This window comes from Anguilla anguilla, chromosome 1 (genome assembly GCF_013347855.1).
Source record: "Anguilla anguilla isolate fAngAng1 chromosome 1, fAngAng1.pri, whole genome shotgun sequence".
NCBI classification, from domain to species: domain Eukaryota; kingdom Metazoa; phylum Chordata; class Actinopteri; order Anguilliformes; family Anguillidae; genus Anguilla; species Anguilla anguilla.
Window position 1 is genome coordinate 64,072,916 of NC_049201.1, and position 125,335 is coordinate 64,198,250.

The 125,335-nt window shown below is 39.7% G+C and overlaps 4 protein-coding genes across 5 annotated transcripts in view; 1 reads left to right on the forward strand and 3 right to left on the reverse strand.

The window, feature by feature from the left end:
- LOC118229360 overlaps positions 1–4,671 on the reverse strand; it is a 4,825-nt gene extending 154 nt beyond the window's left edge. The window contains exons 1-2 of the mRNA XM_035421305.1: positions 3,346–4,671; positions 201–543 (exon numbers count right to left, since the gene is read on the reverse strand). Of these exons, the coding sequence (XP_035277196.1) occupies positions 201–543; positions 3,346–4,374 (1,372 nt within the window). The 5' untranslated portion in view covers positions 4,375–4,671. The remainder of the gene's footprint in view (positions 1–200; positions 544–3,345) is intronic.
- Positions 4,672–6,079: 1,408 nt separating this feature from the next.
- On the reverse strand, positions 6,080–14,499 carry efhb (EF-hand domain family, member B). The gene is made up of 13 exons (XM_035380495.1): positions 14,216–14,499; positions 13,584–13,646; positions 13,007–13,150; positions 11,417–11,597; positions 11,125–11,235; positions 10,561–10,675; positions 9,926–10,009; positions 9,652–9,719; positions 8,966–9,120; positions 8,621–8,828; positions 8,250–8,486; positions 7,685–7,866; positions 6,080–6,589 (listed from the first exon to the last, which is right to left on the reverse strand). The coding sequence occupies exons 1-13, from the start codon at positions 14,264–14,266 to the stop codon at positions 6,443–6,445; spliced, it is 1,746 nt and encodes a 581-aa protein (XP_035236386.1). The 5' UTR covers positions 14,267–14,499; the 3' UTR covers positions 6,080–6,442.
- Positions 14,500–14,749: 250 nt separating this feature from the next.
- On the forward strand, positions 14,750–23,412 carry rab5ab (RAB5A, member RAS oncogene family, b). 2 transcript variants are annotated; one of them, XM_035380508.1, is made up of 6 exons: positions 14,750–14,893; positions 18,527–18,756; positions 18,953–19,104; positions 20,132–20,254; positions 20,456–20,549; positions 21,711–23,412. In XM_035380508.1, exons 2-6 carry the CDS (start codon positions 18,591–18,593, stop codon positions 21,824–21,826), a joined length of 651 nt encoding a protein of 216 aa, XP_035236399.1. In that variant the 5' UTR covers positions 14,750–14,893; positions 18,527–18,590; the 3' UTR covers positions 21,827–23,412. The 2 variants fall into 2 exon arrangements, with proteins under 2 accessions (XP_035236399.1, XP_035236410.1); XM_035380519.1 differs by lacking the exon at positions 14,750–14,893 and adding an exon at positions 14,900–15,055.
- A 22,680-nt stretch (positions 23,413–46,092) lies between these two features.
- Positions 46,093–104,275, reverse strand: znf385d (zinc finger protein 385D). Its single transcript, XM_035403714.1, has 8 exons — positions 103,612–104,275; positions 92,006–92,145; positions 75,529–75,615; positions 66,602–66,712; positions 60,161–60,329; positions 50,096–50,381; positions 46,477–46,658; positions 46,093–46,192 (listed from the first exon to the last, which is right to left on the reverse strand). Exons 1-7 carry the CDS (start codon positions 103,619–103,621, stop codon positions 46,520–46,522), a joined length of 942 nt encoding a protein of 313 aa, XP_035259605.1. The 5' UTR covers positions 103,622–104,275; the 3' UTR covers positions 46,093–46,192; positions 46,477–46,519.
- Positions 104,276–125,335: the final 21,060 nt, after the last annotated feature.

Genomic DNA, 125,335 nt, shown 5'->3' on the forward strand with positions numbered 1-125,335 from the left:
TCACACAATTAACCCTCCGTGCTGATTAATAAACCCCAACAGCTGTGGCGCAGAGTTCCGAGAGCCGCCCCGCCCCCTCTCTCTCTGCAGCCAACGCAAAACCACGCCCACCCTACCACATACCCCCACCGCCCGACTTAGGCCGGGGAGCTATCCGGCCGATGACCGACCCCCCCCCCCCCCCCCACCCCCTTCGGGGCGAGAGAGGAAGTCCGCCACCACCATCTGCGCCCCCGGCCTATGAACCACCTTAAAATTAAAGGGCTGTAGAGCCAGATACCACCGGGTGATTCGCGGGTTGGTATCCTTCATGCGGTGGAGCCATTGGAGGGGAGCGTGGTCCGAACAGAGGGTGAATGGGCGACCCAGCAGGTAGTAGCGCAGGGACCCGACCGCCCACCGGATGGCGAGGCACTCCTTTTCTACCGTGCTGTACCTCGCCTCCCGCTGGGATAGTTTACGGCTGAGGTACAGCACCGGGCGGTCGACTCCCTCCACCTGCTGGGTCAAAACAGCCCCCAGCCCTCTGTCCGATGCGTCGGTCTGCAGGATAAAAGGAAGAGAGAAATTAGGGGTGAACAAGAGCGGCTCCCCGCAGAGGGCTTCCTTTACCCTCTCAAACGCTCGCTGGCACGGCTCCGTCCACTGGACCGGATCTGAGGCACCTTTGCGAGTTAAATCAGTCAAGGGGCTGGTCAGCTGTGAAAACGCCGGAATAAACCGCCTATAGTAGCCGGCCAACCCCAAGAACCTCCTTACCTCTTTTTTCGTCTTGGGTCGTGGACAGGTCGCAATTGCCGCGGTTTTATCCACCAGAGGTCGCACCTGTCCACTTCCCAAGTGGTACCCCAAATACCGTACCTCCGCTCGGCCAATCGCACACTTCTTTGGGTTAGCCGTGAGCCCCGCCTGCCTCAAGGACTCGAGCACCGCCCCCACATGCCGCATATGCTGTGCCCAGCTGCTACTGTGGATGATAACATCATCCAGATAGGCAGCAGCATACGCAGCATGCGGACGCAGCAGCCGATCCATCAGGCGCTGGAAGGTGGCTGGGGCCCCGAATAACCCAAACGGAAGTGTTCGGAATTGGTACAAACCGTCCGGAGCGGAGAAAGCCGATTTCTCTTTGGACTTTGCAGACAAGGGAATCTGCCAATAGCCCTTAGTCAGATCCAGTGTCGAGAAAAACCGAGCCGTGCCCAGCCGATCCAGGAGTTCGTCGACCCTAGGCATAGGATAGGCATCAAAATGTGACACAGCATTCACTTTCCTATAATCCACACAGAACCGAATAGAACCATCCGGCTTACTTACCAGCACGATGGGGCTATTCCAGGCACTGTGGGACTCCTCTATTACACCCAACTCCAGCATGGCCTTTATTTCTGCCTGCACCAATTTCTTTTTGTGCTCCGGCAGTCTATAGGGGCGGGAACGTACCGTTACTCCCGGGGGGGTGTCGATATGGTGGTGTATGAGGTTCGTGCGTCCTGGTAGGGGAGAAAACACATCCGCAAACCGTTTTTGCAACATGGCAAGGTCTGCTCTCTGACTTGGCGAGAGGTGGCTATCTGAAAGGGGTGGGGTCTGATTGATTGAATTTACTACCTCCGGCCCCAGCTCGTCCCTCTCCTGATCCACCGTTACCAGAGAAACAGCCACCACCTCTTTCCAGGCTTTTAATAAATTGAGGTGATAAATCTGTTTCGCTCCCTCTCTATCAGCACGCTCCACCTCATAGTCAACCTCCCCAACTCGTCGTGTGACCACGAAGGGCCCTTGCCACTTGGCGAGTAATTTTGTACTGGAGGTTGGAAGTAATACCAGGACTTTATCTCCCGGCGAGAATTGTCGTAGTTTCGTCCCTCTATTGTAGTGCCTCTGCTGACGTTCCTGAGCCTCGAGCAAATTCTCCCGTGACAACCGACCCAGTGTATGGAGTTTTGCTCGCAGGTCCATAACGTATTGTAACTCATTTTTGCTGGGGCTTGGACCGTCCTCCCAGCTTTCTTTAACTAGGTCCAATATTCCCCGAGGTTTTCTACCGAATAACAGTTCAAAGGGAGAAAATCCCGTGGAGGCCTGGGGAACCTCCCGCACTGCAAATAATAGAGGGACTAACCACTTATCCCAATTTCGGCTATCGTCGTGAATGAACTTTCGAATCATGGACTTCAGAGTTCTATTAAACCGCTCCACAAGCCCATCTGTTTGGGGATGGTATACACTGGTTCTAATAGAGCGGACGCCCAGTAATCCGTATAGCTCATTTAGTGTACGTGACATAAACGAAGTGCCCTGATCAGTCAGAATCTCTTTCGGGATTCCGACCCGGGAGATAATTTGAAACAGAGCTTGTGCAACACTCTTAGCTGAAATATTGCGCAACGGCACTGCTTCGGGATACCGGGTCGCATAATCCACCAAGACCAACACGAAACGGTATCCCTGGGTGCTCCGTTCAAATGGCCCGATGAGGTCCATAGCAATTCGGTCAAAGGGGACCTCTATTAAGGGTAGTGGGCGCAAAGGCGCTTTTGGGGTGGCCGGGGGGTTCACTAATTGACATTCGGGACAGGACGCACACCACCGACGTACGTCCGCCCAAATGCCCGGCCAGTAAAACCGAGCCATTATTCGGTGTAGTGACTTATCATACCCTAAGTGTCCCGCCATGGGGTTGTAATGAGCCGCCTGGAAAACCATTTCCCGGCGGTTTCTGGGTACCAACAACTGGGTCGTTTCTTCACCGGTCTGAGCGTCACGACACACTCGATACAACCTGTCCCTAATAATAGAAAAATAAGGGTGAGAGAGTACTGCATCGGGGCGCACCTGCTGACCATCAATCCGCATCACTTGGTCATAGGCAAAGCGTAAGGTGTCGTCCCGAGACTGCTCGAGTGGGAAATCCTCCGCGGGTTGGAATACAGGACCCCGGGGAGTCTCAACCAGAGGCTCGCCTGGGTCCCTCCCCGCCCCGGCCGTGTCGGACGGCCCTGCGTCACCACCGTCAACAGCACACACGTCACACTTCCCTATCGGTCGTGATCGCAACCCCAGCATGTTTCTAGAAATCTCCCTAAACCCCGCCCAATCAGTACCCAAGATTAGGGGATGCGCAAGCCAGGAGCTAACCGCAGCCTTCACAATATGCGTTTTTCCCTGGTAACAAATTTCCACGGGTACTACCGGATACTTGTGCACATCTCCATGCACACACCGAATGGAAACCCAGGGTGCCTTTACCAATGCCTCGGTTCGAACCAGGTTTTGCTGGATCAGGGACTGCATAGCCCCCGAATCCAACAGCGCCCGGTGTTCACTCCCTTGCACCCTTACCGGGATGCAGTACGCTCCCTCCTGATCGGGAGCGGAAGTGGGCGGCCCGACCACCCGGACCACCTGCCCCACTTCCATAAGTGGACAATCGCGGCGCAGGTGACCCAGCTGCCCGCACCGCCAACACCCCGGTCCGAGCGTCTGAGGCGCCCTCTGCGAGCCGGAGCCCCCCGCCACTGAGCCTGGACCTGGAGAGGGAATCGGAAAAAAGGGGGGATTAGTTTGAGGAAAGGGAGGGGGCAGAGCCCTGGGGACAGGGGAGGGGCCAGTACGAGGAGGGGGTCTCCTCCTGGGCGCCGGTTCCGGCCGTGCTTGCTGCTGGACGCTGGGGTATAGCACGAGGTGGTCTTCCGCCAGGGTAACCGCCCCCTCTAAGTTGGTCGGGCGATGGCAGCGCACCCAATTCGCCGTTCCCTCCGGCAACCCTTCCAGGAACTGTTCCAGTACGACCTGCTCCACTACGCCCCCCGCGGACCGGATCTCCGGTTGTAGCCAACGCCGGGCCATGTGGGTTAGCCTTTGGGCGTATGCGAAGGGACGGTCCTCCGCCCCCAGTTTCGCCGTCCGGAACCGGCGCCGATAATCCTCCGGGCTGCAGCCCAGTCGGTCCAGTATCGCCCTCTTCACCGTCTTGTAATCCGCCCGGGCTCCGGGCGGCAGACCATGCGCCGCCTGTTGGGCTTCCCCAGTTAAAAGGGGCAGGAGGTGTACAACCCACTCCTCGTGGGGCCACTGGCACGCCTCCGCTGCCACCTCAAAACTCTCCACAAATGCCTGGATGTCATCATCGGCTGTCATCTTGGGTATGTGGATCCGGAGAGGGGATCGGGACGGCGGGTCCCGGGAGCTGGTTTCCCCGGCGGCAGCCAGCTGTCGCAGCGCCTGGGTCTGGAGGGAGGCTTGTGCACGCAGAGCCTCCATCTGCTCTGCGTGTACGGCCGCCTGCCTCTCCTGCATTTGGGCCATCCCCTCCAGCATCCGCGCCAGCGCTACGAGAGGCTGCGCCGCCTCGCTCCGGTTTGGGTCCATTTTGACCTTCTCTCTCTCTCTCTCTTTCTGCCACTCCCCGTACGGGCCACCACTGTAGCAAGTCGAGTGCTACCGCTCGTTTGAGAGAGGAGACAGACACGTTAATTCTTTCCGGACGCGACTGCGTCTTGTTTTTATTTTCGGCCGCCACGCGGCTTTCTGGTTACAATACACAATAACCAAGGGTTTGTTTCTCAATTCGCTGCTGACAGCCCGTCAGCTCTCCTTCCTTCTCCCGTTCACCCGCTTCTCTCTCTGTCGAGCAGGTTTTAAACGTCCAGGCTCACTGTCGAGGTAATCAGCACATTGTCAATCAATCACACAATTAACCCTCCGTGCTGATTAATAAACCCCAACAGCTGTGGCGCAGAGTTCCGAGAGCCGCCCCGCCCCCTCTCTCTCTGCAGCCAACGCAAAACCACGCCCACCCTACCACATATGTTTATGTTTTTTTTTGGACTGCATGACAATCTGCTGGTTAACATTAGTCTTTCAGTCTAATAAACAGAGGGCAGTCTGGAATCAAGCCATAAGATTTTCACTTGAATATTTGCCCAGATTTTGAGTGAGAACACTGACTGGCTACAGACCCAAATCAACTCATTTAGAAGTGCAGAAAGTATAATCCTCTTTGGGGAATGTGTGATCAAAACAAATGGGTAACTTCATGACTGTGCATATCACTGCAGCAGAGAGGTAATATGAATCCATCCTATCACAAGAGGACTTGTGCTCAAGTCATCATTGATGACTTGACAGGCTGCTCAAAGTCATCAATGGTGTAAAAATAAATCCTTACCTCACCCACTGCTCTGAGTTTAGCCTGAAGCAAATATTAGCTAGCAGACTGGTATCCAAGTTACATTTTTTGTTAAACAACAATCCTGGCTGTTGTAAGGATTCGTTAGAAATGAGCAAAACAAAGTCTAACACTTGTTTAAATGCATTCTCTATAAAATACAGATGGGAAATGGGAAACTGAATTGCTTCTGTTTGAATTTTCAACTGTTTGATAACCATTTAAAGACTGCAGGACTATGGTCCTCATGGACCAAGGCCAATCATCACTCCATTACCAAAGGATTAGGAGCACACTGCTACTTCCAACTTCTGCATACACCCATATATCGCCACTGCAGCCAGAGATCATTTCTTAAAAAAAAAAATAGACCAAATGAACACTCACAACAAAACATTTTTACTCATTTTAAATCACTAACTGCTGACTACTGAACATACAACACCGTAAAAAGTCCAGTGTTAATTCAACAGAGAACATTTGGCCCACATTCCAGAGTGGAACCAAATGTTATCTGTTAATAGTTTAATTAACGCTGGACATGTTACTGTGTACAGGTCCCCCAGTACTCCTGAAGAGCTAGCATCAACAGGATGAGAGGCATATCTTTCAATGAAGAAAGCCAAGAAAGATCTTATCCTACCGTACACCTTATGTGGGTTTGAAGGGCAATCACAATATATCTCACTGCTGCAAGGTTCCAGTAATAGTGAGTTAATGACATAGCTAGGGCTTGAAACTGCAGCTATGGGGCCAAGCTTATGCCCTTGATGAGCACCATTACCAACATAGAGCCCATTTGTAATATTAAGTGGGCTTCTGGAAAGTAAAAAAAAAAAAAAACCCATATTATGTTGTGGCATGAGTGTTCAGACCAGAAAAAATCACTCACTTTTTCAAACACAATTATGTCACTGCTTTATTATTTAGAAGCCGGTCAATGGCATTGATGACAATTTAAATTTATATGCTGAGTGACACAGCTCATCTGAAATACAATGTAAATAGAAAAGAGACTGATCGTGTTTACACAATATAACAGATCTTCCATTTTGAAGAGTTAATTTAGTCATTTTGGACAAAGTAAGGACAGCAATGTTTTCAGGGAAACTGCCTGAAATTCTTATCAACCCTATGGTGATTTTGCAGTATAAATACAGAGTGTAGGCTTGTTTATCGCTCTCTAAAAATAAGAAACTTAAAATGCTTTACTTTAAATAAGTGATTTTCTAATTATCTGTTGCCATATAATACAACAGTGAGCCATATTTAATTTGCCTGTATTTCCATCAGAACATTCCGGAAGGTCTCCACACACACTTCCCCCGTATGGTGTTTCAGGGATGCCAGCTTCCACGCCTCCTCAAACACATCCTGAGATACGTCCACACCCACATTACGGAATATCCTTGAAATCTGAAACAAAGAGGGAAGATGGAACTGGGGGTATGAGGGCCAGATCCCTCTTTCTTCATGTCTTCATTTATGCGGCAATTTTTATACACTGAGTTCAAAGTGTTTTCCAAAAAAGATGCCAGCCTGAATATTCTGGCACCTTGCATGTATCCTATATCATACCCTCAACATATCTATTGGTTTTAGCTCAAGTCCTTATGTCATAGATTTGTGTTGGGATCCACAGTTCAGAACAAAAACCAACAAGAAGGAGTATCCAGAATACTTGCTGGATACCCTAGGGTCTATTTCACGATAGTTTGTGATAGTTACTGAATTGCTGAACTTTGCATAACGGGAGGTGCGTTTAAAGGCTTCATAGATTGGTTCCTTTCTGGGGCAGGAAGACAATTATTGGACTGACTACTGAAAGAAGTAGGACGTTATACACACAGAACGTATTAATGTTATGTAAATAAAAGTAGTCAGTACTTTCGTACTTTGTCGCATATCCTTTGCATGCAATGACTGCTTGAAGTCTGTGACCCATAGACATCACCAGGTGCTGATTATCTTCTCTGGTGATGCTCTGTCAGGCTCTACTGCAGCTCCGCCATGTTTCAAGGGTTGGTTGCCCTACGTGTTCTCTTCAGCATATGAAACGAGCATTCGATTGGATTCCGATAGGGTGAATGACTTGGCCAGGCGAGAATTTTTCTGTTTTTGAGTTAGAAATACTACCTCAACCCTTCGTTGTTTCAGCAGTATGTTTGAGATCATTGCTGCAGTATGAAGCACTGTCCAACGAGTTTGGAGGCATTTGCTTGCACTTGAGCAGATACTGTAAGATGCCTCTGTACACATCAGAATTCATTCTGTTGCTGCCATCAGCAGTTACATCATCAAAGACGACACGTGAGCCGATACCTGTGGCAGTCATGCATTCCCAAATCATAACATCCCCGCCACCATGTTTCATAGATGTTCACTGTCCTTTTTCGTTACAGGAGTTAAGAAATGGATTCCGTTCTGGGAGAGAAGAAATGCACGCAGACCGATTCCTACGTGGAACAGGAGAGTGAATAATAGGCAAGGTTTCATTTGTGGGATACTCACCTCCTCTTTGGGGCGGGGTGTGAAAAGGTGCTCTTCGTGGACTCCCCTGAGGGAGAACAGCGTCGGATGCAGCAGGTCACGCGCTGTCGACTCATCGCCGTAGTTTGTCCTGTCGCCGGTGCGCTTGAGGAGCGGGGTGGGCAAATCAGTGCGCACCGTGGGGATCCCAAACCTACGGTAGTCTGCAAGAGGGTCGAGGGAAATATAATACAGTCAGTAAGAGATTCTGTGTGCGCTTGCCTCAACGGCAATGAGGAAAACAAGTTAGCAACCAACTGCAGTAGTTCTATTGACAGCTGCATAACTGTATTACCTTCAAAGTATGAAATAAACAACAGAGATGAGGTTAACACGTGAAATTAAACTTCTTCTTTGCTACTATGATGAATCAATGATATTTCTCTTGAATACACCATTTTTAATAGGCATAAAGGTGGTAGTATTAAAAAAAATATATCGCAGGGGAAATATCTGAAACATAATTTTCGAAAACACATTCTGATGCAGTTCTTTGTACCATGATTTTGTATTATTAAGCATAAATGCGCATCATTGGTTGACTCACTGGCAGTGGAAGAGCCGCCCACACCAGCTCCGATGAGGGAGGACGATGTTACGAAGCTGGGCGGGACTGTTTTGGGCCGGGCCAGCGTTTTGGGAGTCTTCAGGGTGCCGCCCGCTTGGATCGGCTCCAGATCCTCAGGCCGGACCAATGCTTTTGATGCCCCCGGCAGGTCCTGCTCATCAGGTTCCTGAATTTTGACTCTTTGCACATGTGCAAGGGCAGAGCTAGGTTTACACACTGAAAAGCAGGGTCCGAAATCAAAGAAAAAAAGAGAGGGAAGTCCTTTGAGTCACTACAACCTTTGACTGTGTACTAAAGAATAGGACACCTCACCAAAGCCCTTTGAACAGTTGCCATGTGCTATTATTGACCTCCAGTGAGAATCCGCTGCTCTAGTGTGTTGATGGGCATCTTGCCCTTCCAGTTGAGGAAGTTGGCAAATTCCAGGAAGTCAATCCGCCCATCCTTATTGACATCACAACACTCCATCAGGCTGTCCAGGACTGGGGCACTGGGGACCAGGTTAAGCTGCCAACAAACAGTCTGCAGGTCCTCCTTATCAATCCATCCTTGTCCTTTCTGCACACCCAAAAAAACACCATGCAGTGGCTGGCTCATATTTTTCTCCTGCTCTTTTTTATAGTAGGACAACAGGTGTGAAAGATTATGGATGTATGAATGTAGGTGTGTAGAACCGTATACCTGTTGTACGTTACCTTGTCATAGTGCCTGAATGCCTGCAGCAGGGAGTTGAAGTTTTGGAAGTTGGCCTTCTTCAGGTGCTCTTGAACCGCACTGACAAGGGCTCGCTCTTTTTCAGTCCCTTTCAACGACTGTTCCGGAGAACTGCAGTCCAGGAGGTCACCCACACCTTGCGAGATTGACGTGTGGTATTAGATGTTGTTATTCATTTTTTTAAGGGAAGTGAAAGAAATTTGCAACATGTAACATTTATTTCCACAAATTGAGGCCAGCAAGACAGGACAAATGTAATAGACATTACACTGTATTTCTGTTCATTTATATTATTGTAAACATTATGTATTGAAATGCAACAGTGACAGAGATATAACAATAGCATGCAAGAAAAGTGAAAGAATAGCAGAATTGTTGAAATGCCAATTTCTCTAAAACCCCAAGCAAAGTGATATAGTTGGCATTTCTGTGTTGGAGCTCCCCCTACTGAATAAAAACTCTAAATGTATTGCTCATGTGTAATCTTCACCATGCAGAGTGCGCAAAACAACAAAGGAAATTTCACACATGTATATATTTATTTTTTCTGAAAGAGGAAGAACAATAGTTATTGACAAATTACAATTTACCTTTGTTACCATTTTCCTCCCCATTTTGGAACATGTAAGCAAGCGCTTGGTCCAAATGAAGGAGGAGGGTTACTTACCAAAGTTTTGAGAAGGCATCACGATTCCAAATGTGTGATCTGCTGGAACATTGAGTGTATCCACAATACTGCAAACAAGACAGGACAGCAAGGACGTTATTCTAAATGTGTGGTACTGGAGTCACAACACATTTAGAGGTTTTGTATTTTATTCAATTTCATTTTTTTGGGCGGGGGGGGGGGGTGGAGTTGGCAGTTATTTGGCTTGTTCAGTATGTAATCGAAGGCATTGATCAACACGACAATGCTGTTTTCACTGCAGAAGCCAACTTACGGGTCAAGCGCTTTTCCAACCTGCGGCTGGAACCTCTCTTTGAAGTTGTCATTGCGCTTGGAATCCAGTGTGCAAGTGTAATTTCTGTGAAGAGGTGAAGAGAGGTAGGGTGATTGACAGATCCACAGCCCTGTAGTGCACAGCACAGCTTCCTACTGCTGATGGCTCACATATGACTCCAGTGGCATAAATAAGAAAACATTTTTAACTAATCAACAGAAGATAGACAGTGTGGCCAAATTACTTTCTCAGGTCATTGATCAATTGAAATGAATAACTGACTGATGAGAAATAAAAGAAAGGTGGTCAATGCAGAAGTAATGCACACATTAGGATAGCATTTACAGAAAAAAAACCTTACAATTACGTGCCATTACCATAAACATGAAAATTTTCATGATTTACAATGTGCTGTTCTTCACACTCACAAGTGAATAAAACAAGATTTTCACACAGGGAGAATTTCAATTCAAGGCATGACAAATGACAAGGCATGATTTTGAATTTCAAGGCATTACTAATTTTCTACAGAGACTACACTATAGTTGCATACATTAACATTGAAAACATTTTTATCTATCTTTATTAGCAGATATGGCATGATGAATCAGAAGGCTCGCTCATGCAGCTCTTACGTCCAGTGGAGGGACTTGGCGACGGCCTTTCCATCGTTGGCGTGGGGGGTGGCAACTCCGAACCGGCTTTCCTTCACGTACTGACTCCACTTGTAATTTCTTTTGATAGGTTCCCCTAAAGTGCCACAAATAGGAACTCCTAACCGTACTCTTTCCATTGCAGCCCTATTAACCTTAGTACTTTGTACTATATGCGTATTTACTAAGCATATTTCCTCGCCAAAAGTACAGAAACATAAATGCAGGTTAAGTCATTTGTATGAGGTACAACTGTAAGTTACTTTACTTAAAGAGCAGCTTGTACATGAAGATAAAAGCAAATAAATAAATAATATCAAATAATATTAAATGTTGAATATAGCACTAACTATATTTACAGATAGCACTACATGCATTATCCTTCAGTTCACCAATGATTTGTGAAGCCTTGTTCAGGATTCATGGTGCCTTTAAGAAGGGCACAACAGAAAGTCCTATAATAACATGAAACTATATCATGCCCAAAGACACCTCTGACAGTTCTAAGCAGAATCATACCAATTAAAGCCACTGTTACATGCTCACCCACAAAGTATGAATCATGAGACCGGATATATAGCTGATGCCCCTCCTGGCTCTCTTTCTCCACCTGCTCTGCTGTCTTTGGGGGGTTGACCATCTCACCAGCAGTCAATCCTGTCCAGCCAAAAAAAAATGTTGAACATGTTCAACACGATTAACGTGTGTGTGTGTGTGTGTGTGTGCATGTGCATCTGTGTGTGCATGAATGTGTCTCTGTCTGCGATTGTGGTGTGTGCACGTGTCGAATGTTTGTAACTCAAAACCAAACTTGGGCAACACTTTTCTATGAGCTCACCTTTCAGGTACTTCAAACCAAATGTGGTTGTGAGAATATTCAACCCCTCTGGCAGACCTGGACTCTGGTCATGTGACCTCCCCAGTGGAGCTTTCTTATTGGTGAAATAGCCAGCTTCTTGTAGTTGACGAAGCTTCTGCTGATATAGGGTTTTTGGCACTGGGTTGATTACTAACCCTCCCTGTGGGATCGCAACAGGACTTCAGACAGGTATACCCCATTTTCACAGCACTTATTCATTATAACACTTCTTCCCTGGAGAGTTAAAGAAAACACTAACAAGCTTATTAAATTAATACAATCCCAACTGTGAGACAAAACAATGCCTCAGAACACTCATGGTTTGCTAAGCGAATAGCTTTGTTTACATGGCTCAGGGCTTAGTTTAATCAATCAGTGTAAGTAAGAAGGCAAGATAACAAACTGTGTTCAGAAAACTGGACTTAAGATGTGACACTTCAAAAATATTTTCACTTTTCTGCATCAGGAGTGGGGAAAGGATAGGCAGTGAGACAGCAAGTGAGACAGTCAGCATGCAAGAAAGAATGAGTGAAAGTTTAAAGAAACCTTCAAGGGCTTTTTTGCTGATTTTATTGCCGATTCAATTATGATTTTTCTTCCAATTTCTTTCAAGAACATTTCAGCAGTACAGCTCAATAGACACGGATCTGTTTTGTCTAACATCCTTTCTTTATGTCTCACAACTTTATTCAATGTTCAGTTGTGCTATTTAATACATTTTTTGTTGTTGTTTACCTATAGCCTAATATTTGCCATTCAAAAAAAGATGCAAAGCTGACAGAGGCACATCTCACATCAATGTTAAAATTCCACTGTACTTAAGCACTATGCAGGGTGTATGTTTTAATGTACTATTTACTTTCTTGGTTGATGAGAACGTTCACATAATATATTTGGTTTAATAAATATTACACAAACAATGAATTATTTATCCAAAGAAAATTAAATAGCTTGTATTTTATGTGTTGTGCATTTACACAACTCCATATACATTTACCATTGTAAGGTTAAGTACCTTGCAAGAAAACCACAGAGCTGCCATTTTTATAATGTGACACACATGGTTATCCACACATCTGTAGGATTTATTGCTGTCAGTTCCATTAAACTGACAAAGATAATGTGTAAATGGAATGTTTATTGTAGATGAACTATGGTTTCATGAGCTTTATACTTCAGACAAGCCGTACACTTAATGAAATCAATTACTCATAAAGATTAGATTGCTAATCCAAGAAAATGGATCTTTCAAATTCCTTCCCGGATATGCTTTCTATCACGGTTTCCACTTCATTAAACCACAATGGCCACCATCTCCTCTTCATTTTCACTTGAGTGGCTTCAATTATTTAAGTGTGTAAACTCAATTATGTAGGTTTATTTTTGCATGTAAACAGCCGCTGACTGTGTAAAATTCAGAATGGGGCTCAATGAGCAGTGATTAATCCAGCCACCTCACTCTTCATACATGCCAATCACACCTTGCAATCACAAGGTCAGGTGACATCAGCTCTCGCCAGTCGATAGTGCAGTGGCACAGTCACTCGGTCATGGTTGCCAAGAACTCACAGCTACAGGTGGCTTGGTCCTCTTCCCATGGAACCGTGTGCTGGCAATATCAGGGTCATTGGCTTTCCCATGAAAAATGCGGACGACCCCAAGTCCTGGCCGTGAACTGCTGAGGAACTTCTTAACCACTGGTGGGGTGATAGGCTGTAAAACAGGGTGCCAGTCAGAGACTTGCTGGAAAGGGCTTTTGTGTCATCTTGTAAAGACACTGAAATTATTCATGAAACAAACAAACTAAACATACAGGTTACTAAACTAAATGTTTCTAATGCTGCAGTTAGATGCAAATGATAAGGATGATAAGAAAAACTACACTTCAGCCCATTTTGTTTTGAAAGACAGCAGCCCGAGATTACCTTTAACAAAAAAAAAAAAGCAAAATATTTCACAAGGTGAAAAAGCTAAGCATTCCTAGCATGCAAAAAGAACAGAAACAATTGACATAAAGGTACAAGTTATAGGTTGCTCAAATACTTTCTAACCACCAAGAAGGTACCTTCGATGTTTGCTAGTAATGTAACCACTGCATTCTGTTGAATCTGGCATTCAGCTGAATCTGCGCCACAATTGTACTCACCCTTGGAGTGGTCTCCTGTAAGCAAGTCTCAGCTCTGTCTCCAATTGGTATGAGTTTACCAGCCTGAGAGTTGGAGAAAAAATAGGCGAATGCCTTTTAGCACATGGGGAGAACCACTATACTGCTTGGTAGCTGACCATTGGAAACTATAATGGAGTGGAGTGCTTCTCATCAATCAGGATTAGAGGGGAAAGAGAGAAATGGGGGTGGGATTTGGTCAAAGGATTCTGAAATGGAAGAATACATCATGCAATGGGAATTACAGTAACATAGAGTGTTTGTGTTGGTGACAATACGTGATTAGATGGACAGACAGACAGAGACAAAAAGCGGTTTCACACACAAGTCAAGTATAATAAGATGTAAAAACAGCAACATCCTAAAATAGAAAGGTGCATTTGCATAAAGCCTAAACCTAAATTATAAAGGCATATTCCAGATTTTTTAAAAATGAAATAAATTAGGCTACTTTTTCTTTTTTTAAACACTCGTTTAAGTGACAGTTTGCAATGCCCAAAGAGCATAGAATTTACCTCAGCACTCTTAACTCACCAGTGGACGTTCAAAATCAGACAGTCAAACTATAAGTGATAAGTGCTAGCTAACTTGAAGTGTTGAGTAGTAGGCATTACCGTTCTTAAATTAGGGCATCTGTCGATATATTTCCCCTCAAACAGAGTCATTTTTCTTGGCAGGTCAAATGTTCAAGTTCCCGCTACTGAATTCAAATCTGTCTCGGTTTGTCTTGTCCCCGTAGCATACTCCAAGTACAGTTTGATTACCAAAAAAAATAAACTTCGCACAGTGTTTATGCTCCGTCACTTGGCAACTAGCGCTAGGAAACCGCATGTCGCCCCTCTACTGTGAAACGCCGTAATCGGATAGTCTAGACTCTAAATACGTGTGCATAGGTATGGTGTTCTTTCTACCTGGCAACTGTGGAAGGAGGGGGGAGGGCATAATGGAATTAATGCATAAATGCACTTCATTTGAGGTCTATGTAAAGTGTCTTTTCCTTGAAATGTATGGATCTGGCGAGTGTTGATAGGTGGAATGGCTTTGGAAAAACAGGGAGTTATAGGAGTTCGTTGCATGTGGATTACTGAATCGGGACTTGGAGCAATCAGGGAGCAATACATCTGAATCATTCGCACCTCTGCATCTTACTCCATGGCAGTAGGCGTCGGTATGTACTTTTCTGTTTAATAACCAAGTGAAACAAACCGAAGAGCAAGAAGAACAGGAACTCCTCTGCGTGGCAAGCACAAGTTGCGTCTGACGTGGCAAGAGGGGCGGAAATGCTTGCTTGAGTGAGTGTGTTTTGGTTCTAAAAAAGGGGAAGTTGCGAGAAAAAAGGAAAGGTGGAGACCGGACCTGGGCCGATTCAATTATTTACTTGTGTATCACAAATATTTCGATCAAAGAGGCTTTCAGACGATACACGTGGGCACCGTTATTTTCCTAGCCATCAGGTAACAATTGCTAACTAAATAGTCAATGCTGAGCAAAGTTACTAAGCTAATGTCTGCGATTCACCCGTGTACGACGTTGGCTGGTTGATACCGAAGTTAGCTACCTTTAGCTAAATAGGCCATACTCGTAAAGAGACGTGTATGCCAGTTCCAGATCCGTGTTAGTTCATATTTATTTAGTTTGTGATGACAAGCCTAGCTCTGTGTGCAATTATTTACTTTCATATTCAATTTAATGTTGATAGCTAGATTTTCGTTAACGTTGTGAATTGATAGCTATCTAGCAAACCAAGGCTAGTTGGGTAGCTACAAACGTTATAATAGTTGGGTATAGCTATCAATACCCGATTAATCAATGCTGGCTAGTCTGTGCGGACTATTTCTCGCGTTAGCTAGCTATTGTGTTACCCTATTGGATGGTTTTTATTTCTCTATAACTTTTAAAGCTAGACAATGACAGCTATTGAAACATAAACATCAGTTGCTAACTAGCTTGTGTTTCCAAAATGGCGTCATCCTTCGGCATTTTAGACGAAACAAAATGAAAAGGGATGGGGTAGCATTAACGGTTTTTCATTAGCTAAGGAGTAAGCTGTAGTTTCTCGAGAATTTAGTTATGTTGACTCGCTAGACTGCTTGGTAGCTCAAGTGTCCTGACCGGCTACTGATAACGTCAGCTACATACACATGAAAGTAGCTAGCTAACGTTAGGTTTTAACGTTAGCTAGGTTAGCGAACTACGCCCATGGTGTGTTCTTGCTGGCTAACTTTTCTCTTGGTTGATACTAGATCGATATATAGTCCTCACTTTTTCAAACACCCGACAGTTGACACTGGCAGAAACTAGCTTGCCTGACAGCTATTTTACCCTGCAAGTTTGCCCTACGTCTGATCAGAATAATTACGTTATCTCGTGAATTTGGAAAATTAGCGAGATGGCTAATGTTAAGTAAACCTGTCAGTGTCCATCCTAAATGACTAAGTTGACTAACTAAACCAAATCACTATTCGGTTTACGAAGTGCAGTCGGTCTACCAACGTTAACGTAGCTGACAGTTGATACGATTGCTGTGACCTTATATGCTTTTGCTACAACGACAATGTATAAGGTAGTACAACTACAAATAGGCTGCCAGGAAGGTTAGTACACCAGGTAGGCTTAGGTTTCCTTTATTTCCCCAGAGATGGCTGGGGTACTTGAGTTCGCAGTCGCTGTTAGTATCGTTAGTTTGGTAGCTAACGTTCATTACATTGTCATGGATGTGTTTTTCATATATTTTGAGCACATACTGGAATGTGCGCTTTAAATTAAATGACTAATTATACTCACAAAATGCGTATCACCTAGGGAGTTTTTGCATCTGCTTGAAATAATTTGTTTGTAGTCTTGATTTATTTAGCCTGTCGATGGCATATACATGTAATCTGTATTTGATCGGAAGGCTTGCTTCAGCTTTGTTCTGTGAGATTCATTTGTGTGACAGGGCAAGCACTTAGCAGCATCAGTGCGGTAAATCCTCTGTTAGGTGGTGTTAAAATACAGTTCAGGATTTCAATATAGCTTTGCTAAATGTTATTTATTTATTTATTTATTTATTGTTGCTGTAATAAAGTGCAAATAAACATGTTTTAAATAAACATGTGGGTTTTTCTTAAGATGTCTGTGTTGCTGGAGTAATCATTTGTGTGTCTGCGGCTAGTCCCCGGAACTGGTGTGGATTCATTTAATATGATCAAAGCAGTTAATCAATGAATTAACTCTATGGCTGCTAAGGGGAAATTGTAGCTAGCTACCTGAAACATATTGTATGCATGCATTGCATGCATGTCACCATTGTTGTATACACTGAATATTGGATAAAGTGATTGTGTATACAAATTCTTATAAAAAGGAATACCTCAGTAAACACGCTGATGTACCAAAATGGTTCACCACCCAAGACTACCTGTCATGCATTAGTATGAAACTTGATGCCATGGTGTAAGGCTACATATTACTTTATACTTTCTAGAGGTAAATGTGGACATTTTTGTCCCATTACTACAGATTTATGCCACAGATTATGGCTACATTTATAAATTGAATCATTTTGGTTTGATAATTGTAATGTCAGATGTTAAAATGGAATATTATTGTCAGCAGGCTGTTGTATTGGAGGGGGGGGGGGGTTTCTACATTTTCACAGGGACTCTGAAAAATGTAGGCCTAGATTTTCCAATGTGTTATTTAAAACTGCTATGACCGCCTACTGCTTTTAAAATGCAGTCATTCCTTTTAGTGAGAGGTTATGCAGTATATAATTAGGAGGCCCATGATGCATGTTTTTGCAATTTTCTTTTAATATTTTTTTTAAGCCATTGTTCTTATTTATTGTATCTTTCTGTATTGTGCATGTTATCTGTAGGCCTGTGTGGTATACTGCTACAGATTGCTTAAGATTGGGGCTATAAGATGCATTCTTTGATTAGTACGTGTGCTGACCAGTCAGTGCAGTAACTTAAATGCTGATTCTGAAGTCTTCCCTTTTTCACAGCAAAATCAGATGAGCTATGGCACTTCTGATGTGCGTGAAGCCAGTGTAGCTGTAAATAAAACAAGGCTGTGTGTTCAGTGTGTCATTAAAGGCACATGTTCCTAGCTAACAGAGTATTTAGCAATGAAGGAAGTTCTTATAAACTTGGTGAGTTTGCTGTTTGGTGTATCTGTATTTTGTGTTTAAACAAGAAAGCATGTAAGCAGGTGAAATGTGGATTTAGGACCCAGACTGAAGGCTCTATTAAAGGGGCCTACCTCAGTGCATTGCTTTAAGCCTACTGTATATGTATGGGGCTTCTCTCTACCATCATGTATCAGGAAGGGCTGACGTAGCCTACATGCTGTGTTGTTGCACAACTTCATCATTAGTGTCTGTCTACATCAAGGTTGGGCTATTATGGTCCTCGTGGTCTGGTGTGTAAGTTTTTGATTCCACTAAGAATCCTGGCTACATGAGCTAATTGGCTGTGTACACCAACACTAGTTCACTCGTAGATTAGATCACAGTACATCGTTTCATATGGGAGATTGGGGGGCACAAGAGCAGTCTTTAGCTGTCATTCATCTGCTTGTCAAGGAATGTAGCTAAAATGTCAGAGTGTAAATTAGGTCTGCTAAACCATGTTCCTGCTAATTTACCATCATGTAGGTTTTCACTCTTCATACCTCATCTAACAGCTTGAGATCTCGATGTGCAGCTAATTAGTAGAATTAGTAGTGCACCAAATTAGGGTTAAAATGAAAACATACCGGATGGTAGATCTCCGGGAACAGGGTTGGTTAAAGCTGTTTTATGGGGGTGAATTTACTAGTCATGTTTTCATTGTCTAAGTACGCTCCTTGTTTAATTTGATTGAAGATATTTTCAGGTACTGCCAGTGTACAAGTATGACATTCTCAAATGTTCTTTGTTGTTCATCTGTGCTCCTCTGCAGTTCTGGGAGTGACCGGTTAAGAAGCGCTTCTTCACATCCAGAGCAGGAGACTGGGGTTCAGGTCATGGCAAGCCGGGGAGGAGCTACAAGACCCAACGGACCTAATGCTGGCAACAAGATCTGCCAGTTCAAACTGGTGCTCTTAGGGGAGTCGGCTGTGGGGAAGTCCAGTCTCGTGCTCCGATTCGTAAAGGGCCAGTTCCATGAGTTCCAGGAGAGCACAATAGGAGGTATCTTGACTGCTTCATTAATGTTTTCCTTAGTATGCGCTCTTAACTTGGATGACATGCTGTCCTATTATAGTTATTGCAAGGCCTTTAGTGAAGCAGTATGTGGGGAAGAGCCTTATTCAGGGATACAAGTGATTGTGTGATTTATTTGACTGTGGACACTTTTTACATTGGTTTCTGTCTCTGTCCAACCCAGCTGCCTTCCTCACTCAGACCGTGTGTCTGGACGACACAACAGTGAAGTTTGAGATCTGGGACACGGCCGGACAGGAGCGCTACCACAGTCTCGCACCCATGTACTACAGAGGTGCGCAGGCCGCCATCGTGGTGTACGACATCACAAACGAAGTGAGTCAAGGTTACGTCATGCGCAAAGTCAACTTGAGCAGTGGAACACAAACATCGAGAGGACGGCTGCGTCGAGCTACACCCTCCTTGCAGACACTCAGGCTTATCTGTGCAGTTTTGAGCTGATTTCAGAAGCAGAAACCCATAATTGCTCATATTAAATAAGATTACATGTATCCCTGTTTAGCAGGATTCATGTGTAACAATCCTTTCTGGTTATATCACAACCTGGAGTCTCAACTAGATCTTTAGTAAGAACTTTGTTGAGGGAATTGGGTGGAGCCTCTGTCAAGTGAGCTCATCTCATCTCCTATTGGAGATTTGTACTTTCAGTTAGTGTGTGAAAAGAATGGACTTGTTGAAATTTGAAGCCATGTGTTGGTAGTTTACAGTAGTACATGGCTAATGCCTGTGCTAGCTAGTGGTGTCCCCAGTTATGGTGCATTATGCCAGGATGTGTGTGTGGCCTGGTTTGAGTCTGGCTGGGTGGGTGACCCATCTCATTGTGTACTCGCAGCTGCCACGGACAGTCAGGCCGGGATAGTCAGTCTGTGATGGCACCTGATGCTCTATTTTGTCCAGCACTTCAACTGGGTAGATGGGTGGCTTTCAGATTGAAAAATCTTCATGTGCTCCAGAGGGCACTCGTGTGGTTCCTTGACCCTCAGAATTGATTGACTGGCCTTGGCATTGGACATTCCCAGGTTGTGGAGCAAACTGTGGAGAGCATCTGAACAAACAAGATCATTTTGAAATGATTTAATTCAATATGGAATTTTTAGAATTTTCTTTGGTCAGGAGTGCTTTTTACTTACCATGCACTAACTTCAGGCACACTAACGTTAGTAATACAGTAGCATGCATATTTATCTGTCCAGCTGTTTAGAGTAGACTGATAACAGCATATGTACATACGTTTGTGAATGTATGTTTACTTGTTGAGTTTGAGGCCAAGCACAATCACAGTCTCTGCCTCTTTTCAGCTGTTTACTTTGTTTTAGGGATGTAATCCTTTCTTGTGTTCCAGGAATCATTTGCACGGGCAAAAAACTGGGTTAAAGAGCTTCAGAGACAAGCAAGTCCTAATATTGTAATAGCATTGGCTGGGAATAAGGCTGACCTTGCTAACAAGAGAGCAGTTGACTTTCAGGTTTGTCTTTTTTTATTACACTCATAAATTCTAAAGAGGAGATTAATACTGTCCATGAGCACTCATTTTTGATATTTAGGCTTGCTAGGTTATGCCGAAATATCTGTAGTCATTGTGTCATTCTGGAAAGCACTGTAATTAGTTAATTGTGTTAGTCTGTGTAACACAGTTCATAACGCCTTTTTTCCTGTATTTTCGTAGGACGCACAGTCGTATGCGGATGACAACAGTTTGCTGTTTATGGAAACGTCAGCAAAGACTTCAATGAATGTCAACGAAATATTCATGGAGATTGGTATTTATTTTGTTCTTCACAGCAACATAGTGTCAGTGTTTCAGTATAATTTAGCATTAGTCAAGCCAAAAGCTTCAGACCTTCAAATAGTATTTTGGTGGAGAGCCTTATCAGTATTCAAAGGTTGCTTAAATTACACATTATAACTGTTCACTTTCAATTAAGTAGCCAGTAGTCCATATTTCACATTCATAGATTGGCCTATATATATAGGCAATATCACATACCTCAGATACCTAAATGTCCTACTTTGTTAGTTTAGTGGAGCATGACATTTAAATTACCTTTTTGTAATGTGCTGAGTATTGCATTCTGTGCACACAATGAGATTGTGTGATTGTTTCTGTTGAGTTCATTTTGATATGACGTTTTCATTTTGTTTCAGTCTGCTTAGGTAATGGCGTTCAAGCTTTTCTCAAATAAAATGGCTGTTGTGTGTTTATATCCTCAGTTGGCTTAGTAAAGTTTGCAATATGTCACGATAGGATTTCAAGATATAGTTAGGTAATATTGGTTTCCTGAATAAGGATTCCTCAGGTAATGGCTAAGACATGGGTAGTACAGTTAATAGAGCCACTATAAAGCAGCTTCATTTTGTAGGGTTATGTGCAATTTCATTAGGTTTTAACCAGTAGCAAGCCAAGTATTACTCGCTTGTCTTCTGTCTGTGTAATGCAAGGTTACTGATAAAATGCATGTCATGTCATAGCCAAGCACAAATGGGAGTTGCCAGCTAGGTAATGAAGCTTAGTTGCCACAGGGAGGCTGTAGATGATCAGAATACAGTAAATCTGAAAGTGTCTTGTTTTCATTTGGGATAATTTCATAATAAAGGTGCTGGTGCTGTTTTATTTTTTCTGACGTCTACCAGTGCAATTACTAAATTTTTAATGAACAGTTGCATTTTAATGTGTTTTATCTTAAGTATATTTTTTTTTCTTAATGCTTCTGACAGTAGTTTGTATGATACTGTTAATGGTCCAGACATTATGCTTGAAAATGGCTTTGCTGGCAATGAACACCAAACCTTCCAAAAGTTATTATGGACCTTTGGGATAGCCCTGTAAATGTGTGAACAAAAGTGTGAAAAGTTCACTTGTTCTTCTTAGAAACCATCCACAGATAAAAACTAAATCTAATGTCTTTTTTTTTTTCTTTCAGCAAAGAGATTGCCCAAAAATGAGCCCCAGGCAACTGGAGGGACCAGCGGACGGACCAGGGGCGTGGACCTCACTGAAACAGCCCAGCCCACCAAGGGCCCCTGCTGTAGTAACTAACCCCCCCTTCCCCTCCACCTCCAACCCCCCCCCCCCCCCCCCCCTCCAAAAAAAAAAAAAAAACACACCTCACTTCCTAACTCTGGATAACATCCGGACCAGGGGCTCTTCTTCCCAACCTCACCCCCTGGCATAGCTAAAGACTCTGTATAGCTTCATTTCTAATACAATTTCTTCTTTATTTTTTGTTGTCTTTTTTTAAGTACTTCAGAATTCTGGATGCATGTATCACTACAAGGCCTAAACCATAAATTTTAAAACTTTTTTCAGTGGTAAAAACTAACAAAGTGAGTGAAAGAATTTTCCTTTTTTTTTTTTTTTTTTTTTTTTTTTTACTTTGTGGAACTGATGCTTTGAAGAGAGTGGCCTCCCATCTCCTCTCTGCTTGCTATGCTAAGTTATCAGCAAGGGAGTGAAAGAGGTGTTAATTATGGACATGGATCTTAAGTTTTTTTTGTTTTTAAAAAAGAAAATGTATTCATTATTTCCCACAAAATCTGTAGTAGTGCTAGAGCAAAGTGTTCACGCTCGTCTAGGTCCCTGGGCAATGCCTGGCTCTAGCTGCTCTAGCAGCCTTGTGCAATGGTTTACAGTATTGATGCAGTGACTACTGTGTGCAAGGACCCTCATTAGCACAAAGCATTCCTCCCCTCAGTGGCTGGCCGAGTCCATTCGCAGAAGGCTTTGGCAGAGATGCACGTTTCCGCGCCGCCTCTGAACCGCCTGATGGCTCTCTCGGGGTTCTCAGCAGCCGGTGACTAGATGAAGGTTCAGGGCGGCCACGATGAGAATAACACCCGGGAAACCCGCTCGCCGTTCAGTTTCACAACCCCAATCCGCTGTACTAGGAAGGTCCCATCATAGCCCGCAAAGGGTTCTTAATTATTGTCTTTAATGAGGAGGAAAAAAAAAACACAGGTTTGTTCAAAACACTCCAGCTGTCTTTAAAATTGTGATGTTAAGAAAATCGGTCAGTCTTTGATTCTCATGCCTTGCACTAACGACTCCTGAATATTCCCTGTCTACTGCCTGTGTGATATAAACAATATACTGTAAATAGGGTGTTGCAATGTAGTCTACTTTTTTTCAATATATGACTTGGAGGACTAATGCTTGGTAGGGAGTTGCCTAAGGATAATCATATAGTCTGTACAGTAACCGGGGGCAGCTCTGCCATGGGTTTGCAGTTTTTCACAAAATGGTTAAATTATAATCAATGGTGGTCTTTATAAATGTATGTAGTGCTATTAACAATTGAACATGAAATGCATTTCCTTAGTGGTCTGTCTTGTACCTCTCTCAAAATTGTCTGTTTATCATTTTGATCATTTCTTTTGCATTGCACTAATTTTAGTGATTGGACAACAACACCCCATTCAACATCAAACTTAGCATTGAAATCTGCAACATTGGATTTGTACCTTACTGCTGAGGCAAGACAGGTAGCTGAACTGAGAAACTAATTGGCAGTTACATTCTTACAACCAAACAGGTCAATGATGTAACTATAACAGAAAAACTGGTCAGTTCTAATGTGCAAGTACGAGTTCATGAATAAATAATTTAATAAACAGGAATATATTGTATACTTTCTTGCTGTCAGCATTTAGTGCAGCTCAAATGTATAAGTGCCACACATTTCCAGCTCTTTTAAACTTCACTGAAACTGGAAATGTCTTCAGCTTGAATGTTTTCCTGTTCATTTTAACTGGTGTTCGCTTAAGCTTCACAGGCTTCTTTTGACCTCTGACTTAGTTGCGCTGGGGTGACAATGAGCCATCTTTTCTCCAGTACATAACTGCTGTTTGCACAAGTTTTCTACATGTCAGCTGCAAGCTGCAAGCAAGCTGTTTTTAATTGCTTTTTTGTTTTTGGGATGAATGTTGGCCAGTTTCTTCCTTTACTTGCGTGTGTAATTCACCTGCAGCTGTGGTTTCCTCTTCTGCTCTGTCCCACTATTCTGTGGAGCCCAGCTGTGCATGAGGAATTGCTGGTGGTTCGGAGGGCACTGGTATGGGTTTGAGTGGGGCCGTTTTCCTGTGTATAAGCTCCTGGTGAATCAGGCTTTAGATTGTGGCAGAGCGGCCTGCTCATCCAGGATGTCCCACTGTTCACCGGAGGGCAATCTGATGACCTGGAGGGATTGATGCCACAGAAGGGTCGTGACACCGGGCACAAGGACAGCTGAACTCCTTGCCTGTGATCTTCATGGTAACCAAGTTTATGGCTCACCTGTTTGCCTGTCCACTGAGCCATTCTACAAGTGTCCAAATGCTTGCACAACTACCTAAATGCTACCAGCTTTATGTATACCTGTTCATATCCAAAGCCACAATTATCTGAAACCAATACAGGGTCCGTCTGTTATAAGTGAGAAATTAAGTCTTTAGTTAGGAAGGATTTTTTTTTCTTATATTTTTTTGAATAGTGTGTGCCTGGAAAGGCAGGTAAAATGAAACGAAGCATGTCTTGTGTAAGGCGCAGATGATGAGTTCAGTGCTGAATTTACATTGGTATTTTACACTGGGGAAATTAAAAAAGTTCATCGAAAAGGAGTGATTGTTATATGTATTTATGCAGTATGCATGTGTCATTACTAGGGCCACCAGTTTGTCGTCTCTTGTTTTCTCGCACAGTACTTTAGTCCTCTGCCGGCTGGGGGTCACGATAGCCTCTTTGTCAAGCCCCTTCTCGAACAACTATCCCATTTGCACCACCTCAACAATCTTAAATTGCTAAAGTAAATGCCACTAAGCGCAGACAATGATTGACAGTGACACTCACATGTTAAATTCTGTTTGATTACTTCTGCTGTGGACATGCTGCCATATTTTTAGATGTTGTACAGGGGCCTGGTTTTGCTGTTCTACTCTGCAGTGTAGTATAATGGATAAGTTGGTCTTGTAACCAGAGGTTTGATTCCCCGTTAGGACACTGCTGTTGTACCCTTGAGCAGGGTGCTTAACCTGCACTGCTTCAGCATATATCCAGCTGCATTAATGGATGCAATTTAAATGCTATATAAAAAAGTTGTGTGAGTTGCTCTCGATAAGAGCGTCTACTAAATGCCTGTAATAATAAAATTACTCAAGTTCTTAGTAACAATGAAAGTCTGTGGCTCTCCAGGCCCTGGAGTGAGGACTACTGGCTTAAAAACATGCTTTTCATTACATTACATTACAGACATTTGGCAGACGCTCTTATCCAGAGCGACATACAACAAAGTGTATAACCATAACCAGGAACAAGTATGACAAAAACCCTAGAGAGAAGTACCGGTCCAAGTGCAGGGAACAACCGCATAGTTCAACTTGGACCCTGAAGGTGAAACTGATTAACACTAACACAAACGAGAACAGCAACAACGCAGTCTATGCAAAAATACAAGCAGTAGTTAAGACAGGTGCATTAACTAAGTCACCTACAAAACAGCTACCTAGTTACAACCCTAAGCTTACAGTCATTTACAGGGAGGTAGGGAGGGATGGGGAGAAGTGCAGCCTGAAGAGGTGAGTCTTCAGTCGTCGCTTGAAGTGGGTCAGTGTCTCAGCTGTTCTGACCTCCACGGGGAGGTCATTCCACCATCTTGGGGCCAGAACAGACAGGAGACGTGTTCGGGAAGCGCAGGTGCGAAAAGGGGGAGGTGCCAGGCGTCCTGAGTTAGCAGACCGGAGGGGTCTGGCTGGCATGTAGGGTTTGAATGTCTTGTTGAGGTATGCTGGGGCTGATCCCTTGACTGCCTGCCTTTTCATTGCATTTATATTTCTGTCCATTTTCATTTTCCTTCCTGTGTCTCCCCATATTAGATTAACTAATTGTTTATATTGTCAATTAGAAACTCAATTGTATGAATTGTCACTTAACTGTACCGTTGGAGTGCCTATGGCGACCTCTTACCCTTAACCATTGAAGTACAAGTTTACGTGCCTGCAGGTCACATGGTGGAGACAAACTGGTGTCCCAAATCATAAAGCAGAATGTTTTCTGAAAACTCAAAGTAAATCGCAACCAGGTGGAATGATTCCTGACCATGCTTGGTGAGATGAGGTAGGGGTCTTTTCTGCAGTCCTGTCCTGGTGTTGAGACATGATGAAGAATATAGGTCCTGGTCCGGTTACTGGTAATTTCCCATATGAAGACACAGACAAGTGACATGGTCATATTACTTGTGTGTTCTTTTAAAAAAAAGGGTACTTCGCCACCGGCAGGTACAAACTGTGCAATCACTTTCATATCCTGCAGGTTTTCTTACTGACTAAACGTGGACCTGGGCCAGCTTCAGAACATGTCATTCTCTAGGCTAGCCAGACCTTGTCTGATAAATTGTTCTGGTTATTATGAGGCCTGCTGTCTCAGAGTAGGTATATGTCTAGTGAAGAAGTAAGAGTTCTGAAATGCCAATGCAAACTTTGAAAAGTGTTTTTTTGTTTAATCCATTTTCCGCTGCCAACATCGTGCATTTCAAATGAAAGTCGTTATTTGTTTTAATTAACCCACAACAAACAATCACAAAGGAATTGTATGAAGTCCAGCTGTTTACTACCCTCCCCATGGAAACAGTCTCCTTGGAAACAAAGTACAAAGCAAGGCATGATGCTTGCTTTCTGATGTAGGTCTCCTTTATCAGTAAAATCAAAGGAGACTGTTTCCATGGGTTGCTTAGCTGGGTGTGGTAGCTAATCACCACTGCAGACTAAGCCATGTTTATATGCATATTCAATGACCAATTTGTTTTTCTCACAGTAGTCAAATAGAGTAATATATGCATGCTTGGCTGGTAATAAATCTATATTTAAGGAGAAGATGTTAATATATTTTATAAATACTAGTGAAATGTGTATATGAAATTATCTTTGTTTTAACATAGTCCTTTTGCAAATTAGCAGTTAAATAATGGTACACAATAGTTGAATATATATGATATATTATAGTTTCCATGGGCATTTCAATAATGAGCCCCAGGTGCATCAACATTCCAATTTATATACGATTCATACGGTGGGGGAAAACATAAAAATGGGTACATGCCATATCAATGTGCATTAATTGTATGCTGTCTCAATAGGATATGGTCTCTTAGGAATGCAGCTTTAAAAATGTTTCACTTGTTCTCTTGTCATGCACTTCCTATGCTCAATTTTAAAGTGTGTGTGGTGTCTGAATGAACTTTACACTAATAACATGTACATCTTTATAGGTATTTTCCCATCTTCATAAACAAATACAAATGGGACCAAGCAGTATTGCTTGTTTGCATGATAGCCATGTCATCAGTGCATAATTGAAAGTGCTTTTGACTGGCCAGTGGTGTAGCATAGTGGTAGAGGAACTGCATCTGTAGTCAGAACATTGCATGTTCAGATCCCCACAGGGCTGCTTCTCTACTCTTGAACAAACTCTGGATTGATTATGTAAATCTAGCTTGTGGTAAATGCATATTTACAGTTGTGTACTCCCTGAGTACATAAAACTGGAACTCTTTTCAGAGGAAGTAATTTGTAGTGTACGCTGCATCTCACCACCGGGGGGAGCTTAATTCACTCTATTTGGAGGTTCCTTGTTTTTCTATCCTGAAGAGTGGCCGTGTTAGAATGCCAGTAGAACAATGCATTTCTAATAAGCTTATTGCTGTGCACAAGATACTGAGAAAAATTAGGCCCTACATACAATAAATCCCCCTTTATCAAAGAGATGTAAGAGGAAATGAAAGATGACTGATGATTTTTAAATGCGCTCGGCCTATGATTTCCATTTGCAAGGTTACAAAAAGGACTATGACAAATATTGATAGCAGCAAAATATAAAGACAATGAGACAGGCTTATCTTCTACAAATTTGCATTCAGGCCTAATTTGTCATGCAGGAGTCTTTGTGCTGACATCACTTACCCCTGTTGGTGGCAAGTACAGGTTGGGTAAACATCTGCCGCATGTGAATTGGTTGATACTGGCGATCAGATGAAACCATAAAAAGAAACACAAGGTTGATTTTTTGTCCGATTGTACCTTACATTGCACAGAATTTCAATGACAAACTACTGCACTTCAATTTACAGGGAGAAATGAATTTATACCCCAGAGATCACAGTGCTGCAGAAGGCCCCAACATATGCAACTATAAATATGTATGTGCTTTTTCTGAGGGCAGTGCACTTGAAAACCAAATGAAATATCCGCTATAATATCATTTACTTAATATTAAACTGTGGTACATTGTCATAAACACATTTTTACCAGGAATTTAGTGTTCACTGAATAAAATAAAATTCTTGGAGATTGAATAAATCAATTATTCAACCTAGAGAATTAATTCCCACCCGCATCATAGTTAATAGTGAATTCCCCCTGTAGGTATTGGCTACTTTGGGTAGTCAGAGCCTCTCCACTCAGTGACCTGTACTGTCTCCTCATACCCTCACCTCCCCCGTCAGATGAGGAAATAATAAAAGAAGGTAATGGGAACGGGCCGCTCTCCCGGGGCCTTGTAAATCCAGGATTGCCTATTCGTTTTCCTGTCCGGTCTCGGCTGGGGGAGCAGGACGCTGACATAAAGCGGGAAGGTCATGTCCGCGGTTCCCTATGTGCACGCTCAGGAGCCATGATGAGATGTGTCTCTTCCTTCTGATCGCCCACACCCCCCCCCCCCTTATCTCCCGTCCTCTGTGTGTACGCCGCTGCCAGCGACCGAAGCACCCCTTCATTACCAGACAGCCTCAGAGCAAAGCCCGCTGAGCCCCCAGAAACCCACAGCCTCCATTCAGAGAGAGCACAAAGGGGGGAAACTATCAGTGCTGTTTGGTTTCAGAATGAATTGGTTTCAAAATAATGTGTTTTCTTTCTTTTTTGGTGTTTTAGATTTATTTAGTGCCAAATTCAATTGCAACTGTTTTCTTTGAGTGTTTGCTCCTTTCGGTATAGTGAAAACAGGGGCAGGGAAAGAAAACACATGCGCTGCCACAGATTTCCTTCATTTCCTTGTTTTTTTTCTCTCGCGTTAAATATTTCTGACAGTCTGCGTTCCACTGCAGAAAAATCCATGTTGGGCTCAGACATTTGTCATCCATGTGAATGTGACTCTGCCACTGACAGCTGTTCCTCTGACAAGGAGACCCCACTCGTTTTTCCCCCAGATTTGATATTTTTCTCATTAGAAATTTGAGGCATTTGTTGCGTTCCGGATTTGTCATCAGTCTGGCGCTACTTTCCAGTTCAATATCAAGGGAGAGAGAGCAGGAACAGGCTGTCCATCCTTACAGATGTCCAAATGGCACGGTCCAGTTATTACCCATTCCATCCGAGTGGGAGATGCCGGCACTGCCCCGCCTCCTCCATCGGAGAACCATGTGGTGCATTACTGAGTCTTGGCAGCAAGCAACATTTTAAAGAGTCACATATGGCCCTACTATAATCACTCCAAACATGGCAAAGCAAAAAACAAAAAGACATTCTTTAACTCCTGAGTATGAAGGAATGTGATATTTTGAGCAGTAATTCAAAAGGGTTTAACATAAGAGAAAGAAGGTCGCCCATATGTCATTATTTAAATTTAGAATTTGAAAGTAAAGAAGTGCACAGCCTAAAAGGGCTGAATAGGTCAGTTCTGCCTCTTGTATCACATTGCTTTATCACTGCTTTTGTGCAATGGCTGCATCTTATTGGACAGAGCAGATATAGTGCCGTTGAAGTGATAGAATTAACCTTGTAGACAGCCCTCTATTCTACACTTCATTAGAGCTTCTACCTTCTGAATGGCCACGTCTCATTTACCTTCAAATCCCACTCGAAGCAGGTACACCGTCCACAGTTCTGCATAAATATTAATGACCCTCCTATAACTTTTATCAGTATATTATAATGTGCTTAAACTATCTTATAATTTGGACATTTCATGTCTTTCTATAATACTGAAAATGATTGGCATGGCAGTAGTTTGTTAGCCAGGAATACCAGGTTATCAGGTCTGTTTAACAACTATGCATGTTTTCACAAGTTTGTCTTCCGCCTGTTTTAGTTACAAAGAAAGTAAGTCATGCATAACATCTTATTCAGGGATTTTGGGATATTTTCTGCTTAAATACTGAGTCCAAGATACATCTGGCTGTCTGGCTGCTTTGTTTCATGGTACAAATGAAATTTTAGATGGTGGTAAATCAGCCAGTGATGTGGATGGACATGTCAGGGAGAGGTGAGCAGGACTGAGAGAGCCACACACCATATTCAGCCATACTTTGTGTTTGAAATGCAAGAAGATATTTTGGGTCACCTGAAAGTGAACTCCTGTTGTCTGTTGTGATTTCATCCGTCTGAAGCCTGTCACCAGGCAACCCCCCCAAGTCGACATCTTCCTGACAGGCCTATTTAGATGGTATCTCCATGTCTGATTACATTATGGAAACAGTTTTCAGAGCTCTATTGTGATAGTGTTCAGACTGATATATATATATATATATCAGAGAATTAAATTAAAATAATTGAAAGCTTCGGTGTTTGCTCACCCATAAACAGTCTTATTTCTGCATTTTATTTTTAATATTCTCAGAAATTATTTTTTTCTGGTAGCTATGTTTTTGTGATTCTTCATGGTAATTTTGTATTCATTCTAGATGCAGAATTACAACAAAAATCATCAGGGTCTCCAGCCACTGCAATAGGAAAAGGAGGCTATGTGGCTGACAGTTAGGGAGTAGCATTCGGCTGCACCCTCACTAAGGTACTACTTACTTATCTGTGTAGAAATTAAATTCTGATTTGTCAAAATATATGTCTCCTCTGATGGACCAAGCTCAAATCAAATCAAATACTGATGATCAACCAATGAAGCTTTCTCCTGTGTGTTGACTGAAATTAACCTGCTCTGTCAATTTTCAAAGTTTTAGACATCCAGATAATTGAGATCAGGACCATTCAAAATTCTGGACTGTGAGTGATTGACACATGAGTCACTTGGTTCTGCTCTCCAACTACACAACCTCACAGAGGTCTGTTGGTACAGAGCCTTATCTGATATTTGCTAAGATCACGTAAGAGATATGCCACTGCACACCTTAACTGTGCATAGGGGTGTTGTTCTGCACCAGTACATTTGCCTGGACAGAGTGGTTGAAAGCAGATGTTTTGTGTTTCCACCTCATGAATATAAATTATCCAGTGTTTATTTTTTTGCTAGAGGACCATGTTCTTGACATCCACTATTTTTGCATATGATTCTGAAGAGCTTTCAAAAAGCAAAAGTGAAGAATGCACAAGCAGAAAGATGATTACCTTTTGAGTGTTTACCACAGCTACATAAAAAAACATTCCGTTTTGAATAAACTGTTGTATGATCAAAAAATGAAGGGAAAATTGTTTAAATGAAAATGTAAACTGAATCAAGGTCTGAAAAACACATCAGCCATGCTACTTTAAATGTCCTCTCTCATTATGAGAATTTCATGCTTGTTGTGCGGGTTCAAAAATACAGATAACGGACAAATGGTCTGACATTTAAAATTTTCCATTGTGAGTTACAATATCCTGTTGCTGTTTACCGACTGACTGGAGTATTTCTAGTGGAGGACTGCAACACCGTGAAATTGCCAAAAATGAAATTGTCAGCCATTCACTTGACGGCCCGGTCTGAAGCCGTCTTGTTATTTTATATTCGCTGGACATTTCACAGATGTGGAGATGGTAATGAAAATGCCTCCAGGAAGAATTGCTCACTTTAGTCCAGCACTGCTTTCTCACATCTCATCAGAGCATCTCTCCAGGATTCCTTTCTGGAAAATAAAATCAGCCTGTCATCGGAAGTTCTGCCATTTTAAGTTCACCAGCATTACCAAAAGCCCTTAATTAGTGAAGAAGATGTTGTGGTGCAGTCTGTACAGTTGCTGTCTCTCAACCCATGTATCAATCCTGAATGTGACCAGAGCTGTGATATCCTGCCATGTCACTTTACACACTGTGATCCCATCTCTATCTATAACCTGTCTGAATAAATTGAAAACATATGTAAGAAAAGTAGACTGTTTACTCTCCTTTAAAAAAAATAATTAGACAAATTAATTACTCTGTGTTCCCGGTTCATCTTAAGGAGTAATGCGTGCCAAGTTGTGGTGATTGAATGTTTAAATACAGAGCTAGAATTTACATGGCAAGGTGTTCAGAGTTAATTCAAATCTGCCAGCGTACATGTTACTCTTCCTCGAACTTTGTTAGTGTTGACATAAAGCAGAAAATGTGACTGCATATATAGGAAGTGAAGCTTTGATGTACTATCATGCAGTTATTTTGTTACTTAGTTTTGATCCATCCAAAAAAAAAAAAAAAAACAACAAAAAAACTTTTAAGCGCAAAACAAGCTTGTTTTCTTGTGTATCATTAAAATACAATTAGCATTTCAACCCTTCATAATCAGTTGTGGTACCATGAATACTAATTCTGCATAAAACAAATGTTGCAGTTTCTAGAGCCTGATTGAAGTTCTGATCACCCGCTGGATCATGGAAGCTGAGTCAAAGAGTGTGTTTCACTTCATCGGAAGCCACAAATGCAGCCCAGTCTTTTGATTTGAGATTGAGGCATGAATGTTATCTGATTTAACAGGTGGAACTCTATGTCTGGGGAATTATAATTATGGCTTTTCAAGAGCTCTGGCAGTACTGCCGTGACTGCCCGCAGGATATGTTTTCTGAAACATGATTTCCTATACAGTTAAATCGCTCTATTTACTCTCGAAAGTGCTTCTTGCTTATATGTCTAAAGGTATTCTGAGTGTGTTATAAGTAGTGTTTTGTGATAAAGCTGATCTTTATCTTGAAATGCCAATTTTATGAGAAGATGGCCAAGTATTCAGATCGTTCTCTGAGCAGTGGTAGCAAAGTGTTCTGTATTTCTTCACTGTGCACTGGCAAACTTGCATAGCAGAGCATACTTATTTTTTGTTTAAACATCTGCTTAAACCACTGTATATGGTTGTATAAGGGAAGATAAAGTAACATCATAAAATCAGCGCATCAAGGTACCATGACCATGCAACCTTCTTTGTCCTCTACACTACTCTACCCCCACTTTAACGGGCATCCTGTCTGACTTCCATGTTTCCCATACTAGAAATGTTTTAGATGTTTTGACATTTTTGTTGAGTCACTGAAAACGAATGAAGTTTCTATGTACTATGAAGTTACTGAAATATGTAGAAATTGCATGACACTATTTCTGCATATACTGGAGAGAATATTATTATGTTGCTATATTATTGTTATGTTATCAATGTTTTATCAGCTCATGCAAAGTACAGCCTTTTCTCAGGCTTTTCTACACAAACGGCAAAATGTCTTTAACATTGACCAGTAGATTTATGACACAGCATTTTGTTTGTTTAAATTTGTTTTAAAAAGAATTCATGAGGATAGAAACTGTACTTCATGTATATGTCAAGATATAAAACATAATAAATAAATAAATAAATAAAAATGCTAGCTCATACACTATGTCAACCAGGAAATTGTACATTAGCTTGAAAGCTGTCATTCTATTATACAGGCATTTAGTCTGCTACCAAATATAATCAACAGTTTAAATTGTTAAAGTGCTCTTTTTGACCCCCTCGTCTTGTGTCTAAATGTCGGCCATTCTGTGTTTGTTTAAATACAATATTGTTTAATTAGTGAGTCATACTGTTCATTAAGACTTATCTGTGTGAACTTAGAGTGGTGGCTTAGTCCTATCTCACCAACTCCATTCATAAGGGCTGACTACTTTGACTCCACTATTCTGCTTCTGGCTGCCTGTTATGGCTCGCATCAAATTTAAGACTTTGGTGCTTGCATACCAGGCAGCTAAGGGGTCTGCACCAGGATACATCCAGAGGATCATCAGACCCTACACACCAGCCAGACCTCTCCGTTCTGCCACCTCTGGACACTTGGCACCTCCCTCTCTTCGTGTCTGTACTTCCCGTTCGCATCTGCTGTCTGTCCTGGCCCCTCGCTGGTGGAATGACCTTCCCGTGGCGGTCAGAACAGCAGCAGCAGAGAATCTGACTACCTTCAAGCGCAGACTAAAGACTCATCTCTTCAGGCTGCACCTCTCCCCACCCCTCCCTAGCCTCTAGTTTGGCTCAATGTACCTAGTTAGGCTAATGCGATCTCGTTAGTTTTGTATTTGGTAGGATTGTTTTGTTGATTCTGATTAGGCAAATGTGATTTCAGTGCTAGTTTTGTACTTGGCAGGATTGTTGTTTATTTGCTGAACAGGTTACCCTACAGGGTTGGAGTCCTGATCTGTGGTCACTTCTGGAACTACGATCTTTACTTCACTCTAGTGTGTTTTTCTGCACCTCTGCACTTTGAACTGATGCACTTGTTGTATTTCGCTCTGGATAAGAGCGTCTGCTAAATGCCTGTAATGTAATGTAATGTAATGCTTCACTACCAAGTGGGCAGAATGAGGATCAAAGAGGAAGTCCAGAGAAAAGCAACCCTCTTACCCTCTTGCAAAAATTTGTGTGCTCTCACACACACACACACACACACACACATGCACACAAACCAACATGTACTTACGCACACACACACACACATACACACACACATATATTTATACACACACACACACACACACACACACACACATACCTGCACACATCATATCACATACATGCACACAACCCACAAAAAAATCACTCTCGTATGCATACACAAAGAAGGTAAGCAAAGTTTAATAGCAGGGTTTCTCACAGTCTTGTTCATCGTAAGTTTGAGATTGACAGCAATTCATGCAGTTTTGACAGGTAATTAATCAGAGCCTTGCAGTCAAGAAACCTTTCCTTCATGTTACTGAAGATTTTCTCTCTGAAAGCACATCCCTGCAGGAATATACAGACCAAATCATTCTTTTCTGAAGGAAAATTATCTGTAGGTGTCCCAGAGCATCTATGATTCTCTTGAAAATTAAGCCCAGGAAGTGGGTTAAGTTGAGTCATCTGTGTTTGTGACATTTCTGATCAAACTTTTCACTGGGAGAGATTTATTTTTTACCTCCAAGAACATAAAATGGAATTTCAAGCTTCATTGAGATAAGCAATGACAACAATGTAACCTCTGCTCTTTTTTGGAGAACAAATATGTGTTCTTGAAAATATGTTGACATTTTGAGGAAGCATTTTAAATCAATAAAAAGTAAAATACATAATATGTCATTTAATTATGATGCAATGAAAACAGGCATGATCTCCCTCACAGGCAGTGATCTCTCTTAGCTTCTGCACCGTCAGTAAAACCTTTCATTTTTTAGAAACAACAGGAGTCATGAGCCAGGAAGATCCATTACAACGCAATGCTAAATGCGATAAAGGCAATAAGTTTCCTATTCACTTTAATACAACCTTTGACATAAAATTTGATTGTTTTGTCTCCCTGAGGTGCCACTGGTGTGGTGTCTAAACTTTAGCAATGAAGGACAATTAAATTCCCCTACTCCCCTGTACAAATCAACACACAATCATTCAAGTGAGACCACACATTTGATCAAAAACAGTCGTAACTTTTCACCCTGATTTACTGCAGATCAGCACTGCACCTTATTGGACTGAAGCAGGCACCATTTTGAAAATTTTTCCTAAACTCACAAAGCTGGCAGCAGAAAGGTTGCAGCTTCCCTTTAATTGTCTTCTTAAATAAGACTCTCAGCCTGGTCAGATTCAGTAAATATCTTGCTGTGGAAGGGGATAACATAAACTACATCACAAGGCCATGAACAGCATAGTGAAACAATGTGATGTAGTAAAAGTAGGGGACGTTAACTAGACTAGACACTTGTACTGGTGTGAATGGTGATTTCGGGTGAAGAAATTATCCAAAATGTAAGCTATTAGATAAATTATCTGCTCATATGAGACAGACCCCTCAGTTCAATCTGATTCGCCTGATTTTTTTAACCTCTCCACTTCTGAAAAGTGCCCAGGAATGACTATGACATTTTGTTGTTTGAAGGGCAACTTACTCATATGTATGTGTCACACTAGATTACCAAGTCTATTCATCCAGTTTGCATAGTATATATGCAGGAGCTGATATACAGTATCATTTCATATGTGATGTCACTAAAGTAATAAAACAGATCAGAGGGCACAGTTTATGGCACATATAAAGATAGAGACCTTGGTGATGTTGTGTGCAAATGACTGGTGAAAGTGATATGGTACACGCTTGCAAATATGTATGAAAAGCTACACATTTATACTCACAGACAATCCGCAGACAACAGGTAGTAAAACAGTCACAGACACAGACCCACCTTGGGACAAATCATTAGGACTGATGACTGGATGGCTCTGAATTAAAGGAAGGCTGTCCATCTCTTAGTGTCTGAGCCAAATACTCCAGGACAGCTCTGAGATGGCATCCCCAAGTGAAATGGCGCAAACAAGCAATTTTCCACTGTGGAGCCAAAAAGTGTGATAGGGGAATAGCCAAGCCCCCCTATCACTCACAAACAAGGGCTGCTCTCAATACTATAACCGTTCCCACTTTGCTTTCATGGAGTAGGACACACATAATTCTCTAGGATGTCTGCAAATCAGAGCAAACGGAATAGCAGCATATCAGACCAGTATATGTATTGGGTATTCCAAAATATTAAGATCAGTATAAACTTTTCAGTCTCACCAATATGACTCTTTGTCCTAATCCTGGAAAACTGTGAATATAGCTAATATTTGCTTTATATGTAAATCAAAGTTAGGAATAAAGCCCTATGGAGGTTAGTGTATTTACATAAATGCCATGTAGCTGGAACAAATGTCTGAGTGAACTATGAAATCCATCATTCTAAATTCAGCATTTTGCTAAAAGGCATTCATGCAGTTAGGCTAATTCACTATTCAATACAAAGCTTTAATGAGATATTGAAATTCTCTGAAAATGTGGATGAGCTTGTACATACTGTACATATTTCACTCTGTAACTCCTGCCTGCATTGGGAAAAGCTCATGCGGTCTTGTAGGAGATGTGAAGCAGTCGGAGGCTCCATCTCTCACCAGGTGGAGTGGGGTAAATCACTGACACGCAACCGTCCCTTTTAACAGCTTTCTGTTCCTGAAATTTATGACTCCTCCAAATATGTTCATGCTTAGCAGCACGGAGGCGAATAATAATTCTACATGCTTTCTGTGGGTTTGCGGAGGTGAGTGAATCATCAGGAGCGAGCTCTCTGCTCCGCTCCAGTGCGCTTCAAGCTGTAAATAGCTCAATAATTTCTCCCATCATGTGGCCATGGAGAGAGTGGCAAGGGCAATGCATTCTGGTCTCGTACTTGTGTCAACCGCGTCTCATTTCACAGAAGTGGCTTCAAATGTAGGGCTCATTCATTGCAGCCCCAAAGAAGGGGGTCATTCCAACAATCCCAAATGCACAATGAGGTGGGAGGGGAAGCGTTATGTAAGGCTGAGACAGGAGCCTGGACACTTGCTCAATGTGCAGCCCATTTTATTCCGTAAGATGCTCCTCTTCACAAAGATTGTTAACACACATTTCTGAGCTGACTTGCTTGTTTGGGTTTTCTGTACTCCTCTCATGTATTTGTGAGGCAATCAAAGCCTAATTTACAACTTTGGAACCATAAAAATTAAGAAGAGGAATTTCTTCAGGAATGCTAATAGAAATATGATGTATCATACTGTGAATGTGGTTATCAAAAGGTATTTTCATTACTACTGGCATTTCAGTTTTGTGTCCATAAAAAGAAATTGCAGGAATGATATGAATGTAATTATATAACATTATTTGGATAAACACATTATTTGGATAATTCAATATTATTTTTGATTTGGCGCATTTTGATTATTCATTATTTTGAATCAGGTAACTGACTGCTTGTTTTTGTGCCAGCATTCAAATCCCTGTCAATGAAGTAAAATTACAAAAACCTCATAATTATGGATTCTTGAAGGGACGCAAAAGGGCATAAGAATATAAACTACAGGCGTCAAACTGCAGTCCTGGAGGGCAGCAGTGTCTGCTGCTTTTTTGGGTGATCTTAGCACCAGCGGTTCATTTAAACCATTGATTGCCTAAATAATCTAAGAATAAATCTTGTTCTCAAAGCCTTAGATTTGGCTGCTGATTTTAAAAGAAGCTACACAAAACTGCAGACATAATAAAAGTTGTGATTTGGTATTGTTGTTAAATGAATTTAAAAATACAATCCAGAATCGCTGATCAGAACTTAATATGCGCATAATTTCCAGGCACCGCTTGCCAGTGAGGGAAACATTTCATGTAAGTGTCCACTTGTAGAGCATGTGCTGTAATCCCAGGTTATAAAATTGGCTGTTGCGATCCTGAATGCTGATTGGTGAGATCATTGTATTGCATCTTGCCTAACAATACCCCTATAACTATAACAGTATTCACAATACAGCACAGCTTCTTGTGCCATATTGCTTAATTCTATCAGCCTAGCAATCACAGTTGCAGATACTGAATATATTTTTTTATTTAGACAATTTTTACGTTCTCATTAACTCCTCTTCATTTTGGAGAATTTCTGAATATGTGAGTGACCTATCTAGGCGATCCGAGATACTACACTTAAAAAATCTGAGAGCACTCTTGAATGCCTACTTTACACTGAGTGTACATTAAACTTTGATTGCCTTTAGGGGACTGGTGGAACATTGTGTTCTACATTTTTACCCTCTCAGAAAAGTCATTTCAGACTGGTTGATTGATTGATTGATTGATTGATTGATTGATTGATTGATTGATTGGTTGATTGATTGATTGATTGATTGATTGATTGATTGATTGAATGATTGGGCGATTGTATGATAACATAATTGATTGATTGTTTGAATGAATGAATGAATGAATGAACACTGTAGGATGCCACTTCTGATCTACACTTGATCCATTCACTTACACACTGTTACCTCTGAAACATTCCAACTTTAAGCACATCAAGTGCCATATGCCAATCAGCAGGATGGATTCACAGCAACAGAAAGCATACTGAAAGCAAAAGAACACATGGCCATTTAACAATAATGACAAATATCCCAATCAACAGAAACACAGAAGCATGAAACTGAGTCAGGCCATATTGGAAGGCTTTTCAGCATGGTTTTCTCAGTAATTACTTCAGGTAATTTGGGCCTAGATTCAGTCCAATGTCAATACACCTTTTTGCATAACATTCTATAAAAACATGCAACTTGAATATTGTCCTCTTTCTTGTACAAAGCAATGTACTGTATGTCTGGGAATTATTTATGTTACTGCAAAATAATGTCAGAAATGTTAACATTTGCTTAAGTAAAAATTTCAAACTGAATACGAAAGCACAGTGCTGTTGACTGAATACATGTGAAGCAAAATAAAAACTTTAAAAAGCATATTATTAGTATTTCTGCATAGCTTTTACGAAAGCAATATTGTAGATTATTGTAGATTCTGGATACTCTGGATAGCAGAAATGTACTAGTACACAATCAAATGTGTGGGACCACATGTTACATGTTAAGAGTTGAAATAATACTGTTAGACTTGAATTAACACTGGACATTTTTCTGCGTATAAATCTACCCAAGTAATAAGCTCCATCAAAATAAGATCCAGGATCTTTGGAATATTTAATGAACATTGTGACAGCCCTCCTTTTGTTGCCAAGAGAAACTCTGAAAACTCCAAAAAATACAATAAGTACCTCTGAGAGTGGTTCTAACTGGATTGTCCTTCTTTTTAAAGCAGTACTCCACATTGAATCAATTATTGGTTGTTTTATTACCTTTGTGTGAAAACCTTTTTTCTTATTCTTATTGGATCCTGACCTACATTATGAAAGAAATGAAGACCCTGAGTTGAGGCAAGAGTGGATTCCTTATTCCATGCAGTCAATGATGCAATACATACACAACCTAAATGTTATAATGCTAAATGTTTTTTTTAATTTTTTAAATTTTTTATTTTTTTTTACAACAAAGGTTAATGGTTATTCCACCAATAAATCAGTGTAATGATGTACTTTGAGTCAACTGTTGATTTTTGTTTATTTTGATAATGCACTAACCGTCAAAACGATCAACTTCCTTGATAAATGTTTTTGCCATGTTTTTATTTCACCAGTGAAAAGTATTATTCTACATACTCAGTTTTACAGTGTTTGCCTCTGGATTATTTATATACACTAATTATCCATTGAGATAATATTTTTATTTTTTTTCACACAGTGTTTATGCTATGTCTTTAGGCTATCTGGAAGGATGGAGTAAAATTATGAATATTTAATTTCTGGGTGGAATATCCCATATTAAATTTAGAATATATATATATGCAATAAATAAATAAATAAAATCAGTATATGTAGATTTGTTTGGAAAACACATTAGAAAAGCTATGTTACCAATGCAAACAAGTAAGATGTGTATTAAGTGAGGGAGTGGGGAAAATTATTAAATATAACATAATTAATGAAGGAACATTAGTATCTTAATGTTACTCTTCAACAAAACTGCAAATAAAGAGATATTAATAATTCATTTTACTGCCACTTGTGCATCCTTAAATTACCTATAATCTTTTTCTTTTTAAAAATGTGCATGTTCTTACTTAAACTCAAGGTCAAGGTCATCCTAATTCACATCCTGATTTTCCCAGCCATTTAACACGTTTGTGTAATTCTCCATTTACATACTTTTAAATCTAATTAAAGATTAGGGCTGTTGATACTGATTTAATAATGAATTTTGTTGATGACCTTTTGGTGATGACGATGATGATGATGATTTTGTGTGTTCCAAAACTTTTGCTTTTAGCTGTATGTACAGTACACTTGCAACTGTTTTTCCTGCTGTACCTCAAATTAAAAAGTGTTTTGACACAGGTAATTGATGATGCTGGGACAGGGGACTTAAAAATACATCTCAAGGTCTGCATAAATGACAACATGACAATGCCCCCTCACCCAAAAAATGCACCGAATATATAGAGATTTAAATGTAATACCTTTTTTCAGCTACATTTCTAAAGAGATGAGGAAATGTTTGTCAACTTTTAATGACAAGTTGTAATGTCTCCTGAAGCCCTGGAACAGCTGCTCTGTCTATCCTTGTGTTTTATGTGTACTGCACTGGCAGATGAAGGGCCTGCTTGTTCTGCGCTTTCTACTGGCATATCTACTTGTAATATCTAATGTGGCAGGACAGCTGTTGACAACACCTTTCTGACAGAGTTTTCACCGGTTGGCTATTACAGGTGATCTGGATAGAGAAATTGACTACCTTCAGCTGAATAAAATAATGAACTATAAAATAATTGATATTAATAATGTGTAATTAATCAAAGTGGGGTTTCCACCTCACTCCAGGTTTCACTTCGCCGTTCTTTAATACAATTCTCATTCTCATTTACTCTTCATCTTCTGGCAAAAATAAAATCAGATCCTTCATGTCAATGTGTTATTGGAAACGAAAATGTGTGGGCCACTGTGAATGTGAGAGCAAATTGCACAAACCAAAGATGTGATTCAAAGATGTAATGGCTTTAAGCCTATACATTTTACATTCATCCAAATTTCCATCGATGTCTGAATATTCAGATATATTATTTCAGCCCCTGAATCACCCACACAAAAAGGAACCATTTCTCACATTTTCACTCAAGGAAAACATTTCACTACAATTTCATCACTGAATATGCTACTGTATTGCATGAAATTCTTTTCATCTGACTTCACTGTAAATGTGTGCACAGTTGTAGGTGAAGACTTCTGCTCTTTTGACATATTTATTGCAGGTTGGGAGAACACCAGCATCCATCAGGCTGGAAATAGCAAGTTGGAACAGTTCAAAACCAAGTCTGGAGCCCACAGACAGATGTGCATGCTTATTGCTCCAGAAAATTAATGGGAGCAAGATGGTACAGGCGATAACATTCAGGGATATTCAATTAGCTCCTCAGGCCAGTACTTCACTGATCTTGGAACACCAGCAAAGTTGTTGATTGGTTTCTCCGGCTGTAAAACCTGCCTTTGCATCATCACTCTGCGAGGGCTGGCTAAACACGTACTGTGAGAGAAACGCCAGAGGAGAGAGGTCACGGAACACAGGTTCCGCCCCAGATTGTACTACCAAAACCAGCTTATGCCGCTCAAACTCATGACGGAACTTGCATGATGGAACAGTGACAATTGTTGTGTCACGTAGTGAACTTCAACATTTTCATACAAACAGATAAGATTAATTGGTTGAGGGTCCTAAAGTATTACTGCAAAATCACCAATCATTTGGCCAGTGATGCACCACACTATTCAGAATCAAATCCTCGATGATGGCTAGTAATGGCCCATGAATTTGAAACAGAAGAGGGAGGTGTGATTTTTTAATGTAAGACCTTTTTTATCTTCTTGTGACTAAATGTTAAGGCAGAATTCAATTTAGTAAAATCGACATTTTGAAAAAATTACTTCACTATTACATATATTTTTTTAGGCATGAATGAGGTGTATCCACAAGTTTAAATAAATGTATGTGTATATGAGCTGCTTGCCAAATCTTCAAGTGAAGATGAATAAATTCTATCATAAAATATTTGTAATAAGCAGTACATGTGAGTATTCATCATTAGCTAATTAATAGCTGGAGTGTCCATCAAAGAGGATACAAGGAAGGTTGAGAACAATGATTGGATTAAAAGTAAGGATTTTGCTGACGGTTTCCAGCTCTTCGGATGCCACTGGCTGCAATTTTGGGTCAAGAAATGTTTTCAAGCTTTTTATAAAATTATCAAAAATTACATAAATTCCCTTATGGTAGAGACATGGATAATCGAAAATAAAAAGCATTCAGCATGATGATGTACATGCCTGTACAAAGCTTCAGGCCTCAATGGTGCCTCACCATGAGGCCAAATGCAAATAATTTTACATGTGCAGTCAACAGTTCTCGTTAAACCTGCTGAGTCCAATGAGTTTTACTTCCGGAAAAATAGCAATACAGTGTGTATGCATATGAGGAGTTTGCCCCTAATAGGAATAGCATAGCTTAAAACCTTGTTGCTTGGCACTCTGATGATGATAATGGATTACATTTATACTGGACAGATAATTGATCTTAAAAAGTCCTTTCAACTGAGGTCGGGGGTATTGTGAATTAACCTCCGCCAATGTGTTGTAACAATCTAGCTGATACTCAGTAGCCATCGGCCACGGTACAAATGGATTTATGTAGCCAATTACTGGAAGATGATTGGATGGCCAGCATGGGAAATGTGCAAAAGACTGGGGAATCCCAAGGCCCCATATGAATTTTCAGGCAGGAGCCAGACTTATTATGGTAGTCCTTATACAGTAAAATTTTTATGTTTGTATGTAGAAGCTCTCCTAGTATCTATATGATGTCAGATTATAAATTCTTATTTTTAAAACTCTATTTAAGACACACATTGCACACAAGCTGTACCGCTAAACCTTTTTTCTACCAGATTCTATGTATGGGCAATATTTTGAAGTCCTTATCATTGCTCAGATGAAAGTGATTATGATTGACCTTTTAAAATGGGGAGCACATCCAGAGTCAGCAAATCCTTGGGAGGAGGGTGCTGTGAATCATCCATTCTACTAAGCAGAGCATAAATTCAGAGCTGGCCCAGCTCCCCCAAAAAGATGCCTGTCTGATGTGCCCCACCTCCCCCACCCCCCTTTTTTAGCTCATTTTTCCAAATGGAACTTTTTCCCTTTCCATTCCAATAAAAAAATCATAATTGTGCTTTTACATTGCTCCAAGGACAGGGGACACTGTAGATTGTAGACTGTCATTGAAACAAAGCCAGGAATGTCAAAGGGAAACGATATCTTTTCTGATAAGCTTCACAAACTGTGGAATTCATCTGGCTTTTCTTCAGGGTGAGGAAGTAGTACCCACAAATTAGCATTTTTTTGTGCTTATGAGTCATGAGTCATACACCTATGACCACACACACTTGAAACTGGTTGTGGAAAAAGTAACATTCCTCCCATTTTATGTATTTATTTAGTGCTGTCTGCTTATAATTGAAGAGTGTATCGGTTTGGAATTACATTTTTTATTGAGAGACATTAAGTTGAGATTTACAAAGAAAACAATGTGTTTTTATTCCCCTCCAGAATGTAATTGAACCACATGTTAACTCGTTCTAACACCAGTGTTGGAGTCAGCAAATGATTGTGATGGGTTCTACATGCCTTTCCTGGCATGTAAAAGCCTACTGCTATCCCAGAAGCAGTTAATGCATTCCACTAATAGCAGTTAATGGAGATTGTACTGTCCTGGTCCTGGTTTCTCCATCAATCTCTCATCAATACTCGACCTCAACATTACGGTGGGGTTATCCCTTTGAGAAAGGGAAATGGTTACTACTTCTTGTTGAGTGTGGCCTGACAACAGATTGGGTTGTGAGCTCTAATGATGAAATGCCCTCTAGTGTATGTGTTAAGGTCAAGCTACTGTTACAGATATAGTGTATCTGTTTTAGGTGCTCATGCTGCAGGTTAATTGCAGATACCCAGAACTTTATAGTAATCAGATCAGCTTGATAAAGTGGACACACAGTGACTGTGATGAGCCATCCAGATGATTAAACATATTCTAAAATCAACAGCAGTTTCATGTGGTAACATCTGCATGTACTTATTACCTCAGGGTCACACTATTCCAAAAGCGGTTCTGTGGGACAATAAATATGTTCCGAAAAGAGTGTTTTCACACAACTGATTGGTGTTCACGTTCTCCTCTGCTTCCAGGCAAGAGACAATCCCCAAACAGATTCATCCTTGTGGTGACTACTGCAATTAATCAAAAACATAGCACACATACACAAACGGCAAGTGGACATGCCCAAGAAATATTGCACCCACAATGCTAACAAAGTAAGACTTTTTATTTGAAATGTGTTCATTTTAACACATTAACAGATGGCACAGACAAGCCTCTGATCTCAAGTCTCAGTGGTGGTCAATGGAAAGATCATTGGGTACTGTTTCAGATGGCTTCAGGAAATTGGGTTTCATCTTCACAGCAAATCCCTCACTCCTTTTCTTTTACTGTCTCCATATTTCTCTCTTGCTCCCTCACTCTGTCATACATGTACAGGAAAGAATGTCACTATGCACATTGTGCAAACACACTCACTCTCTCTCTCTCTCTCTCTCTCTCACACACACACACACACACACATCATATCACGTTATGTAAAACAGAACAGGGATGCACACACATACACACACAGAAAAGATAATGCCCTATGAAATACATATTTCTGACCTCTGTTCTGAAGATATCCATGAAGAGGAGCAATTATAGTGCAAGCAGCACAGCAACATGAGATTCTTCAACCATTTTAGATCTATTATCATTGTCACCTGAAGGAATTCAGCAGAAGGAATGGTAAAACATGATATTATATCCCTAAGCTAATCAGATCCTTAAAGCAGTTACAGCCCAGTCTCACTGCTTACTATCAAAATAACACTGCATAGTTCCCTGTTTTTGCCTTTAAATTATTGCAGTACATTTGAATAAACTGTCTGGGTCATCCTGGGCCCAGCAGGTAAAGAAGGGATGAAAACAGCACAGGTGTGACAGAAGTTGACATATTGCGGTCCATTTCAGTTGCAGTCTAAACAGATTGTGGTTGGGGTTCGGCGAAACTGGTCCCAATGTAATTACAGGCCACAGGCACATGAGCCTTCCACAAGTGGGTCAGTAGGGGGAAAACAGGACTTGAGTGTGAGAGGTCCGGATAGGCCCAGGGGCGGGGCGAAGCAATGGCGTGGGGAGCGCCTGTGTCTGAAAAAGCGTGGTGGCATGGTTTGGGCGGAGAGGGAAAGGGGACGCTGTGGCTGCAGCAGCAGCTACTGCCATCTGCAGGTGATTAGGTAACATCCTGGCTGTAATGGAGGGCCCCAGGTCTTTTCTTACCTCCATCTTCACCTGGAGAGAAAATAGGACATTGTGGGTAATGTGTTGAATTGATGCTACTGCAATGAGCAACACTGTTTAAAAATATTTCAAAGGTACAGAAGACGGCATACAGTTCACTTTAAATAAACTTTAAAAATCCACCACTGTTAAATCCAACATCACAAACTATTTTTCCACCGTGCAATGAAAATTTTTCTGTGAATGTAGTATCACATTTGCTCTTAATTGACCCAGCCAAATAAATATCTAACAAGGCTTAATAAATCATAAATCTTCAGAGTGCGGATAGGGGGGTAGTGCTGCATCTTAATTGAAGATAGAGAGACTCACTGGCTGCCCGCTCGGTCCTCTTTGGGTTTTGTTGTAAGGGCTGTATTTGGGTTTGGGCGGTTTCCCTGCCGCTCTGTCTTTGTGTCTCCGGCTGCTAATGTGCTGGAAGTGAAAGGGACAGTAAGCATTCTGTTATTAATGCAGTTGTGAAGACAATACACTCACCCTAATTGAGTTGCATAGCTTACATTTAATCTAATATCTATTTATAAAGCTCTGCATCCACAGGGTAAATCTCACTGAAGAGTGAAATAGCAGTGCCCTGCTAATGACTTGAAGCTTCTGTTAAGATCTCTGCTGTAAGAGTTACTGTGCTACAGTGGGAGAATGAAACAGGCTGAAGAAGCCTGGAGGAGGGCACAGCACAGCACCGCCATTTTGTTCACCTGTTTGAGCTGTGTTTCTGAGTTGACGTGTACGTCACAGATCTCACAGTGAAACGTTTTGTTCTGCAGACCCGTGGCTGACTTGTTGGGCTGAGCCAGCTTCCCCTTGACCCCAGGTCTGGGGAAGGACTTGATTGTTCCACTTCCACTTCGGGCCTCCAGCATTGTCTTGTGCTTTGTGCCTGATGAGATCAGTAAGTGAAAACAGTAATCATGCTAAATGTTCTGCCTTTCTTACATGCTTATGTATAACATTTATGACCGTCAGATGGTGCCAGAACATGTTTGTGCTAGCCAGGGTGTTTCCTCTACTTTGGCAGATGTTTTATCAACATAATAATAACCTGAGGTGCCAAGTACTCTTTCTCAGAGTACATCAGTTGGTTAAAGGACACAGATTCAGAAGGCAATTTATTCCAGGTAAATACCTATCTCCATTGTCCGAATGGACTTTCTATTACTTTTCTATAACTTTTTCTATACACAAAGTGAAAGGTGAGTAGACATACAGGATTGAGACAGGAAGTTGTCTGTGCCCTGTGTCCACCCAGAAGCTCCATTTGAGTGTGCATTTGTATCTCATATGTTGACACGGTTGTGAAAACAGGTGTGAACATTTGGTGTCATGTTGAATAAAGGCTATCAATTTGCTGCACCTGAGATGCATAATTTACCATAGGTAATGAACAACAGTTCCTCAGCAAAATCTATTTGGATGATATTATTTGACTGAAAAACTAAGGAATCACAGCCATTTAATCACATGCACTTTTTCATGCTAGGCCAGGTTACAACCCAACACAGCCAGTGCTTATTTCAGGAACTGTAAGCTAGTTAATTATTGTGTGCAATAATTAAAGTTGCCCTTGCAATTGTCTTGTTTTTATTACCGAATAGCTTTAAAAAGAAAGTACAGTATATTAGCAGTTGTTATTTTTAAAGTAACACATCAGCACTGGGCAAAGTGGTAACATTGGTGTGTGTTTCACAGATGTTAATCAGGGACTCCATTCAATTCATTAAGGACATTTCTTTAATTAATGGCAAGAAAGCTCTCCTACAATGTTTCCCAGGTGTGATAGTTCTCAACATGGCACAGCAATTACCGTCTGTATTATCCAAGAGCACTGATGTAGAGGCAGTAATTGTCCAAATTAGTACAAATGACATAAGGCTCAGGGAATCCGAGTCTGAGGAGAAAGCACTCTCAGTCCCTTTTTCAGAAACGGTAGTTGTACGAAAAAAGTTGCTCCCCTGTATGGTCATACACTGTACACACACACACACACACACACACACACACACACACATATATATATATATATATATATATATATATATATATACACTGCCTGGCCAAAAAAAAGTCGCCGTTTGGATTTTTTTGGACAGTGCCCACTGTACAAGCCTCTGGAGGCAGTGTTATGATCTGGGGTTGCTTCAATTGGTCAGATTTAGGCTCAGCAACGTTATGCGGCAATAAAATGAAGTCAGCTGAGTACTTGAATGTACTGAATGACCAGGTTATCCCATCAATGGATTTTTTCTTCCCTGACGGCGCATGCATATTCCAGGACAACAATGCCAGGATTCATCGGGCTCAAATTGTGAAAGAGTGGTTCTGGGAGCATGAGGAATCATTTTCACACATGAATTGGCCACCAGAGTCCTGACCTTAACCCCATTGAAAGTATTTGGGATGTGCTGGAGAAGACTTTACGGAGTGTTCGACTCTCCCGTCATCAATACAAGATCTCAGCCAAAAATTAATGCAATTCTGGACGAAAATAGATGTTGTGACATTGCATAAGGTTGTCGAAACAATGCCATGACGAATGCGTGCCGTAATCAAAGCTAAAGGCAGTCTAACAAAATATTAGAGTGTGCGACTTTTTTTTTGGCCAGAATATATATATATATATATATATATATATATGTATATATATAGAGCGAGAGAGAGGGGGGGGGGGGGGGGAGAGACTTGGAATTGGGGTACGAAACTCATTCTGTTGTAATATATGTCTCTAAATAAATACAGACATTGGGCCTCATTCGCCAGACTTTTCTTAAATTATTCTTACTTTTGTTCTTAAAAATGTTCATGAATGTAACACGGTCAATAACATTTTGTACACTGCTGCTACAGAAGTCTTTTCTGGATTGTACATTCAGTCCTCTACCAGATGATTAATGGAAAAGAAACAGCCACCTGGTCACATTTACAATAAGCACACACCAGATTGGTCTAGGCTATTTACTTTTGCTTTGGTTTTGTGTTTCTGTTTAATGCATAAATAAGCTATGGCCAAATTTTTCATTTATTTCAGGTAAGATAGCCCAATCTTCTTCAAAATGAAATGGTCTGTTGTTAATGAGGTATATGCCTCCTTTTGCAATGCTGGAGAACAATACACATAACTTCATTCACAGGTCACTATACATTGTCCTCAAGTCATTTTGCAGAACATTTACAGCCTTGTAAGTGTTTATCTACAGTAATTTACAGTAATGGTAGTAAAAATCGAACATAATTTATCCAACTCGATTATGTTATGAACGCAATTAAAATGGATAATGACATCTCAGAGCTGTTTGAACTAAAATTTCACAGAGCTAGGTGAAATATTTTCTTCGTAAATGAGCAAAATCCAAAACCTGTTGCATTATATTGACTCTCCCCTATATCTGCAATAAGTATACAGTAAAATTGTTCTTAATATAGAATATATTCAAGATAAATTGCCTGTAGTTGTGTCTCTTCTGTCAGCGTCTAGTTCCTTGTTTATCCAAGAGGGGAAACAAACAATTATTGAAAAAAAAAAAAATTATTTTTTATATATTGATGTGTAGAAAACTGTATTTCCGAGGCCTTTCAATAAAATTCCCCACCAGACAATAGGCAGCAGTGTGTGCGTATATATATATATATATACAGAAAAATAGCCAAAACAGGTTTGATCTTCTCACAAGTTTTAGCCTACATTTGCTGGGGCTTTATTTCTCCCAAATACGGACGATATCTGCAAATCACAGAGCTAACGGCGAGTCGCCTCAAAATGCAACGTGGCATGATGTCAACTACAATTTCTAAATGCAGAATGATGGAAGCTGTCCTTAAGCGGAAAAAATTACACTCTGTTGCCCCCTACTGTCGAAACCCAGCAAGTATTTTCCTCTGGCCGGCAGAATCTCAAATGCATCAAAAGAAACCCTAAATAACTGTAAATTGAGTGAAAACTTCAGTTAGCCTAATACCCTCAGCCTGTAGTGTGAGTAAAATAGACAAGAAATATGGCAAAGAGGCTTAGATGTGTGGGGCCAAGTGCACACTGTAGCAAGTACTTAAATTACTGTGTAATGAAGTATTGCAAGTAAAATACTGAGGCATGTAAAATCTTGCTTAGGGTGCCCAAAAAACTGTGAATAGGTGGACTGTATGCAAGTAAAAATATAATTTAATTATTTTCCTATGGGCATTCTTACAAAATTACTATATAAACGTATAATTCAGAAATATGTTGTATCTTTTTTTCATCACAGCAGTTTTAAGAGCACTTGAAGATTAGGTTTGCGAGGCCCCAGGGCCCTGTGGAGCTGAAAACAGAGCTTTCACTCTTACCGCTGTTGTGGGCCTCCAGCTGGGAAGCTGAGTTGACGGCCACTTTGCAGAGAGAGCAGTAGAGCAGGCGCTTGGCCTTCTCCTCCTCCGTCTCTGTCTCTGCCTCTGTCTCTGAGGAGGGGGGGGGGGGAGGGGGAGGAGGAGGGGGTGGGCTGCACTGCGGGCGTGCATGGGGGCACTTCCTTTATTTCCTTTGTGGAGGTGTCGTCGCTGTCCCCCCCTGTAGACATGCTGGGTCCGGTGACTGGAGGTGACAGTGGTAGTGTCCCTGCCCCGGCCGCATTATCTGCAGAAAAGGGAGGAATATTTCAGATTCAAAGCTGACCAATCTCTGGAATCTTCATTGATTTCATGTGATGTCTAGTCCCACATTTAGTGCAGCATGACACTTATAGCGAGTACACAGCTTACATAGCATCTAAGGTATAGACCTGTAATTGCTTGGGGTCCAGGGTAGCTACGCCAGGCATTATGAAACCAGATGTGAATGAATGTAATTTAAATACCATTGGGCGATGCCTCAGAACAGTGCTGTTGTCCTAGTCAGCATAATACTTCCAACTGAAGTGCCTCTTTAGAAATGTAACAGTTTAAAAGCATTTAATACGACTCAATTCAATTGGGCTGACAAAATACTACCTGTCCATGATTGGTTATTCCTACTGACACTGAGCACAGTGTGAAAAATAGAAAAGGTGAGCAAGATTAAATATAGAAAACAATACATGTCTCCCTATATCAGGGAAACAAATAAAGTAATGTAGTTTTGCCTCATTGCTTTCAATTGGTGCTACTACTTTGTGATGAGCAGCCCAAGCAATTGGATAATGAATATTAATGTAGCTTGTGGGTTCATTGCGTTCTTGTGTCTTCATACCATCAGAAGCGATCATCGCAGAACTGAGTGTCACTTGGATTGTCAAATGAATAACTAAAGCTCAAAATTAGTGTACTCTTCCTCCCGTCAGTGTCATCTGGTGTGACAGCATCTCATTTACAGACTCAAATGAATAGAGTCAGATGACAGATCTCCATGCTGCGGGGATGTGTAATGAGGGATTGCCACTTGTCAGCCTTATATTAAGAGGGAAAGGGTGGCTGGGGAGAGGCAGCATTTCTAACAAAGACCTTTGACCTATTTTGAGTTCTGCATGTGGTACACAATTTGGTATTCATGAGACTAGTTTAAAAGAAAGAACATTTCTATTCTTAGAAAGAGTAATATCTAAAATCTAAAATCAGTGTTTTTGAAAGGCTCTACAGTCTTGATAAAAATAGCACAACTCCTTCACGGAACATTTTTTCATACTTATTATTTACTGATTCATCCAACAGTTGAATTATCACCAAGAAAAATACTCAATGCTAGTACTTTTAAACATTCTAATCCAGATTATACCAAATGATGAAAGTGGGTAGACTGGATGATAGTGATTGTGGTGGAGTGCTATTTGCCAATTTAATAATTTTTTCTTTAACATATAGTAACACACTTGAACAAGTATTTTCTGTTTCTTACAAAGTATGCAGTGCCCTTAACAATTCTTCACATCCTTATGAGTATGTACAAAATGAAGAACTCAGATATTGAGTTATTTTGTAATATTTTAATAAGTATAATGAATATAATAAATAATAAGTATATTTTCCCCAAATAAATTAGTATTCATACACCTGTTTTCAGTACTCTGTGCACCCTCTCTTTGCAAGGATAAAACTACTGAGTTGGTTTCTATAACATATTATAAGATTTATGCAACTAAGTGTGAGTTTTTTTGTCCAAAATGCCTTGGTAATTGGTGGAGTCCATGATTTCATTTACCATAGACCAGCCCTCGGACCAATAGATGCAAAACAACCCAATAACATCATAGATCCACCACCATATTTCAAATTATATATGACATCCATGATTGTAATGCCCTTTTCAATCCAGCATTAGAACATTGACTGGAACTGGGTGCCACGGTCAGATGGGACCCAAAAGGGAAGTTCTGGCCATGCACACCAGGAATGGGTTCGGTGTCTTTAGCAAGGGTGTGAATAATCCAGCAGGGCACTGTATATTTATACAGTAATAAACACAACATAAAAGAGACTCTATTGTACTACTCAGTCCTGGTCAGACTGACTGTTCTGTAATCAGTCTATTATAGCCTTACATAGTGACACAAAAGTGAAGGAACAATAACACAGCCAATACTACTTAAATGGACAGTGATGCCTCATTTAAATTTTCTATGGTCTCTAGTTAAATTCAGCGCACATGCCATAGTCACACCGTCTGTTTTCTCTGTAATGCTTTGTCAGTATGCATTATCTAGCAAGGTTGGTCCCATACAGTGAATATCAAGAACAACTATGTACGTTGCTAGTGCTTATCAAGAACAACTATGAAGTACATATCTTCATAGTGAACATAACATAGATTTTAACAGTGCAATGCATTTAGACAGTAAAAAAAAAAGTTAAAGTGACTATCTGATTCTTGCTCACAGAGCGAGAGAAGAACATGTATCAAGATTAATGTACTGCATTAATGGATAATATCTGAGGAGCAGTGTTGCGCCACATGCCTTTCTGGGGCAATATTATTTCATGCATCATGCACCGATATCATTAAGTAAAACCATAATGAATGACTGAGATGAAATCTGTTATCCTAAAGCTGATGGAGGCTCTTCTTGGAGGCGCGACCTGATCGATGTCATCTTCTCTCAGTCCTTCTTAACATTACTCATAGCGGTGACAAAAGTGAACACCCAGAGCACCGAGGCCAGGATCAATACTGAATTATGTCTTTCTATTTTTGCTGCCCATTAAGCGGGGCTCTTATTCGATCCCCCAAGAGAGACTGTAGCACTGCAGCCTAATCCTGATGACCTTTACACATAGGAAATGTGTTAAATCATAAAATCCAAGACCTAAACAATGTGCTTTTAAAATACTGCTAAATATAATGCCTATTCTAGAAAATGAATTTTGTCATGAATATAAGTAATTTATGCAGATTAAAATTTTAGACAGTTAATATGAGCAATGCAAGATATACATAAAATTACATATGCAAAGAGGCAATAAATGAATGAAATTATTTGAAATATAGTGTACATATTTGGACAGTGACACAATTTTTGTCGTTTTGGTTATGTGTTCTAACAGATTGGATTGGAAATGACAAAATAAATATGAGGTTAAAGTGCAGACTGTCAGTTTTAATTTGAAGGTTTTTACATCCATATCAGGTGACCTACATATGAATTACAGCCCTGTTCATACATGGCCCTGTTCAGCCAGTTCCAGTGGCTGCCATACATGCCCAAGCCATAACACTAATGCACTTTTGGCAAACTCTAACCTGGCTGTTCTGTTCTTCAGGCTTAGCCGTAGTTTGCATCTTGCAGTGAACCTCTGAGGTAATGCTGGTGTAGTCTTCTCTTTATGGTGGTCTTTGACACATCTATGACTACGGGGCGACATAGCTCAGGAGGTAAGACCGATTGTCTGGCAGTTGGAGGGTTGCCGGTTCAAACCCTGCCCTGGGCGTGTCGAAGTGTCCTTGAGCAAGACACCTAACCCCTAACTGCTCTGGCGAATGAGAGGCATCAATTGTAAAGTGCTTTGGATAAAAGCGCTATATAAATGCAGTCCATTTACCATTTACATCCTGGAGAGTGTTCTTGATCTGCTCAACAGTTGAAAAGAGGCCTTTCTTCACAATTGAAAGTATTCTTCAGTCATCTACTACAGTGGTCTTCTGTGTTCAACCAGGTCGTTTGCTATTGCTGAGCTCACCAGTGCTTTCTTGCTTCTGAACAATGTATCAAACAGTTGATTTTGATACACCCAATATTTTGGCTATATCTCTGATCAATTTATTCGGATGTCATAGCCTCATGATTTTTAAGGACCACAATGGGAATAAGATTTTTAGCTGTCTTGTGTTATCTTTCATAGTTTTTAAGATTGGTACTTGATTATTTTCTTGCTCAATCAATGATGGTCTGCTTTACTGACACTGACACTTATTTGGTCCTCATGTTCGGAGACAATAGAAACATATACCAAATGCCCTCAAATTAAAACTGACAGTGCACTTTAACCTCATATTAATTCTTTCATGTCTAATCCAGCGTGGCGGAGTGCACAGCCAAATCTACAAAAACAGCATCACTGTCCAAATACTTACAGGTTGCACTATATATGCAATCTAGTTCATACATCGAACAATATACTTCTTAAATGTTGTATTTAATTTGAGTTATTTTCACAATACTTTGAAGAAGCATATTTTTCAAAGATGGAGTTTGTGTTCAGGCAGTGCTTGTAGCCTCAGGGCACCCATGTTAGAAAGACTTCCTCCTCCCCAACATACGTAATTTGGAAAAAATGTGGAAAATATCACATGCTCTGAGTGTAGTACTGACAGTTGAAAAATATTTGAATTTATATAATACCCGTTACTGTCAAATCAAGAGTGAGAGGAGAAACATGTCAAGGAAGCACAGAAGTGGGGCCACATTGTTGTCCATCACAGTGACTTCCACTGACAGCCCTAATAATCAGGGAATACACTGCGAGAAGGCACAGTCATTGTCCAGTAAGCAGCCGATTCCTCCTGTCTGCACAAATGTTCAACTAGATTCTATCGGCCAGATTTACTAAGCCTTCTGGGATAAGCTTCAGGCACAGATATGATGCACTCAGCCCCAGAAACATGTGTGTTATGTATCAAACAGGCACATGGGGCTGAAAGCACAGTTTGCATGTCATCTGCATGAGTCATTGCAATGTGCGCTTCTCTCCTTAATGCATATGCATTTAAGGGAGGATAGCACAATAATGGGTGGAGATATTATATCTCTGATTACATATTCTGTTGAATTTACTAAAGTTCATGCAATTAACAAGAGTTGGATTTGCTTTAAATTTAACTGCCTTTAAAGATGAGGCATAAAACATGTAGCAAGCAAGACAATGAAACATGTATAGGCATGGAAGATGCACTGAGAAAATCCTTACAAGAATCACACTATTTCAACTCCCTGAGCAAGAAATCATCAAACAGTACAGATTAAGCAGCCAGACAATAATTAAGGCTGGGTATTTGTTACAGAAAATATAGGCTGAAGTCAGAGAGCAGTCATGGAAAAGTTGTTAAACATCATGAAAAACTGAAAAGAGGCAGAAATCACATGTTTAAAAAATGTATTTATTAAATTAGATATCATGGGCAGCAGTGGGAAATGATTGAAATAACATGTGCAACTGTAGCGACAGTAACGAATGCTTGTAGTGTCAAAAAAATCAGCAGGAAGTTGCCGCTAATAAAAAAATTAAAAAAGTAAATGGATGGTGCAATTAGTTGCTTTTCTGTCAGAGAAAGAACATGCTCTTTGCCTTTAACAGAACATTGTTAGAAACAGAGCATGCTGTGGCAAAACTGCTGAAAAATCACAGAAAGCACTAAAAACGGGGAAAGACATGGAACTGACAAAAAAGTGACAAAAACACAGAATTGGTGACACCTCCTACATCTGTAACAAACACCCAGCCATATAAATAAATCTTCAGGGAGAAATAAAAAATGACCAAGAACTTCCCATACAACATTCCCATTCAATCCTGTCAATAGTCAAGCTTTGTATGATTACACTCAAATTTGGATCATTTCAATCAATGGTTGCCACCACAGCTGGAATATTGCAATTCACATTTTATCCTGCACTGACTGTAATGCTGGATATGCTCAAGTCATACCAGAAGATACATTAATTAACCAACATCCGATGAAGGTATTCAACACACTGGACAGCCGTTTTTTGAACTGTGCATTTTAAGATTTATTCTGGAATAAAGCTTATTCTACAATATTAATTTATTCTATTCCATTCTTACTTATCCTATCCTTTATTATTATCCTTATTTCCTTTTTTTCTCGTTCCTGTATCCTTCTTTCTCCCTTCCTTTACCACTGCAGGACAGGAACCCTCTGCAAACCAATAAATGTGCTGAGTAGGGCCCAAGTTTTTATAACCATTTGTTGTTGTATAAAATTAATTTTTTCCTGTATAATAAATAAAATGAAATGAAAAGCTTGGCTTCATATGCAAAATGCAATTAGTAGGCAGCCATATGCTGATTGTATAATTAGCTGTAGCCTTAGTAAATAATTTCATGCAGAGTGCGTATGCATGAACATACCCTCGTGTTTTGTACAAGTTTTATGCACGTAAATCTGGCCCTTTGTGGCTGGCTAGACTGTCAACCCTCAGATACAGCCAAGTCAACCAAATGTTGCAATGTACTATTCATATGCAGAGCAGATGTTGTCCAGGCAGATTTACACAGCTTTTGTTGTATATCTATTTAGCCTGTTGGAAATGTACTGAAGCAGTTTGTGTTGAACACCTTAGTAAACCCTAAAAAAATCTGTGGTATTTGGGTTTTGACTGCTCCATCGTAATCAATGTTGACAAAAAAACAAGGGCCCATGAAAGACAACAGTCTTTTACTTTGTCAAATGGTGGCACATTTGAGAACAATGTCATCTACCGAAAACTGAGAGCTGATATGCAGCCCAAGGATTTGAGAAAGTAAAAGTATGTGTATGTGTGTTTATTGATTAAACGTGTCTGATCTGAGCATAAAAATGTTGTATCCCAATTTTACAATATTTCTGTGCATGGGCTCTTGTGTATGTGGGTGTACATACATGTGTGTTTGTGTACATGTGTGTATTGCGTATGTCTTTCAGTGAATTTCCACCCTCTGAAATGCAATTAATAGAATAATTAGCTTTTGAACAAGCAGTTGTTAAAATGTACTTTGAGTGACCCAAAATCCAATAATCCATACCCCTGATCACTGTGACCCTTGAGCTTGCGTAAAGGAGTGTAAATAACTCAATGCCTTCTCATTAAAGACTATAATGACAGTGATCAATCTGGAAGGCAGCTGTGAGGTTGGGGGAAGAGGTTGACGGCTAGTCCTAGTTAGAACGACACCATCCCCCACTTTCCCCCTGGTCGTTTTTGCCTTGTTTCCCGAGATTATCACTGTAAAAGAGAAATGAGTTGACCTTCTGGGTTAAATAAATATGTAAATTAACATCCCTTTGTCTGATAGTCCGAGGAAAGAGAGATAGCGACAGAAAATGACTCCATATTATGACTCCAACGAGATGCCGTCAAACCCACTTCCTTCTACTATGGCTCCGGTCTTTCCTCTGGGAAGCCTGCCAGTTTCAACATTCTTAATTGCGGCGGAGGAAAAAACATTTAGCATTTCTGAAATTCTCCAGCACTTCACAGATTACAAAATAATCAGAGTCCCCACGAGACCTGATTAATTTTTTAAATACTGGTGATTTGAGCACTTTAATTAAAATTATTAGGGTCTATTAAATGCCACTGTGGCTAAAAGTAAATGGACCCCCCAGGGCTTTCTGTTCTGAGAAGTTTGGCTTGTAACTATTGATTTTCATGATCAAGTAATATTCAGTCTGTAGACACAACATTGCAGAAAGCTTCCAGCCAGAAACACTTCAGAGCTCATAAAGACTGATTTTGCTGTTCCAGCTCATCTGTCTGAATTCCCAGAGGGAGAACTGTTAATGTCACGTAACACAACTTAAAAGCAATTAACTTCACAGAAAAAGAGAGAAAAAAAAACATTTTAGTTAAAAATATAAAGAGTGATATGTCAGACCTTTTCTTGAAAGTCCACATAGCTTTCATTTCAAGGGTCAGGAGCTCTGTGCTATTTCTCACTTTGCTATTTCTGTGTGTGGAGATTTTTTCAGCACAGTGGATGGTAAATGGTTGTGAAGATGGTTGAAAGCCGTGTGGAGCTGTTCTGGAAATGGCTGATTGAGCTGAAGCTGGTCTTTGCCTCTCCAGCAGTCACACAGTGCAGCTGTCAGGACTAGCATGTGGCCTCCCTACAATCTCCTCTTTAATAGCTAATATCAGGGTACATTTCCTGCAGCAGTGGACTGGAACGAGAAACAGCGGCTGGACTATCGGCATCTCTCTCATGCTGGCACATCCCACACATACACACATACACACATACATGCACGAACACACACATGCACACACACATACACATGCAGGCATGCACACATACACACACACACACACGCACACATACATACACTATGTCAAATGTAAATACATTATTTGCGATACATTCTCGTAAGCATTCTCATAAGCCTCAAGAAGGGCTTCAGAAACACTGATACCATATCAAAAATCAAACCACATTTATTTTATCATTAAAATACAAAAGCCTACAAACAAGCCTTTTTAAAGAAAGCTCAAGGAGATACTAGTTTTCATTCCAGCTGAGAGCCATTTAATCCCTTAATTAAATGTTCTTTAAGCGACTGTTTCCACTCGTTACCAATCCACTGCTGCTCTAAGGATCCTCTCTGGGCGTGTCTCAGGAGCCTGGTGCAGACCGGTGCTGAGACCAGCTTGCATCCTCCCCCACTATCCCTGCTGCATCTGCGCTTCCAGTCCCGCCATTACGGCTCACTGACCCCTGCTTCTCATTACTATCTCAGACAGACATTAACATACAAGCAGCTACTTCAGCCTGCCGCAAGGCGCTGCGTTTGCACGCCTCTGCAATTAATTTCACTGCCACCTGAATGCATTAATATTCATTAGCGAATGACGTCTGTGACAACAAATGCTCAAGGTCCTGCGTAAAAGGGGTAGCGCCGTGAGGCGTTCTTAGAACATTCTTACTGTTCGCTGCTGTTTCTTTCCCAACATTCTACAATTTTAAAAAATACATATGTTTTAACAATGATGTTTTAATTATGATAAGAAATACAAAATATTAGCACACTTTTGTGATGACAGTTTCAGTCCGTATTTTAACAGATGGTGTCAGTGGTCAGATCAAGACCAGTATCGGACCTAAAACTACAGACCTTCATTTACATAATGAGGAGTCGTGAGGCCATTACACTGGCTGTGGACTAGTTAAGGGTGATTGGTATAATATCCTATGCCCAAAGCATTCTATGGTGAGTCAGGTAAGGAGTCCGGTGGAGAATGTGATTGACAAGAGCATAGGATGCTTCCTGGTGTGTCTATCTGGGGACATGCATGCTTGCACGTTAGGGGTGTGTCAAAGGGGACCAGACTACAGAGAGCCGACAACTATTCTCATGGATAGGTTTCTATTTGTCATAAGCTCTTATTTCAGCTCAAATTCTTCTTCCCTTTGTAAAAATGAGATGGTGGTGTAAATAAAATAACATCTGTTTAAGATTGCTATCCATTTTTTTCGGTTCTACACCATCTGCTCCAAATGTTGCTGCTGAGAGCAGTTTATGCAGGAAGAGAGTAAGATAATATACAGTAAGATGGCTGTATTGCATGTGCTATCTATTTCCCTAAAGACTTTTGCATGAAAGATTACTGATAAACATTACAAAGCAGGTAGCAGGTCCTACTTTTCATTTTTAAACTGTCACTTATAATTCACACTGCTGATCATTGCAGCATAACTTTATATCTACTGTTAATGGTTAGCACAAAAGGTTTTTTTTCATTTAAAAAAAACTTAATGAATGTATTATGGTGATAATTTTTTTACACTGAAAATGTGGAACAGTGTGATCACATTATATTTCTGCCTCAGTAAAGCCTTTGGATTACGTTATTGTTCTTGCAATGAGTAGGTAAAAATGGATTTGCCTCTTCACACAAGGCTTTAGTTGGATACACTACCTGGACTAACCACAGCTCTCCTCCCCTGATATTCATTGGGCATTGTGTATGTTTTTTCAGGTTATTTCTACAAGGTATGACATAATTAGCAAATGTTAGATGTTAACTGTATTACCTAAATGGGATTTCATTTACAACCAGAAGAGCATATGCAAATTCTGACAGGTCTATGTCAAATAACAAAAATTATGACGGTTTTGTAAAATGATTTGCAACATGAGATAAACCCAAATGTGGGAGACAAGAAGACAGTAAGGAAACATATGCATTCAGAGAGAAGATACAGAGAACATGGACAGAGACTTCTAGTTTTAACCTGTTCTGTCAGTGCTGGTGGGGATTCGTGGGGGGTAGGTGCTCTTTGGGGTGTCCTTGTTTGTGGTCTCCTTGGTGACCGCAGCAGTTTTGTGCTTGCATTTTGGGGCCTCCAGGGCTTTGAGCTTCTTGGCATGCTTGGTTCCTTTGTAGTGGGCTGAGGCCTGGCTCTGTAACAAGAACAAGCTGTGCAGTCAGAGTCCGTTCATAACCAAGCAACCTGATGTGGCTTCACTGTGCGACCAGATCTCAGTTCACTCAGATCAGACAAGTCTGAGAGAGAACAGAGCTGATCAGGTTAGATCAATCCCTGGCTGAGGACCTACTCCTGCTTTTCTGTCATGACCTGAAGTTACAGCCTCTGGCACTCCTTGGTTAAGCTTAACGCACTCCTGAGATAGTTCCGAAAATCACAGAAAGAATTACAGGTACAAAAATCAAGAAGATTTTTGGTCAAAGGGTGGGGCAGGAAGGAAAGCCAAAACAGTAGTGCACACTGTTCATCTCATTAATATTTATTAATCTGCATAGGTTGTCATTATTGTTGTGTATAAACCGTCTTTCTCTACATATTGCTTTTGGCAGGCAGCCAGCTAAGTTGATTAACATGTAATATATCTACAGCTAGTTTCCAGCTCTTGATTAAATGAACACATTTGTAAACTGGACAAATCCTCCTCCTCTCCTGGTACCTCACACTACCTCCTACTGTATGCAAATGATATTTTTCCTTAAAACTTCACAAATCGAAGGCCTATTACATTTTAAAATCTACAGTAGGTTATGGTAATTTGCATTAACAGTGGAACACAAAATTCTGTTTTCTGAGAAGACATAACATGAGAGACCATTTGGAGGATTCATTTAGATGTGCTTAAACTGTTTCAGGATAGAAAGGAGACATAGAGGACGACTGAGGCAAAAACATGTTTGACTTCAATATCCAAAATAAAAGGCTGAAAAGTAATTGAGTTGCCAAGATACTAAATACAATTTTTCATTTATTTGTTTTGAGTGCAGACTCCCCCTCTTCTATCCTTATAATCACTTTCAGCAGCCTACGCACCATGTAATTAAATTAGTCTCTGAAGAGCAGGTTGGTCACTTTATTTAGACTGTTTAAGGGCATATGACCTTTCCAAACCCTCTGAATGAATTCAGCATCTTTTCTCAATAAACTACTTTGCTAGCCATGTTGAGATACAGCGGCCAGAAGTAAGAGATTTGTGCCAATTAAAAAGTTTTTTAGGAATGATTGATACCATGGATTACTCAAAGTTGATCAGTTGGCATAAGTTTTAATCTTTATGTATATGAATATTCTCATAATTGCCATTCCAAGGTCATTGTTTTACCGCTTGCTTTGTTTTAATGCTGTATAAAAATGAGGCAAACTCAAATTCAGTGAAAGGTTTAATATTAAATATTGTGGCACGACAGGATGCTTGGGCCAGAATGAGCACTTGAGAAAGAACAAAGCAACTCCATGTGCTACAGTAGCCTATGCAGCACATGTGTTTTGACTGGCACAGTCTTACTCAGGAAGCAGAAATGGTAACCATTTAAACTGGACACAAGCTGATTTAAATGGTTTAACAATTTTCAGGCCACACCTTTTCGTATTTCTTGGATTTTAACTTTTTTCACCATTAAATTTTGTTTCATTGAATCCAAAAATAGTCTTGTTTGTCTGAATTGCAAATGCCTTTATTGTGTTTGATCAGAACCATGAGGTGTGCAAACTACTTTTAAAAAAAATAACCATAATTTGAATCTTGGTAGTCACTGAATTCATGCTGGGAAGGTCCTTTGAGTTCTCTAGAGTGCAAAAGCTTTTTTGAAAAAAACATTTTTCAGTAAACTTCTTAATAAACATTTCAATAAAAGGCCAGAGAAATAGAAATGGAAGGAGCCCTCATATAACCCAAATATACTTTATGGCATTTCTGTGCCATAGCTTTTAATTAAGCTACATTTTAAAATAAATTAAACAGAAGAACAGGGCAAACAGGCAAAAAATTTACAAGGAAGTGTCTTGAAATTAGCCTAGTATTATGAATACACGACTTTATTTACTAGATAGCAATTATTTCCTAATAATTGTACAATAATTCAATGAAGAAGAAAAAGAAGAAGAAGAGATTGCAGGAACCAGTACTCAGTTGCTATAAACCTTGCCTGTTACCTTAGATGAAGAAGAAATCAGAACATCAATCACTTTCTGAAAGGTAAGGCAATTGGGGCCCATTTATTTTGTCTTGATGCATTTTATTTGAAGCACAAACTCAGAGACCTGTAAAGGGACAAGGGGAGGTGAAGGCCAGAGTCGCACTCCATCAGCATTCACTGAGCACCCACACAGCTGCCTCTGCCCACTGGAGACAAAGCCTCTGATTCCCTAAGGCAGTCCAGGCCATCCTGTTCCTTAGATCTCCCTCAGGTGGGCAGCATTACAGCCTGAACGGTCACTAGATGTCTTCCCTAGTGATTCTTACATCAGGATGCCAACCGATCCCATAGCATGTGGGTGAGTGGGATGTTTCTTGGAGATCGCTAAACAAGTTGCATTCCTGATGAAGACCATGTGGTCTTCTACTGAGCCAGCTGTATTGACTAGCACCAGAACGTCAATGCATTATTATCTCCCCAGCTATCTTAAGTGAATCTTTTAAAGTCTGTGGTAAAAACATGGGGGTTTGTTAGGCCATGACATGATAATGAGCATACAAAAGAAACAAACTCATATCCATAATATGACAAATCTGTAGATAGACAAATGGAGGAGGTTATAATTCAAAGCAGAAAACATGAAGCAGTGATCTCACTTGAAAAAATCAGTTGTTGCTAATTAGAACAACTGTGACATATATTTGAGTGGGCATGGTATTGGCGTCTTTCTTTGCGCTTTTGTGTATAAATGACATAACCTGAGTAAAAAGGCAACACGATAACAATTTCTTCCTTTTGATGAGATGTTGACCTTCAGATGTTGACCTGTTTTTTTAGATGTAAAAGAAATGATGGGTATGCATTGAGTCTGCACACAGTGGAAGTAGAGAAAGTCAATTCTCAGACAACGTTAAGCAAAGAGCACAAAAAGGGAAAAAAAAATCACTGAGAAAACCGTGAAGAGAAGTTAATTGTTTACTGACCTTTCATCAGCAATTGTGTGGATACATTTCTATTTTAAGAGATTGCCATGCTTGTAAAGCAAACTCTATGTTACTGCAAACTTAGAGAACATATAACATTGGAAAATGTTCTGCTACACAAATTGCCCCTAATGTCTAACTGTGATGTGTATGTATTTAAGGTGGCATCCTTAGCTACGTACATATCTGTGAAAACAAAAAACAAAAAAAGGACTCAGTGGGAAATACAGCTATTGCATCTATGTTAAATCACAAAAGTGAAAAGAGGCGGGGTTTTTCAGCAGTTTCAGATTTATCTTTGTGACATTTGAATTCACCTTCATGGAAGACTTATCATTTGAAGGCAAACTGTGCTATCTTCATAGCTCTGTTTGCCAGCAATGAGTTACTGTCATGGCAGAAAGCCTTGCTGCCGTTTGTAAAAGACTTTCAGATGTCCTTGTCAACCTCCGCGTGCGTTCCTTGCTGACGGTCTGACATTGCCTGTAGCTAGGTGGATAGTATCTGGAGAAATATGAACACCTCAGAGACTAAATAAAGCTGCCAAATTTCTCCCACCTGCTCACTTATGGGGTAGACTGGGAATGTGGACAGGGGAATATGAATGAGTTTCACTGATCACAAATGAAGTTGAGGAGGAAATGTTATCTATTTCATGCCCTGCTGGACTTTAAGGCCTCCCAACCCAGGAATGAAGACTGTCATGGCATCAGTCAATAGAACAATGCACGCCATGCCTCAAATTCAGCGCTTTATGTAGTATAACACAAATACACCGGTTTTAGACTCGTAATCAATTGGATTAGTGTTCCTAATAGAATTACACAAAGCAAAATAATGAATTTTATTTTGAATTTTTTGGTAATGCCCACCTCAATGTAAATTAACATTAAGCAAAAAATCATTACAGTTATACATCCCAGTTTAATTTTATGCACATGCTCAAATATGCTTGTGGTCAAGAGGCTGATATCAGACTCAGAGGTCATGTTCATGTAGGATTCTGCATTTTTCTTTTACACAGATCAGAAGAGCCAAAACAAAGGGAAAAAAATACACTGCAGTCTATAAATGTAGATATTGGTCTGACATCTGTGTTATTTATTGATCATAATATTTACACAGCTGTTGTTCAATATCAATGTTATTTGGCTAACTTAGTTATAACGGCAAACAGAGAGTGAGCTGCGTGTACACAAATTTGGAGAGCTGGAGATTTATCACATAATTCATGGTGAGTAACTCAGCTGGCCCTGCAGTCATACATAATATATTTTAATAAGTTATTTTAAATGTCAGAATAGGTTAGGTACCCTCTATAGGTACCATGTTCCAATTATTTTATGTTGCATGCATCCTTTGTCTTTCCATTTAAAATAGACACTTTATGTTAAGTCATGGGAATGAAGAGGGTGAGAGGTGAGGACATGTTCAAGATGTAGTGCCCTCACCGTCTTATGAACTCAGACATCTGTTATAAAGGTTTTTAGTAGTAACTATGGATATGCCATTTTGATACTTTTTTTAGATACTTAGACTGGCACAACTGAATCAGTACAAAAATTATTTCCCAAAAGCATTTATCTCACATATGTACATAATAATAAAACATTGTGCACATATTCCATAAATAGTTTTGGACATTGTTTAATTCTTATAAATCTGTCCCTCATAATTTGAACAGAATATTAGTATTTCAACATAAACTTTATCTCTGAGATAACTTGACCTATTTCTCAAAAATGTCTCTATACACATGAATATAGTTCATGTTAGCTACTCATTTTTAAAAAAATCACAATCAATTTGTATCACTCAATCTTATAATCCTTGGAATTATGTGCATGCATACAAATAAATTATTTATTTCCCAAAAAGATGCAACAATTTTGCAACCTCTGTTTTCAACAGACTAAATCAAATTGTTTTTTATTGGGGATAAGACTTAATATGATAAGATTTGCTTTTTTGTAGATGTGTATGTTATATTAGTTGTTTGTTTAACAGACACTCATATCCAAGGCAGCTTGCATAGCAAGATTTTTAATATTATTAATATTATTTTCCACAGGGATGCAACAGCAATGCACAATATGGCCACTATGTCATTAGGGCCATTCATTTGTTTCTGGTATTCTGTTAGCAGATAGCAGTTTGGACTTTATGGTTCCAAGTATATTACCGCAGGCTACTGTGTTTCAGTGGTGGTGTGCTCCTTGAAACCTTTGATGGCCACATTAATGAGACCCAATTCCCATTCAGCTGAATATCTATTGCAATATATTCTCATGTTTATTATTGGTAATAATAATAAGCTATTTTTGATGGAAATTAAGTTGCCATACTTATCTTTCCTATCTAAATGCAAAGCCTCTCCTTGTCTCATCCACCCTTTGGCTCCATGCAGACGAGGATTGTGGGTAGACAGGAGCTATGATTGATAGGCCCTGATGGAGGGTGATTATCATGAAATGATCTTACGTGCAGGGGAAATAACAACTCAGCATCCAATAATGATATATTTGGCCTCTGCCAGAATAAATAGCTTGTTTAATGACATTTGGAATGTACTGTCTTATAACAACGTTATCAACCACAGATAAAGGATAGAGCTGATGGAATATTAGTCTAATTTTCATTTATATTTACTTTATTAAACATGGGAATTGGACAGAATGCATACGGATGTAATTTAAATTACAATTATGTGACATGCCATTCTTAGTTTAGCATATATTTATTCATCTTAATTTAAGTCTCTTTAAGGTTTAATTTAAATTTTTCTTCATGATTGTACTCCAAGGGCATTCAAATTTCGGCAATCTAACACCATCACAAAAAATTATTCAAACAAAAATACTATCCAATAATGTAATGATGTTTTTTGGAACGAGAAATAAAAAGCTCACAACTAGTTATTCAAAATTTGTCACTGAGCTCCTCGTCCCGTCTCACCCCACCCTTGATCCCCCATTCTCTGCAGCAAATTGCTATTTTGTAGACAATGATGATACATGCTTTGTTCATGCAAGCAGTTTCAAATTAAAGAACTGAAGATTAACTACCATAATAAGGTCAGGGCAAAGCTTTACAGTAAAGATTACATGTTTATGATTAGCAATGTGACAGCCAGCACAAAACCCTAGCTTTCTGAATAATGTTTAAAATCCTTCAGTATTTTATAAATGACTTGGACTTTTACAATAATAATCTATTATCTTTTATGTATCTGTATTCACACAAAGAGAGTGAGAAGGATTTGAAATGATGCCCTGATTGACAGCACTCACCTGTGAATTAAATCTTAGCTGGCACACACTGCAAGACACAACATGTTTCCGTTTAGGTGGTGGAGGGACTCCAAATGTGTGATTTATAACAGCCTTTTGAACTGGATCCATCTATGAAAGAAAAAAAAATGAGAGAGAATAATGTATTTCTACATTGCATTGCAAATCAATTCTTTATCAATTCTTTTACACTCTCTTTTGTTGGTGCATATTGGTGCATATCCAATATTCTCTGTAAAAAAAAAGACTTTCAGAGTAAAGAGTTCCAGAGAGGATCCTCCAGTGTTATCTACATTATGATTATATTGCATTTTAGTTACCACACCATACCACAGATTTTCATAGACAATACTCAACTTCCAATGTGGAAGTTGATGCCAAGGATGAAGGGAATGAACCTCAACTAAGATAACCCATTACTGGAAAACGGTTTTGAAATAGCTGACCTTTGACAGTAATCTGCAGTATCTATATCATTAAATTTCCCATTGGGTTTATTTTTAAGACAGTGTGCAGTGGTGATCTTTATTTTACTACTATATGGTAATATAAAGACCTATCTTCTGATTATGAGGTAATCATGTCAGGATATTGACGTTGATGGGTAGCTCAGGCTTGGGCTAACAAGTAGCTCAGTTGGTAGAGATGCTCACCATGGATTCAGACTAGGTGCTAAAGTTAAGATAATATAGGTTGGAGACTGGGCTATGCCCTTAGTGTATCCCTCAAAAACAATGACAGTGCAGCTCAGCTGGTGTACTGCAGAGTAAAAATTAGGGTCTGGAGGTGCTCTTCTTACAGTAAGTGAAGGAGGACACCGCTGCAATGACACAGGCCGACAAATGTAACTGAGCCTTCCAATAAAATGAGAAAAAATATTGGTATGAAAATTGGTAGAAGAAAAATAAAGTACAAATGTAAAAAATAGATGTAATAATAACCATGACTATATTTAGATTTCATGAATTTCAGCTCTGGATTTCAGACAAAGACAGGGAGAGTTTTATCCAGTTCCACATTCCAGGAGCCTTTACTGCAAAAGCACTGCCTCCTTAGTTTTTTCACATGGACTCTGGAATAGTCGAAAGGTCTTTATTGAATCTAAGGAGAAGTTTAGGATTATATGAGATCAACAGCTCAGTAATGTAATAAGGGGCTAATCTGTGTTTGCTTTAAAAGTAATTAAATCTTGAATTCAATTGAAAAGCCAATGCAGGCACTCCTGTTGGTTTGTAGGTCTTTGTTAAGAGCCTCAGTGAGTTCTGCCAGCAGTTCATGGTGGTTGATGGTGGTGATATAATAATTTAAAAATGAAATAAATACATAAATAAAAAAAGTTCAAAGTGCTATTTAATTAATTTTTAAAAATCATACAAAAAACGTGCAATGTGAAAAGAAAATACAGCACAGATAAACTAATATAAAAAGAAATAAATTCTATTTCTGGGTTGTCACAATAGTAAAAGTAATTAAAATATTAAATATAAACACTAAGACATTTGAACTATATGCAGGTTTTAACAAAGTGACAGTGCATTTCTCACCGTTTTCATTTTCAGTAACTGGGCCAGTAGAAAAATCCTAGATGAACTTAGTCATCAATTGGAATTGATTTAATTATTTATTGGCCAGACCAACCTAAAAGTCAGAAATAAAACTTCATAAATGAATAAACTGATTCTAAAAACCAGGCATGCCACTGTCATGTTCATAACCAAAGCCTGGGCTGCACTTTGACTAAGGGCATTCAGAACATCAATGTTGAAATGATGGAAGTGATGGAAATAATTCCCAGTCCCTAAATGTGTTTCAAAGACAGAATAACACACCCTACCCTTTGCCAGTATGCAATTTTTCTTCTGAGTCATGCGCTGTCCCACTTCACTGTTTGAGCCTGCTTGGCAACAAAACTTAAAGGAGGGACTAAAATCAATCTGCACCACTGGGAAAGAACATTTATCATTTTCCATGTTCACCTGGGTGCATGTGAAAACTTGAGTTGGTCTAGAAAATACCTGCACTATGACTTCAGATGAGACCACTATATGAGTGGGGCAACTCTGAGACCAGATCAAAATTAAAGGAAATGAGGTAGTGAATGTTAGATGTCACAGTAAAAGATGTGGTGATGTCACTGGCCTGAATATGAGGTGTCGAAAACTCTTTAATCACAAAATACCTTAGGAGTGCTTCTATAAGACAGTCTTCTGAAGATATGGAGGAGTGTTTAATTGGAATTCTGTGCTCCCACAACTCCATATTGCATGCAATTATGTTGTTCCATATGGTGTTCATATCTATGGAATTCCATTTATATTGATTTCCATAATTGCCTTTATATTAATTTTTTTTGCATTGTAATAAATTGCATAAAACAATTTGATAACCATAAACATCAAATCATATTTATTTATGACATAATCTATTTGATTTCAAATCTCTGTAGACAGTAACTGAATGAAGGTGTAATGAATATGGGTACATGCATAAAGATGTACCTGTGTAACGTGCACAGAATATGGTTTTTACAGATGACCTAAAAATGACCTTATGCAACAGAATTCCAGCTTGGATCTCCTACTACTGGAATAGCAAAGCTTTAAATGAAACTGCCTCAAATCCTGGGGGCTCAATCCAACCAGCACGCCAAGCCTGCTGGGAAACTGGGGCTCTCTGGAGCAAACTGCTAACAGGCCAAAAGGGAGGAACATCGGCACAGGGACAGGGAATACCTCCTGCCAGAAACACATGCAGAGAAGGTTCCAAGTGGCCATTTTTCATTTTGACACCAGCACAGGAACAGAAAAACAAATATTGCAAGCAGGAAAAATGAGACTGGGAAAAAGCAGATCTATCCTGAACATGCCTACAGGTATCAATTCAAAAAAGAATAAGGACAAATTCCAAGGCTGTGTACACATAAGTACTAACAATTTTTGACCTTCAGTAAACACCTACACACTTTTTGTGTGTGTAGGTAATAATGTATTCTTGAAAAAATAAGTATAAACAGAACATTAACCCTTGATAAACAATGAAAACAATGAATGGCCAAAAGTATGTGGACACCCTTTCTAATTAGTGGGTTTCCATAGACAAACATTGGCAGTAGAATGGGTCATGCTCATAGGCATTGTCATAGGCTGCCACCTTTCCAACAAGTCGGTTCATAATATTTCTGCCCTGCTAAAGCTGCCCCAGTGTTGGTATTGTGATGTGAAAATGTCTAGGAGCAACAATAGCTCAGCCACAAAAGCAGAGGCCACACAAGCTCACAGAACAGGAACAGCGTGTGCTGAAGCACGTAACAGTCATCTGACTCGGTTGCAGCACTTACTGGTTCCAGGCTATCGCTATCGCGTCAGCACAAGAACTGTTCATTGGAAGCTTCATGAAATGAGTTTCCATGGCCAAGAAGCCTAAGATCACCATGTGCAATGCCAAGCGTTGGCTGGAGTGATGTAAAGCACAGCACCATTGGACTCTGGGGATGTGGAAACTTGTTCTCTGGAGTGATGAATCATACTTTACTATTTGGCAGTCTGAAGGACAAATCTGTGTTTGGCGAATGCCAGGAGAATGCTACATGCCCGAATGCATAAATTTTAAAATTTTGGTTGAGGAGGAATAATGGTCTGGAGCTGTTGGGCTTGGCCCCTTAGTTCCAGTGAACGAAAATCTTAATGCTACAGCATACAATGACATTTTAGAGAATTGTGTGCTTCCAACTTTGTGGCAACAGTTTGGGGGAGGCCCTCTCCTGTTTCAGCATGATAATGCCCCCGAGCACAAAGCGAGGTCTATAAAGAAACGGTTTGCTGAGTTTGGTGGGGAAGGACTTGACTGACCAACATAGAGCCCTGACCTCAATCCCATCCAACACCTTTGGTGTGCCCGACATCTGTGCCCGACCTCACGAATGCTCTTGTGGCTGAATGGAAACCAATCCCCACTTCCCTTGCCAGCCTGCAGCCTTACCAGAAGAGTGGAGGCTGAAATAGCAGTAAAGGGGGGACCAACTCCATATTAATGCCCATGGTTTTGAATGAGATGTTCAACAAGCACATATGGGTGTGATGTTCGAGTGTCCACATACTTTTGGCAATATTGTATATATATATATGTATATATGTATAAATATTTATGTTTATAAAATGGGTACCTCAAATCAAGCAATCTGATTGGTTCATAGCCGTGGTATATTAACCATATACCACGGCTATGACGTCTAATTCCTTTGCACAATTCAGTATCACTCCGCGTCTGAGAAAAAAAAAAGTTTTTTCAGTGGTTAATACTGAAAAGCGTGTCTATTACTTTCATATTGCCATACTTGGTGACCGTTTTATAAAAGCAATAGCTCACTTCAGGTCGTGGTATATGGTTATTACATCACAGCTAAGGGGCTGTGCATTGGGCCGAACAACGCCCCTTAGCTGTGATATAATAACCATATACCATGGCCTGTCGTGAGCTATTGCTCAAATATAAACTCTCCACCTCCCCTGTGATATACATACTTGTCAGATGAAGTATTTTGTTAAAAGCAATTTCTCTTTGGCAGTAAAGTTGTGTGATGGTAAAGCAACTGATTTTTTTTTTTAGCTGTAAGGTTGTGAATTCATTACATTACATTACATTACATTATAGGCATTTAGCTGACACTCTTATCCAGAGCGACTTACAACAGTGTAACCAAACTCAGGATCAAGTCCACTTAAGTCCATTGAACAAAATGCAGATAAAAAGCCTTTACTATGATAGCATACATTAAGGAGAAACAAGATAGTCTGAACCAAAAAAATTTTTTTTTTTTTTTTTTTTAATAGTTATGGGAGGGGGTATTCAAATGTAGCCTGGGACATTGAGTAAGGTATCTGTGCTTAACCTGACTTCCTTTAGTACAAGTCAGCAGTTAGAAGTATACGCAATACACAAACTGTAGCCATGTTCACCAAGTGTTCCTGATCGAGGGTGTCTATAAAGAAAATAAATGGAAATAGCCCTGATATCTGTATTTCAGTGATGCCATTCAGATGAATGAAGAATTCCTGATATGTCTAAATCTACAGGGGCTTGATCTTTCCATAAAGGCCTAATGCTCCACATGCCACATCCTGCTATGAGGTTACTGGATTCCGATGTTCTCTTAAATCCAAAAGTCTTCACAAAAAGTAGTGCAGGTACTCCTGCGCCCATCTGTGCAGACCAGCATTCCCTCCCAGGGATGACATCATCCACCTTCTTCTTCTCGTGGTCTAAGTCCTCCCACCATTGCATCAGCAGCCACTTCTGGCCTTCAGTCTGTTGACAACCTGACAGCTCACAGAAACTTCAGTTCTTTCATGCCACAATGCTGACCGCTCTGCTCATCCTTGCTGCAGAAATGTCATTCTTTGATTTTAAAAAAGAATGCATATGGCATGTTAGGGTTGCTTTGGTAGGTAGGGATAGGAGAACTGGGTTTGACAACAGCACGTTAAGTCCTAAGCAATACATACATACTAAGTAATACATTAATGCTTACTTCCATTGCAAAATTGTGGACATTTTATTGACATTATTTAAAATTGTTGATACAAGGACTTTTCATTCTCCAAACTCACATTCAGGGAATATTCATGGCAAAGATTTGTAATGCAAAGATTTTGCCATTCAAACGATACTGAAGCACAGCTTCTGTTACATAGATAGCAGGTGGTTTTCAAAGCTAACATGGTAGTTAACAGAGTGGTGATTTTATTTCCATTCATTGTACTTAATGATTGAAACAATAAGAGTGATTATTGGACTTTTAATCATTATGGCATGCATAGCTATTTCTAACATAATGTGGCTTAGGAGGGTAAAATAATCCCTCTAAAAATTAAGAGTAATTAAGAAAAATGAACAGCTTTTTAAAATTCTAGAATTGCAATAGTGGTTGGAGCGAATCCCAGCATACACAATGAGGCTCCAGTTCCAAACTTGAGAATCACTGATCTAACTGTTATAAAGAATTTAACAAAAAGATCTTACAAAAAAAATCTATAATTTGTTACTTTCATAAAGCCCAATGTTTTTTATGGTTAATGATGAGCCCCACAAAATGTGAGCTGATCCAAACAGTACTGGTTTTATGGAAGGCACAATCCCAACTGTGTCATAATGCCAGACTCCTGCCATTAACTGATCCTGTGCCAAATCTAAATGTCAGACAGCTTTAACCTGCCCCTGCTGCTCCATAGTCACACACACATCATCACAACTTCATTTACCATTCTGTAAAATTCCACTGCAGTAAATGATTGTCAATAAATAAAAATGAAGAACTTGTTACACTATATGACCCAGTTTTATATCTAATCTAATGTTCAAATAATAAACTTTGTTTGGAATTTTCATTATGTTTTCCAGAAAGTTTTTTATATTTGAAATTAAAAAATGTAAGTTGTGCTTTAGATACAGTGTAATAGACCATACTGTAAAGTGTTTGCCAGAAACAGGGTTGAAGGATTCTGTCTGACAACTGTGTGAAGGTAATGACACATTTTATTAACTAAACCCTGGTCCCACACATTCATTATGTTGTTATTTCACACTTCAGGCATAGTTTTGCTTTTAATACTCCAAGCCCTTCCTATTGCTCTTGTTGTTGCATATTGATATATAATAGGTTTTTTGTATTTATGTGTTGGTGTATGTACAGTAGCTGGAAGCATTTGTATTTGTGTGCTATGAAAATAGGTTAGATGAAAACATGTGTTGCTTAGGGCATCTGTGTTTGTGTGCTGTGTATACTGTAGTATCTGGCTCTGGTTATAACTGGCATGATTGTGTTGGTGTGTATGTCTCTGGTGTTTATTTGCAGGTGGACATTGCATGGTCAATGCACTTTGCATCCTGAGGGGTACGACCCTTGTATTCATATGCTGGTGTACAGTTGTGGTGTATATCAGCATAAAACGTGAGCGTGTATTGCTCTGATGTCTGCATGCTCATCTACATAGCTTGAGTTTGCATACTGGTGTGAATATTGTGTTGGAGAGGCAGTGCACGTGGCTCTTGTGTTTTTGTATTGGTATAAACAGCTGTTGGTGCGCGTGTGTGTGCGTAGTAAAATGCATAGAAGCATAATCCATTTTTATGTGTTAGATTATGCAGAAGTAGTAGACTTCATCGAGTGAAGGTCAAAGTAGGAGATAGAGTCATGCACAGTAGCTTAGTACTGACATCTCAAACATGCATTAATTCAGCCCACTTCCCCGAAGCTTAGACATAAACTCCGCGATAGGTTTACATCTTATCCCTCTAGGAATCTTCAAGGCCTCCATACTGCTGTACAGGTTGAAGTTGAGGGAAGTTCTCTCACTCTATAACAAGCCAAAAAAATGAAACCTCCATGGAAACACTTCGCTGCGTGTGGGGCGAAGTCACGCAGAGCAGGGAGGGGCTGTGGTAGAGGCAGCATGTTCCTCTGATACTGGCTAATTATTATGCAAATAGCCTCAAATTACCCTCATAAAGAGAGTGGAACATAAAACTAAAGAGCAGAACACTTTCTGTAAATCAAATGAGCAAAACCTCAGACACAAATCACTTCCTTTTGGTTCTAGTAGGCCTATATTTTCAGCAATTGTACTACACAATTCAGAAAATGTTGCATTTTTGTATAATCTATACCCAAAGTAAAATTAAGGTGCCGGTTCATGAATAAATATTATGCTTACTTGAAGAGTCATTTATTTATGGATATTTATCATCATATTTATCAAGTGTGGTATCTCATGAGAGCCTTGTCTAATTATAATGCCATTTCTATAATACACAGCCGTTAATGGGTCTGTGCTGAGACAGCCAGTGGTGGAAAAGTGTTCCAGGAAATGCTAGTTGTGTATATGCATGCACACACACACACACACACACACACACACACGCACACACACGCACACACGCACACACACACACACACACACACAGAGTGATGCTCTGAGTAATCTCTTTCTCTCTCTCTCTCTCTCTCTCTCTCAAAACACTTATTTTTGCGTCCTGCTTCTCTTTTGTTTTTACAGGTTCTATCTCCTTCATTTTGAGCACCTTCTCTTTAAATGCATCATAATGCAATTTAATTTATGACTGATGAAAGCTCCAGAAATAGCTGAAATTATGCTCCATGAAGTAGAGATTATTTTTGGTTTTGGTCACACACCTAACTGGAACGAGAAACTCAATTTTCATTCTCTCAATTGTATTCTCTCATGTGTACCATGTTCAAATCATAGTCTGCATAATCCGTTTTGAACACTGAGCGAGAAAGCTTTTTCAGACAATTTCATAAAAATGAACACCCTATTCTTTTTTCAAAAACCCAAAAAATCCACCAAACAACACTGGAATATAATACAAAATACAAATGTGTTTTCCTGGCCTGTTATTACAGGTTAGCAGCCAAAGCCCAGCTCTTTGCAGAATCTGGGAAGCGTTAGCATGAGAGAGAAAGGTGCTGTTTCCACAATATGAACCAGTTACCGGCGGACGGTAGGTTCACCCCTTGGTGTGATGTGATGGTATGTGAGACAGAGAGTATGCAAACAGACTCCTCCACCTTGAGGTCTGAATTCCCCATTAACACCCGTCCAGCTCACTCACCATTAACTAAAGTGGGATAAATGGCCTGTCCAAAATAATCTTCAGTCCCATGTTTTTTCCAATTACACAGTCTGCCTGGGAGTCAGTTTGGATTTTTTTTCAGTGCTATTGATCAAACGCACACAGAGATTTGCAATTCCAACACTTCGAACCTGTTGGGCTATGACAATGAACTGCAACACACATACACACAAACACACACACACACACACATACACACACATCATATTACATACATGCACACAACCCGCATAAAAACAGCATTTTTAAAGTGCGGCGTCTTGCTCTTTTTCACTTACACTCACGCACAGCCGTCTTCCAGGCAGTCCAGTCTTCCAGCTGCAAATGGGTGAGCCCTGCTCTGTTCGGGAAATTCCAACCATGTTCTAGAGGGGGGAAAAATGACAGAGACCATAGAGTTACACACCTGTCCATGCCCTGCATTGTGAACTAATCTCTGTCAATTCACAGGGATAAAGAACCTATGGTATTGCATATAGAGAGATTACACAAGATTACACAAGAGACATCCTGAACACAGGAAGTTCTCAGGTGATTCAACACCAGTAAATGCAAATGTTCCCCAACATCATGTCATAAAACCAGCTGGTTTCCAATTTATTTACTCCTGTGGAACGAAAAACAAAAAATGGTAAATAGGCTCTACTTAGCAGTAGCTGTTACAGTAGTTTTATGCAAGCCAAGAAGAGGCCCCATGCCTCAGAAAGGACCATTTAAAAACATGACTGAAATGTCACAATACCCTCCTTTCTAGCACATCTCAAACTTTAACCTGCTTTCTGTACAAGAGAAAGTTAACATGGATACATATGATATTCATATTTTTTGTCACTGGCATAACAGATATTGTTGGCAAATGGTTGGCAAAACACTTTCTCACCATCCCCCTTTACAAAACATCTGTTTGAGTTTTCAGAATAGCAGAGAACAGCAAAACCGAAGCGTAATAAAACGATAGTGTAATGCAGACCAGAGGAATGAATACAGCATGTGTGAAATTGATGAGATTTTCATTGACTTGGTTTTCCTCAGAGTGTCAGAATGTATGATTTATAAACGATAGAGTTAGGAGGACACTCATACGAGATGCATTACTCTCTTTGTTGAGGAAAGCTGGTCACATCACAGCCTGTAAACTACGTTGCAAATTTATGACAATCAATGCACAGCATCAGTCAAGCCATCACAGTCATTTTAATCAGTATGTGAGAACCAAATTTTATCTACATTTTCCACTAGGAAAGAGGGAAATTAATATGAATAACACAAATCAGTACAAATAAACAGATATTTCAATTCCATTAATTTTTTTTCTAAATGGCAATGACACGGTCCTTTATTCAGATCCCCATCAAGGCAGTACAAAGTGTAGCAAGCTGCTATGATGTTTCTGCAGTTTGAAGCTGCCCATAGTGCATGCATTTCAATGAAATCCCATTATCCCTAGTGAGCAAGCCAGCTCTGGTGTTGGCTGGTCAGAACAGGATAAACCCGAGGACAGACAAGCAAGGCTGGCTGTTCCCAAGGACTACTGAACAGACGCTCTAAAGTGATACTGATTTTCCATTTTCCAAGTCTTTGTTTTCTTCAGGGACTGGAGTATCCTTCAAACTCTGCAGTGTATGTAGCTGTGACTGTAGACAGACCAAACAGAATGTAACCTAAAGCCACTGAGGACATTAAGGTCAGTCAATGAGGTTTGCAGAATTCGTCCTCAATTGAGATGTATAAAATGTAGGGCATTGCAACTGCATTTCATACATATTCTTTGAACTTGTTCAAGAACACAGAACAACCGCAAAATTTTCTTGCTATAGTATATGGTGGATACAGGTCTCATTTTATGTGACCAAAGTACTGTCATGGTGATATGCAACCAAGTCCTCATGAAATCTAATTCCTCACAAAATCTTAATAGGATATACTACATCCATCTATCCATCCATTATCTATACCCACTTATCCTGGGCTGGGTCGCTGGGGGTGTTGAAGCACATCCCAGTATGTATTGAGCGAGAGGTAGGAATACACCCTGGACAGGCCACCAATCTATCATAGGACACACACACCATTCACTCACCATTCATTCACACACTCATACCTATGGGCAATTCAGAGTCTCCAATTTGGCTGGGATTCAGACAAAATCCCAGCCAAATTTGGCAGACCTAACACCTTTTTGGGCTTTTAATCAAAACGTGCAAAAATATTTTAAAAACTAGAAAACTAAATATCACATAAAAATGGTATATTTAAATAGGTATGGAAAATTGAACATACAACAATGGCTTGCCTATTGTATATTTCATGGTGTTACACTGTTGGTTCCTATGCAAAGGTACATTGTTAAGAGAATTTGTGCTCATTCAGATTGCACTCATTTCAATCCATTTGGGGTGTGAAGAGATCTGCATGTTAATATGCAAAGGCATGTTTGTGTTCTGCATTACACAGCAGGGAGCTCCATTCAGCTGTAGAGAGTTCTAGCTCTTACATAAACAGAGATGCCCTTAGTATTAACTTGCATGATTTGTGCTGAATGCAGTACAATATGAACTCACAGCATGAAAGTACACCACAGTATGATCCTGCTTGTGTAAATTTCTGACTGACTATCCATCTTTGACTTGCCTACTTTGCATCCATCACTATCACTCTCTTATTGTAGTTATTTGACTGGAACTCTACCACAGCGACCCTCACTCTCATTCCAGACTAACTAACGCTGCAACTTTCTCATTGTGAATGTTTGACTTTCATTGTCACTCTAACACTCTAGCTTTTCTTTTATCACTCCCTGACTATGATTCTCTAAGGGTGATAACACTAAGTGATAACACTAAGGGCCCCATTTTTGCAACCAAGGCACAATTGTCAAATGCTAGCAGTAACCCAAGGCACTGGAAAATTAGACAATACATTACATTTCAGGCATTTTGCAGACGCTCTCAAATCAAGGCATGTTCAACTCTATTTCGGCAATTTTGTGACTCCGCGCTGCAGTTTTAAAATAGGCTGATTATGATGGCTAATAAGAATAAATTAACTGTGAGTTTTGGTTTCATTATTGCCAATCAGATCGCCCCACAGTGTGTCAGCATCACAGCCAACTGCTAATTTCATCAAGAGCAAGCGCGTTATGACAGGATCCATTATGTGCATCTCTACAAACAATAACTTCTGATGTCCAAAGGAAGGTGAGACTGAATATTTGAAGTTTTAATATTTATTTTCCTCCTAAAACAAAATATATGTTTCATTTTTTGGGCAGTGCTGAAAACTATAATAAGTGGTTCCCGTGAATAATTTTGCAGGGTGAATATTCCCTTATTGGCCAGTAGCAGGAGGCAGCTGGCAGAGACACCCTCCAGTCGGCCTCTCCATTGTGCTGCTACTGTTTCAACTTGGCAGGCATCACACTTAGGAACCAGAAGATGGCACATTTATTTTAAATTTACCATAGCTTTTTTATTTCTTTGATGTCAATTTTTGTTTAATACCACTATTTAAAATAAACAACAATAAAAAACTGCACCACTTCAACTAAGTTTCATTCATTTCAGACTTGCACTTGTTAAGATGAATGTACACTCAGCAGCCAGCCAACTCTGCCTCTCTCTGTATGAAAGTCCTGTAACATGTCCTCTGTGAGGTCTATGTCACATCCAAGGCTATACAACGCAGAACAGAGCAGCCACAAAAAATGCACAATGTAATGTAATGCACCATCCAACCTATCAAAACATCTGATGCAAAGCAAAGACAAGACAAAGCAGTAGCAATTCTACTTGCACCCAGGCACGCTTACAGTATGTTTGTACTTGCGTTGTCACCAAAACAGGGTCCTAAGACTTTGGTCACTCATTTTGTTTTTTCACTGTGACTCTCTCATTGTGATTCACAGGGATTCACAGGGTTTCAAGTCTCTTACTGAGACACACCCACTGCAATTCTCTCACGGTGACTTTTCCAGTATTGTTTGACTCTAACTGTGAAAATATCACTATGATCCTATTCTTGTGACTCCCCTCTCTCTCTCTGTCTCACTTTCTGTACCGCAGCTGGCCTTTTTCTGATTCCAGTAGGAGAAACCTTTTCTTTTTTCTCGCTCTCTGTTCCTTCAGATGAAATCCCAGCATTCAATATCCCCAGAGGGAGGAGAATGCTTGAGAAGCTTTAGCCTGACCCTCTCACACTATCAGTATTCATCAGGATGATGAATTTAACCAGGACGACGCCTGCAATCTCCGCACCCCTGGAGTCACCCAGATGTCGCACATTCGCTTCACATTCAATTAAGAGAAGGAATAAAACGCAATACTTCAATCTCTGCCCCTTCCTCAGCCCCAGCTCTGTGTTCTTTAAAGCCCAACAAACCTTCACATCTGGGCCCCTAAAACCACCTGACCACCCAAGATCCATGTCCTGAAATTCCCAAGCATTATGGACATTCCAATTGTCTTTCCTCCACCCCACCCCCACCCCCCAAGCCAAATACCTCTGTAGTGACATCTTTTGAAAGTGAACAGCTGTTCCCCTGTTTTCAGAGACAGAGAATTTGATTAATTGTTCAATGCACAAGCTTTCTACAATTCCTGGGACTTGGAAACAGCTTATTCCTTTGTTGCTCATGTCACAATTCTGTGTTTACATTGGGAATATCATCATAATGAATACACTGCAAGCTTCCTGTCCTCTAATGATTTCAGGCAAATGGATAATGGGATTTCTGAGACTTAGAGATGTAGAATGTGCCAAGGTGCTGAAGTTGTCCACTCATGGCTCATTGCAACTGCAATCAGTACTCATAGGTCAAGGGGAAAGTGAGAGAGAGTAACAAAACCTACTCTCTACCATGGGGTGATCAAGGACTCCCCAGATTCCAGCATAACACGCCATGATTAATGTCCTGTCCTGAGCACCAAAGCAAGGTTCTCTCAGCATCCCCTGTCAAATTTATCTTCTTTCAGAGAGTGCTAGGACCCTATAGCCTACAATGCACATGTGCCAAACCTTCATTCAAGCACAGGAGACCCTAAAGCAGGAAAGGATGCTCAGGAACTGCAATACAACAATTCATCTGTTTGAACATGTCCACCTGCTGAACAGATAACAAAATGAGCTCATCGTTGTGTAGAAAGAGATTTACAGCAATACAAGTCCCTTCTGTGGCCAGGGGACAGGAAGGAATGAGCTAAAACATGAAAGTGGGTCAAACATATTTTTGATCAATGCTCCTCAAAAACCTCCCTGCAAATACCAAGACTTTGCATTATGTAATGAGATATGTATGGCAGTGGAAGTGCATGACAACCTGATGCTTTACAACACAAACACCCGGAAACTGACTTCTGGTGAATTTCATGAACTGCCTGTCAAAATTACACCTATAACAGGATAAAAGCAAGAACAGGTAAGACTCAGCCTGGAATTGGTCATGGCTTTGGGCTTATTATTGTCAATTACTGAGGGCACAAAACTGCCAGTCAGCCCTCTCTCAGCTTTGAGAAAAAGAGAGCAAGAGATAGAAAGAAAGAGAGAGAGAGAAAGAGAGAGATGGTATGCCTAAAGATATTTTTATTATCTTTGGGCATATTTTTCCTTTTATTTCATTTTTGTGGGGAAACATGGTAGGAGGGAAGCATAACCATGGAAAGTAAATGTGAACAGTATCATTCTAAGTACTGCACAAATAAACAGGTGCATACAATTGAAAAATCATGAAATTGGTATGCAAAAGAATGCTAATAACATCACTGCACCCTTTTTGCCAGCTGTATTGCAGAAACTGCTCATGAATCAGTAATGGTGTGAGTAAGATTGCGAGATAATGCAATGGTAATTCATGCATGTGTAGGAGTTGTTCCTTTATTGTTCATATGGTTGCATGGTATTGTTTCCAAGTGTTAGGAACACAATCTTATATTCTTTTGTTGTTTTCATCTTTTGCCAATACAATGCCTTCTTACACAGCGGCCAAAACTACATTCTTATCCTCGGAAGCCAGTCAAATAGTAGTGGCTGTGTACACAGAACATTCTTTCCATAATGAAAGTAAAGAAGAGACAAACATGCCACAGGTGTGTAGAGATAGTAATGTAGCAAGAGGGCAGTGGCATGGCATTCTATAGGTTGAATCTCCAGTGCAACACCAGCCAAGAATCCTTAAGTAAGACACTTATCCTGAGCTGCTTTGGTAAAACTGTTGTGCGAGCAGAAGGCTGAGGCTGTGGGGGAATGAAGGGGTTAAAGAGATGGAGGGAGGCACTGTGGTCTGAGAATATAGCTGAGAGGCAAATCTGGCATGAAGCCGTCACATAAAAGGATGATGTGTTCAAGAAATCCAGTCACTCTGTAAACTACCCCATCAACCCAGCCGATCTATAAAACAGCCTAATGCCCCACGGGGAGCCAGGATGGCAAACATGCTTTTCATTATGGCACGCCACTTTTGTTTTGAAAAAGCAATGCAGGTGCAAACTGCTTGCGTGACAGTCCAGCTGGTTTTCTTCTTGCGATACGGATGTCACGCCACGCAAACTTCAGCATCTTACGGCAAATCCTGTCAGAGCATGGCTCTGAAATGAGTCACACGGATGGCCAGGAAAACGCAGAAAGTACAAGCATCTCTGTCATTGTTATATATGAAAAGACTTAATCTTAATTTCCTATTATCTACATTTTCAGTTTGTGTTTTTTGTATATCCCATCTAGTGGAGGTTGCCTTTAAAGAATTGCATTTTATAATTTACAAAAAATATCTGACCAGATGACAACCACAGCAAACATACTGTAAGTGACAACATTTGGATTTAACTGAATACAGTGTTTTTCCTTTAAGGATAATTTTTTTTATTGAATAAAGGTCTGTGAATGAGCATTCAGACATGCTCTGTTCATATGGTTCAGTCATTGTTTACACAAAACATGGTGACGGATGATTCTGTGAGGGAAAATAAATCTGGAAAAAATGGCCTGGTAATGCGCTCCAGTCCTTGGTAAATTAGCCGTGTGAGGCCAAATAATCAGCCAGCTTTGCATGTCCAGAAAAACATTTCCCCTGGGGTCCATTTTCAAATACTTGACTTTTTTCGAAGGGAAATTTCCAATTTAAATACAGTGCCAAGTCTGTCTACTATTGAGTTGTTTCGTGTTTTTGTGAAGGCCAACTGTCTATATGCAATATTTGTATCCAGTTTGCCTGTGTTGAGGTTAATTAGCAATGCCTTTCATGTTCCTGTGTGAAAGCTCTGTCCCCTCTGCCCCAGTTCGGTGCTGTTTCCTGTGTGTTGAATCGGACCTCCTCTGTGACTTTTGCTAAGCACCATGGGAAATATGGACTTAAGTGAACTGCAAACAGAAAAAGATATTCTCTCTATTTTATCGTACAAAACTAAACTCCCTCTGTTCCTCCCCATCAGGAACTCAGCCCTTTTCACCCAAAGAATGATTTTTTTTTTCTGCCTTCTACGCCAGTTAATGCAAACTACTGTCCATTGTGCAAAAGCACTTTGTGTGGTGCACATCCAAGTGTCAGCTCTCTTCGTAGAACAATTATGTAATTATTTTGCATTGTTTATAGTGCCAATCGTTATCCCTTTCCATTTATACATGGATTGTAATTAGAGCAATTAAGATGAAGTGTGTTGTTCAAGGCTGAAAGGGCTGTCGTGACTCTTAAGCTCTAATCACAGTTCCACGCAATCTTAGTATTATAAAGTTTGCCCACGAAAAGAGTGGGAACAACTTAAGACCATTTTACCAACTCACTAGAAAGGTCAAGTAGACCAAAACATTAATTTTGGCTCTCAGTAACATTCAGGAAGAATAGTGTGCTTATCTGTTTAGAACCATCCATAATGATTGCACAGAATGAAAACCAGTATTAATCCCAAAAAATGTCAGTGTAAATAAATAAATAAATAAATACAGCATAGAATGAGAACATTAAAATAATCACTATTAATTTTATCATAGCAACAGAAAGCGAGCATAAAAAATGATCTGCAATCAATACACAATTAGAAAATTAATTAATTCTTTTAAATTAACGGCTTTATTATTTAATTTTGTATTTATTTATTTATTTGAATTTCTTACATTTTACTGACAAAACCTTGGAAGGAAAAATTGAACACCGGCTTGCATTTTGCTTTTCGCGTTATATAGCAAACATTCAAAGTGAATTAACAGCATTTTTTCTTCTTTTACACTTTCTGCACAGGAATGACAAATCACAGTAACATTATCAGTCACAAAAAGATGAAATGTCCGAGAAGATGACTGGTCTAAGTAACATTATGAACACGGCCTTAAAGGCACAGTTCTTTATATTATTTTGTTTCTTTCAATAATTTTTCCTAACATTATTCACAATTTATTTTTATTTTTTCAGTTAAACATTAAAAAACACACCCCTACTCAACAGTTGATACAAACGTATATATACATATACTTGGAAAACAGGAACATTCTGTCGACCTAACAACCCCCGTGAGTGCATGACTGTACTGTATTACAGTAACAATCTATATGATTTCGGGGAAGGTTAAAATCATATATTGTGCTATATTATCCTCATTCAGATACAGCACATACCAGACCTTGTACTTCAGAAGAGAAGATCAGGAACCTAGTTATGTTATGTTGTACAATCATATTAATATACAGGATGTCTGCCTAGCCATAGTACATATGAGGAGACACTCAGGAAATATTCAGGATATCTGATGCAAAGCATAGTTATGTATTGTATAGGCTTGTTATGTATGACATGTATTGGTTTTGTGTTTTGTGCACCAGCTGAGTTAAGTATTAGTACAGATTTCATTTTTTTATGTCTTATAAAGTTTTTATATGCAAGGGCTGAATATTGTTTTCTCTTTTTCACAAATACATATAGACCCCACACCAGCAGTGTTTGACCTGGAAGTACCTGTTCTCTGGCTATGCTGTGTTACTTTGATGTTCCTGTGTAGGAATCAGCCAGGTTACTATCTGGAAGAGACAGTCTTTCTCCTCTTATGACAAGGTGAATATAACAAAGCAATAACACATGTATTTCCCCAGTGTCCCCACACTCATTCCATATACATATTTTAAGAAAGACCCATAAAAGTGCATAATCTAAAAAAATAACATTTAACACATGCCTGCAAAACATGTGCACTGTGCTACCATGGCCCTCATATCCAAAGGAGTGCATAATATGTATTTGAGTCAGCAATATTGACAGACATAGAAATGTCCATCAGATAATCATAGGTGCGGGGCTAATGTGATCAAGAAATTATTATTATTAGACCTTTATTTAACCAGGATAGTCAGTTGAGAACAAATTCTCATTTACAATGACAAACTGACATTGAAAAAACAAAACAACAATTCTTTTTCTAAGACTTGCCGTGGTCTTCTGTTGAATGGTACCATACTTGGGTTCTAGTAGGGCCCAGTTTTATCTCCTGGCAGCACAATAGATTTTAATTAACAAGCTAAATAAACATGAGTATCAAAGCTGTGTGTGCAACAAACACGTGCAAACTGTTCCCAGCAGACTGCTCTGATCACTCTGTGGTGTTATCCACACATCCCTACACTGACTCAGAGCAGGAAGCCATTAAAGCATTACCTGGGGACACACCGCCAAGAGCCACCTGTCCAACATGGAGAGCTTTCAGACTGAATCCCACCCAAATATAAAGCAAATACAGAGTAAATTGATGCCCCATTGGTGCATCCACTTCTTTGCCCAACACTACATTGCAGAACATTATTAGCATTTAGCAGACACTCTTTTCCAGAGGAGTTTACACAACTTCTGCATTTTTACATACATCCACAGATGCAGGATGATATATGCTGAAGCAATTTACGATGAGAACCTTGCTTCAACCCACAAAATTTTGGTTCCAAGTCCAGTTCACTATACAGCCCCATTACCAGCAGCAAAGAATTAAAAAGCCTCTAAGAGATATTTCATGATTGAAGCACTGCATGAAAAAGCATCCCAGTGCTTCAGGGACCCTATGCTGAATCATGTATGTCAAAATAAATAGAACAACACCAGTAGGCATCAATGGCTCACCCTGTTGATTGTTCCAAAGTGGAAATGGAGTTTGTATTGTTTCCTGGGGACAAATTTGGGCTCCTGACATGACAAACATTTCCAGCCATTTCAAGGCCAACACTCAAATCTGTTTCTCATCTTTTCCCGAGTAAAGTTGAATGTTCCTGGTTGCATTCCCGGTCTACATCTTCATGAGGGTATTCAGATGCTGTGCACACAGTGATTGTGTGACACGGGGACTAACAGGATATGGTCATAATCACTTACTGGAAACTGGTGTTAAAAACCGTTGGTTAAATTCTCAGATATTGCCTGACATGTACCAACTACAGTATTTCATCCACATTTCTTTGAATGTCTTCAAATATCTACGAAGTATTTTATCAGCCACTATCGATGTACCTAAGATTTTTATTTTATTTTTATTTTTTTTCTCCATCAGCCTATGAAGTCATATGTTAAAAATAAAAAGTAAAAAGTATATAAATGAAAGTTCAGTAGATACAAAAATAACAAAGAAATTATAGCTCATGTAACTGCAAACAGGTACTTTTATTTTGCTGAGCAACTTCATTATTGTCAGCCTGCGTGGTGCATGTTCATTTCTTCAGATATTTCTGACAGAAATTTGCATGGCAAATCTTTTCTAGTCACGTTACTGTCAGTTATTACTGCAGTCATTTGACCATTTACAACAGTTTTTTCATATATGTTCAAAAGGCTAAAGTGCACCAAGAAAAAGTCTCAATTCTCTCATGTTGAATATAGCCAAATACCATTGCATGTGATTAGTAAATAACCACAACCACTCTGCTGTGATTTAGTGGGTGGAAAACCCCCTAGAGGTGTTTAGTAAATCTGAGCCAGTCACATAATAGATCTATCAAGCATGTATGTGTGAGTCTTTTCTTTTCTGATCTTGGAGCCAACCTTGTGGTAAAAGGAGACAAGGGTTGGATGCCATCTTTGGAGAAACCTCAGCCAAGGCAGAGCACACACACACACACACACACAAACACAAACGCACACACGCAAGCACACTCAAACAGGCCAAATTAACTGAAATGAGACTGAATGTCCATAAATGGTCATCATCAACTGTGAAGAACATGCATTCCACACAGCCAGAGCAAGATATCCTCAAACCCTGGACCCTGGAGCTGTGAGGCAAAGGGACCAGTCTCTGCACTACTACTCACTGGGAACAAATGGGCTGACGCTCCAGATGTTGTTCCCCCAGTTAGCAGATCAATCAAAGTAAAATGCTTCAACTGTTTTTTGGCTACCTAGCGCATTGTGCTTCTCACAGTGTTTGAATATACCTTTCATATCAATAAGAGTGAAACTCATGCATGCAAGCAGGGAGTACAGATATCTACCTTTCTTATATAAGACAGGAGTATGTTAAAAATACAGTTTATTAATTTCGATCAGAATGAAGTGCCCAGTATTTTATCAGCAGTATCTCCATCTCAACCTTTTAGATGCCCCAGGGAGATTTTCTCGCCAATGAAGAGACCTTTTTATTGCACAGACAATCAAAAAGTATTTTAAAGTTATGTCAGTGACTTACAAGTCCAGTTCTCTATTGTGACTTGATTTTGTAAATGTGACCTGATTAAATAAATGTTGCCTGGTGTAGTGCAGTCACATTAGTGAGTCTGAACTCTCAGGACATTGTTTCTGATTCCAAAACACTGCATGCCAAATTATCTACCCCATCTGGGGAAGTTTAGAAGCTCGCCCTGACAGACACGCGTTCCAAAAAACCATGGCAACACCCATACAGGAATCAAACAAGCACAAAAATGGACTGTTATGATAACCCAACCAAACGGAGATGCAAAGCAGGCTTCAACATAAGTCAGACAATGATTTCTTTAATATGGCATTAGAAGATGAAGGCAATAGAAAACGTGCAGTCAAAGAGTATTTAGAGTTTAAACAGAAGGGTCTGGAATTGGATATCACACAACATTTGGCTTTTTTTTCAACACACAAGGTAATAGAATGTTACAGTGTACAGGGAATGATGCAATAAGGCACACAATTAACAAAAAATTGACTATAATTATTCAGAAAGCTGCTTGTTGGCTGGACCGCAACAGCGGGGCCAGCCCTACAAACACGAATGTCAGTGACTGAGTGAGTGACTGAGTGAGTGATGAAGTTACACCATTGATCGGCCGAGTTATGAAGTTACACCATTGTCGGATCACGTGTGTTAGGTCCAGCCATATACTAGGTTGTGACCTGATCTTGTTCAAATACAATTTAACAGCACAGGTATTCCAGGACACATACTGTATGCTTTGTATCTACTGCATCTCAAATGAACTACATTTCGTTAAATGTTTGCATCTTTACAGTAGTTCCTCTTGACAAACATTCTAAATGAGTGGGTCCTGCTATAAAGACATTATATATTATTTCTTTATTTATTTTTTAGAAATTTATTTTATTCAGATACTGCGACTTGTGCATAAGCTTGTTTACAGCAGTAATAAAGCCCATGCTGGCATTTACAGCCACATAGCCATATGGAGAGATGGATTGCAGAATTGTGCATGCTGCCATTAATGTGATAATGTCAAGAACACAGGGTATGTTGCAGGGAGAGGAGAAATTGTCTGGATTTTCTCCCATATCACCTGCTCCAGAGGCTGCATCCTGCCCAGGCCATTTCTTAATGCTCAAAGAGAAATCTGTTAACCGAAGATTAGAGTTTCACTATGATTCATACTCAACAATTCACAACAAATTTGAGCATAGATTCATGCTTGGGCCTTCACGTGGAAGCCAATTTTCCCATATGACCCTGCTTACAGCATGTTTTCAGTTATTTATTTTCAGATCCCTTTATATGTCTACCTACTATACATTCATAAAGAGGGATATTTTCTGGATCACTTCTAAAACCTTGTCTGAGAGTACAATAGCACTCCCACCTTCTAGGTACAAGCTTTAATCCCTATACACTATGCCACACTGCCCAATATATCCAAAATGTGATCAATTGTGTTGAAGTCAATTATGTTAATTTAATAAATGTGTTTATGTCATGTTTTAGGGGCCATTGAAAATAATTTGTTCCTGCGTTCTGTTTTATGCTTTAATGACAAAATTGGAGACACTGATTAAATATCAATTTCAGAAATATTTTGTTTATGGTGTCAATAACCTGCATGCATATTCCACACAGTGAGCTGTCCAGTGTTAATTCAATTAATTCAATACTAGACATTCTACTGTGCAGGAGCACCATTACAGCATACTGGTTAGACTGCTGGACATTAACTGAAGTACAGTTCATTTGAACTATTGAAATGAGACCTTGAACCACAACTAAATTTGCTGCAAATGCCTTGCATTCTCCAAATGGCACTCATGAATCATTTCCAAAAGAGTCTTTCACAGCAACCCTCCTTCTGTAACTTTAAAAGCATCCACTGACATAAGATAAAGCCAGAGTGCAAGTGGAGTATCTCAGTTTTCCATCAAGTTTATATTCTCCAGAGAACGTTAAATGTGAAGTGAATACAATATTTCAAAGCTTACTTTTGACAGTGCATCAGGATGTAATTGAGCTTTGCGCAAAATTGTAATGACAGCCACAGGACACTGGGTCTCCAGGTCCAATGATGGACGTCACTGCTCTGACTGTTCTGTGTAACCTCATCACAGTCCATCTCAGGTTCCCAGTAGTAAATCTACTGACATTTTTCAAATTTACTGAATGACTTCAGGGCAAGTAACCTGCTCATGGGTACAATCGCACTGCCACACCCCGATTTATGGTTTGCAAACAATTATGTCTTACTGCTAAGATATGTTTTGTTCTTTCAGCTGGACAATAAGGCAGGTATCTCTATGTAAATGAAAGAGGCTAGCAAAAATACTGTCTAATCAGTTGTGCTGAGGAACATGATATCCCAGAGAATCCAAAAGCAGTCTTCACACTGCAGCTCAGTGTTTAGCCTCTCAGTCTTGATTAGCCTAATCATCTAAAGAAAATAAGTATCCCTCAGCACAGACATGATTACAATGACCAAGAGTGCCGTGGATGTCTTTGCCAATTGAAAATAAAATGGGTGGCTTGTGGGTGATTTGTCATACAACAGCCCACAGCACCACATACCTCACCGTAATTTTTTCCCAAAATGGCTTTTTCTTTAAAAAACAAAATTGAAAGCATGTGTTTTCTTACAGAACATACATAATGGCTTTCTGATGATACCTGATTCCTAACATTGTAAGGATAGTAGTAAATATGGAACCACAGGTTCAAGAGGGTTGGGAAAAAACTGAAGGGAGACATATTATTCTATCTGTGTGATTCGGGAACAAGGCCAAACAAACAAAAGCAGTCTTTTGCTCATTATTCCTAGGCAGTAGTACTGGAAATAAATCACATTTCAGTCAGGATTACTCATGTATTTAGATTAAACATACTGACAAATATGCAACACAATTATTTTTGGTTAGGTGCTGCATGGGTCTGCTTTAGGTACATCTGTGCATGCACCAGCATGCACTACCCTATCAAACAGGGTTCACCCCTACTAAATGGGAGAAATACCAAAACCCCCAGTACCTACAAGCAGATCCAAAAGCTGGGGCGGTGGAGGGTGAGCGTAGATCTGTGCACCAATTGTAGCATGCAATGACCAACCAGCAGCGCAGGCAATGACCAACACCTGAGAGTACTGACTGACTGACTGCTCACAACCTTCTCAAAAAGGTTGTGAGCATGTGAAAGGTTGAGAATGAGAACATGTAGTGTTGTGTGTATGTGATTGGCTGAGTACAAGAACATGTAGCGATGTGTGTATGTGATTGGTTGAGTATGAGAACATATAGTGATGTGTGTATTTGATAGGTTAAGTATGACAATGTGGTGTTGCTAAGGCCGACCATTGGTCGACTGTAGCAAGAGTTTCCTGTCGGAAATTGCTCTGCGCATGTCATACACATCGCTTATTTAATATAAACAGGACTACGTTATGTCCCAAAGGTCCACACTACACCATTTATCTACTTATTGGCTTTACATACTGTATATGTCTAGCTTCTGTAGTGGCGCATAAAGTGGGGTTATGTGTTCTGTGGTCAGACCACTTAAAGAAAACCATAAGGTTTGAAGGCATTTATAAACATGGTAGCAAAAAAGATCCTAACATTAACCGGATGTGAATACTCTTTCTGAATTATTGCCTCATGTCTATTGCTCTTACTGCATTTTAAAAGGCAGTTTATCTTACAATGTCCCCGTTAACATCAATATGTAAAATACATTTGCCTAGAGCAATTCTGAGTCAACTACTGTTAATAGCAGTCCATGCAGCACTCTGATCCAGAAATGTTTCTTCATGACTGGTGAGTAAGTATGCATTACTGCATCAATAGGACCTCGTAACTCCAATTTGACAATGACTAGCAAGACAGGTTTTTTGTTTGTTTGTTTCAAGACCCACATGGTACTGCTAAACATTTACAGTTACATCATTACATTTCTTGCAGTATTATTATTATTATTATTATTATTATTATTATTATTATTAGGTCCTCAGACTTTAAGTTTTCAGCCATTCCATAAGGATAATAGATTATTATTCTTTGTTATTTTCAATAATTCCATCTTTTTGATCCATCAGTATATCATTTAAAATATCTAATCAGGGCATTTATGTCCCTCATATTTCAAGTGTACAGTAAATATATTAACTATACAAGAGACTGCCCTGGAAGATTTCTTCAAAGATTTGAATAAAAAGACACAGGTAGAAAATCAAACAAAAAAGCTATATTCCCTACTTCAGGCCTGAACAATAATAGAGCCCTTGCTGCAATCAGGTGGGTGAATGAAGTTGAATTTGCACAGAAGCCTCATCGAAATCAAAACTATTGTTCTGCTCCATTCCAACACCTGCTCTGTCCAGACCATAATCTACCTCTGCTATTTCAGCAATCAAAGGAATACTTCTATTACAAGCACAAACAAAGGTATACAATCAGGGGGTAGCCAAATCTCTTGATACTACCTCTCTCAAATCCCCCTAAATCATCATTTTGCTGGAACACATTTTATTTACCATTCATATTAATTTGCTCATTTAAATAGTCCAATAAAGTGATCATTGACAATGCCTAACTGGCAAACAAATAACGGTGGTATATTATTAATAGGAATAATTGCTTAATGGGTTACTTCAATTGTGTTAGCACTTATTAAAAAGGTTCTTTAAAAATAGTCGTCACAGGGAAAAACCTTTGGTGACATCGCATTCATTTTCTTTATACAGGAAAATTCCTTTCTTAACCACACTGTCCAAATCCACCAGTCAGTTTGATCTTTTATGACATGATGATTTGCTGCAGACAGAGTAAGCACTAAAAAGTATATTGACTGGACAAATGAGTGGAAATTGGTATAGCAACTCAAAAGGAACACTACTCAAATGAAAGGGCCTAGGAATTTCTACAGGCTGCATTTGGCCATCCCATTGACATGAAACAAAAATAACAGCTGCACATTTTCCATCCTCAGAAACCTTTACATCTGAGTGAATTAAAATGAATTAAAAATTTGAGCATTTGTGTTATCTGAATAATCTGAAATGACTGGACCTTTTGGAGAAGCTGTGGCAGACATTGTATGAGGCTGGTTTGACCACTGAGATTCAACTCACCGCACTGAAGTTGGGGAAGAGGTTGACTGTGGTGGTGTCCAGGGGAAATGGGAGGAACTGCTTCATGTCCAAGGATGGCTGGACAGTGGGCAGCGATGGACGCACCAATGTGGGCAGGATGGCATTTTGACATGCGTTACCTACACAAGTGAACAAAGAGGTTGAGGTTTAACAAGTTTACTTTTTATATGCATCTAAGGCACTCTCCTTTCCCTAAGACATGATGTGTTGTTGGTGGTGATGGTAAACAAGAAACTTAAGTCATATTAAACATCTATACATAATATCTGATGCCATGAAGAGAGCAGTAATAAATTCCTTATCCCCATCAGATTATCCCAGGAAGCATCTGTAATGTGAGCCAATTAGCAGTAGACGCGGACAGATATGCAGCACAGTGGCCACCATGCAGCTGTCAGGAATAGGTATACCAACAAATATGGAAGCAAGACCTTGCATTGGAACGCTCAAAGACCAGTTTAGGACATTTGTCTTTGTGGGCTTTTAAATATGTACATAGTGGAGAAATACAGCACGGATAAGGAATAGGACTATTGAAAACACTGTCCCTGCCCTGGCCGATGCCATCAAATGTATACCTCTGAGCCAACAATTCACATTATGTAACTGCTGACGTTTGTGAGAACAAACATGGCAGGTTTCTCACTGGAAAGTTCCTCACTAAATCAGTTTTCCAGCTCGGTTGTTGATCTTGTGGAGATGCCAGCAATTCAGTCATAGAGACGAGACACAATGAAGGGCTAAGATGCAAAATACTGCCAGAAATACGTGGAAGAAAGAGCAAAGGGCTATGCTATGGAATGAATATATTTATTTTTGCACTTTGCTTTATTTGTTTTCATTAGACATTCATAAGATAAATCTGTAATATGTAGTAATAAAAACATGGCTCTGTAGCTCTCAAAGGCTTTGGTTGTTGAGTTGGACATCACTACATATTTGGAAAAGGGTACTATAACTACACTACTTGTAATATTTAATATTGATTGCAGCTTAATATTCACTTTATAAAATGGATAATTCTGGTGTTGGATGCTGCGAGTAGCCCTTTTCCACAGGAGGAACCTTTTCTAAAACTCAGGAACTTTTTCTACCTCCAGGAACCCAGAACCTCCTATCCTCCTTTTAGTTCCAGCTAGCAAAGTAGTACTTTTTGGTGGCCCATGAACTATTGGGGTGGAGCTTGCAGTACTGAAGTTTATTGATTGGTCAAATGCAATATTCGCAAGAATCGCCAAGCAGACCAACCGCCATTTTCTAATTCCAGCAACAGAAAAACATTTAGCAGCAGCTATACAGCAAGCGAGCAAGTGGTATATATATTTTAAAAATTTTAAATACATAATAAGAGCTTAAGATGGCTATGATTGGGCTATTTATAAAGTTTTTTAAAAAATTTACATCACCTATGACATATCAAATGTGTCACCTCTCTGCCACATATGTTGCATTGTCATATCAGCTCATCATACCATTTAGCATTGCATTGTGTTGGTACAAATACGTTTGTTTAAAGTATGTTAAATATTAAAGACGAGTTGTTGCAGGACAAAATGAGCACGAAAAACACAAAGCATGCTTGGTCAGGAAACTCATGCTGCAGCCAACCATTGGTAGGCCTCAGCGACGACATGTTCTCACATTCAACCAATCATATACACACATTAATACATGTTCTCATACTCGACCAGTCACATGCGCACATCATTAATGGAGAATGAACCAAACCAAAATAATTACATTGGATATTCATTAATATATTTAATCTACAGTAAATATGCGAGTTGTCCTAAATAGATGAGTTTTCCTGACTGAACTGTTATAATTATACAACATAGCGATGGGAGGGAATTACCTTTCAGTTATCTTGCTGAAGATTTGTAAAGCAGCAGGCACTGCTAGGACAGACTGTACACCAATCACTGCCTTTACAGCACTGTGTTGCGGAAGTTGTCAGATACCGGTCTGGAGGCTAGGGAGATTATGTCCGCAAGTGGACACAAATGTGAAAGCTCTCTACAAAGCTCCTGGAGGCCAAGTTTAAATGTGAGAAAACGCTGAAGTGACATTGTCCTCAGCACAGAGAACACCAGTTTCACTCAACTGCAAGCAAAAAATATACTGCCACAGTGCAGTATGGGACTTCTTCCGTGCACAATAAATGGGGAATGTGCAAATCAATATGAATGAAACGTAGAATAACTTATCTCTGACACGCTAGCTAGTAGCACTAGTAGCAGATAGTTTAGTTAATGAAGGTCTGCAGTCTAACTGTAGAATAGTTTGAATAGCTGAGGCAAACCAACCTAGTGACAACCTAGCTTGCCCCAAAATGGCAATTAATTTTCTGGTAAAAACAGGTCAATCTCAGATTTTAATGCAGGCCATATCATTTCTAAGGCTAAAAATGAGCCAGCGTCATATTACTAAGTGCTTCATGTCCCCTTAAACATGTATGGCTAATATAACAAATCTAAGCCATATACTATGTATAATACATACATTACCAATATGCTCCTGTCAGTGCTTGGATTTCCTCCTATGTCCATCTGACAATCTTGGACTAAAACTTATGGAGAGGCAGCTCAGTTAATATGCCCCCAGACTGTGGAACCTTTGGATCTGAGAGCATCTGAATCTGTGAATATTTTTAAGAAAAATCAGCAGACCTAGCTCTATAAATGTGCATTTCCTTAGAAGCTATTTAACTCATTTTTTAATTTTTTTATTATTTGATCATTTTAGTTAAAAGGAAGGACATAGTGTACCCTGCGTATCACAGGACAACAGGTCAAAATGCAGTGTATTACTACACAATACTGAATAGCTGGCCACCCTTCGTGAGCAATGGAACTCGCAGACTTGCTTTAAAATGTTTCTACATGTTTTATGAGTTTTTTTGTCCTGCTGCACATACTGAGCAGGATGATAAACAAGCAAGTATGCAGGACAGTTCCAAGATTTCCCTTAGTTTGCCATAATCAAAGTCAGCAGATTACCTCATTTTAACATTGGCCTTTCTTTTATAATGTGGTATAAAGCAAACGTATTGCCACACTGTTGCTGTCACATTTTTATCTTGTGAATCTTAAGTTTCCATCTAGTCTATTTACTTCTGTTTAGTCTGATAGCCAATAGGATCACTAGTAACATATTAAATTGATCTTGCATTACTGTGTATCATAATGTCACGTTTGTAAACAGTGGTAGTGCATTATGAAGAGATGCTGTTTAAGGAATGCTTATTAATAAATGCACTAAAAAAAAACACTGCACTGTTTTAATGATATCGAAGTAACAATGTCGGTTTTTTTACTCTATGTGCCGCAGTATACAATATCTCAACAAAAACATGTTTTCAAAAAAGGTACAAAAAGGTACGCATACAGAGCACATACCTTGAGGTCAGAAGGTACAGAAGTTAATGCTCTTAAGGGCTCAGAGTGTGTGGTCACTGTGGTTATTCCTGTAGGAAATGCTGAAAAGTGCCAAACTCCCGTGCTGTATAGGTATGGGGCGTGCTGCCCCACCAAGCCGTAACTTGGCGGGACGGAATACCAGCAATCCCAATTAACTTATATCCACCCAAGGTTGAGAGCCAGCTATACTGATGCAGCTATACTATCTCTTATCCATAACCCACCACAAAGAATATCATTATCAGTGCTTACTAATACACCCAATTATATACACTCACCGGCCACTTCATTAGGTACACCTGTTCAACAAGCAAACTGTACCTGTTAATGCAAATGTCTAATCGGCCAATCATGTGGCAGCAACTCAATGCATTTAGGCATGTAGACATGGTCAAGACGATCTGCTGAAGTACAAACCAAGCATCAGAATGGGGAAGAAAGGTGATTTAAGTGACTTTGAATGTGGCATGGTTGCTGGTGCCAGACGGGCTGGTTTGAGTATTTCAGAAACAGCTGATCTACTGGGATTTTCACGCACAACCATCTCTAGGGTTTACAAAGAATGGTCCGAAAAAGAGAAAATATCCAGTGAGCGGCAGTTCTCTGGGCGAAAATGCCTTGATGATGGCAGAGGTCAGAGGAGAATGGCCAGATTGGTTCGAGCTGATAGAAAGGCAACAATAACACAAATAACCACTCGTTACAACCGAGATATGCAGAAGAGCATCTCTGAACGCAAACCACATCAAACCTTGAAGCAGATGGGCTACAGCAGCAGAAGACCACATTGGGTGCCACTCCTGTCACCTAATGTAGTGGCCGGTGAGTGTATATTTTCCACTGTTCAAAGTGTGATTTCAATCTGATTTCTGTCAAGCAAATTAAATAGGATGACAGAACTTACCAAAACAATAAAAGATTCAAAGCCATTTATGTCTCTTTTACAAACATCCTAAAATCCTCAGACTTATTTTGGTCATCTCTGAACAAATAGAATTTTAATCTAGTGCTTTTAATTTCACTTTGAAACAAATTTACACGTGGAAATGCAACATTGCACCCCTCCAAAAATCAAGCCACAGCTTATAGGATTGGAGATGGGAATTCTTTATGTTTTATTATACCCACACAGACTCCTTTAAGCTAATGTTGCCCTTAAATTTTTTTCAGCAATTATATACAGTCTGCAGGCCACTCTATACCTCATCATCTGGGAATGTATTAAAAAAGAACCACATGCATTTAGCCTGTAATTTTGCCCATATTTATAATAAACACAATATTTGTCTACAGAGCAGAAATACACGTGTAATACAGTATTTATGGTATTTATCAGCAAAGAATATATGAGTGAAATTCAATATTACAGTTCAGACACCAGATATCTGACTGATAAATTTCTGATGAGCTTGAAGACATTAACAACAGGCAAATCTGCATTTATAATTTTATTTAAAATATTACAGGTATATTGCCTTGTTCACATTCTGGCGTAAAACAAAAAGAAAAAAGAAAACATATGCTATATATGTAAAATCAGGATTGAACATTGTGCTGTAAGCTTTGTCCGAAAACTGCTGGTATTTCAAATAAGGTTCATATTTATACACAGTTGTGGGTGAAGATTGTACACACTGTATGCTTGGTGGAGAAGTCAGCTCCCAGGAGACCAGGAGAAGTGAAGTGAAATGCCTGCTGTTTGAAAATGCATATATGCTGAATATACAATGAAAAATCAATGCAAGTGGGGTTTTCAATCCATTCACTATGGCAATTACTAAACATTTTTGTTTACTTCCATAACAGGTACGTCTCATTCGTGTATGCAATATAATAAAACAGCGATTTCTGAAGAATATTATTTGAATGAATTTGATTGTTTACATGTGCTACTTATAATTAAGCAGAATTGCCCAAAAGTACTTATATTTATTTTATTCATAAAGAAGCTTATTACACAGCAGAGTTCCTTGTCATCAGAGATCTGTGATTTATGTATAAATCCTGCATATTGCATCACTTTAGTGAAAATGTAGCAGAGTTCTGTAGAAATGTAGCTGTCTGAAAGCTAATCCTCTCAGCACTCAGTTCAAGCCACTGAGCACTCTGAGTTTGTCCCTGGCAGACTCCTGGATTTCCATCGGTTAGCTAAATCCATGTATTGACCTGCAGTTTTCCACAAATCCAATGCTGAGAACAGGCCCTTTCATGTGGAGTTTTGCAAAAGGCTTTGGGCAAATCCAGCGATGCTGGCAATGCCCTGTTTTAGCTACAAAAGCCAGGCAAAGTTAAGGTCTTACTTTAAGTTAATTCTAAATCCCATTGTCCTTTTGAAAATACCTGCCCTGTCAGTCAAACTCTGTACATCATGTGACCTTACAGCCATTCCGCAGTATAGACAGTGTAATTCCATTGATCTGTGGTCAGAATGTGGGTTCACTGGTGGAAATGTAGCCACTGTGCCTCTGACAAAACACAGGAGAACAATCAGAGTCATCTGAGAGCATCTGCCTTGCCACAGGGATCTTGAACACAATTCCCAGGGGGTTGACTGCGCCCTGGGGACTAAATTTCTTCAACCCATTAATTCCTTTAGCTTCCATTTTCATTTTTGTTTCTACCAGAAATTCATTTTCTATTTATCTTTTATACAAATATTTTACTGCAACCTGCTCAGAATATGTACAGGGACAAAATTAATGTTTCTTAAATATAACACAACTTGACCAATTAAGTGAAGGGAGTTGGTAAGAACAAAGAATGGAACACAAAGCCCCTCACTACACTACACTACAGGCATTTAGCAGATGCTCTTATCCAGAGCGACTTTTTGCATAGCAAGTCACTTTTACATAGCCTTCAGTAACCAATATTGGCACTCTAGACGCACACAACTGTGTGCTGTATTGGAACTAACTAAAACCAAAAGAGAAAGATTTTTTAAAAATGACTGAACAGCAGGTAAAAATATTCATGACTTCCCACCAAAGTGATGCTGGGGAACAATAAGGAACTCCTCCATCCTACTTTGCACACAGCCACAAACACCACATGCAATGCATCACAGTACAGTGGGTTCTTTTATATAGCACCAAAAGTACCCACTGAGGTGTTCTCATATTTGCACATGGTACGGAATACATCCAACATGCAGCTATAAAGAAATAACTGATCTGTCTAATAATGTATATGCGCATACGGTAAGCATACAAACACATGCTTCAAATGCAAACAACATAATTAGCTATTATTAATGCAGCAACATTCTACAATCAAGACTTTCAGTGCTCTGTAAGCCCACTGATTGCAATATTTCATGATTTGCTGTATGATTAGAGAAATGTAGCAGAGTAAAGGAATTGTGATCATTTATTACATCTCTGACTGGGCTGGGGGAGCAGGAGAGGTGGGCCAGGAGACTGATAAATCACCACTTCTAAGCAAGTGCTGAAAGCACATGTCTCTTCTATTGGTTATGGTGTGATACAATGTTTTGTTAACCTGACATGTAGCCAGAAGGTTCCTGATTTCCATTTAATGTCCAGCTGTATAAATGCATTATCTATAAAAATATATATCAGCTAAGTAATTCTCCAATAACAAGGGTGTCTGACATGAGAAAATAAATAACGCAATAAACTGGAACATTGAGACTTATGGGATTACTGCAAAAGTGTAAAGGAGAAAATATTTCCTTTGTATAAAACATGCTATAAAGGTATGATAGAAAACTCTGTATGGTATGATTAAGGACGGATGTGAAGTGAATGTCTTACTTCAAAAGATTTGTGAAGCAACAGTTTGGGAAATGGTTTCAACCAAGGCATGAATATTGTAACTAAAAACATTTAAAACAAGAAATGATGTCACGCCATCAATGAGAAGCAGAAGTCTGAGCAGCCACAACTTTTGACCATGTAATATAAGCAGTTGCCATTCAATAGTAATATCTTAAACAAGGATAAATACATGAGCTCTAACCCAAAGGCTGTAAGAGAGTGAATAAAAAAAGAATGCCATAAAAACTAAATGGCACAACTTATTTATGGGCCTACTGCCGTAACAATGCCATCTGTTGAATCACTGCATTGCATGCTCATGTGGAGACATGTATGGGTTCCTCTAAAAACAAAGTGTGTCCTCTCTTAGCCTGATGCCTTCAGGAATAGTCTCAGCTGCAACATAAAGTGTGAGGTCATGCCGAAATATCTTCTTTGAGGCCAGTTCCCACCAAGAAAACAATATAAATCATCAAGTGGCCAAATGGTGAATCTGAATGAGCAATGAGGCAGAAAATTAACAAAGGGTATGTCATTTAGTCTGATTTGTTTAACACTGCAAAATACATGAGCTATGAATGCATGACTATTTTACTTATATAATGCCAAATTATAATGCCAAAGAATGTTAAAAGCTGTAATGTGCAAATACAGGAGAGTGCACAGCATTAGAAAGTATAATACTAAGCAGAAGTGATATTGATTGATTCCTGACATGCTTGGTCTGTTCTGTCCTCACTGTATCATTGGGTTCAGGTGGAAAATGGTTCACAGAAAGACTTGAGAATTGATTTCCTTACAAGGGATTATTTTATGAAATTATTGAACTCATATTTTACGCATATGTCAGTACGCTATTTAAAATGACCTGAACAGTTTTTGACCTTGATTCACAGCAGAAAATCATAAATAATTACTCTGAAATGTGAGCACATTGATAAATGAACTTGAACTAGTGTCATATTTAAGCAGAACTCTTGGATGCTGTCAATATTCATAACAAATGTGCAAGAAACTGAAAAGCATAACTCTTTAAGTGTGGTCAAATTACTCAGGGTTGATGACAAAGTGATTTGAATTTAAATTGAATCTAGGACCACATTTTAAAGCTTTTATGAACAGGAATATATGAATAGAATGTCCGCTATAGGCATTAGTTCTAAAACATACATACATTACCTACATACATACAAACATGCATTGCTATATTTCTCCACTTCCTTTGTGCTCTTTAACATGGAAATGAGAGTAACAAGGCTACTTTTGTTCTTGTTTGCCTGAGGGGTCATGAAAATCCTAAAAAAAAACTAAAAGAAGCAGCTATGAAATACCTGGGGAATGGTCTGAACAGAATTTGAGCCCCTCTGACTGTACTTTCTTCGACTGAATGCAGGAATCAGGGACTAACAGCGGGGACCCAACATGTCCGGGCGTCGAACGAAATTCCTCCCGCGCCTCGTCAGCGGGTCACACGGCGGCCATTTGGGGCCAGGCCCGGTGCACATAATGACAGGCTGCAGGACAGGACCGCTGGAAGGATACAGCGCTCTGGGGGGACGAGAGCGGTGTCTCCCTGCAGCGGGAAGACTTGCACGGTCTGCTCGCATGCCTTCCAACCACTTGACACTTGGAGGCGTGGAGGCCACGGCTGCTAACCGCAGCTAACGTTCTCTGATTTCATTGCATTCACAATGAATTACATGTACTGTACACTGCATGCATTGGATGCTAAATAATGCTTATGTGAGCGTGCCCGCACAGTACTGCACCATGCTAATCATGTTTTACATGTTTAGACTTTATCAGCCTAGAATGTCACAGAGTTGGGCTGTTTTATTTTATTTTTTTTATGTGGTTTGAATTTAAATCCAGAGGAAAAAGTTGATAATTAATTATTTATCGTCTCCGTTGCTCAATCCCAGCATCTCCCACTGCCCTAATTCAAACATGTCTGATATAATTATTCTGTCCAGAGAGGCAAGGCTAGGCTAGGCACTGCTGCAAAATAACAGATACAGACTTACATAATTATTTCATTAATATTCAAATAATACATAGATTTTTATTTTTTTTTAAACATGACCGCCGTTGGCTGCCAAAATGATTCTAAATCAAAATAATATCTGTTAATTCCATCAAACTTGATTTTATTTTCTGAGTATACTATGGAAGGCCAAGAATTAGTCTAATAATATCCATTTTCCATGCAGACATAATTGGGCATTGGAATAAACATTTTTTCAGAGAGCCTTTTTGAATCGATAGGAGAAGGAGACCAAGCACACCATGAAATTGACAATCTCTGCAATCATGGTGGCTATTATATTCCATTATCTTTTCTTTGCATTAATTAAACACAACGAGATGGCTCGGCAGTTGTAGATAACATGAGAAATTTTAACAAATAAATAAAAACAAGCCAGGCAGCTCTGGTCTGAATGTGCAAAATTTCGGCAGTACATCACCACAGTCTTGTACAACACTCATTAGTCACCTGGCTACATCTCTGAAAACACAGATAGAATCTCAGGAGTTGTTTCGCAACACTCATCTCACCAGCAGCAGCGGGTCTCACGGGCAGATGCACATACAGGTATTGTACACCCAGACGTACTCACACAAAATAAAGCACAAACCCGTGCAAGCAAATACAAACTGATGAATGCATGCCCCTACACACACTCACACACATACACATGCCCATACACATGCACACACACACACACACACACACACACAATAATACAAAACTTCATCATATTAAAAAATGCATTTGGTTATCTGTCAGCCTTACCCCAAGCAAGTTATTCCTAATATTTCTACACACTATTTTATTTACCTCATTGATTTTTACTAGAATTGTGGTGCAATAAATTTTGACAAAAGGTGCACTAGTGTGTTGTTCCACACACCACTACAGTACCTCAATCCCACACGTTCATCCTGTCCCTGTAACCTGAGTTTAACCAGAGAGAAATGTAATCTTTGTAGATGTGGTTGTTATATACAGACCATGCCTAAAATGATATAGAAATGTTTCATAGAAAGAGTACATTTATATGAAGTATTTTGCCGCGGGCCTATGCTATCTGTGACTATAGCACAGTGCCTGCAAGCGTACTTTTGCGGCAACATGTATTCATCTTTTAATTTAAGATTAATTAGGATACAGACCTGCAAAATCTAAGATTTTTCCGTGCCATTTTATTTGTGTTACCCTCAGTTGTAATATCAGGGTTTCTAATTCAGTTTTCTAAAATATCAACACAGACTGGAATCTGTATCGTAGACGCTACTTAATGTAGTGATCTTTGCACAAACCGGAACAACGCTAAAACAAAAACTACGCGTTTGATGTTTCGGTGCATTTTAGGTCAGAACTATAGTATCGTTAAAATGGAAAAGGCGTGCAGCCTATTTGTTTTGTCTGAACCATAAACAAATGGATTTTAGTTCAGAATTGTTATTTAGATGGAATGTTTATATCGTATGCTAACAATTACTGAAATGTACAAATAAGAATAACTTAGTAAAAGGATTAAACCTATTTGTATTTGCACGAACCAATGAGCACAACATATAAATGATATTTCTTAAACCATCAGACTGAAATCTGGTCCCTGGGGACATATTCCCTTATTCCTCCGGTTGTTCCAGGGTACCCGTTTACAGTGACTACAGGACTGACATGCACAAGGGACCTGAATAGTCAAAGTGTTTGAATCCAGAAAGATTAAAGTCACGTTCAGACTCAAAACAAATCGAACAACCTTGAGCTAAAACCGGATCTGGTCACACTCCCGTTTTTTTAAACATGAAATTGTTTGCCATTTTAGTCTAAAAAAGAAAAGTGTTCGAACAACAAGTTGGCTATTGCTTTTACAAGACGGGTAATATCAGCATCATTTTATATATTTGAATTTACTTTATTTATTTTTTATTTTATGGCCGTATGTTTAGCACCTTACAGCGCTTCCTGGACTTTTCCTCCAAATATTATTCGCTATGCTTCGGGACACTTGAATCTCTGCACCTCGAATATGCTATATTAAGTTCAATAATCGTACGACATGAAGTGGTCATTTGACGTGGCTGAGCGTTTGATCAGTACCTGCGTTCCAAATCGCAGTGTAAAAAAATTACACCATTCATAAAACAAAGCAAAACCTGAAATTCAAACCTCTGACTTCCAGACAAACATGTGGATCCGTTCTGGTATGATTTACGACCAAGCGCTTCGACCGACTTCAGCCCGGCATAATCCTGAAAACTCAACACATCGTTCTCCTGCAGGAGATACCCGCTGGCGAATTCGGTTAATCTATTAATGCCTACGCATGGCTCCCATCTCCGGAGAGTAAAGGTATCGGAAACGCGCTACACTCACCGAAATACATGCTGCTCCTCAGGGATCACACGTCAAAAACTCCTCGCAGGGAACCCGGCAACTTTAGTGTGTCGGCTGGCACTGCAGACATCGCTCATTCTATGCGCTGAAGTGTATTTCTCTCGCTGTTGCGCGTACCAGTTCCATCTCCTCAGCAGGTTATCTGCACGCTGTACTTGCCGCCTCCTGGCACTCTTATAAGCTGTCACTCCTCTCTTTTCTATCCACTGCTCTCTCTCTCTCTCTCTCTCTCTCTCTCTCTCTCTCTCTCTCTGCCTTTGTTCTGGTCACTGCTTGACTCTTCTGTTCTTCCTCTCTCCTCTACTGTTCAGACCCTGTCTGACTTCCTCTCTCTACTCTGCTGTCTGGAGTGTTGGTTACACCACGCTGGGTGACTCCTGCAAACTGCTCTCCTCTCCGTCTGTGTCTCTGCCTCTCCTGTGCTTGTGTCTTCCTCTCGTTCTCTCTCTTGCTCCCTCCCTTCCCTCACCCTCTCTTTCTTCCCCCCTCCTGTCTCTCTGTCCTTGCTATACTATTGTTGCTCTTTGCCTGAAATTTGACTCCTCCTTGAGCTCTCTAAGCACGGTTGACACCAGTGCTGCTGAAAACCCACTTCACCGCTCCATTCCCAGAGCGTTCGGATTGAGTGTTCCCAAAACGCGGCTTCTCTCTCAGCGTGGTGGTCTAATGAGAGCACCGTGGGCATGTCTGCCGTAAACAGGGCTGAGACAGTATCATGGCAAATTCCGCTGTCTGTTTGTGTCACTGCACATGCATGAGTCCTGTCCAGAGATTTCAGACATCTGTGCTCTGAACCTTGTGTTCTGAGGTTGACTTTGATTTGCTCGGCATTAGGCTCCTGAAGGTCAGTCAACACAGACTGCCATGTTGCACGTACTGTATTAAGTGTTGATCATTAGTGTTAAGAAAAATAGAGGGCAAAATCCCTGCCAGTGCCTGTGGACACACTGATAATCATGACTGTTACACAATTAGGTTTGAACTAAATAATGAAATAAAAACAAGTTGTCTCCGGGTTCCCAGCGATGCTATTTCCCCCCTTGCCTGCAGCTCTGATATGGCAGTCTTGCCTGGCACAGCTGTTTCCAATTATCCTAAATTCCTTCATCTTTGCCCCCTCGAGCCCACTTATAGAAAATGCATTGATTCTATATATGAAACAGCAACACCAACTCCAGCCAGGGCTGGTCACGCTCCGCACAGCCAAGGCCGGCAAATGTGTTTTTTAACCTTGGATGCGAGGTGTCAGTGCTGGGAAACTGCATTATTTGTCACCATGAATAGCGTTTAACTGCGCGGGAACCCAGAGGAACCGTGCTGAGCCACATGCGAGCACAGAGGGAGGAACTTAATTAATCTTGCTGTCACTTCCATGACGATTTCCATTAGTTATGGTGCTATCTGATCAACGAGCATGGTCTGTATTTGGAAAAGCTTTTAACTGCTATCTGAGGGTGAGAGGAAGAGATAGAGAAACAGAGAGTGAGAGAGAGAGAGAGAGAGAGAGAGAGAGAGGACACGAGTGGTCATGCTTTTGGAAAGAGAAGAAGCTTTAACGGCAATAACCTCACACGAACTTGCCCGTAGATTCCTAATTTTGAGGTTGGATGATTAAGCATACATGGACAAAACAGTCAAGCCAAACAACTGCCAGGTCATTACAAAAACCTTCTTGTTTATTGTTAGATTTCATCTAATGATATATGACTAAGGCCATAATGTTTATTTGAACCAGGGAGAAAAACTATAATATTGGGATTCCCCTTGGGTTTTTTCTTATATGTAATTAATATAACCCTATGACATCGTTAGGGTTTCACTGTGCCATTTCATCACTAAGAGCCAATAGAAATATGCTCAGCCCTCTGACACAGTCAGCAGCTGGTCCAATCACCTTTTTAAATGAGACACAGGCTTGATTTCACAGTTCAGTCACGCAAGACTGCAACTGATTATCCTGTGAATAATCCGTAAATACCACTCTCACAGGATTGAGACCCTGATGGGGGAAAGATTGATAGGGCAACACAGTGATTATACACTGCCTAAACTGTGATTCTTTACACATCCATGTCTGCCAGACTGAGAGAGAGAGAGAGAGAGAGAGAGAGAGAGAAAGAATATGAGTGTGCTGTTGACTCCAATAGTGTAGGATTTCAGTTATGTAGTAAATTACAGATGATGCTCATTTCTCAGTGGTAACCAGATAATATGAATGGTAACCTGCTTCTGAAAGAATTTTGCCTTTGAATGTGAAACTGAATGGGCATTCTAGGGGAATGGTAGACCTACTACCACCTTCACCAAACCTGTGGCACATGCCACCTGAAGTACTGGCACAGATTATGGAAACACTGTGAATAAAGAAGTACTCTTAAAACTTTCATCTGTGCCTTTTCTTCTGTTGTTGTTTCTCTGAGCCATTTTTGTCTGTAAAAATGTATTACAAATTATTATCGTCTTGACCGCAAGTGGTAATGACAATGTGACCATCAATAATTTGAAATATGAGTCATACATGAATATTATCATTTTGTTACATTTTACATGTATTACATATTACATGTATGCTAAAGAGAGAGATGCAAAATATTGTATTAATCACCAAACTTGGTTTATCTGTTTATAAATGCAGGGTTTCAATCATTTTTGCCAGTACTGTATGTCTAAATCAAAATAATGACATACTGTAATTGTAAATGTTCAAAATATTAAGGGAAGGGCCACCAAAGCTTCCTGTGGCAGCACTGAAATTTAACGTTACAGTATACAACATCGTACAAAGCCATAAATAATTAAATAATCATAATACATTATTTTACTTGCCAATGTACAATGACTGTTCAGCAGCAATTAAAGCATTCTGTTGCTATAGCTGAAGTTTAGTCATTCAGATACTCCAGATACTATGTGTATACAGTAAGTTTCCTGTTAGTTTTATATTGGGCAGCATACCGATTTCCACATTTGAAAAATGTCCAAGTTCCTGTCAAAAACTGTTCCTTCTGTTCAATTTCCTTATGCAGCCCTTAACTCAGTACAGTGGGGAGAGCAAATATGTCCATACTGTTGATTTATTAAAGGAGAACAAGAAAACTGACAAAGGGCATTTGCAAAACTGCCTTCACTGTATACTTCCAAATAATGTCTGCTGACGATTGATGTTTAATGCTGTCATTTGAAAGACAGAATGCAGACCACAGCACAGTACCTGCAGATTTCACAACACATAATATTCCACTCCAGATGAACACAACCGAGAGTGGTAGTCCCATTTGGGCATTTTAGGAGACTGCATTTTGGTTTTTCCTCTATTTCCTCAACATGTGTTTTGCATCATCAAACCAGGAGGAGAGCAAAAATACTTAACCCAATTCAAGAACTACACCATTTACTTACTCTAAATTTCATGTTATACAAATACTCTAATGTAGAGGGACAGGCCCTGTCCAGTCTTTCAGGTACAGCATCTACCCCATGGCTAAAGAAAGATCAACTAAAACAAATGAGCCAGCATGGCATTTACTCTCTTTGAGTGGTAAGGCTGTCCATACTACTAAACTGTGTGTGGACCTCGCCTGAAAGATCCCGGTCACTGGTGATCACGGTCTGAACTAAGAATCTAAGAAAAGCCTAATGGGAATTGTAATGACTGAATTATTCCTGCTAGGATATGAGAGGCATTCTGTAAAAGCAAAAAAAAAAAAAAAAACCCAAATATTTCACATTCATTCCTGAATGAACTTGTTTCATGATGATGATGATGCATTTCCCTTCTGTCATCTCCCTGGTGGCGAAAAATGAAAGTCATTTTATGACCTGCCAATGACCCACTACCAATGTAAATGTACTTTACAGCTTGTAATGGTGTTCATGGCCTTTAAAGCACTTAATTCAGAAAGCTGTGATGAACATTCTGAAACAGGTGTTATTATGAGGTAATTGCATCCCCTGCTGTTAATTAATTGAGAGTTAACTCAACTGTCCATTATCTTAAGGGGAAAGTCTTTGACAATGGTGTTAAAAGCATGCTCTGGAAATCATGGTCTGTTGATATAGGGCAGAAACAGATTTAGTAAATTTCTATTGAAGCTAATCAGCAATTAAAGGCTTATATTATAATCAGTAATTATAAGAGAACAATATACTACGCTGTCAAATGCCTTTCTAACTTGTGGAATTAATTTGTGTGTGTTCATACACAGTAAAACATTCAGTGTTAATTCACCTCTATCCGTGTTAATTCCATTTTTAACAGATAACATTTGGTGTCACTCTGGTGACCAAATGATATCTGTTAAGAATTGAATGAGCACTGTAACAGAGTTGTATTAACACTGGACATTTTACTGCGTACATATCTTAAAACACAGTTGACAGTATTAGGCTTTTTCTGTTTTATTATTTGGCATTTAGTGCATGCTCCAACGTAACAAAAGTAGAAAAAGGTTTATGCAACTACAAAGAGCAGATGCCAGTGTAACACCAACCAATGAGAGTGAGCATCACATTTAGTATTTATAGCATAATATGTAGTAGGCAAACTGATGCTTTCATTTAAAAAAACTAGACAGACATCGTCTTTTTCTTGAATATTTCTTCTTTTTGGGACCTAAAATATCAGTTAGGTGGTATTTCTACATTTCCAAAAATGTCTGGTTAAAGTTTGCTTTTGCTATGAGTAAACAGCTTAACATTATGTTTAGAACGCCTGTGCACCCTGTCCTCTTTTTAAAAAAATCTAATATATGGTCACCCTAGCATATGGTTTACATGTCCATGGTCCAATTGACATCTGTGGTTCTTCTCATATTTGTTCATTTAGTCTTGAATGAAAACTCTTGTCGGTTTTAAGTGATTCCATCTTTCCTTTATGAGCTTCAACAGTGTCACATTCTATTGACTACGCCTCAGCTGATTATGTGATGTATCAATGTGTATGGGATTGTGACACACACTGACATGGCATGTACACAAAGAAATACTTTTCTTTCTATAAGTTGGTATGTTGTGGATTTTGGGTGACTTCTATTAGCCCAGATCTACAATTGGGAATGAACATTTTAACAAGGTCCCACACAGCATAAGGCAAAGGCCAAACAAAGAGACACATATGCCATACTGTGCCATATATTGTGTTACTGGATTTAAAATGGACTGCATGCAGTAAGAAGGTATATACAGTAAACATTTGTTTTCACAAATACCACTCAATAATTTAATATTTGTGTATTTTTGCATCTCAGTATCCATTAGTTCAGCAATAACTGGGCAGTGGTTTCTGTATTGATAAATAATTTGACCACGCACCAACAAATGAATCGGCTTTCATGTATAATAATTTGTTGATAATAAGCTGGTCCTCTGCACACAGGAACTGCACAGTATGGCTGGAGATGTTGGCTTACAATGTTTGAGATCATTCACAATTTGCTATTATCTCTGTTTCCTTTCATTCAATTTTTGCCATTGCTTGGGGTTTTCTCTGGAGTAAAAAACAAGGGAAAGGTCCCATAAAATCTTTTTATCATAAATGTAATGCAGGATACAGTTAATATGTAGAAGAAAAAAATTTAAGGCATTTATACTAATATGCACAATGATGCATAAAGTTGTAAAATATCAATGTCAAAAAATGGCATAAGTGGCAGTATACAAAAGTCCTCAGAAATTATCTTCAACAGTAAAGACTAGTTACAGAAGTCAGGAAATGAATAGTTTTGCATAAACACTTCTGCATGATCTTACTGGGGAAAGCCTATAAACCTTCACTCTCTAACATATTGATGAAGAAATCTCCAGTCACATATAGGTTTTGAATGAGATACTCGCATAGAGATATAATAATGGATTTGTTTATTGGGTCTATTCATTTTCCATGATTAATATATGACTTTCATTAAATTAACTGAGCACAATTCTAGCTCAAGCATTTTTGCTTTGGTGGTAAAACTCTTTACCAATCTCTTAGCAACACTTTATTTCATTGTCTTAAAGCTTAGTTGTACAGTACCTGATAATGTACCTGAGTATACAGATATGTACAGTCAAGTGAATGAGTTTATGAAGTACATAACCACAGACTACAAAAGGGACAAACTAGTGTAAAGAGTAGTAATTTTGAGTGCTATATACACATAATTGTATTTCACAAATATACCATTAAACAGAAAAAAGCAGCAGATTACTTTGAGTTACTTTCAATATGATCTAAACCCAAACACAATTATTATATCTTGATATGTATATATATCTAAAAAGCTGCATTAAAATAATAAGTTTTAAATTAGATCATTCAACACATTAAAATTAAGTAAATAATTGTTAAACATTTCATGCTGTGGAATACAAAACAAGTAATATGTAGCAGAAAAACAGCAAAAAAGGAGGTATAGCCTATTTGTAGTTCTGTATTGCTGTCATTTACCGAACAAACTACAACAGAAATTTCCAAGAACCCCTTTCCCTGCCATCCTGCTTCAGCACCAGTAGACCACTGCCATGGGGTACAGGCTGACAGATTAGCGGTGTATTATTTCCACACAAATGGGCGTTATCAACATGTCTGTCAGTGATGTGAAATCTGGTTGAGACTATTAACCCTCTTTCCTACAGCAGTCCAACTGCAGATGAATGCTTTTCTATTTTCAGGGGGCCAAGGACTGCTAATACTAGGATGCCTTTGTATGCTTGGTCAAAATTGAATTTTTATTATTCAGCCATTAAAAATTGGCAATATAAGCTGAACAGCTTTACAACATGCGTTTCAGTGTGTGTGTGCTTGCGGGTGTGCATATGTGTGTATTTTTTGTCTTTAACTGAGAATATTGCAACATTCCCTTGGAGCTGCCAGTTTTTTCTCTACAACATTGGCAAAATCCATCATTTCCTTACAACATATGCTACCCAGCTGATTGTCCAGGCTATTTCACTGTACTGCCTGGACTACTGCATGTCGCTCCTTGCCTGTCTTCCTGCAGGTGTTATCGGACCACTCCAGCTCATACAGAATGCAGTAAGTATTCAAGTAACACTTCTCCTTTTCTCCTTCCACTGGCTACTGTTGGTTGCCCAAAGAAAATACTACAAATCTCTAATCCTGATCTATGGTGCAGTAACTACTCTATTCTACTTCCCTTATACTTTTGCCCCTCCAGTGGTGGAATGAACTCTTCACCACAATAAAGACAGCAGTCACTATCTATATTCATCTGCAGACTGTGAACACCTGTTTAAAAAGCATTTAGCCCCACCTGTGCTCTATCTAAATCTATAGTTTGAGGCTCATTCACTACTTAAAGCATTACACTGTCCCTCTGGGACCTACTATGACACTTAACTTGGATGCTATAGCTTTAGTATGTAATTTATGCGTCCACCCAAACATTATCTAACCCGCTTATCCTGGTCAGGGTTGCAGGGGGTGCTGGAGTCTATCCTAGCATGCATTGGGCAAGAGGACAGGCCGCCAGTTCATCACTGGGCACACACAATTCACTCACACCCTCATACCTAGGGGCAATTTAGACTCCAATTAACCTGACCTGCATGTCTTTGGACTCTGGGAAGAAACCGGAAACCTGGCAGAAACTCCACACAGTACGGCTTCAGCTGGGACTCGAACCACAGAATCTTTCTGTGTGGCAACAGTGCACCCACTGCAACATCGTGTCATAATTACTCATTTTAAATAAGTTAAAGGCTTAATGGCTACCATTAGTTGTGACCTTAAAGAACCGGTATCTGCTCTTTGTTGCATAAACCATTTTCTATGCTACTCTGGAGCATCTGCCAAATTTGTAAATACAAATATGAACCAGAAGCTGATTGATCATACTGGATGGTGCATAAGTCTAACCTCTACAGCAAAACCAGCAAACATAACCAGACCTGGGTCAAATACGTATTTGTTTTGGATTCAAATACTTTTCTGTGCTCTATTGCAGCGTTTCCCAACCTTTTTCCTTCCACGGCACACTTTCCAAATTTACAGAATCTTATGGCACACCACTCTCAAAAGCATAAAAAATAAGCACCCTGCAGCCCCCCTCCACACACACACGCACGTAGCCTTAATGTTCTTTTGAGGTTTTAATTAAGCGATATGCATTTTAATTACATAGTTTGGCTTTTGTGTATGGGATTTGTTCATTTAAGTTTTTTTTATTTATTTGAACATTAAAAGGATTTTTCACACGGCATACCTGACCTCACCTGATGGCACACCGGTTGGGAAACGCTGCTCTATTGATCTTGCCTGGTGTAATTGAGCCTGCCAGTATGACCAGAAGGTGGGGTTTGCACTTTTTCAGAGTATTTAATTGGTTCCAATACACCAGACAAGAGCAGTAAAGCATAGAAAAGTATTTGAATCTAAAACAAATACGTGTTTGACTCAGGTCTAAACATAACATGGCTCAAGTAATAAGCAAGATTTTCTCACACAAAGCAAAATGTTTAATGCTATGGTCACATCCTAGATACCTTACTAATACTTCTTTTGAACTGAACATTGTAGTATCTTGAAATCTGGCATGTATTAAATCAACATTTTCAATACAGTCACCTCTTTCAAGGTGACTTATCTGCCTCCTATATTTGTTTTGCTCATAATTTGCAAGCTTAGCATCATCTTTGGCCTATGGATATTTTTCCCCAAACTGCACAATGTACAGTATGTGCAAACTGTAAAAGACTTTATGTTTTGGCAGATACTGTATGTTCTGTGGTGGAAGATACGTGGTTATATACATTCCTTCAAACGCCCTCAATTTACAGGTCTATCAATGTGAGTTATGACCACACTTGTATTGTGTTTTGGAAGCATGCATTGTCTGTGCCAACCTCTGTCTCAGCCACGTACGTATACAATTGCACTCTTCATGCTTTGAATAGGCTGATGGTTCTCGTTTTACATTAATCTGAAAATCAGTCCCATGCCAGAAAGAACCAATTCTCTGAAGCAGATCACAGCTATGTGTATATTGATTTCTCTCTGTGCTCTTTAAAGCCTCTAGGGCACTGGGTCAATATGGATTTGATTTGTGCAACAAATTAGTCAGATCACCATAAATATTCAGATATCTTTCAGAGAGGGAGAGTGATGCTGAGTCTGCGGTACAAGAATGAAATATTCAGTGAGGCTTTCAGGATTTGAGAATCAACAATAAATCATACAATGCCATGTTATCCCCACAGCTAGTAGGAACTTCCATTATACTTAGTTCACGTGGGAGATAAATAGATGGACAGACTGTCTCTGACATTAAGAAACTGTAATCACTTCATCTTTTTTGTTTGTTTTCCTCCTGGTCCCCCTTATCTTGAAATTGAAAATTGAGACCTATACCCCTGCTGAATGTCTTAAACAAACCCAGGTAAATACATGTCTAATCCTCTACAGAACGAGCAACAGTTCTATAGTTAAACACTGTGTGATTTAGACATTAATAAAAATCAGTTAATTCAGAAACATTGACTGTAACGTAATATGTCATACGTTATGTTTTATGAGATCATATATGCCATTATCCCATCCCACAATGCCCATCGTACTATAAATTGGATCTGTTTGAGTAGGCTATTAGACGTAGACTAATTTGTCTGCTCAGTACTACTCTCGACTCTATGTAATTGCACTAATGAATTTGGCTATCTTATTCAACCATTCCAGTGTGGTATTGCAATTGCTCTTTTAAATTAGGAATAGAAAAGAATGAAAAATGATAGCTAAATATACATATGGACTCACAGTATCACTGTCCAAATACTTTAACTGCACTATATATATGTGTATATATATATATGTGTGTGTGTGTGTGTATGTGTGTGTGTATAGTGATGTATTATGCATATGTTTGCATGGTATTATATTTAAATGTACATTGTTTAAGACTATCTCTGTGGGAGCAGTAATGACCACCACCCTGAAGTCAACAGCCCATTTTTCAGCTTGATCTCCACCTTTGCCACATGGGTGCTCATATACAACTGAACCAACTGCACCTGAAGTGGCTTGCAAATCTAAATCTCTCACAATTACTCATTGTGAAGGAGAGTGCTGGTCATGCATCTACAATCAGTCGAATCCACCACTCCATCATCACACTCCTGATAAAGGCCCTTACAGCGGTGAGCATTAGTATGCTGTAGATCACTAATGGAATCAAACACACTGAGTCAATCATTGTTATTTTATGCCATTTTAGAAATTATTGTATAAAACGGCTACACTGATAATACAGATTTTAGCTGACCAGGAAAGCACTGATGACACGGAAAGGCCATATGGGAATAAGGTAATTTACCCTTGGAGAGGCAGTGTATTTTTATTTAGCCAAAATCTAATTGTTTGTCATAAACTCTTTTGCCCTGTCATATCAAGTGCTTAATTCTCATCATTTATGCAAATGTTAATCCCTTAGTCCTTGCTGACTATGAGTGATTATCAGCAGGGCTGTAGTAGAGGGTAATAAATGTACGTTATGTAATAGATCTACATTTGCTACGAATCTCTCCAAAATATTAGATTTCTACTGCATCACTGCTCTATATCAACAGTTGTGTATTGCTATATGAACATTACAAAGCATTTTAAATCTAATTATTTTACAAGATAATCAGCAAGGGGATACAGTTGTATTGCTATAGTTATTAAAATAAGTTTATAATTTAATATAATTTTTTTACTTGTTTTTATAATGTTTTTCTTAGTTAACCTTAACTCTAACCTAGCTAGACTAGCTAGGTACATGAAGCGAGGTAGCAAAGTAGCAAAATAGCTAACCTTACCAATAGTATGTGAGGGCACTAAAAGTATGGCTCGACTATTGAACTTTCTGTTCCAGACCTTGGAATATGGCATGTCAAGAACACTTTAATTCCCCTGGCGTTGTCATCCTTGGGTAATGGGAAGCATGTTAGGCTCTTCTGTAGCAGTGTATTTTGTTTCATATACTTGTACCTCTGTGAATAAACCATTTTTGGTGTGCATTAGTTTGAAACTGTTCAAACTAATTTTACTGATTATTAATTATAATGCTAATGATAAGTTAACTTTTTTACAATTAAAATAGTATTGCTGACAGAAACATAAAAAAATCATAAAGAAATTAAATATTAATGTTTTAATCATTCTATTTTCAGTGACTGATTACTTGCAATATTCATATTCATACTGTATTTTGATTATTTTCTCTTGTAAGTATTGTTTATGTAAATTGAATGCAGACACCACATCATTTAGGGGATTGGTGTTATTTAATTAAGAAACTTGATATTGAAGAAATTGCACAAGGAATTGGTTATGAGAGGGGACTGAATTGAGGGAACAATTATGAATTTGAATGAATTGTTACTAAAAGATTTAATGGGAAACAAATTACATGAATTTATCCTGCCAAGTGTCTGAATTGAGCTGAAGAAGGGATTGACGCCAGTTCGGAGGTGAATAGTAATTAAAATGTCAATCTTAAAAGAGCGGCAGCTCGATTTTGCACTGCGGCGTAAACTGTCGGCACAAAGGTGGGCCCAGCCGATGCGCCAGTCGCATGCGCCAGGGTGGAAAATGAGCAGGCCCAGAGTTTACCCACCTTTTACTACTACAGCTCTTATTTCAGTCTGAGTGTGGGCAGTCATTATTTATCTCAGAAAATGCGTGTTTCCTGTTCTCGATCATATCTGCGTAGCCTAAGAAGAACAATGCACTTATTGACCTGGCTGCCCTTATGTTGTTAAAGCAGTATGCATACAATCATGCTTCTCACAAAAATGGAGACTTGGAAAGGGTGATGTCACCTTAAACCTGTGGTTGAATACTATACCTTTCAGAAGTTAAAGGAATGGTCATCTTTTCACAGACGGTATTTTCTTTATGTTGAGAGTTTAACATGGCACGCAACCCAGCCAAAAAATCGCAACAGCCCACGGTTATTTACAACTTTCGAATCCCTTTCATACTGCTCGTAACGTTCACTGGAATGTGCATCTTAACAACACATGACACTGATAGCCCAATAAATCTGGAGTTCGGCAGCATACCAAAGACAGATAGGCAGATCCTCCCCAGCTACTGTCAAGGTCAGAGAGTGGCGCGTTTCTTGGAGATCAAGCGTGTTTTATTTCTCAGCGTGCCGGTCCAGGCCGCTGGCAGAATCATGGCTGTGCGGCTTCCATGCCACGATGACAGCTGAGGGATGGTCGCTCGGTATGGCGCCCTTGGGGAGACTCAACGCGCTGTTTATTAGCCAGACACAGATCACTGTGTATAATTACCAGTCAGGATTGTGAATAGAGCGGCTTGAGTAATGGCCCTGGGAGTAGGACGCTGTGGTAGATACTTGCTCCTTTCCAGAAATGGAAAAGGACTGGAAATACTGCTGACACTCTGACTTTAAGGTTATCAGAGGAAACCACGGGGCACAAATAAAGTGTACATCTCTACTCCCCGAGAGTGAAGGTAAAATACAGAGTATCTCTGGCTGCCGCAGAAAAGGTCCTTTGACAATGTGGCTTGCGGTGTTAAATCTTTTCAGCTTGCTCTGTCCTATTTCAGATTCATCAGGATATACCAAGGTGCTTAAATCATGCAAGCGAAATGTGTCATAGGGTAACAAGACACAAAAAAAAAAGCTGCATCCGAATCTGAGAGTAAGTGGGACATAACTGCTTGTCTGTCAGGACCAAATTCAGTTTAACAATAATGTGCTTTGTCCTACTGAGAAAAGTGCCGCTTTTGTTGTTTTTAATTTTTGCTGCTTTTTGTGCACGTTAAGACTGCTGGATACATGACATGTAACACTCAATTAAGTGTGTCAGAATAAAAGAGTTTGAATGCATCACTATTAAATTGAATCTGGACCAAAGCATGCATGCTTTCAAATATTTGTTTATCCACAGAAACAAAACATATTTCTTATTCTGAACACCTTCATGCCAGCAGGTCTAACTACGCAGGTTTCATTACAGCTTTTCAGATGACAAAGTTAACATATTAAATGTAGTAACTTCCATCAGAAATACTAAATAAGATCATTATGATTTAAGACAAACAGTACAAGTAGTGAACATAACATAACCCTTTTTCACAGAAGATCTGGGACCAAAACTAACAGGCCCAGTACAGCTTTACTTAATTGCATTACCAGCAGCCAGAACCATAACATATGACATCACACTAAATTCTGGCTGTTCCTCACATTGAGACTGACCACATTCCAAGACTTGTGAGGTTTGTCTCGAAAAAACAAAAATAAGCTTCAGATTAGTTGTATGCATCTCTGGGTGTCTATTGTGATCAGCAGTAGAGGTACAGTATGCTCAGTTCTTGCTCAGAATTTCATCTCCTCGGTTTTTAGCACCAACAGATACAAAACGGTTGCACAGTTTGCCATCTTGACCCACTCAATTGTATGTAGGCCAGCAACAGCAAAGCTAGCAGGGTGAGCTAACACAGGTCAGGAAAACAAAAAAATAATAGAAAACCACTGGAACATGAACTATGCCAGACAGTCTGCTTCCAATTCTGTTCTGGAAACAGGGTAAATCTTGGCTTCTGTGACTGGTCTCCTCCTATCTATACAGTACTGCAACAGCATTCACTTTGACACTCCTGGGATTTTCATTAGTAAGACCTAATGAGTGTTGCAGCTCAGAGATTATCAGTAACCTTTCCACCTCTCCCTGAAGTTCACAGGACAGCCCACAGCCATTCAGACATATTACAGGCGTCTGAGCTCTGGCGTGACCTGTATTTAACGTTCGGGCCAGAGAGCATCCTTTTCACATTCCTCAGAAGATTGAACCAACCGAGTACAGGTCAGCCCTGAGCTGTTATCTGCAATGACGCGATGAAAGTCTTTCAACCATAAGGCCTCTTGCTGCCTCCAGCAAATGAACAGCACTTTCTCTCTGATCTTTTCTTATAGCTTTCCATCATTCCATGCAGCACATAATGTTTTATTGCATTATATTACAGTATTTATTTGTTTAGCAACAGCCCATATCAAGGGTGACTTGTATAGACATACACAGCTGGCATTTCACATATAATAGAATTATATAGCTGCATATTTTATAGAAGACATTCACTTTGAACAAGTTACTTATGTATAAGTTCCCCACCAGGGATTCCACCCTGCAACATTAGGTTCCAGTGCCCCTCTCCACCCCCCCCCCGCCCGCCCCCCGCCCCTCACAGTGTTTAGGAATCTCTGTACTCTGGAAGAAAGCAGCATGATGTATACAAGAACTACTGACTTATTTATGTTATGCATCTAGTGCACAGATCAATGCAATCAAATTGATTATCTGTCAGTCATAAATCCAAGGCTACTTTTTTGTGGAAAAAAATTGTTTTCAACTTCTGGTTGTGCTTAATAATGTGTTTTCCATTTTAGGAGAAAATGGCTTAATTGTGGAAACTTCCAAAATGAACCATGCCTATTTTTTGCAACTCCTATAGAACCAGATATTTGGACTGCTCGAAAACACGAAGACCTTTCACCTTTATGGATAAGATCTTCATGTTTGATTATAGTGCTTTATACTATCTCCACAACTGGTCCATATGGCGCCTGGCCTGGCAGCTTCTCTTAACTGCTGAAGGATGTGGTCACAGATGGTGTTATGCTGAGGGTGAGTTAGCAGCTCAACAGCATAGAAATGGCTGAATCTTAGAATCACTCATTGATAGTCATTCCTTCTTCCCTGAATTCCAGCTTGGTTTTCACTGGAGAAGAATAATGTTAAATCATATACTAGGTAATATCACAGGAAAGGGTGTGACACTTGTTACAAAAGCTGTGGGGCCAGATCCTAGGAGGAGGAACTCACATCCTACTTGTGTGTAAATCTATACATCAGTTCACAATCTGTTCAGCCTATTGAGAAAATGAACACTAACAGCATTACCTATAAGCACAAATGTCTGTGAAATAAGAAGTCATCTTTACACAGCTGCAGGGCATTGGGATGATATGGGACATGAAAAACCAAATAATGAAGTGTGTCTCTGAAACAGAAGAATTCCAGTCACGTCTTGCCTTCCTTTCTCTCTGTCCTACAGTATAAACTGTCTCCAATCCCGAACACATGTATTTAATAAATGACAGCGACATTTGAAGGTCTACCTTTGAGGCAAGGGTGAGAACTCCAACAACAATCACTACCAAGGTCTCCCATAGGGGAATAACCTGACAAATACAGTACAGTCTTTACATTTAGCGACCAGCTTCTTCAAACGGAAACACCATGCCAGAGTTTACCAGCTCCCGGCATAAGTCGCTGACTGGTCTTGAACAAGAAAAGCAATCAGTGGCTTTCAAAGACTACAATTCCCTTTTGTTTGAAATGTATATTATTAAATAACTGAACTCATAATTGCAACAATATGTGATGGTACCTAAGGCACTTTATTTAATAATTAGACCCTTTCAGGTCTACATGGTGATTTTAATCATACTGCATGAGTGAACACACTCCTCCTTCAATATTGTCGAACAAATATATAAGGAAGAGCCATCTTAAAAAAGGGGCAGTTGTATTCCCTTTAAGTCATGTCTTCTTGCTTTGTGACACTATCTTATCATCTTGCTTTTTCATATCTACCCAAGCAGCAACCTCACCACATTATTGCAGAAATGTCTAATCAGAATATTTTCCAGAATGTTCAAGCAGCAGCTTCCGCTGATCACAAAAGATGAAGTACACTGCCGTGCCACCATGCTCCATATTGATGAGCTTACAGGTAGGTGCATGATGGTCTCAAAAACATACCTTTGGCTGGTGGAGAACTGAATAAAGGAAATGCATCCTAATTCCAGGGCACATTTTGCCTTTGGCTTTAAACCTCTGACTGTATCTGCCTGGTTGCCACAGCAACAACATGAGGTGAGAAAGCATGTGCAATGACATGCACATACACTCAAGCACATGCACACACCCACACAAACACACACAGACACACACACCCATACATATACACACACACACACACACACACAGTATACCCCATTTTCTCATTATTTAAATACTTATTTGAATACTGTGTACCTGTTTGTGTCAATAGCCATAACAATAGAATCCAGATTCATAGGCAAACATTCAGCAATGAAGGCAGCCTCTTTAATCCGGGAATTAGCTCCAGTTCCGTGGTTACTAGCCCTTCCTGAACTCCTGACAGAGGCATAGCTAAACTTTTTAATTACATAAACATGTATTCTGAATATCTTCATTTCTTGTCTGCCTGCCTGATGGTCTGCAACTTGTTTATCAGAGTCTATACTTTTTTTATTTGATACAAGGCCTTCCTAAAAACACCATGTTTATTCACAGTTACACAGAATATTTCCACTCGACAAGACCTTCAAGACATCCCTTCATGCAACATCGTGAAATCACTTGTAAACTGAAACTCAGCATCTCCAGTGCCACCATAGGAGTAACTCTGAATTCTGATATTTTTATCATCTCTGACCCAAAAGCTAGACAATAGGGCTACATTATTCAACAAAGCGGATCACCTTTAACAGAACAGAAGCTGTAAGCGGACAATGTGGAATTGGCACCTAAAAGCATTGTCTGGATAATACCCAACTGAGTCATATTAGAGGGCCTAATAACATTCTGCTAGCAATAGAAGCATTGAGGTGACATCACAGGGCTACACTTGCACTCCAGCAGGGAGTTAGACAGGTTTTGGCTCGTGGAATTATAGTGCAATAGCTATTTCTCCTCCTAAAGCCATGAGAAAAATGAGATGAATGACAGCTGAATCTCCCCTTGATACAGGCAGAAGGTGATGGCAGCCATCTGTGTGACCTTCTGTGGAAAATGAGTTTAAGACAAATGATACAGCTGACGGAAGCCCCTTTTAAGGTGTCAAGAAAATTTTAACAATGTCAATGAATCAATGGCAATTATTATGAATAATGACTTTTATTTAAAAATATTAATTTCTTCTGGATAACTGGGCCTTTATTATTCAAAGCTACCCTCTATTTCAGAGCCCATTGTTCAATGTTCAGATGGTTTAAAGATTAAAGTTGCTCATTCAGCCAAACTAAGATACAGTTTAATAATGAAAACAGATCAAATTATTGGAAAATTATTCAATTCAAATTGCAGAAAATAGAATAGGAAATATTTTTTTCTGCATCAACACTATTTACCTATTTAAATATTATTGCTTGCTGGCTTTCCAAGAACAAGTAAACCGTAAATATTGTGTTTCTAAATATTTTATCTACTACTTTATTGTAGGTTTGCAGGAGTACTTCTGTAGAGTGGCTGTGGATTTTTGGGACAGTTTAAGCTTGTAGCTGTGGTGTCATTTTAGATTTGAGATGTAGATCTCAAAACCCCCTCCATTCCTTTCTTTCCCTTTCATCCTTTCCATCCTCTTTTTCTTTCTCTTTCCTTCAATCTACAAAGAGGCTGTTCTGTGCTATAATTAGCTTCAGCTTTGATTCAATGTAGAATAATGAGGCACAAAATATGCAAGCAAATGTTCCACATCGGCAGCAGTTCGAGCTTATTATATTTAATAAAACACTTGAAGGATGAAAGTTTATTAGATGTGGTGTTTGTGAAATAGCCATGAACAAAGCAAAATGCATGTCTGATCTTAAAACGGGTTTAATAAGCAACATATATGCTACAAAGTCAAAGTCTAACTGTAAAAGGTTGTTGTGTAATAAATAAATATAAGCAGGTTGAAGCATCTAGGGAGCTCTGATGGGCCCTGCTTTAGGAAACAGGTAGGGAAGAAGAGTAAAATGAAATGTTCATTGTTGAAAACTGGTGCATTCTGAGAGAAAAAAGCAGTGGCTTTACCAGTCAGAACCGGATATTGAAAACACAATGCAATACCGGACAGCACAATCCATTACTGCCGCTCTAGAATTACATTTTCCTTTTCAGAAAGAATAGAGAGACTCAATACACCGTGTCCATCAGATGGAAACAGTTTGTTTCGGAATAGATTTTGCAAATGTCCCTGTATTATTGCCTCTTTTTAATCTGCAATAGAGCCTTGAAAGCATCTAAACACTTTGGCACCCTGTCGCTTTAAATAACAAATTTCAGGCGGGTGTATATACAGTATATATATATCTCATAAAAAACACGTTTTCAACGTACAAAAATGCCAAGTTACTAAAAAGTATTGATATCAAAATGACGCCAAGTTACGATACTACAAACAATATAGGCTATCTTGCCTCACCGAAATGACATAAGATGTATCTCAAAGCAATGCTACCCAATATTTCCTCAGTTCTTTCAAGTCACTTGGCCCTGTGTATAAGCATGCACTACATGAACAGGCCAAATATATGTGTGGATGGCTCTCTCACAGTCAAGATTGATTGAATAGGTGTGTGTATGTCCAATTTGTATTGGTATGTAGGCCTATGTATTTCGCTGCCCAGGCTTTCTGTTGCGTGAATGATAGTATGTTTCTTGGTACAAGTGTGTTCGTGAATGTGAATGTAAGATGCTGCCAGGGAAATGTCCCCATGCGGATAAAGAAGTTCTCTATGTATGTATGTACAATATGTGTTTTACATGCAGTATTTATTGTACGTAGCAAATATACAATAACTTGCACATGTACTCAAATTCAGTTCAGAAGCAAGTATAAACATGTTTTCTGGAGAAATGTGCTTCCTGTCGTTGCTCAGCAGCAGTTCTGTACATTAATGAATTTATACATTAATTTCAATGTACAATGTTCAATGTGTTCCATGAGGCAATTAGAAATATTTGTCTCTTTGATCTGACAGAAAGTTTGCATGATATTGTGAAATGGTAAGATTAGAAAACACAGGGCCAAGTGACTTGAAAGAACTGAGGAAATATTGGGTAGCATTGCTTTGAGATACATCTTATGTCATTTCGGTGAGGCAAGATAGCCTATATTGTTTGTAGTATCGTAACTTGGCGTCATTTTGATATCAATACTTTTTAGTAACTTGGCATTTTTGTACGTTGAAAACGTGTTTTTTATGAGATATCAGTTCTTTTTGCAAAGCGTTTTATTATGAGAGTGAGAAATGCGACCCTGCAAGAAACGGTTGTGGATTATGGCTATCGTTGTGTGAATCTGTACAGTCTGATGAGCGTGTACCGTTCAGCAGTTTCGGTTTGCTATATATGTAAAACAGTGTCTGTGAGAAAGGATGCAATGGCGTAAGCGTAAACGCATCAGAAACGCAGATGGAATATGGTATGTACTCACGGATTTGACGTCCATCCAACGAGCCTTGACTGACAAAATAATCAACACGCCCGTAGAATTATAACTCCCTAGGTCGCAACTTGTGTAGCCTTCTGTCCTGCTCCGTTGTCTGTTATTTCGTGGAGATGCACTATTAGTGTTTGTAAGGTTTATCCTTCTGTCCTGCTCCATTGTCTGTTATTTCGTGGAGATGCACTTTTAGTGTTTGTAAGGTTTATAAGGCATTTTGATAGGCTAATCTGCAGGTAGGAATCCTCTTCGCCGTTTTGCTAAACTAGAACCGGAAAACATGATAGTGGAGAATAGGAGCAGACGCATATGTCCCAGCAGGCTTTGCATATGAGAGAATAACAACAGTGTGAGAGAAATTAAAATGAAATTACGAAATTCCGTAGTTGAAACAATATGTTTTTAGCAGAATGGGCATGTAGGTGAAGGTTGACATGATCACGGAGTATAGTGCGAAGTAAATGGAGTGACCATGAGCGAGCTTATATTCCTTATCAAATGGTATATATAACAGTCGGTATTGAACATTGATTGTTGAAGTGGAGGGTCAAATAACATTGCACACATTATTTACCTGTAATGTAATCTATTGCACGAATGTGTTTTTCTCATGTTCAGTGCTAGTAGTTATACTTATGAGTGAATCATGATTTTAAATGTAATGTTTTAATGCGGAGTTGCAGAACGTACATACGTAGTAATTGTGTGTAGCCTATGTGGCTAGATAGAGAACAGGGCGAGATAACATGGATGTAGAAACGTGGCGTTTGCTGATATTAAGGTTTTGTACAGTAGCCAAGTGAAGAAATATAGTTAGTAGAAATGGCACAGTGGTGAACCGGTGTAACTTTTAAATAAAAGGAATACATTTGCGTCATGAAATGCATATGGGTGGCCGTGAGTGAGTGAGGTTTACCAGTCTGTGACTTCGTTAGCTAATGCCATAGCTATGCAATGCGTGAAATATCATTAGCGAACCTGCCGGTAGTTTTAAAGAAGAACACAAGCCAGTAAGCACAGAAGAGCTTCAGTTGAATCCATATGGCTTAGCAATATTGTAGCCGGTCAATAACTGAACGTACAGACGGTAAGTCATAATGCATATATCTTAGCAATATTGTAGCCGGTTAATAACTGAACGGTGAACGGCGGGTAGATATGGTGCAAAAGCAATAATTAAGAAGTAGTAGACAATTATTAGTGAGGGTCGAAGCAAGTTAAAGAAACGGGTTCCAAGCTGGGCTTGAACATACGACCCAGTGTTCCCAAGCCTGTAACCTTACCCACTAGGCCACAGACGGATTAGCTGTTCAACCTGCGGAGTTGCGGAATGTACATAAGTACTAATTGTTTGTAGCGTATGTGGGTAGATAGAGAACAGGGCGAGGTAACAGGAATGTAGAAACGTGGCGTTTGCTGATATTAAGGTTTTGTACGGTAGCCAAGTGAAGAAATATAGTTAGTAGAAATGGCACAGTGGTGAACTGGTGTAACTTTTAAATAAAAGTAATACATTTGCGTCATGAAATGCATATGGGTGGCCGTGAGTGAGTGAGGTTTACCAGTGTGTGACTTCGTTAGCTAATGCCATAGCTATGCAATGCGTGAAATATCATTAGCAAACCTGCCGGTGGTTTTAAAGAACACAGGCCAGTAAGCACAGAAGAGCTCCCGTTGAATCCATGTGGCTTAGCAATATTGTAGCCGGTCAATAACCCAACGTACAGACGGTAAGTCATAATGCATATATCTTAGCAATATTGTAGCCGGTTAATAACTGAACGGTGAACGGCGGGTAGAAATGGTGCAAAAGCAATAATTAAGAAGTAGTAGACAATTATTAGTGAGGATCGAAGCAGGTTAAAGAAACGTGTTTCAAGCTGGGCTTGAACATACGACCCAGTGTTATCAAGCCTGTAACCTTACCCACTAGGCCACGGATGGATTAGCTGTTCAAATTGCGGAGTTGCAGAATGTACACAAGTAGTAATTGTTTGTAGCGTATGTGGCTAGATAGAGAACAGAGCGAGGTAACATGAATGTAGAAATAGAAGCGTGGCGTTTGCTTATATGAAAGTTTTGTACGGTAGCCAAGTGAAGAAATATAGTTAATAGAAATGGCACAGTGGTGAACTGGTGTAACTTTTTAATGAAAGGAATACATTTGCCGTGACTTCGTTAGCTAATGCCATAGCTATGCAATGCGTGAAATATCATTAGCAAACCTGCCGGTGGTTTTAAAGAACACAGGCCAGTAAGCACAGAAGAGCTCCCGTTGAATCCATGTGGCTTAGCAATATTGTAGCCGGTTAATAACTGAACGGTGAACGGCGGGTAAATATGGTGCAAAAGCAATAATTGATAAGTAGGCTAGTAGACAATTATTAGTGAGGGTTGAAGCAGGTTAAAGAAACGTGTTCTAAGCTGGGCTTGAACCTCCGACCCCATGTTCCCAAG

Bases quoted from the DNA above. Each gene is read 5' to 3' on its own strand.
- efhb (XM_035380495.1), bottom strand. From the start codon at position 14,266: ATGACTCTGTTTGAGGGGAAATATATCGACAGATGCCCTAATTTAAGA. The intron at 13,647-14,215 runs GTAATGCCTACT...TCCAACTCTCAG, and splicing joins GATGCCCTAATTTAAGAACG to GCTGGTAAACTCATACCAAT. The intron at 7,867-8,249 runs GTGAGTCAACCA...ACCCTCTTGCAG, and splicing joins GGGCGGCTCTTCCACTGCCA to ACTACCGTAGGTTTGGGATC.
- rab5ab (XM_035380508.1), top strand. From the start codon at position 18,591: ATGGCAAGCCGGGGAGGAGCTACAAGACCCAACGGACCTAATGCTGGC. The intron at 18,757-18,952 runs GTATCTTGACTG...TGTCCAACCCAG, and splicing joins CCAGGAGAGCACAATAGGAG to CTGCCTTCCTCACTCAGACC. The intron at 19,105-20,131 runs GTGAGTCAAGGT...CTTGTGTTCCAG, and splicing joins TGTACGACATCACAAACGAA to GAATCATTTGCACGGGCAAA.
- znf385d (XM_035403714.1), bottom strand. The intron at 75,616-92,005 runs GTGAGTTGAATC...TCCCCCCTCTAG, and splicing joins TCTTCCCCAACTTCAGTGCG to AACATGGTTGGAATTTCCCG. The intron at 46,659-50,095 runs GTAAGAGTGAAA...TGATCTCATCAG, and splicing joins GCTGGAGGCCCACAACAGCG to GCACAAAGCACAAGACAATG.